The 144,179-nt window shown below is 43.4% G+C and overlaps 1 protein-coding gene across 3 annotated transcripts; it reads left to right on the top strand.

The window, feature by feature from the left end:
* The first annotated feature begins 32,741 nt into the window (after positions 1–32,741).
* Positions 32,742–140,954, top strand: CHD6 (chromodomain helicase DNA binding protein 6). Of its 3 annotated transcripts, none has more exons than XM_073683732.1 (38): positions 32,742–32,867; positions 55,330–55,380; positions 58,954–59,435; positions 64,633–64,780; positions 67,127–67,273; positions 81,078–81,143; positions 88,237–88,295; positions 89,331–89,448; positions 93,842–93,928; positions 94,775–94,909; positions 100,028–100,149; positions 100,239–100,482; positions 100,961–101,137; positions 102,007–102,150; positions 102,793–103,048; positions 104,676–104,886; positions 106,075–106,270; positions 106,481–106,645; positions 106,981–107,160; positions 107,265–107,375; positions 107,465–107,667; positions 108,404–108,603; positions 117,736–117,895; positions 118,677–118,766; positions 120,153–120,256; positions 120,366–120,492; positions 120,877–120,931; positions 121,092–121,149; positions 121,735–121,948; positions 122,285–122,493; positions 122,622–124,073; positions 127,186–127,236; positions 130,428–130,579; positions 132,099–132,302; positions 132,773–133,216; positions 133,726–133,902; positions 134,307–134,426; positions 139,219–140,954. In XM_073683732.1, the coding sequence occupies exons 2-38, from the start codon at positions 55,348–55,350 to the stop codon at positions 140,110–140,112; spliced, it is 7,995 nt and encodes a 2,664-aa protein (XP_073539833.1). In that variant the 5' UTR covers positions 32,742–32,867; positions 55,330–55,347; the 3' UTR covers positions 140,113–140,954. The 3 variants fall into 3 exon arrangements, with proteins under 3 accessions (XP_073539833.1, XP_073539832.1, XP_073539835.1); XM_073683731.1 differs by having other exon boundaries at positions 67,124–67,273; XM_073683734.1 differs by lacking the exon at positions 127,186–127,236 and having other exon boundaries at positions 67,124–67,273.
* Positions 140,955–144,179: the final 3,225 nt, after the last annotated feature.

Genomic DNA, 144,179 nt, shown 5'->3' with positions numbered 1-144,179 from the left:
CTGCATGAATACGGTCATCGGTGCGGTTACTCCTAGGGTCTTACCTCCATTTCTGGCGGACTTTGAGGATGTATTCTCGGAGAAAGGGTGTCAGGAACTACCTCCTCATCGCGAGTATGACTGTTCTGTAAAACTGCTCCCTGAGGCCAAGTTACCTAAAGCTAGGTTGTATAACCTTTCTGGTCCTGAGAGGCAGGCCATGAAGGATTATATTTCTGAAAGTCTGGCTAAGGGGCATATTAGACCTTCATCTTCACCGGGGGCCGCGGGGTTCTTCTTTGTGAAGAAGAAAGATGGAGGCCTACGCCCTTGCCTGGATTTCCGTGAACTTAATCGGATAACGGTCCGAGATCCGTATCCGCTCCCACTTATTCCCGATCTCTTTAATCAGATCGTGGGCGCCAAATGGTTCTCTAAGTTGGATCTCAGGGGGGCGTACAATCTGATTAGGATGAAGGAGGGGGATGAGTGGAAGACGGCGTTTAACACTCCGGAGGGGCATTATGAGAACCTTGTCATGCCATTCGGTCTGACTAATGCCCCGGCGGTGTTCCAACACTTTGTTAATGACATTTTTCGCCGCCTGGTGGGACAGTTTGTTGTCATATATCTGGATGATATCTTAATTTACTCGCTGGATCTGGTGTCTCATCAGGAGCATGTTAGGCAGGTGTTACAGATCTTGCGGGATAATAAACTGTATGCCAAATGGGAAAAGTGTGTGTTCGCCGTACAGGAACTCCAGTTTTTAGGCTTCCTGGTTTCAGCGTCCGGTTTTCGTATGGACCCTGGGAAAGTACGGGCAGTTCTTGAGTGGGATCTGCCAGAGAATCTTAAGGCACTACAACGTTTCCTGGGGTTTGCTAATTATTACCGGAAGTTCATTCGTAATTTCTCGTCCATGGTTAAACCTCTCACAGACATGACAAAAAAGGGGACGGATTTTTCTAGGTGGTCTGACAAGGCTTGTCAAGCTTTCTCCTCCTTGAAAAAATGTTTTGCCTCGGCACCCATACTCATTCAACCTGATGCGTCACAGCCATTCATTGTAGAGGTAGACGCTTCCGAGGTAGGGGTGGGAGCAGTATTGTCACAAGGTTCGTCCCCTGGTAAGTGGCATCCGTGCGCCTTTTTCTCTAAAAAATTGTCATCCGCTGAGAGGAATTACGATGTCGGCAATAGGGAACTCTTGGCCATTAAGTTAGCTTTTGAGGAGTGGCGCCATTTTTTAGAGGGGGCAGTCCATCCGGTCACCATCATCACCGATCACAAGAACCTGCTATATCTGGAGTCCGCTAAACGTCTGAATCCCAGACAAGCTAGGTGGTCATTGTTTTTTACCAGGTTTAATTTTGTCGTTACATATCGTCCTGGGTCAAAAAATGTAAAGGCGGATGCCTTATCTCGTAGTTTCCCTGGGGCCGGGAATACGGACGACCCGGTTCCTATCCTTCAGGAGGGGGTGGTGGTTTCGGCAGTATGCTCTGAGCTTGAGGAGGAGGCATTGGAGGCTCAGGGGGACGCCCCTGTTGGACCTCCAGGGAGACTGTTTGTTCCAGATCAGTTGCGACAAAAGGTGATCGAGGCACACCATAACTCAGTTTTTGCAGGACACCCGGGGAGTAAAGCAACGGTGGATCTCCTCTCGCGTCGGTTTTGGTGGCCTAACTTACATAGGGAGGTGGTAACTTTTGTCGCGTCCTGTGGGGTTTGTGCGCGCTCTAAGACCTCACATACCCGTCCGTCTGGGGCCCTCTTACCTTTGAAGATCCCGGAGCGTCCTTGGACTCATCTGTCTATGGACTTTATTACGGACCTCCCGCCGTCTTCGGGTAAAACGGTCATACTCGTTGTAGTGGACAGGTTCAGCAAGATGGCACATTTTATCGCTCTTCCTGCTCTTCCTAATGCTAAAACTCTTGCGCAGGTGTTCATTGGGGAGATTGTGAGGCTTCACGGGGTACCCTCCGATGTGGTGTCAGATCGGGGGTCTCAGTTTGTGTCCAAATTCTGGAAGGCATTTTGTACACGGCGGGGGATGCATTTATCGTTCTCATTGGCTTTTCATCCTCAGACCAATGGTCAGACGGAACGTATGAACCAGAGCTTGGAGACATATCTCCGGTGTTTTGTGTCAGAGAACCAGGAGGACTGGGCTTCTTTCTTACCTCTGGCAGAGTTTGCTCTTAATAATAGGCGGAGCGAATCCACTGGTAAGTCCCCGCTTTTTGGGGCATATGGTTTTCACCCCCAGTTTTGTACTTTCAGTAGAGGGGGCTCTTCGGGGGTTCCTGAGGAGGAACGATTTTCGTCATCACTCGCTTCAGTATGGAGTGGGGTGCTGAAGAATCTGAATACTATGGGGAACCGATACAAACGTATGGCTGATAGGAGGAGATTGTCTGGTCCGGACCTAAGTGTGAACGATCGGGTATGGTTGTCTACCAAGAATATAAAACTCAAGGTTCCCTCCTGGAAACTGGGTCCCAGGTTCATCGGGCCGTACAGGATCAGTTCTATAATTAATCCGGTGGCATTCCGTCTTGACCTCCCCCCTACGTTTAAAATTCACAACGTGTTCCACAGATCGTTGCTTAAGAGGTATGTGGCGCCGGTGATACCGTCACCTTTACCTCCCCCTCCAGTGGTGGTCAATGGTAACTTGGAGTTCCAGGTATCGAAGGTCATCGATTCACGCTTTAATCGCCGGTCCCTTCAGTACTTGGTTCATTGGAAGGGGTATGGTCCTGAGGAGAGGATGTGGGTTCCTGCGTCGGATATTAACGCAGACCGATTAGTTCGGGCCTTCCACACGACTCACCCGGATAAACCTGGCCCTGAGGGTCCGGAGGCCCCTCGTAGAAGGGGGGGTACTGTCACGGGTGTGTCGCCACGAAGATCGTCACGATTACACAGCCTGACTTCTCGCAGCTGAATTTTTGGTGTTTTGTGTTTTTCAGCAGTGAGGGAGTTAACTCTCTCTCTCTGTGCTAGACGAGGTCCAGCCTTGCCCAGCTGCAATCAATGCTGCAGTAGTGGGACTCCTTCAAATGCCTGCCGGTCTGTTAGGGAAGTGTCGGTGAAAGCATTTCATACAGACAAACAGAGCGGATCGTGGTATTTTGGAGTTCTGAGCTAAGTGTATTTGGTGTGGTTTTTCCCTTCCTCACTTTATCATTTATCTCCTTTCCCGTTGGTGTTCCCTCTGTAGTTGTGGTGTAGTTTTTGTATGCAAGGTGGTTTTTGGTTTGACCCTTGTACTGTCTCGTTCGTCTAAGTACTGTGTGTTGGCATATTATTTCCTGTCCCCTATTGTTGTGATCGGGGTCCTTCTCAGGACTAGATTACTGAGGTGCAGGGATCCTCAGGAGGTAGGGGTTACGCTGGCGGCCTGGACCTCTGTACCTTTAACAGTACCTCCAGGTAGAGGGATTAGTCAGGGCCCCAGCTTAGGGTCAGCTTAGGCCCCTGACCTCCTGTACGCAGTTTCAGTGTGACAGATGTGGTCTTAGATGGCTCATTTGTTACCTCGACGCGCGTTTCACCGCTGCTGCAGTTTCGTCAGGAGGTGCAGATGCATTGCAGAGTATCGGATCGCTAATCTGACTGTGTAAAGTTGATGTCCCATCCTGGGACAATTTGAAAAAGTAAAAAAAAGTTAATAAAAATTGTAAAAATATTTTTAAAAAAATCACAAAATAAAGAACAAAAAAAAGGAAGAATTATTAATCCAATAAATACATTTATCTGTGTAAAATAAAAAAAAAAGTACACATATTTGGTATTGCCGCATCTGTAACGACCCAACCTATAAAACTATCCCACTAGTTAACCTCTTAAGTGAACACCGTAAAAAAAATAAAAGAAAAACAAGGCAAAAAAACATGCTTTATCATGATACCACTGAACAAAAAGTGGAATAAAATGCGTCCAAAAAGACGCATGTAAATAAAAATGGCACCACCAAAAACGTCATATTGTCCCACAAAAAAACAAGCCACCGTACAGCTCCGTCAGTGGAAAAATAAAAAAGTTACAGCTCTCAGAATAAAGTGATGCAAAAATAATTTTTTCTATAAAATAGTTTTTATTGTGTAAAAGCGGCAAAACATAAAAAAAACTATATAAATGTACAACCCCTGGCAAAAATTATGGAATCACCGGGCTCGAAGGATGTTCATTCAGTTGTTTAATGTTGTTGAAAAAAAGCAGATCACAGACATGGCACAAAACTAAAGTCATTTCAAATGGCAACTTTAGGGATTTAAGAAATACTAAAAGAAATCAAGATTAAAAATGTGGTACTCACTAAGGGTAATTTTTTTCAGACCAAGCAGAGGGAAAAAATTATGGTATCACTCAATTCTGAGGAAAAAATTATGGAATCATGAAAAACAAACACACAAAAGAACACTCCAATACATCACTAGTATTTTGTTGCACCACCTCTGGCTTTAATAACAGTTTGCAGTCCCTAAAGTTGCCATTTGAAATGACTTTAGTTTTGTGCCATGTCTGTGATCTGCTTTTTTTCAACAACATTAAACAACTGAATGAACATCCTCTGAGCCCGGTGATTCTAATGGGGTAAGTAATTGGCTTGCATTTTTGGGATACCAATCAGGACAATGTACAAATGGTCCTGTGTCTGTATCTGGGCTCCGCCCCCAGCGACGCCGTCTTCTGAGCTCTTTTAACTGAGATGCTGCAATCAGTGTTGTGAATGTCTGACCACCGATGACGTCGCTGAAAGCAATGCCTCCGGAAATGTCGCCACTGGAAGTGACGTCCGGTGCGTTCCACAGGCTTAGCATGCGTTTCACACACGGCTGTGCTCTTTCCACCGGATTTGACATCACCGGAAGTGGCTTGCGTTCCACTAGGTGAGCATGTGTTCCACACACTGCCACATGCCACTGTCTGGCGGGTCATTTCCCCATATACACCCAGCTGATGGGTTTGACACTATTTGGCTATTATAGTGGACCTATATCCACCTGACAATTTATATTTGAATATCAGTATTATATATAAACTCCCCCATCTCGCCATAACACTGCTTCACCTGAGACTAGTGAAGACAGTTATGCCTTATTATGTTGAGACAGCTTAGCCTCCATGGTGCTACTCAGTAGGGTCCTCTGATGACTCCAGAAGGAAGAAACGCATCGGGACTACAGGGCAAGCACAGGACTATTAGAGCAGTCTAGATGTGGACTGTCCTTGTTAGGGTTGGAGCAAAGGGGTACAGGGATAGCACAGTCCATATAGGGTGTCAATAGGGGCAGAAATATACACTTCCCCTGGAATTTTGCCTGCTTACCTGCCTCCCCATCAGGGAATATCTCCTCTTTTTACCCCACTGTGACATGTACTACTCCACATATCGGGTGAGGACGTTCCATTACTGTTATTCAATATATTAATGTTTTATATATACAGGGTGGTCCAAAAGTAGGTGGACAGAAAGTGTAATAAGGTTATGAAGGGGGAGATTTATCAAACATGGTGTAAAGTGAAACTGGCTCAGTTGCCCTTAGCAACAAATCAGATTCCACTTTTCATTCCTGACAGACTCTTTGGAAAATGAAAGGTGGAATCTGATTGGTTGCTAAGGGCAACTGAGCCAGTTTCACAGATCTAGTTTTCACAGATAGATATCCCCCAAATCTGTTTTCTTTTCAGATAATTCAGATAACACATAATGGCAAATAATTTAAATACAGATGAAAGAAAATGGATTTTAACAGTGGAAATCTCAAAATGCTGAAAGCGTTAGAGCAAATTGGGTTGAAACATTTGGTACTGAAGCCCCAAAGAGACAAACCATTTACCGCATTCGTGACAAATTCAATGCCACTGGCTCAATCCTTAATGCTCCAAAAACTGGTCGACCCAAAACAGTCTGTACAGAAGATAATAAACAACTTGTTGCTGAAACATTTGTTCAGAGTCCAAAAAAGTCCACCAGAGGAGCCTCTTTGGAATTGGGAATTTCACGAGCTTCTTGCGAATCCTGAAATCTATTGGGTGGAAAGCTTATCGTCCACGTCTAATTCATGGTTTATTGGATGATGATCCAGACAGGCAGCTGCAATTTAGTGTTTGATAAATCTCCCCCTTCATAACCTTATTACACTTTCTGTCCACCTACTTTTGGACCACCCTGTATATATATATATATACACTGCTCAAAAAAATAAAGGGAACACTCAAATAACACATCCTAGATCTGAATGAATGAAATATTCTCATTGAATTTGTTCTGTACAAAGTTGAATGTGCTGACAACAAAATCACACAAAAATCATCAATGGAAATCAAATTTATTAACCAAAGGAGGCCTGGATTTGGAGTCACCCCCAAAATTAAAGTGAAAAAACACACTACAGGCTGATCCAACTTTGATGTAATGTCCTTAAAACAAGTCAAAATGAGGCTCAGTATTGTGTGTGGCCTCCATGTGCCTGTATGACTTCCCTACAATGCCTGGGCATGCTCCTGATGAGGTTGCGGATGGTCTCCTGTGGGATCTCCTCCCAGACCTGGACTAAAGCATCCGCCAACTCCTGGACAGTCTGTGGTGCAATGTGACGTTGGTGGATGGAGCGAAAGATGATGTCCCAGATGTGCTCAATCGGATTCAGGTCTGGGGAACAGGCGGGCCAGTCCATAGCTTCAATGCCTTCATCTTGACACACTCCAGCCACATGAGGTCTGGCATTGTCCTGCATTAGGAGGAACCCAGGACCAATCGCACCAGCATATGGTGTCACAAGGGGTCTGAGGATCTCATCTCGGTACCTAAAGGCAGTCAGGCTACCTCTGGCGAGCACATGGAGGGCTGTGCGGCCCTCCAAAGAAACGCCACCCCACACCATTACTGACCCACTGCCAAACCGGTCATGCTGAGGGATGTTGCAGGCAGCAGATCGCTCTCCACGGCGTCTCCAGACTCTGTCACGTCTGTCACATGTGCTCAGTGTGAACCTGCTTTCATCTGTGAAGAGCACAGGGTGCCAGTGGCGACTGTGCCAATCCTGGTGTTCTGTGGCAAATGCCAAGAGTACTGCGCGGTGTTGGGCTGTGAACACAACCCCCATCTGTGGACGTCGGGCCCTCATACCAGCCTCATGGAATCGGTTTCTAACTGTTTGTGCAGACACATGCACATTTGTGGCCGGCTGGAGGTCATTTTGCAGGGCTCTGGCAGTGCTCCTCCTGTTCCTCGTTGCACAAAGGCGGAGGTAGAGGTCCTGCTGCTGAGTTGTTGCCCTCCTAAGGCCCCCTCCACGTCTCCTGGTGTACTGGCCTGGCTCCTGGTAGCACCTCCAGCCTCTGGATACTTCGCTGACAGACACAGCAAACCTTCTTGCCACAGCTCACATTGATGTGCCATCCTGGATGAGTTGCACTATCTGAGCAACTTCTGTGGGTTGTAGAGTCCGTCTCATGCTACCACGAGTGTGAAAGCACAACCAACATTCAAAAGTGACCAAAACATCAGCCAGAAAGCATTGGTACTGAGATGTGGTCTGTGGTCCCCACCTGCAGAAACACTCCTTTATTGAGTGTGTCTTGATAATTGCCAATAATTTCCATCTATTGTCTATTCCATTTGCACAACAGCATGTGAAATTGATTGTCAATCAGTGTTGCTTCCTAAGTGGACAGTTTGATTTCACAGAAGTTTGATTTACTTGGAGTTATATTCTGTTGTTTAAGTGTTCCCTTTATTTTTTTGAGCAGTGTATATATATATATATATATATGTATGTATGGATGCTATACGTTTTCTCTTGATGATGTTATTACCATAACTTTACCTCATCTATCTTGAATGTATATGAGAAACGCTTTATTTCATTCATCATAAGACGTTTATCCTGTGATAATGATAGGATCATCATCTAACATTATTTGATTTCGCTCGAGAAACGTCTAATTTTGTCCACTTACTTTTTGGACGTTTTATAGGTTCCCTGTGTCATTTAGGGTATTCATTTGATCCTGTCTGACCAGGGCCCGGCACGCCATTCAGGTGACGTGTTCTGCTCTCTTATCATAGTTGTTACCACGACCTGGGGAGTATGTGTACGTTGTCTCCGTCATATTTGTCTTCCATAATATTTTAAACTTATCTATTAAAAGTCTGAAATGCCCTTGCTGTATTCTTTAAATCTGACTTAACCAAATAGTTTAACCAAGTCCAAACTTTACTTTTATTTTGCACTGCAACCACAGCTGTGCCTGTGACTGCAATGCACTCCAGCGGGTTCAATATGCCTCTATACGCATCCTGGGAGATACAGTACACACCGCCCCTCGCATATGATCCCCCTCACTGCCTCACATGTCATATAGACCCCTCAAAGTCACTTCAAATGTGATGTGGTCCCTAAAAAAATGGTTTTGTAAAATTTTGTTGTAAAAATGAGAAATTGCTGGTCAACTTTTAACCCTTATAACTTCGTAACAAAAAAAAATGTTTCCAAAATTGTGCTGATGTAAAGTAGACATGTGGGAAATGTTATTTTTGAACTATTTTGTGTGTCTTGACTCTCTGATTTAAGGGCCTAAAGATTAAAATTTTGAAAATTGCAAAATTTTCATAATTTTCACCAAATTTCTGATTTTTTTCACAAATAAACGTAAGTCATATCAAATAAATTTTTACCACTATCATGAAGTACAATATGTCACGAAAAAACAATCTCAGAATCACCAGGATGTGTTGAAGCACAACTGGTCAGAATTAAAATAATTGGCCTGGTCAGGAAGGGGAAAACAGGCTTCGGGTTGAAGGGGTTAAGGCTTATTAAGACACACCTGTGTCTTGGTATTGAGACTCCAGAGTCCTATGTTTTATATGCTCTATCATCTCTGCTTATTGCGCTTGAATTTGCATTCATCTCTGATGGGTTACACTTCATCTATCCTACGGCTCCTGAGATTGCTGTTTGTCCAACTCCTCATGGTTCCAAATGTCCTTGAGGAAGCTGCACAAAAGCCCAGCGTCTGTGTGCCTACTTGAGCCTGAGGCTTAGTGGGCCCACCTCACCTGGGGAGCCTAACAGAATCCCAAGAACATGGGTTCCAAAGATGCAGCAGCCACAACACTGTTGCCGTGGGATATGGACAATTTGCCTGGGCTGTTAGGGCAACTTGCTAATAGTCAACGGGAGCTTGTCCAGACTGTGCATGATCTCTCAGCCTATGTAGATGCACTGTCTTGTTCACCTATAGTTTCACCACTGGAGACTAATTATCACATGGGACATTTTGCTTGGGGAACTTCTCCACATTTGCCCACTCCGGCCCATTTTGATGTAGACATTTAGGCCTGCTCTGACTTTGCGAGTCAATGCACTGTTCACTTTGATCTTTGTCCCCAGCAATTTTTTTCTGACTGGTCTATAGTGGCCTACATTTTTTCTTTACTAACTGGGGACGTTGTAATGTATGTGGTAGTGGAACAACTGTGCCGTGGACCAAGGATAGCCTGGAGGGGCGTGACTAGTCAAACACCTGACTCTTTGCTAGAGCCCCTGATGGTGTGGTTAGACTTGGCTCCAGATGGACACCAGGTGCTACTCCAGGATGGAACTTGGACACATGGCACCTGACCCATAAAGGGGCAGGAAGCTGGAACGGCCAGGAATGGGAAGGCTCGGCTGGTACAGGCAAACACGGCAGATATATAGGAACGACAGGTGCTGGCAGGCACGGCTGGTCTACAAGAAACCACGGTAGGTACTGGCAGTTATAGCTGGTATACAGGAAGACATGGCAGGTGCCGGTGGGTTCAGCTGGTAAACAGGCAGGGCGGCAGGTGCTGGCACGTACGGCTGGCATACAGGCACGGCAGGTGCTGGCTGGTACTGCTGGTATACAGGCAGGCACAGCAGGTGCTGGCAGGTACGGCTAGTATACAGGCAGGCACGGGTGGTGCTGGCAGGTATGGCTGGAATACAGGCAGGCACAGCAGGTACAGCATAGCTAAAGACGACAGGCTTGAAGTGAAATATGTAGAATGAATTAGAGATCTGTAAAGAGGCTGAGAGCTTGAGCTTGTAGGACATGGCATTTATCTGTTTGGGAATCTCGAAAGGACTGATAAAGCAAGGACCCAACTAGTATGAAGGTAGCTTGAGAAGGACAAACTTCGAAGATGAAACAGAGGTGAATCTAAACGCTTCTTGTCTGCATGTCTCTTCATCCGTTCTGAAGACTTCACTAATGTAGTCTTGGGGTCCTCCCAAATTCTAGAAAAGCCCTTGGTGAGAGTCTGTTGTACGGCCTGTGTAGTGGTAGTGTCTCCGCCTCCTTCTTATTGAAATGCCCACGTTGATCCAATACACGGGAGGCAAGCCAAGTAACTTTAGTGGAGTAGCCGTAGGTCGAGCATGACGAATGGACACAAGACATTTCTTGTAACAGGACTGAACCCAACAAAGTATTTCTCCGAATCTCCAATCCAAGACAGGCTCATGTGCTCATAGCTATGACAAGCCCAGGAGAGGAGGATGGGACAGACCTGGTAGCACAAAAAAGGAGATCTTTTCCGAGTGCAACATTCCAACCAGAAGTTCTACAGGCTCGGAAATGAATAGAATGGCTTCGGATAGAGGTCTCCCATTCATGATGATGATGATTCCACCAAAGGACTCTGAAGATGTTGGATGGGGATCTGATAAGAATCCACCATGGCCTGATATATGAAATTTCCTGCAAAACCAGAGTCCAGATAAGCCGATTCAAGGAAACAGGTGTAGCCACAGGAAACAGACACTGACAGAGTAATTCTCATCCAGGGTAGCCTCTCCTACTGACCCTAGGCCTTGGAGTTTCCAGACTTCTCCGGACAGGAGCGAATTAGATGTTTGGGATTACCACAGTAGAAGCACTTCCCCTCAGCACGACGAACCTCCTGACGATGCTTAGCCAGCTTCACCCGGTTGACATGCATAGATTCGAGGGGCAGTGTCGAAGCTGAGATATGCGGCATGATTGGCCTTTGGAAGGTAAGAGCCAAAGCATACGTCTTTTCTCTCGGATCACCTCCTTGGAGCGCTCCTGAAACCTGAGGTCGATCCAGGCAGCCAGGGATACCAGGTCATCTAGAGAGGTGGGAACATCTCGACAGGCTCTCCCAAATGGCGGCTACCAGCGCCTCATTATTCCAGGCGAGCTCAGAGGACAGGGTAAGAAAACGGACGGCGTACTGGCCAACTGTGAGGTTTTCCTGGTGCAATCTGAGGAGACAGAATGCTGCAGAGGAAACACGGTCTAGCTCATCAAAGACCTTGTGCTGGCAGGTACGGCTGGTATACATTCAGGTATGGCTGGTATACATTCAGGCACGGCAGGTGCTGGCTGGTACAGCTGGTATACAGGCAGGTACGGCAGATGCACACTGGTACAGACAGGTATACTAGAACAGGGGACCTGAGAACTAGCAAACATGCAGACAAGCAGAGTGAACACATTATTCTGGCACCTCCCGACAGGTGGAGGTGTCTTAAATAATAAGTGTCTCCCAGTCATTGGCTGGCAACACTTTAGGACGGTGCAATGTCTCTCTTAGAGACCCGGATCACGCGCATCCTAAGTGCAGTGCCCGGGGATCTGCTAGACGTGCGCAGACCCCGGGAGGCCGCAGCAGGAGGATGCGCAGGCAAAAGGCCGGGGCGGTGAGTGAGTTGGCGTCCCTGCCGGGGAAGAGGAGAAAGGGAATCGTGCAGGAACGCCGACGCTAGAGATGTTTTGGCGTGGTCTGCACCATTGTGGGAGCAGGATGACCCTAGTATTATGAATTCCCTACCATCTTTCTTGTCTGCCTTCTGTAAAGCGTATGATGATTCGTGTCGTGTCCACTCTACCTGATTCCATGCTGTAGCTCAGCCAAGGGACTAACTCTGTGGGCATTATGCCATCCAGCTTCGTACCCTGTCTGCTGAATTGGGATGGAACAGTGACACCGTCCTGGCTGTTTTTTATGCCGGTTTATGCAGTTGGATCAAAGATGAGTTAGCTGGCAGAGATTTGCCTTCCACCCTCAATGACTTGATTACTTTTGCACCTGAGTGGACTTGTGTTTTAAAGAATGGGATAAGGAAAAACTGCTTGATTTCCATGTATTATATACCGGAATGTCTTTAACATCTCCTCCCAGAATGGCTGAACTGGAACGTCTGGAGATCGGTCGGAACAGACTATCTATATCTGAAAGATCCCGCCGCCTTACTGGCAGACACTGTTTGTATTGTGGTGAACGGAATGATTATCGCATGAATTGTTCTAAACTGAAAGCCAAACAGGGAGAACTTCAGACCCTGGGTGAGGAAGAAGGTATCGCCCTAGGATTAACTCCTTCCTCCACTAAAGATAAATTACTTTGCCTATGCCTGCTTCCTACTGATCCTCTGTGTTCATGGGACAAGCGCTTATTGATCTTGGAGCACCAGAGAATTTTATGGACTTCTCTCTGGCCAAAAGGTGGAAAGTTCCTTTAGTTTCTCTGTGTTATGATAGTGTAGCAACTCACTTGGGAAAATAGGTAACACACCAAAAGCTGCAACTGACCCTGCCAGTTCCTGTACAGAATAGAGATCCTGACTATCGCAATCCCTCGTTGTTCCTGCGTGAGCTGAGATAGCCCTAACTACAGACTAGACTATGGAAACTCTGACCTATGCTGCCTGAAAGGCTGTAGAGTGCTTCACATTCCTCCTAAAATCCGGAGGGCAAATTAGCTACAGAAGGTAAAATGTGCTGAAATAGAAAAAGAATCCAGAGTGAGTGAAACAAAATACAAAATAAAGAATCAAGTATGTACTGTTAGAAAATATGCCTCCTACTTCCTAAAAAGAAACAGAAGATAGGTGCAGGGTAAAGATCATAAACAGTAAAGAGATAAACCCTAGCTGGTCTTTCACTGACTGGCTTAAACTACAGCAGTATGGCAGGACATCCATATGAGACTATCACCTGCAGGGGGAAAGTATATAAAGCTGCACCTGAAACGTGACAGGACGGACAAATGAGTAAATGATAACATCTAAAAAGACTGCAGCAAAGATAACCAAAACTAAACACCCGGTAAAAAGGTGTATCTGCTTTGGCTCGGCGGACAGAGAAGCCAACCACAAAGCACAGGCTCAATGGTTCAAACCCAGACGCATGACACTTTGTAGACGTCCCTGAGGCTAAACTCCATGAATAACTTTGCAATTCCAGGTGGTTGTATCCAATTTCGGACACACAAGGTGACTCTTCAGATTGGTGCACTACATGTTGAGAACACTTGTTTTTTTAGTTTTGCCACTTTCTGATGCACCAGTGCTTTTGGGACTTCCGTGGCTATAGCTATACATTTCGGTAATTTATTGGTTGTACATACTGATTGCCTACTGGGGATCATCATGTTTTTAAAACTGTTTCAAAATTCCGCTTAAACCACCTTCCCAGAAGTAAGCCAAAATCAGGAGTTGGTGATAAATACAGAAGTGGTGACGTATTTCTATTATACTTTTCCTCTGATTGTTCCAATCCTGACTTTGACTTACAAATACTGATGTAAAATACTGACCAAATACTGAACGTGTGAATGTGACCTCAGGCTCTTTTCCCTAAAAATAAGTATAGCAACTACTTGGTGATCTGTTTCTCACTGGTAGTTTAGTTCTTTGTAAATTTTATTCATTTTATCCTTGCTTTAACTGAAAAACGTTAATCATGCTTTTGGTAAGCTTGTGCTTTTACACAGCAGGCTATCTGTAATGGAAGAGCTGTGACAAAATATGTATTTTAACCCCTTAAGCCCCGGAGCATTTTCCGTTTTTGCATTTTCGTTTTTGCTCCCCTTGTTCCCAGAGCCATAGCGTTTTTAATTTTTGGTCAATATGGCCATGTGAGGGCTTATTTTTTGCGGGACGAGTTGTACTTTTCAACGCCATTACTAGTTTTACCATATCCTGTACGGGAAAACGGGAAAAAAATTCCAAGTGCGGTAAAATTTCAAAAAAAGTGCAATACCACAGTTGTTTTTTATTTATTTTTTTTACCACGTTCACTGAATGCTAAAACTGACCTGCCCTTCTTATTCTACAGGTCATTACGAGTTCATAGACACCAAACATGTATAGGTTCTTTTATATTTAAGTGGTGAAAAAAAATTCCAAAATTTGGTAAAAAAAAAAATAAAAAATAGCGCCATTTTCTAAGACCCGTAGCGTCTCCATTTTTCGTGATCTGGGGCTGGTTGATGGCTTATTTTTTGTGCACCGGGCTGACGTTTTTATTGATAACATTTGGGGTAGATCCGATGTTTTGATCGCCCGTTATTGCATTTTATTGCAATTTTGCGGCGACCAAAAAACGTAATTCTGGCGTTTAGAATTTTTTTCTCGTTACGCCGTTTACCGATCGGATTAATTCTTTTTTTATATTGATAGATCGGGCGATTCTGAACGCGGCAATGCCAAATATGTGTATGTAGGGTTTTTTTTTTATATTTTATTTTGAATGGGGCGAAAGGGGGGTGATTTAAACTTTTATATTTTTTTATTTTTTTTTATATTTTTAAAAACTTTTTTTTTTTACTTTTTGCATGCTTCAATAGTCTCCATAGGAGACTAGAAGCAGCAACTGTCCGATCGCCTCTGCTACATACAGGGGACGAGCAGGTCCCCTGCATGCAGCAGAAATGGTCCTGTGCTATGAGCGCCGACCACTAGGTGGCGCTCATAGCGACAAGATCATGACAACCACAGGCGTCTGCTGCAGACCCTGGGTTGTCATGCCCACCCATCGGTGACCCGCGATCACGTGACGGGGTCGCCGGTGGGCGGGGCTTATGACGCGCTACCCGGAAGCGCGCGTTAAATGCCGCTGTCGGAGATTGACAGCGGCATACAACATGTTAACAGCCGCAGGTGGATCGCGATTCCACCCGGGGCTGTTGCGGGCACATGTCAGCTGTAATAATCAGCCGACATGTGCTCCGTTCAGTGAGGGCTCAGCGCAGCAGCCCTCACTGAACGGGCAGTACGCAAATATGCGTACTAATACGGCACCGGTAGTTAAGGGGTTAAGATTACACTGTGTGCACAATTATTAGGCAATTTGTATTTTTGATGATTAATTTTATTATTGAGCAATTACAGTACAGTGCGGTCGGTTAATTCAAAAGGTTAATAAACCTGAATATTTAAGAAAATAAAAGTGAGGTTTTGTTTTTCTTAGAAGAATATCTATGTGTGCATAATTATTGCATAACTATTAGTGTGTATAATTATTATGCAGTGTAAGGCGGCGGTGTTCACACCGTGCAGTAACTGAGGCAGTGACCCAGCAGCTTTTATTCAGCAAAACTCACAGGTAAACAGAAAGTCCTCCGGTTTGCAGCCAGATTAACACAAGTCCATAACAACGGTTGCCGTGGGGCAACGGCCGCGCCGGGCCACTCAGAGCCTGACGGGTGCAGGGTCTTCACAGGCGTGGGTTCAGCTACACTCAATCCTGCTGAGCTTTCCTGCTATCCTCCTAGCAGGTCCCAACACTGAACACAATAATCCTTAGTGCAGGGTTTTTAAAGGACCTGTGACAAGAGCCACTGGAAAACCCGGGTTGGAGGGAGGAGGCCGCCCCACTGCCTTCCTGTAGCCTCCTCCAAGAAATGAAGGCAATGCTGGGTTTTACTTAATCTGCCTTAGTCAGATAGCCTGACTACGTCAATGCTCACCTTCATTCCTGCATCGCAGCCGCAGGTGTGTCTGTGACTGCAATGCACTCCACAATGGGTTTAATAGGTCTCTGTACACATTCTGGGGGATATATACCGTTCCTCATATATGATCCCCGTCACTGCCTCACAGCAGCTAAACTGCTATTTTTCTCATCTCAATTGTTTTTTTTTCATCTGTTAAAGTGAGAATAATAACCAAACAACTAAAAATGTACAAAAATAATAGCCACCTTTCTTTTCAATAACAGCCATAATTCTTCCATCCATGGCATCTATCAGTTTCTTAATCTGTTAACGATCAACTTTTTTGACTGCACCAACCTCAGCCTCCCAGACACTGTCCAGAGAGGTGAACTGTTTTCCTTCATCATAAATTGCCTGTTTAAGAAGGGCCCTCAAGTTCTCAAAAGGGTTTAAGTCAGATAAGAATAGGGCCATGTCATAATTCATTCATCTTTAAGGACTTTACTGGCTAGCCAAGCAGTGGAGACTTTGATGCATGCGATGTAGGATTGTCCTGCATAAGAATCATGGTTTTCTTGAAAGATGCAGACTTTTTCATGTACCACTGCTTGAAGAAAGTGTCTTCTAAAAACTGTCACTAAGAATTGATTTTGCACCCACCTTCAACCCAAAAAGGTCCAACTAGCTCATTTTTAATAATAATATCACCCCATAGCATTACCTCACTTCCACCTTACTGGCATCTGAGTTGAAGTGGAGGTCTGTGCTGATTACTGATCCAGCCTTGAGCTCATCCATTCGGTCCATCAAGAGTCACTTTTATCTTATCAGTCCATAAAACCTTTGAAAAATCTATGTTCAGATATCTCTTGGCCCAGTCTTGACGTTTCCACTTCTGTATGTTGCACAATGATGGTCGGGTTTCGTCCCTCCTCACCTCGGCCATGTCTCTGAGCACTGAACACCTTGTACTTCTGGGCTTTCCACAGAGGTTGCAGTTCCGGAATATGACAGCACTGAAGGATAATGGGTTACTGGCCGCTCCACGTTTGATTCTTCTCAAATCTTTGGCAGTAAATGTGCATCTTTTTTTTGCTTAACAAATTTTGTGCGACCCTGTTGACTATTTGCAACAAAACTTTTTATAGATCTGTGTTCACACCAATATCTTAGCAATTTAAAGAGTGCTGTATCCCTCTGTATGACTTGCAACCATTTTTGATTTTTCAGCGTCAGCTAAATCTCTTTTTTGGTCCACTAAACCTGGGAAAAACAAGCTGCCTAAAAATTCTGCACACATTGATAAAGGGTGTTGTATACTTAGGTCACACCATCCCTCATTACACAAATACTCATCACCTGATCTGCTTCATCCAATAAGCATTCAAGTTTATTCAGCTTGGAGTTGGAATATCTGCATAAAAATGATAATATGGTCAAAATACTCACTTGCCTAATAACTGTGCACAGTGTGTACCTCTGATTTCCATTTTACAGTGCAGCTAACCCGGAGTCACTGAAAGTAGTTGTTTAAGAGGTTAGCCAAATTTTTCTTTCACATTATTGATTGATCTATCCTTAAGATAGGACATCAATGTTCAGCTTAGTTCACATTTTGTATTTCATGATTTAGATACTAACCGCAATCTTCAGATTGACAGGCATAAATGAGGCTGTAATATCCAGACAGGAGGCCAGTTTGTAAACGGATAGCGAAAAATGGACATGTACATGCAGCCTTAGGGTATGTGCACACGTTCAGGATTTGAAGCAGAAATTTCCTGAATATTTTTGCCTCTCCCTGGCAGAAAAAAACTCATGCGGATTTACATGCGTTTTTGACGCATTTTTGACACATTTTTACATGCATTTTTACATGTGTTTTTTTAAGCGGTTTTTGAAGCGTTTTTGTACATCAATGAATGCTTTTTGGAGGTAGATAAAGTTGGTGGGACATTGCTTAAGGCTGTGTGCCCACGTAGCGTTTTTCAAGCGTTTATGCTGCGGATTTTCCGCATCATAAACGCTTGTAAAACGCTAGGTAATCCGCACCCCATGGTCCCCAAGGGGATTAAGCATGTTCTATGCACATGCTGCGGATTTTTCCGCAGCGTTTATGCTGCGTACAAAAATCCGCAGCATGTCATTTAATTTTGCGGAAGTGCAGCGGAACTCCCGCCATTGACTTGCATTGAGACGCACAGAAACCGCGACTGTACATTTTTACAAGCGGCTTCTATGCGTCTCTATGTGCGGATGGTACCCAGTTCTGGAGGAGAGGAGACTCTCATCCAGACCTGGGTACCATTGTACCTGTAAAAAAAGAATAAAATAACAAATAAAGTTTATACTCACCTGTCCGGATGCTTCTCTCTGAATGCCAGCAGCGCTGAAGGACCTGCGGTGACGTCACAGTCATGTGACCGCAGGCCCTTCACCGCTGTGTCTCGCGATATGCCGGCAGCCGGGAACCAGCCAGGAAGCGCGCTGCAGCCACGCCGGGGCCTTGGGGGTGAGTATAGCTTTATTTGTTTTAATTTTTACGGTTCACACTGTATAAATCCATGCTGTTTGCATGGATTTATACAGTGTGACCTAGTTGTCAAGCACTTTCCAAGTGATGCTATCGCCTGGAAAGTGCTTGTCAATCTGCATGCGGAAACGCATGTGAACCCGCATGTGGATCCGCATGTATTCTGCAGGAAAAAAGCATGCACAATCTGCATGCGTTTTTTTCTGCCAGGGAGATGCAGAAATGCTGCAGAAATTTTCTGCTTCATTTCTGCATCGTGGGCACATAGCCTAAGCCCTTGGATTACCATAAGAACAGGGGTGAGTATATTGGTTCATTTAAATGATTAAAGAATGGGTCTGCTGTATTTCAAATAAAGTGTTTGTGTGTTTCTTTACTTTAATTAAAGTTTGGTCACGAAAAGGTCTGATTGATACCTTGACATCACCAAACAAAAGAGCTGGGTGTCAGCTAGTCCTATTCACCCAATCTTCACTAGCATTTCTATTCATGTAATTTATGCAACTGCTGTGAGCTGTTAATTTTAGCCTAGGAATGTGCCATTAGGCAAACATGGTCCCTGGCCATTAAAAAACATCTCACAGCTGGTTCGTTAGCCACTACATCCCCCGATCAGCACTCAGCAGCGCTTTGGACACAATGTATTTATGTTGTGTCCAAAACGCGGTGTTCTAATGCCGCACTTTTGTAATCGGTACATGGAATCCAACACATATAATGACACTTCAGTCGGTCAAAATCTGCAGCGGAGACTAGCGTGTCCACTACAGAAATTGATACGCTGCGGGTGAGTTGGGTACGTGGCCATGGTCAGGAACCACTGCAGATGTTACAGCATAGTGGATGGGATCTCTAGAAATACCACGTCCACTATGCATGCATCTGAGGCTGTGGATCACCCGTGGAACCTGACATGCGGCTCATCTTTCAGGACCGCAGCATGTCAAATTCTCTTGTGGAGTCGCTAGTCTCCAGAACAGAAATTTGACCACTAGAATGTATTGAATGCAGTTAATCCGCATGGTTCAGTGAACACATGTGGATTTACCTTCGTTCAATAGAATGCAACGTTTTGGACGCAGCAAAAATTTGCGTCCAAAGCGCTGCAACGTCTGAATTATGGGCACAGAGTCTAAAATAAAAATAAAAAAATGGCGTGGACTCCCGCGTCATTTTTATAACCAGCAGAGGGCTGGGGGCTGATATTAGCAGCCGTGGAAGGGACCGTTAGCCAACAATGTTCCCTGGCTATTAATATCAGCCCACAGCTGTTTGTTTAGCCATTACTGGCTAGATTACAGGGGAACCCCAGAAAAAAATTGACGTGGGGTCAATTAAAAAAGATCAGCTGATGAGCCTCGATGAGCGAATGTTCCCACGGTGAGCATTAGCTGATTGGTCACAAGACCGATCAGCTGATTACCGGCGTGAGCAATCAGCTGATGGTCACATGACCATCAGCTGATTGCTGGCACTGATCACCTGATGGTCACGTGACCATCAGGTGATCGCTGACGTCACCGATCACCTGATGATCGCGTGACCATCAGGTGATCGCTGCCGACACTTATCAGCTGATGGTCACGTGACCATCAGCTGATAAGTGACGTCACCGCAGGTCCTGGCATTACACTGCGGGGCGCGAGCCCGCGCCCTGCAGTGTACCGCAGGCCGCCGAGGAGTGAACATCACCACCGGGGACCAGGAGGACACCGGGGGCCGCCGGACTGGTGAGTGTACAGGTTTATTTTTTTGTTTTTACTTTTTTATTCTTTTTTTAACTACCGTGGGCACACGGGCTGGGAAGGGCAGACTGCTGCTCCTCCCATCCACGCTGCTCTCTCTGTTATCAGCCAGAGCAGCGGTCAGATGAGAGGAGTAGCAGTCTCCTCTCCCGACCCAGGTACCACCCGCAGCGTGATTCCGCGGCGGTTTCGCGCCTATTGATTTTCATTGAAACGCAGCAATTCCGCAGGTATAGATATTCTACCTGCGGGTTTGTTGCGATTTAATGCAAGTCAATGGGCGCAAATTAGCCGCAGAATAGCGCATGAATTGTTTATGCTGCGATTTTTGCTGCAATGATAATCCAGAACGGAAAATTCTGCATCATGTGCACAGCACATGCATATTATCATTGCTATACATAGCAGACCTATTACCAAGCGATTTTAATGCGTTTCCGCTGCCGTTTCGCATAAAAACCGCATCGTGTGCACTCAGCCTTACATTGGTTGGGGTTCGCCTCCCAGCCACTTTGCCAATCAGCTGTTTGAAGGGGCTGTGCAGCTTATGTGAACAGCTCATCTGTTTCTTTTTTTAATAGTTTTCATTTGGTTATTCAAATAGATAAACACATAAGATATAATATACCTGTCATATAAGGTAGTAGCATAAAGTATAAGTACTTCTATTACAAACAAGTGAAGACATAAATACATACAGTATATCTACAGTGGGGTAAATAAGTATTTGATCCCTTGCTGTTTTTGTAAGTTTGCCTACTGTCAAAGACATGAACAGTCTATAATTTTAAGGGTAGGTTATTTTTAACATTGCGAGATAGAATATCCCCAAAAAAATCAAGAAAATCAAATTGCATTAATTAGATAATTTTTTTGCATTTTGCAGTAAGTATTTGATGCCTCTGGCAAACAACACTTAATACTTGGTGGCAAAACCCTTGTTAGCAAGCACAGTAGTCAGATGTTGTTTGTAGTTGATGATGAGGTTTGCGCACATGTCAGGAGGAATTTTGGTCCACTCCTCTTTGCAGATCATCTCTAAATCATTAAGATTTTGAGGCTGTCGAGCTTCAACTCCCTCCATAAGTTTTCTATGGGATTAAGGTCTGGAGACCGGCTAGGCCACTCCATGACCTTACTGTGCTTCTTTTTGAGACACTCCTTTGTTGCTTTGGCTGTATGCTTTGGTTCATTGTCTTGCTGGAAGACTCAGCCATGACCCATCTTCAATGCTCTTACTGAGGGAAGGAGGTTGTTGGCCAAAATCTCACGATACATGACCCCATCCATCTTCCCTTCAGTACGGTGCAGTCGTCTTGTCCCCTTTACAGAAAAGCACCCCCAAAGTATGTTTCCCCCACCATGCTTCACGGTTAGGATGACGCTCTCCAAACACGGCGAGTTGAGTTAATGCCAAAGAGCTCAATTTTTGTCTCATCTGACCACAGTACCTTCTCCCAATAACTCACAGAATCATCCAGTTGTTCATTGGCAAACTTCAAACGGGCCTGCACATGTGCCTTCTTGAGCAGGGGGACCTTGTGAGCACAGCAGTATTTTAAACCTTTAAGGAGTAATGTGTTACCAATGGTTTTCTTGGTGACTGTGGTCCCAGCTGCATTGAGATCATTAACAAGTTCCCCCTGTGTAGTTTTAGGTTGATCTCTCACCTTCCTCATGATCAATGATACCCCATGAGGTGAGATTTTGCATGGTGCCCCAGATCGATGTCGATTGACAGTCATTTTGTATTTCTTCCATTTTCTTACTATTGCACCAATAGTTGTCTCCTTCTCACCCAGCATCTTACTTATGGTTTTACGATTTAACACATCCAAGAGTTCATTTATGAAGAGGCCAGAGTCATCTTTACAGTGTCTGCCTATAATAAGGCATGCAACAGCAATATGGCGGCTGGTGAGAATACGGCCTTTGTTTTGCAGTTTAGGAACATTTAAGAAGCATAGTACCATAGCTGAATTAGGAAGGATTCAGGTATGTAAGAACTGAGAAATACAGTCATGGCTGAAAGTGTTGGCACCCTTGAAATTGTTCCAGAAAATGAAGTATTTCTCCCAGAAAATTATTGCAATTACACATGTTTTGTTATACACATTTATTTCCTTTTTGTGTATTGGAACAATGCAAAAAAACAGAGAAAAAAAGGCAAATTGGGCATAATTTCACACAAAACCCAAAAATGGTCCTGACAAAATTGTTGACACCTTCAACTTAATATTTTGGTCGCACACCCTTTGGAATAAATAACTGAAATGAATTGCTTCTTATAACCATCAACAAGCTTCTTACACCTCTCAACTGGCGTTTTGGATCAATCTTCTTTCGCAAATTGCTCCAGGTCTCTGATATTTGAAAGGTGCCTTCTCCCAACAGCAATTTTAATATCTCTACATGGGTGTTCAATGGGATTTAGATGGGGACTCATGGCTGGCCACTTCAGAACTCTCCAATTTCAAGGGTGCCAACACTTTCGGCCATGACTATATTTTAGAAAATATCACTCTAAAATTGATGATTATTAAGCCATAAACAACAAATAAGAAACACAGCACCCCTTTCTCCAGCATGAATCTGGGTAGATGATTTATGAATAGATGTTGGAGTACTTTGCCAGCAAAGCAATATTTTTTTTATCAGATTCCCTGAGGCCACTCCTTTACAAAACGTTTTGGGCTATTGCACGGTTTGTATCAATTCGTTGGTCAGGAATGTAGTATTCCTTTCCATTCACATGTTAGATGATTTTGAAAATGGAAGAAAATGCAGCATTATAGAAAATGGAGATTTCTTTAAGCTATGGAAGGTTTGTTGTTATACATCGCATGATATCTTTGGAGACCTGAAGTGTTGGAGGTGTCTTATTAGTGAGAATATGTTAGATAAAAAGATATTTGTCATTATTTGGATGTTACAGTCCACATTTCTATCTTAGTTGATCTAATGATAGGCGGAGATAATTCTGATAGTGTCCCAACCTCATTCCCTTTAGGGACAAAGAAGAAATATCCAAATCAGGAAAGAGAGATGTTAGGTACATCATACTGTTCATTTTCACATAGAGGCTTTCACATAGGGGTGTAAGGAACTCTCTACAAATATTGTATGTATAAATGACACTAAGAGGAGCATAATACAGGGGCATCTTGACCTGTCTCTGCTTTCGATACAGTTGACCACTGCCTGCTACTACAGATCCTTTCTTCCTTTGGCGTCAAAGACCTTGCCCTATCTTGAATCTCCTCATACCTTTCTAACCGAACATTTAGCGTCTCCCACTCCCGCACTACCTCCTCACCTCGCCCCCTCTCTGTTGGAGTCCCTCAAGGCTCTGTCCTAGGACCCCTACTCTTCTCAATCTATACCCTTGGCCTGGGACAGCTCATAAAATCCCATGGCTTCCAGTACCATCTGTACGATGATGACACCCAGATCTACCTCTATGGCCCAGATGTCACCTCTCTGCTGTCCAGAATCCCAACATGTCTAGAAGCCATATCCTCCTTCTTCTCCTCCCGCTACCTCAATGTGTACAAAACTGAACTCATCATCTTTCCCCCATCTCGCATATCTTCCCCACCAGATCTTTCTATCACAATAAATGACATCACTCTTTCCCCTGTACCGACAATCCGCTGCCTCGGAGTAACCCTTGACTCTGCCCTGTCCTTCAAACCCCACATCCAAGCTCTCGCCACCTCCTGTCGCCTCCAGCTCAAAAATATTTCCAGAATCCGTCCTTTCCTCAACCCTCAATCTACTAAACTGCTTCTGCATGCCCTCATCATCTCCACCCTCGACTACTGCAACATCCTCCTCTGTGGCCTACCTGCTAGCACTCTCGCACCCCTCCAGTCCATCCTTAACTCTGCTGCACGACTGGTCTATCTCTCGCCTCGCTACTCCTCTGCTACCCCCCTTTGCAAATCCCTTCACTGGCTCCCATTTCCCTAGCGTATCCAGTTCAAACTACTAACACTGACCTACAAAGCCATCCATAACCTCTCTCCTCCGTCCATCTCTCAACTAATCTCCTGATATATTCCCTCACATAATCTCCGGTCCTCCCAAGACCTCCTTCTCTCCTCCACACTTATTCGTTCCTCATGCAATCGCCTCCAAGATTTCTCCCAAATATCCCCCATCCTATTGAATTCTGTGCCTCAACACGTCCAATTATCCGCCACACTTGGATCCTTCAGACGGAACCTGAAAACCCATCTCTTCAAACAAGCTTACAGCCTGCCATGACCTTGTTTGCTGCCACCTCAACAACACCAGAGCTACTGCAACCCCTCAACCTACTGTCTCCTCCCCATTCCTGTAGAATGTAAGCCCACAAGGGCAGGGTCCTCTTCCCTCTGTGCCAGTCTATCATTGTTAGTTTGTTTACTGTAAGTGATATCTGTATTTGGTATGTAACCCCTTTTTATGTACAGCGCCATGGAATCAATGGCGCTATATAAATAAATAAGAATAATATTTTTAATTCACAGTAAATTTAGATATGATTCACAGTGCATGAAGAAGAGAAGGTAGCGGACATGCAATCATTTTGTGTTAAATTTCAACCCATTTTTATCTTATCTAGATAACCACTAATTTCTCATTCTGAACTAGATCTGCTGCCTGATGATATTTTTAAAAGTTAGGTACCCTTAATCCAGCAATATTCCAGGGTCTGGGGATGGTAGGACAGTTTGTATTTTTTGTTCTGCCAAATAAAATTGTTGATCATTTTCCAAAGTTTTGTACACTGTGATTTGGGTATAGAGATCAGAACTGTTAGAAATTGATATAGGAAACATAAACCACTAGGTAGTGGTAACCAATATAGTGGAAAGAGTAATATTTGTTCAGTAGCTGGGAAACTTCAGAAATGAAAGGTTCATAGTTAGATGAAAAAAATTGTGGAGGTTGAGTTGTAAGGTTAATGTATTTAATATGAGGATTATTCCACTGGAATGCACTGTATTAGAGTAGGGTGAAATGGGACAAAAGTTTCTGGTCACTTATCAGCTCTAAAGAGGGCTATCACAAACAGGCTTGGCGCTAGCTACTCTGTTTTCCATAACCTAGGGGTTGCCCTGGCCTTCATGCTTTAGCCTCTATACAGGGATCTGGACTTGACAAGAACCCCTAGGCAGAGGCCGCAATGTTAGCTGCCGTTCGGTGGTGTGAGCTGGCAAGTAGAATAGTCCGGTAGATGGATCAAAATAAGGAAGTCAGTACAGGGACAAAATCACAAGGCAGAAGAGTAGTCAAAAAACAAGCTACAGTCAAAATCAGAAAAGTCTACAAGGAGTCATAGCAGGATGCTGAGAAGTTCTCTGGAGCAAGTCAAATTATAACTGTCAGTGGACACCAGCCTTTCAGGAGCTTAAATAGCCTGTTACCACCACTCAGGCCACACGGTAGGAAGCAAACACTGAAAGGTTAACTCCCAGTACTGACAGAACAAGTACCAGAAGACATGGAACTAGAGTTGCATCAGCTGCAACAAGAGTGTGGCGCTGCCTGGTGACAGAAGCAGAGAGAGGAGGGGCAGGCACCGACACAGGTGTCATATTGGGGGGCTCATATTTAGTGTACCAGATTCATTCACATTCATTTGTTTTATAATAGGGCAGTTCTCCAAATGTTGAAATAGTATTGACTATCTGAAAGAAAATTTGTGATTCTGTCAGGGAGATGATTATGTCATTGGCATATGCCGTAGTCCAATTTTGTGTTGTCTGTCACCAACAGTGATTCTAAAAATGTCATGTTTTCTGCTAGAGGTCCCATTACAAATCCAAAACTCAATGGTGAGAGAGGACAACCCGGTTTGATTCCATTACTACTTTTCGATTCATCTAAAACACAACCTGAAGAATGAACCTTAGCTAAAGATTTAGAATATAGTCCCATTATGGATGATTTAATGAATCCTAGAATTTCAAATAGTTCAAGACGCAAACCGATGTAACTCCACTGCACTGTACTAAACGCATTCTCTGCATCTAAAGTGAAAATTAGAGAAGAAGTTAGAAAAAGACTGATGAGCCAATTGAATCAGGTTTATGAAATGGCGTGTGCTATCAGAGGTCAGCCAGTCATTACAAATCCAACTTCATTTGGATCTTAGAGAAGAGATATAAAAGCCATGAGTCTATTTTCTATTACTTTTACATATAATTCATTGTCTGTATTCAATATAGGTCTGTAATTTTGAGGACACGTGGAAGATTAGCCTAGTTTTAAGAGAGTAAAGGCCTCCATACACATTAGACTAATGTCAGCCGAACCCACTGATCTTAACGGCTTCAGCCAATAGTCTAATGTGTACGTAGGCCTCTAACAAATGATCGTCGGGGAAGATAAGGATACGGCATGTGCAATTTTAGACTGGTGATACTTTTTTCTCTCTAATAAATACGTTTTGTGACCATACAGAACAAGAGCTCTCGGCAAAGCAAGCATTCTTGTGTATAAGAGTCCAGCAAGATAGCTGCTGGCCGACAGCTATCTTATGAGTGGCTTATTGATGGTGGCTTCCAACATTTCAGCAGGTACTGAGCTTGTGGTGGCCACTTTATTGAACACATCTGTAGGATATGATGTGCATATGTGTTATTATAAAAGGAGTTCAAAAAAACATCTGGTCCTTGTGATTTATGAAGTTTTAAAGACTTAATTGCTTGTAAGGTTTCATCCAGCTTCTTCACTGTTTTGGATTTTACATTGCTTTGTGCTTGCACACACCATACATTTTGTATTGACTATGCTTGAAATTGAAGCTTTGTTCGATTATCAAGTGCCACAGCTCCCTCAAACAGCTGATCTTCGCGGTGCCGAGTCATACCCCGACTGATCTAATATTGATGGCCTGTACTAAGGATAGTGTACCGTGTTGAGGAATATGTTGGCAAAATACAATATTCCGTATTTACTAAAACTAGTGCACCATCAAAAGGTACCCCAGTGTGTAATCTTAATGCAGTGTGGACCTTATCTCCCAACGTGGCATGCTATATTAAAAGAATACCTGTCCTATCACACAAAACATATCGTCTTAGAGCCCTCATCCTCCATAATCAGTGAAAACTGTTTAGGTGCACATAACAGTCTAATATGTCCAAGAACTATCATGATACTAATGCTATGTAACTTGCCATCCACTTTTTTCAATGCTTCATAAGCATTTTGCTAGCACTATAGGTGCTGGGACTTCCTTACCCTCACTTTATTACGCATTTAACCTCTTAAGGACCAGGACATTTTTAGTTTTTGTGCTTTAATTTTCTTCCTCCCCTTCTTCCTAAAGCAGTCCACATGCAGGACGAGTTGCAGTTTTGAATGACACTAATCATTTTACCATATAATATCCTGAAAAACAGGAAAAAAATTCCAAGTGGTAAGAAAAGCATAATTCTTCCATTGTTTCTTGCTTTTTTTTCCTGCATTCTTTTGCAGTAAAAATAACATGGTAACATGATTCTTCAGGTCAGTACAATGACGGCGACACCAAACTTATAATTTATTTTGCTGTATTTTAGCAGAGCAGATAAAAGTGATTTACAGATTTTTATTTAGCATATTATATTTAAGCCATCCATGCCACTGGTAAAACATTTTTTTTAGGAAGGACCTGGTTTTGGACTATAAACGTCTGGGTGGTCCACGTTCTATTCTGCAGTAGCCTTATAAAACAGTCACTGCATAGTAGATAAGAAGCAGGTAACCATGCAGCTGTGGGAGCAGGGAGTTGTCACGCACAGCCGCTCACTCCATAGAGAAGGCAGAGACAGTTATTACCGTCTCTGCCTTCCAGAATGCTGTATACTTAGTTCTTAACAAGCCATGTGTATATAGTAATAGGAAGCGCTAATTGGGCTTCCTCCTCTGGGCCTAGCAGTCATGTGATTTTAATCCTTTAAGGATTTTCCTGCAGCCCAAAAACTTCACTTCCACTGTGTTGTTGCCATAATAATGCTGGCCACACAAATACAAATAATATACTGCACAGTAGTACCTAAGTACAGCTGAAGTCATAGATTTACAAACACGGCAGCCACAAGCTTCTCTCAACTTGCTGGAATTTTGGTCAGGTTTGTAGGCCTCCTTACCTGCACATGCTTTTGCAGATCTGCACATACATTTTTTTAATGGGATTGAGGTCAAGGATTTGTGATGGCCATTCCATTACCTTCATTCTGTTGTCCATAAAGGGGTTATCTCAACTTGATCTTAACTATTTCCGGACTACTCATAGACTATAAACGTCTGGGTGGTCCACGTTCTATTCTGCAGTAGCCTTATAAAACAGTCACTGCATAGTAGATAAGAAGCAGGTAACCATGCAGCTGCGGGAGAAGGGAGTTGTCACGCACAGCCGCTCACTCCATAGAGAAGGCAGAGACAGTTATTACCGTCTCTGCCTTCCAGAATGCTGTATACTTAGTTCTTAACAAGCTATGTGTATATAGTAATAGGAAGCGCTAATTGGGCTTCCTCCTCTGGGCCTAGCAGTCATGTGATTGCTGGGTGTGGGGAAGGAGCAGGAGATGCTGGGTCTTAGAAGATCCAGTCAGGTCTGCTGTGCCGCCAGGAGGAGGCTGAAATTCACCTGTAACTGCTCTAATATACCAGCCCCAGTCACAGGAGAAATCAGGTAAAAAAAATATATTTAAAGGGAATCTGTCAGTAGGATCAACCCTCCTAAGCCATCTATATGGGTATGTTGGCTATAAGAAGCTGAATAAAGTGATACCTTGATATCTGTGATCCAATGTCTTATTCCATGAGAATCTTCATGAGAATCTGCCTCCAGAGGTTATTTTAAATAAAAGGAGATAAGTAACTTACACACAGAACAGGAGAACTGAGCTTCTGTCTCATAACAAAGACGTTAGCAACTGCAGCTCTCTAAGCTCTGCTGTACTACACTATTGCTACAATTGCTGCCTTGCTGCCTGCAAGATGGAAGCTGAAGCTGAGAGGAACCTGCAGATGAGTCAGGTATAATCACACACAGCTCAGCAGTGAGATCAGGAGAGCAGAGAGCGGCCATCACACTGGTTTACATAAATTTCTGGAGACAGATTCCCATGCAGATCAGTGTCCGGCCCATAGACGGGAACAGCTCATTTACATATAAGAAAAACGTGGATTTCCCCAGCTGTTTTTGTAAGTTAGCCCATGACAAAGACATGAACAGTCTATAGTTTTAAGGGTAGGTTAATTTTAACATTGAGAGATAGAATATCCCAAAAAATATCAATAAAATCATATTGTATAAAGTAGATAATTTTTTTGCATTTTGCAGTGAGAAATAAGTATTTGATCCCTCTGGCAAACAACACTTAATACTTGGTGGCAAAACCCTTGTTGGCAAGCACAGCAGTCAGACGTTTTTGTAGTTGATGATGAGGGTTGCGCACATGTCAGGAGGAATTTTGGTCCACTCCCCTTTGCAGATGTTCTTAGGGTTCTACTCATCCTTCTTCTTCCTCCAAACACGACGAGTTGAGTTAATGCCAAAGAGCTCAATTTTTGTCTCATCTGACCACAGCACCTTCTCCCAATAACTCAAGAATCATCCAGGTGTTTATTGGCAAACTTCAGGCGGGCCTGCACATGTGCCTTCTTGAGCAGGGGGAACTTGCGGGCACAGCAGGATTTTAAACCTTTAAGGCGTAATGTGTTACCAATAGTTTGCTTGGTGACTGTGGTCCCAGCTGCCTTGAGATCATTAACAAGTTCCCCTCGTGTAGTTTTAGGCTGATCTCTCCCTTCCTCATGATCAAGGATACCCCACGAAGTGAGATTTTGCATGGTGCCCCAGATCATTTTGTATTTCTTTCATTTTCTTACTATTGCACCAACAGTTGTCTCCTTCTCACCTAGCGTCTTACTTATGCTTTTGTAGGCCATTTCAGCTTTGTGCAGGTCTATGATCTTGTTCCTGACATCCTTAAAAAGCTCTTTGGTCTTGCCCATGTTGTAGAGGTTAGAGTCTGACTGATTAATTGAGTCTGTGGACAGGAGTCTTTTATACAGGTGATTATGTAAGACAGCTGTCTTTAATGCAGGTAACGTGTTGATTAGGAAGAGTCTAACTGGTCTGTAGGAGCAATAACTCATAATTGTTTGTAGGGGATCAAATACTTATTTCTCACTGCAAAATGAAAATAAATTTATCTAATTTATACAATATGATTTTCTTTATTCTTTTTTGGATATTCCATCTCTCAATGTTAAAATTAACCTACCCTTAAAATTATAGACTGTTCATGTCTTTGTCATGGGCAAACTTACAAAAACAACAAGTGATCAAATACTTATTTCCCCCACTGTAGCAAATCTAAAATTGTCTGAGACTTGATGTTTTGTGATCAAAGTCACAGTATAGTCATAGCCATTGGCCACAGCCCCACTATCTATATTTGGTCAGTATTTTTTCTCAGGAGTGGAAGCCAAAACCAGGTGAGGAGCAATCAGAGAAAAGGTATAATAGAAACAAGTCACCAAGTCTGCATTTATCACCCACTCCTGGTTTTGGCTCCCACTCCTGAGAAAATATACTGACCAAATACTGATAGTGGGGCTGTGGCCGAAGTCTCATTGTGTGTGGCTTGCAGGCCGCACTCCCTTTTTTCCAAGCCCTTCCCAAGCGTCACAACAATTAGTTGAAGGGGTTATCCACTACTCGGGACAATGCCTCAGTCCGTATGTTTTCCCCTTTTAAAATAACAACACTTATACTCCCCTCCGATGCTGATCCATCGGTGTCACCACAGTCTCTCCTGGCGATCACGTCACAGAGTGACGTCATGCGAACAGTGTGGCCAATCAACGGCTGCTTCACTCTCCCTGCCTTCGGAGAAATCGCTTCCTCAGAGTTCGCATGACGTCACACTGTGACACAATTGTCAGGAGAGCCAGTGCCGATACCGCTGGAACGGCGGCAGAGGAAAGTATAAATAGTATTTTAAAAGGGGGAAACTGATTGAAAAGGGGTTAATCTGAGTAGTGGACAACCCCTTTAAATGTAATTTGTCTCCAGGTTTTTGCCACCTAATCAGAGAGCAGACTAAAGTAGAGGCAGAGACTCTATTTCTTATGAAATGTCACTTACTGGGCTGCTTGGTGTAGATTTGATAAAATCATGGTTTTATCAGCAGGAGATTATCACTAGAGGACTAGTAAACCTGCTGCCAGATAGTCCTCCATAGCCACCACTGATTGGTTGCTTTCTATGAACACTGTGCATAGACAGAAAGCTGCCAATCAGTGGTGTGAGCGGGATTATACAGAGCTCTGCATTCAGAGAACTGGTAGATCTGCAGCAGAGAAAACAGGGATTTTATCAAAACGACAGCAAGCAGACCAGTAAGTGACACATTGCTGGAATCACAGTCTCTGCCCTTTCATCATGTTGCACTCAGATGGGAAAGCAAAAACCTACAGCACAGCCAAAGCAATACACAGAATCTATTAGAAAAATTCCAAAATTCAATTAGAAAATAGCAAAAAGGCAATGGTATTTACCAGCCAAGGTGTGAAGGAAGATGCACAAACAGGATGCAGCAGACCCCCTTCTTAGAAGGAGGTAACACAGGTGCAGAATGCTGATGAACAACCATTCTCAACCTCTTACTCCATGAAGGGGGTGATTGCCTAGCATTAGAACTGCACATAGATGAGGCTTGTAATAGGGCGCAAGTCACACACATGTAGCACCGTGCCTAGCCATCAGCCTATTACACGCCCCTACTATTCGATTAGGAGGGCAGCTCGGCACCCTATCAGTGCATTTTTCTTGACACCTTGGCTGGTAACTACCATTGCCTTTTTGCTATTTTCTGATAGCAAAAACCTGCTGACAGATTCCCTTTAAGAGATAAGGATGGCACGAGCTGCTGAACTCAATGATTGGCTGCAGCAGTGAAGCGGGCTGTAGTCATTAAGACACCGCTGCAGCCAGTAGGCAATCACAGTAGAAGTGGCGGAGATGCAGTGCTGGACCCACGGAGCACGAGCAACAGCTTTTTAATTGTTTTAGCCAAGCGCTGGCCCAACGGAGTGAAGAATGCTATTCTTGCAAACGGGATTGTCTGACTTAAACACAGGAGCCAATACCCATTGGTTCAGTCCCATGTGGCTCCAGCGCCGCCTGTGGTCTCTGCAGGGACTGCAAATAACATTCTGTTCTTCAGTCACCTAATGATTGGCTGCAGCGGTCAGGTGATTAGCGGAACTTCAATGTCTATTTAACGCACTCGACAGAAACATTGCATAAAGAAACCTGCCCCATTTCTCGCAGTGATGTGAGTTACAGAACTTTTCCAATATGAAGCCAATGACAGAACCTTTCCCTGGTTTGGGTGAGCTTCCTAAAAAATAGGGTCACGCCCCCAGAGTTTCACAAGGCCCTTCAGCAGTGTAGTCCTCACACTGTGACACTGTCTGATCCTCTATGTGCAGCTGAAGTGCATGATCCAGCATAGCAGGATAAAGCAGCTCCACTATACAGCAGGACCCCCCTGAGCTCCCCCTTGTCTCTCACACTGCACCCCCTCCTGTCCCCCCTTCCTGCTCTCAGCCAATCGCAGAGCACATCTCATCCATGCAAATAGCAGCACAATGGAGCAAAGCAATAACCGCGCCGCAACCAGCCTTGAAACGACCACCACTTGTTTGACAAGTGAACGACCAATCATTAGTGAGCTTTTCGCCTGCCTGCCACTAAGGTAGCCAATGAGCGCGCAGAGGAGGCGTTCCCCGACCAGGTTAGGGTGTCCTTGCAGGGTGTCTTGTGCTAAACTTCACCAAATAATAGCTGTTTGTATTTTGGCTGCAGCAGTGGCCATTTTAGGTAAGTTCTCCTCTTAACTTTTTAATTTGCAGCACCTTTGCTAGTTTCTGTGTCGCCCTGGGCGTGTGGTTGCCATCCATCCCCTTCCTGGGCATCTCTTATGAATGAAACTGTGATTTTTCCGTACTGTTCCTTTGCTTTTTGTGTGTGCTCCAGCGAGGTGGGAGGGGGTTGTCTGTAAACGTGTCCACCTCGGCAGAGTGCGGTATCTAGCAGGCAGCTAGCGCTCGGTTATTAACCCCTCCTCCGTCTCCCTTCCTTTAGGTCCCTCGCAGGTTCTTGTATTTTGGGTTTTTAACGTCCCCCCCCCATTCTGCCCCTGTGGTTCTGCCCACTGCACAAAGCGTGTGCTGTGGGCAGTACCAAGTGGGGGAGGAGTGGGGAAACTGGAAGCAATAAGGGCACGAAAATGCTGTCCTGTGAATTAGTATTAAGGCCACACATCCATCCATAGTGAGGGGCAGTAACAATGCTCGTGTCACCCGTGAATGTGGCCGCTGGTGGGATAAGCATGTGTGCACTGCAGATGAGGGACTGTTGTCATCTGTGGGTACCTGCTGTCAGGCCTACAGCCCTGGTATCACCTGCGTCCCTCATGTGACATGAAGCAGCTGCATTCTGCACTTCCTGCTGAGCAGACCCCCGATCATGGCCTCCTTCACATGGGGCAGATATGCTGCTGTGATACTTAGTGGCTCTGAGCAGATGTGCAGCGTTAGTGATGAGGTATTATGTGGGGTCCTGTTCACACTGTGCAGTTTTCTAACGTGCTGCTGTTAAGCATCGCATAGGGTTATGCAGGTTGTCTCCTTGTTGACATCAATAAGGGGTGGAAGAAATGTAGAAATGGCGTGTATGAGCCACTTGTGCCACCTTGACATCTGGTAGTTGTACTAGGAATGGGTTTACAACCGGGCATTAAGAAAATGACCCCCGTGAATGCCAACAGCTGTCCTGCCACAATGCCATCATGTCGCCCATTCATAATTTAGTGTTCCCTTTCACGCCCATCCGTCAACAGGAGATGTGACATGTAGGAGATGACGGTATGGCCTTAGGAGCCATGGCTGGATGTCTGAGATTATCATCCTATGGTTCCTGTATTGTGAACACTGGCACTTTTTGTTAAAGGGACGGTCGTAGCAATTCAGAAATATGAATATAGTTGCATTTGAAGGTTTTTGGTTCTCAAGGTTTTGGGGGGTATAGTAGTTATAGGCACATATGAGGCTGGGAGTCCAGATCCGGCCAAGGACGGTGAAATATGGCCCTTTGAACCCGACCTTAGGCTCTTAAAGTTGTTTCCAGATATAATTGGTGTCCATAAGGCCACGTTCAGTATTCGGTCAGTATTTTACATCAGTATTTGTAAGCCAAAACCAGGAGTGGGTGATAAATACAGAAGTGGTGACGTGTTTCTATTACACTTTTCCTCTGACTGTTGATTTTGGCTTACAGATACTGAGGTAAAATACTGAACATGTGCACGTGGCCTTGGGCTACGTCGCCACGATGAGCTTTGGTGAGTTTTTGACGGTGCAGAATTAATGCACCGATCATTTAAATTATGTTTTTCATTGACTTTTTTTAACATGCATTTTTATTGCGTTCTTGACGCTGCTTTTTGTCTCTTTGGTGTGTTATGCTTTAAATAAAGCTGCTTTGTTTTTGATAGTTCTTGGTATTTGGCTTTTACGAAACTTCAATAATATACTTAGATGCGGATTACATGTGTTTTTGATGCGTTTCTGCAGCAGAAGCGTACTAGAAGCTCATGTGCATTGTTTACCTTTGGATTTTCCGCATCTAATACAAGTTTATGAGGAAAATCCACACCGAAAACTCAGTGCACCCACGAGAGAAAGTGACATGCTGTGGATCTGAAACACGCACCGCAGCTCAGTTTACGCGGAGGAAAAAAATGCACAGTGGGCATGAGATCTGTATAAATCCCATCCATTTTGCTGGAACTGTAAGACGCTACGTATTTTTGCTGCATCAAAAACGTACCGTGAAAAAACCCACCAAAAACTCATTGTGGAAACGTAGTCTCTAATAGTCTGTGTCTGTTCGCACATCCGAGTTTATTTTGTGGACTGAGTGGTGCCATCATAGTCTGATTTTGATGATTGCTTGATAGGAGATACTTGAAAAACCTTCTCGTTCGTTAAAAAACAAAAACTGACCAATCAGTGCTGAAAATCTCTAATCCAAAACACTGATGATACTCCTTTTATTTCGTAGGAGAAAAATCACTGATGTCTGAAGGAGGCCTTTGGTCCTTGCGGCTCTTGTGCGCCAGCGAGTCATAGTGACTGGCCGGCGCCTGCGCACAAAATCCCTGCAGTACTATGACCATAGACGGCAGGAAGAAGTGCGCCTTCTGTAAAAAGTGAAGGGTGCGGGATTTGGCCGCCGCAACTGCACGTCACAGGGCACTGTGACATGCGGGGGAGGGGGGAAACAGTATAATTCACACAGGAGGCGGGGATTTCTTCCGGGCCCAGGACCCACAAGCCATCAGAAACTTGATTGAATAAAAAGAAATCTCACAGCAACAAGACCTCTAATATGAGGCATAAAAGTAGGTAGAAATGTAAATCTATATCACCTGTATGCCCATATTAGGGGTCAGATACAGTTGTGCTCAAAAGTTTACCTACCCTGGCAGAATTTTACCTTTCTTGGCCTTGTTTCCGAGAATATGAATGATAGCAAAAAAACTTTTTCTCCACTCATGGTTATTGGTTGGGTGAAGCCATTTAGGTTATGTGCCCACGTTGCAGAAATGAAGCAGAAAATTTCTGCTTCATTTCCACATGTCCTTTCCCGGAAAAACGCTTGCGGAATTTGGCAAGCGTTTTTCGCGCGTTTTAGAAGCGTTTGGGACATACGGAATTGCCTTGCGTTTTTTATTGCATTGACAAGGCAATTCCGCATGTGTAAACGCAAAATTAATGGACATGCTGCGGATTTTTGAGCGCATCAAAAACGCTGCGGAAAAATCCGCAGCATGGGCATTGAATTTACTTATTCTCATTGGGGACCATGGGGGACGGATTACCAAGCGTTTCACAAGCGTTTACTCTGCGAAAATTCCGCAGCATATACGCTTGTAAAACGCTATGTGGGCACATACCCTTATTGTGAAACTGCTGTGTTTTCTCTTTTTAAATCTTAATGGCAACCAAAAACATCCAAATGGCCCTGATCAAAAGTTCACATACCCTGGTGATTTTGGTCTGATAACATGCACAGAATTTGACACAAATGGCTTTGAATGGCTACTAAAGGTAACATCCTCACCTGTGACCTGTTTGCTTGTAATCAGTGTGTGCGCATAAGGCTATGTGCCCATGTTGTGGAAATGAAGCGGAAAATTTGCGCTTCATTTCCGCATGTCCTTTCCCGGAAAAACGCATGCGGAATTTCGCAAGCGTTTATCGCGCGTTTTTCGCGCTTTTTCGACATGCGGAATTGCCTTGCATTTTTTATTGCATTGAAAAGGCAATTCCGCATGCGGAAACACAAAATTAATTGACATTCTGTGGATTTTTGTGCGCCGAAAAATCCGCAGCATGGGCATAGAATTTGCGGATTCTCATTGGGGACCATGGGGTGCGGATTACCAAGCGTTTTACAAGCGTTTCCGCTGCGGAAATTCCGCATCAAATACTTTTGTAAAACGCTACGTGGGCACATACCCTCAGGCTGCGTGCCCACTATGCGTTTTTCAAGCGTTTTTGCCGCGGAATTTCCACAGCGAAAACGCTTGGTAATACGTGCCCCATGATCCCCAATGATAATCCGCATGTGCTGTGCACATGCTGTGGAAATTTCCGCTGCAGATTATCATTGCGTAAAAATATGCAGCATAAAAGCTGAGTGAGTTTCTGGGATCCTTGCATCTTTCATCCAGCCACTGATGTTTCTGGATTGTGAGTCATGGGGAAAGTAAAAGAATTGTGAACGGATCTATGGGAAAAGGTAGTTAAACTGTGTAACACAGGAAAGGGATACAAATAAATATCCAAGGAATTCATAATGCCAGTCAGCAGCGTTCAAACTGTGATTAACAAATGGAAATTCAGGGGCTCTGTAAAAACCAAACCACAGTCAGGTAGACCAACAAAAATTTCGGCCACAACTGCCAGGAAAATTGTTCGGGATGCAAAGAAAAACCCACAAATAACATCAGCTGAAATTCAGGACTCTCTGAAAACTAGCGGTGTGGCTGTTTCAAGATGCACAATAAGGAGGCACTTGAAGAAGAATGGGTTGCATGGTCGAGTCTCCAGAAGAAAGCCATTACTGTGCAAATGCCACAAAGTATCTCGCCTACAATACGAAAAACAGCACAGAGACAAGCCTCAAACTTCTGGAACAAGGTAATTTGGAGTGATGAGACCAAAATTGAACTTTTTGGCCACAACCTTTAAATGTTACATTTGGAGAGAGGTCAACAAGGCCTATGATGAAAGGAACACCATTCCTACAGTAAAGCACGGAAGTGGATTGCTAATGTTTTGGGGATGTGTGAGCTACAAAGGCACAGGAAACTTGGTAAAAGTTGAAGGAGAGATGAATACAGCACGTTATCAGCAAATACTGGAGGCAAATTTGCACTCATCAGCCTGAAAGCTGCGCATGGGACGTACTTGGACGTTCCAACATGACAATGATCCAAAAGACAAGGCCAAGTCGACCTGTCATTGGCTACACCAGAATAAAGTGAAGCTTCTGGAGTGGCCATCTCAGTCTCCTGACCTCAATATCATTGAGCTACTCTGGGGAGATCTCAAGAGCGCAGTTCATCCTAAACAGCCCAGGAATTTACAGGAACTGGAGGCTTTTTGCCAAGAAGAATGGGCAGCTTTACCACTGAGAAAATAAAGAACCTCATCCACAACTACCACAAAAGACTTCAAGCTGTCATTGATGTTAGAGAGGCAATACACGGTATTAACAACTGGGGTATGCAAACTTTTGATCAGGGTCATGTGGATGTTTTTGGTTGTCATTAAGATTTAAAAAGAGAAAACACTGTACCGTATTTTTCGGACCCTAAGACGCACCCCAAATTTTAGGGTGGAAAAAAGAAAAAAATATATTTTTTATAAGATGGGGGTCAGTCTTATAGTCTGAATAGGGATCTTACCTGGGTGGGCGGTGGAGCTGGGGTCACAGGAGGCAGGGTCCTTCAGGAAGCCGGCGGAAGTGGGGGCCTGGGGTGCTGGTTGCCTGGTGCTGTTGGACTGGTACCTGGGGTGCTGGTGCCTGGGGGCTGGGGTGCTTGTGGCCTGGTACCTGGGGTGCTGGTGACTTGGTAGCTGGGGCCCTGGTACCTGGGGTGCTGGGGGCCGGGGTGCTGGTGGCCTGGTACCTGGGGTCCTGGTGGTCTGGTGCCCTGGTCCTGGTGGCCTCGTACCTGGGCTGCTGGTACCTTGGGACCGGGGTGCTGGTGGCCAGGTGCCTGGGATGCTGGTGGCCTGGTACCTGGGGTGCTGGGGCCCGATGGCCTGGGGTGCTGGTGCCATGGTGCCCTGGTCCTGGTGGCCTCGTACATGGGGTGCTGGGGGCCTGGTACCGGGGCCGGTGTATTGCTGTGAGCGGAGTGGCAGAGCAGAATGAGCGGCTTCCGGTGGCCGCGGCCATCTTTCTGAAGCTGTGATCTACAGGAAAATGGCCACCGGCTCGGCAGAGCGCATGCGCCTGCTCCGGCGGCCATGTTCATGTAGAGCACAGCTTCAGGAACATGGCTGCGGCCACCAGAAGCCGCTCACTCTGCTCTGCCACTCCGCTCCCAGCAATACACCGGCCCTCAGCCAGATACTGGCCCTCCTCACCTCTTCTTCTGCCGCCGCCCTGCGATCCCGCTCCACCACCACTGGTAAGTTGCGTTCGGATCATAAGACGCACCCCCATTTTCCTCCCAAATTTGGGGGGAAAAAAGTGTTTCTTATGGTCTGAAAAATACAGTAGTTTGACAATAAATGGCTTCACCCAACCAATAACCATGAGTGGAGAAAAAGTTTTTTTGTTATCATTCATAATCTCTGCAACAAGGCCAAGAAAGGAAAAATTCTGCCGGTGTATGTAAACTTTTGAGCACAACTGTAAGTGCCAGAGGGTGACAGATTTCCTTTAAGCTGCAGACTCTTCTCTGCTTCTAAGCAGGGGAGTGGAGTCGATAAACCTCCGACTTCTCAATTTACATGACACCGACTCCCTCATACATGGCTCATGTTTAAGTGATCAATTTACAGTAGCACAGATTCATCTCAGCTAAAAGTCTAGACCCTTAGATCAGGAATAGGACAGACATTTATAGGACATTTCATAACTTTCCCAAATTCTTATGAAAAAAATACTCCCCACAGACTGCATTGAACTACTGTACCCAATTTATTATATATTTTAGGAGTTGGAGTCGGTCCATTTTATACCGACTCCCGATTCCGACTCCACCAAAATGGACACCGACTCCAACGCCACAGCCCTGCTTCTAAGTTTTAATAATTTGTCTTTTTCATATATATAGCGCCTCCATATTCCACAGCGCTGTCCAGAGATTATCCCTCATAATCGATCAGTAAACTATAGGAGCATGGGAACCTCACACCAACTCCTTGCAGATGTTGTCCTTGGCCATATTCAAGACCCAAGACCCCTGAGCCACAAGCCAGGGGACCATTTCATGATGGTTCGTTTTTACACTGGGGGTGTACAATACAGTTTTGGCAGCCCCTTAGGTGAGAGGGAGCGTAACTACTGTACTATTCCATACAGCTTAGACTAAATGTACGTTGTCAGGCCATGTGTGATCTTACGGCATGTTATATTCTTAATTGCTATGTTTATGTGTTTCTTTACAACAGTGTCACATTGTGGTACCCTAGATGGCACGTTAATACGTCTGCAGCTTTAATGCCACCCTTGATTAAGAGATGAGTATGCCCACATAACCAGCAAAAATTTTTCCCACTATCACGTCTTAAAAATGTAATGAAGTCTGTGAAATGGCAACTTGTGCCCTGAGCTATAAATGTGCATGAGAGGTTGTCACTTCCCATCCCCCACATAGATCTTATAGTCTCTGATTTCTAGCAGTATTTAGAAACGAGCAGAACACCTTTACTGACATTTTCCCATCTGATATTCAGGGTGCTATGTTCACCACACAGTTTGGAAATCACACAGACATTCAGATGTATCAAAATTGTGGCTAGTGTTTTTTTTTTTTTATTTGTTTTTTGTGATTAACGTTACATTGTACACTATGTGGATATGGTTTTTCAGGCTCAGTATTACAAATTAGTATTATTTGCTTTCATAGGTGGTTGTAACTATGAAACACGTCTATATCATGTGATGAATACAAAGTCACAAGTCTCCCGGCAGTCGCTTTGGGTTGTGCTGCCTACAACTTATTCAGTGGTATTCCTATCTTGGGTGTTTATGGCACATCCATAGGATTTGTGTGATTCTGAATAGGGTTCCAGCGAACCCAGCCACTGTAGTGCACAGTCCTGGTGAAAAGTTTCGAGACTAAGACAAATTTTGGTTTTCACAAAGTTTGCTGCTTCACTGTTTATAGATCTCTTCATCAGATGTTTCTATGGTTACAGGAGTACAATTCTAAGTCATAAGTTTATAAACTTCTATTGACAAATACATCAACTTAATGTAAAGACTCATTATTTACCTTATTTTTCAAGACTTCTGCCCTTCGTCCTGGCACGCTGGAGATCTGATAGTCCTGACTGATGACAACTCATTCTTACCTATTCAGTACATGGAGTTGACCACAATTTCTGTCATTTTTGTTTGTCCACCCACTTCCTAAGGTTTGACCAGAGGTTCTCAATGGGAATGAGATCTGGGGAGTTTCCCAGCCATGGAGCCAAAATGTCAATATTTTATTCACCGAGCCACCTAGTTATCACTTTTGCCTTGTGACATGGTGCTCCATCATCCTGGAAAAGGCATTGTTCAGCACCAAATTGCTCCTGGATTATTGGAAGAAGTTGCTCTCGGAGGAGGTTTAGATAAAAACAAACTAAGAAGTGCTCTGTAATGTAAAATTATATAAGGTAGGAAACGATGATGTGGGGATAGTATCTGCTCACCAATGGATGTTGTGCAAATGTCAGGCACCACGCTGAAGAACATGGGTATTCCCCAGTCATAGGGCTGCAGCTCAACCTGGACTATGTCCAGTTCCCTGGGTCAGAAATTTCTGTGTACACCAAAGGAAAACCGGATTTGAACGTACGGCTGCCCACACCAAGAAATGTATGTTTTTATCTTAAATATATATTTTTTATATCCTTGTCCTGGTGTGGGCAGCGCTACTTTTAAATTAGGTTTTCCTTTGGTGTGCACCGCAGTTTCAAGGATGTTTAGGTCCCATTCTTTATTCCTGGCAGTGTTCTTAGGCAAAATTTTGAGTGATCCCATTTTCTTGGATGAAAAGCAACTCCACACATGAATGGTCTCAGGATGCTTTACTGTTCGTTTGACACAGGACTCATGGTAGTGCTCACCTTTTCTTTGGACAATTATAATCAGATAATATAACTTTACCCCAGTCCTCTGCAGAACAATCCCCTTATTTTCTGCACAATGTCAGTCTGTCCTTGATGTTTTTCTTGGAGAGAAGTGGCTTCTTTGCTGCCTTTTTTGACACCAGGCCAAACCTCCAAAAAGCCTTTGTCTCATTATGCATGCTGATGCACTGACGCCTGCCTGCAGCCATTCCTGAGCAAGCTCTGCACTGGTGTTGAACCTATCCTGTAGTGAATCCTATTTAAAGCCTCATTCATACGTACGTGTTTAAACACCTACGTGAAAAAATGGTACCAGTGTCATCAGTGTTTGGTCCGTATGTCTGTTTTTACCATTAATGTGTCATCATCATTTTTCATTGATAAATTACAAAGCTTCTCGTATCCTTTGCAATGTTAATTATGGACAGAGCACAGATGGCACAAGGGTACCATCCATGTGCTGTACTTATTTTTCATGGACCCATAGACTTGTGTTCAGGGTTGTGGAGTCGTTAACCCAAACCTCCGTCTCCGACTCCTCAATTTCCATGACTCCGACTCCCACATACATGGCTCATGTTTAACCCTAGAACGCATACCTGGGGCCTCGCAGGCCTGCCCTGTTAATTGTTTTCTATTTTCTGCAAGATTAATTTAGTTAGAATTTTGAAACTCTAGATATTCCTCAGGTATATAGTTGTTTGTCATTTTTGTTTGAGTTATTCCATGTTATTTGCACACGGGCCTAAAAGGCCCCAGGTATGTGAAATTGTAGATTTTTATGGTCATGCGTTCTAGGGTTAAGTGATAAATTTACTGTAGCACAGATTCATCTCAGCTAAAAGTCTAGACCCTTAGATCAGGAATAGGACAGACCTTTCATAACTTTCCCAAATTCTTATGAAAAAATACTCCCCACAAACTGCATTGAACTACAGTACCCTATTTATTATATATTTTAGGAGTTGGAGTGTGTCCATTTTATACCGACTCCACCAAAATGGACTCCGACTACACAGCCCTGCTTGTATTGGCTCTGTTCATTTGTGATACTGGAGAAAAATGAATATGTTTGAGATTTGCACGGACATGTGAATAGCACTTAATAGATTATTATGGGAACATGTTCTACCCATGGTAAAAATGGATAGAAACATGGACGTCTGAAAGAGGGATAAGTTACGATCTTTGCACTTGCTGGACTTTCTTGGGCATCCTGAAGCCTTCTTCACAGCAATTGAATCTATCTTTGAATTTCTTCATGATCCAAAAAATTGATAGATTTAGGGACATTCTTAAAAGCATCAATGTCCTTGCCTGTAAAGCCCTTAAGATATAAAGCAATAATGACTACACTTGTTTACTTGGAGGTAACCATGGTTAACAGAAGAAGAGTATGATTTCAAGCACCAACCCTTTTTAAAGCAACCAGTCTGCTTTTCTAATTCAATCAGCATGACAGAGTGATATCAGCTTCCTTGTTCTCATTAACACTTTCTCCAGAGCTAATGAGGAGATCCCTGAAATGATTTAAGTGGGTCATTTTATGCAGGACTGAAATTCAGTGGAGGTTGGGTTTTTGTGATTAACTTAATTTTCACGGCTAGTAGTGACTGCAATTTTTTTGCAATTCATTTGATTGATCTTCATAACAAACTAGAGTTATTGCAATAAAAACTGAAGTAGAAAACTTTGTGAAAACTAAAATGTGAATCAGTCTCAAAACTTTTGGCCACGACTGTGTGTGTGTAGTGTTCAATGGAGAGAAGGGTATGTGCAATCACAATGTTCTTTCCAAAACAGTTTGTGGAGAATATGGCAGTGGGTAACCCACAGCTATCAAGGATTTAAAGCTAGACGAGAATACCACCTTTACAGAAACCTGTCATGTGGAGTTACCCCTACCATGTATTAGGGTATGTGGCCACGATCAGGAGCCGCTGCGGGTTTGAAGCTGGGTGTTTATGCAGCGTCAAACCCACAGCGTACAGATGTTACAGCATAGTGGATGAGATCTCTAGAAATCCCATGTCCACTATGCGTCTGTGTGCACCTGTGGATCATCCGTGGAAACTGACATGCGACGCGTCTCTCAGACCCCTAGCATGTCAATTTCTTTTGCAGGTCCGCATGTGGACTTTCACCATAGACTAACATTAATGAGAAAAGTCCACACATGAAAAAAAAAAAAAAAAAAAAGTGCCAGCTCATTTGCATAATGAGGGTGAAAGCCGCACGGCTGCTCTACAGCGATGGGGCCGCAGGCAGCTCTGACCCGTGGGCACACATCTTTAGCGCTTTATCAGACTCGTAATAACATTTCTGATGATGCCTGTTGCAACTAACTTTTAGTTCCGTGTGCATGAAGAATGTTTAAACCCGGTGCCATCACTCATCTCTGCAGTCTGCGGGTATCTCACCCACAGCGTCATGATTGACAAACCAGCGTGTTTAGTGAGGAGGAGAAGTTGTCCCTTACTTGCACATGCTTGCCAGGATTAAATAGTTTTACACACACTGAAGTAACAGTTTGTTGTAATAAAAGCATCATTAGAAATGTCATAAGGAGGTGGATAAAGTGCTCCTAATAATCAGTAGGGTAAATCCCTTCACAATGTTCCAGGTAAGCAAGATTACGAGCTGTGTATTGTATGCAGCCTTTCTACTCTCCCCTTTCGGCAGATGTTCGGGAATAGAAGGATCATGCAGTTAGATTCGAGCATGCCTGATCGCGCCCAGTGCAAATAACCAAAGTTGCCTTACAGCGGCTAACATCACTAACATGGTTAAGAACCTATACACGGCTGAGGCTACATGTTTTTTGGTGAATCGGGAGGCATTACTGTATCCTGGTCAGCATTTTTACAGTTTATCAGTTTAGAGTGCCAAAGTATCAACAAAACGGGAACTAGGAAAAACATTTGCCCCCGCACCATGAGGATCAGTGGGTTACAGGCAGTCAGACTCATATTGATCAGCTAACTATATGCTTTTAGGGTATGTGGGTATTTACATATAAAACATCGGATCGCAGATATCAAGGTATAATTTTATTCAACTTTCTATGACTTTGCATGCCCATACAGACTGCTTGGGAGGGTTGATCCTACTGACAAATTCCCTTTAACCCCTTTCTGATGCAGAGCGTAATAATACGTACCTGCACCCTGGGACTTAATGCCCAGGTACGTATTATTACGCCGTGGCGATCGCGCCCGCACAGAGGCTGTACGGGTAAGATCGCCGCCGGGTGTCAGCTGATTCTGGCAGCTGACACCCGGTACTATGTGCTAGGAGTGGTCCCGCACCGCTCCCGGCACAATAACCCCCAAATGCTGCGATCGAAGTCGATCGCAGCTTTTCCGGGGCAGGCAGAGGTAAGAGCGCCCCTCTTAGCTTGGATCGGAGACCCCATGCTGTGAGCATGGTGTCCCAATAGTTGCCATGGTGACCCGATGTTGTCATGACGACATCCGGGTCACCAGGCATCAGGAAGTTATCTAACTTGTGTCTGCAGGGCTTACAGCCTGCATAGCATAGGGATGCTGCTGCTACATCCCTATACTATGCAAGCGATCAGCCTGCAAAAAATGAAAGTCCCATAGTGGGACAAAGTGTAAAAGTGCAAAAAAATGTCAAAGTGGGGGAAAAAAAAAAAAATGAAAAAATAATCCCCCCCAAAAATAATATACTGTACCCATAAATAAATATTATTATGAAAAAAAAACAAGAAAAGTACACATATTTGGTATCACCACGTCCGGAACGACCTGACCTATAAAACTCTTCCACTAGTTAACCCCTTTAGTGAACACGGTAAAAAAAAAAAAAAAAAAAAGATGCTTTATCATCATACTGCCAAACAAAAAAATGGAATAAAGCGAGATCAAAAAGACAAATGTAAGTAAAAATGGTACTGCTGAAAACGTCATCTTGTCCCACAAAAAACAAGCTGCCACAACTCCAAAAAAAAATAAGTTATAGCTTTCGGAATAAAGCGATACAAAAAAAAATTTTTTTATTGAGTAAAAGTGCCAAAACATAAAAAAAAGAGATAAATGTAGTATCACTGTAAACGTACTGACCAGATAAAATAAAGCGGCCTTACCAATTTTACCACATGCAGAACAGCATAAAAAATAAACAATTCCTGATTTGTTGGTTTTTGTTTTTTCTGCTTCCCAAAAATTGGAATAGAAAGCGTTCAAAAAATGTCATGTGCCCGAAAATGGTACCAATAAAAAACGTCAACTTGTCACGCAAAAAACAAGCCCTTACGTGACTGACGGCCGAAATATGGAAAAATGATTACAAAAACTAGTATTTGCAAAAAAAGTGTCTTTTAGTGTGTGACAGCTGCCAAACATAAAAAGTCGATATGAACCTGGTATCACACCGACCCGAAGAATAAAGTCGTTTAATCATTTATACTGCACAAGGAACGTAAAAAATAAACTCTAGTTCTAGGGTTAGTGTTAGGGCTAGTGTTAGGGCTCTGATTGCTGCTGTTAGCCATTTATATGCCACTTTCTCTGTCAGCAGCATTTAAATGGAGCAGTTCCTGATGCTTGTGCACACCAGCTCCCATCGTCCCCCCTACGACGTGATCACAAGGCACGGATGAGTTAACATGACAGCCAGGGGCCTGCTGTCAGACCCCGATGCTGCCATCTTGGTAATCCTGTACAGTTCAGCCACAGGCTGAGCCTCATAGGAGACCCATGATTTTTCTTCTATACTGTAGTATTGCAATATATAGAACAAGCGATGAAATGATTGCAGGTTCAAGTCCCGTAAGGGAATAAAAAATATATCTTTTAAATATATAAAAATTTTAATCCCCATTAAAAATAAAGAAATGAGAAAAAAATAAGCATATTTGGTATCGCCGCGTCAGTAAAAGTCTGATCTATCTAAATATAAAATTAAATAACCCATACAGTAAAAAACAACGTAAAGTGGAAAAAAAAGCCAAAACCTCTCCTTAAAAAAATAAAAAAGTCATCAAAACGTTATATGTACCTCAGAATGGTATCAAAAAACCTTCAGCTCATCATGCAAAAAACAAGCCCTCAAACAGCTCAATCGCCGGGAAAATAAAAATGTTATGGGTCTCTGAAAATGGCGCCACAAACAAGATATGTACAGTATATGTAGTATTATTTTTTTTTTTATATATAATTTCGAATTACGGTAGTTTTTTCACCACCAAAAAAAAAAGGAAGTTATGGGATGAATGTAATCCTATTGACGATTTGAAATTTTTTTCCCCATTTTTTTTCAGTATATTGGTAAAATGAATAGAAGAACAAGTCAAGAACTGGGCTTAGTTGGCTATTTGAAATTGCAAGTTTTCTGTTTTTTTTTTTTTTTTATTTAATTTAACAAAAGTATGTACACACTATCCAGGAGATAGTAGTAGAAATGCCTATATACTGACTGATGTACAGTACAGACCAAAAGTTTGGACACACCTTCTCATTTAAAGATTTTTCAGTATTTTCATGACTATGAAAATTGTACATTCACACTGAAGGCATCAAAACTATGAATTAACACATGTGGAATTATATACTTAACAAAAACGTGTGAAATAACTGAAAATATGTCTTATATTCTAGGTTCTTCAAAGTAGCCACCTTTTGCTTTGATGACTGCTTTGCACACTCTTGGCATTCTCTTGATGAGCTTCAAGAGGTAGTCACCGGAAATGGTCTTCCAACAATCTTGAAGGAGTTCCCAGAGATGCTTAGCACTTGTTGGCCCTTTTGCCTTCACTCTGCGGTCCAGCTCACCCCAAACCATCTCGATTGGGTTCAGGTCTAGTGACTGTGGAGGCCAGGTCATTTGGCGTAGCACCCCATCACTCTCCTTCTTGGTCAAATAGCCCTTACACAGCCTGGAGGTGTGTTTGGGGTCATTGTCCTGTTGAAAAATAAATGATGGTCCAACTAAACGCAAACCGGATGGAATAGCATGCCGCTGCAAGATGTTGTGGTAGCCATGCTGGTTCAGTATGCCTTCAATTTTGAATAAATCCCCAACTGTGTCACCAGCAAAGCACCCCCACACCATCACACCTCCTCCTCCTTGCTTCACGGTGGGAACCAGGCATGTAGAGTCCATCCGTTCACCTTTTCTGCGTCGCACAAACACACGGTGGTTGGAACCAAAGATCTCAAATTTGGACTCATTAGACCAAAGCACAGATTTCCACTGGTCTAATGTCCATTCCTTGTGTTCTTTAGCCCAAACAAGTCTCTTCTGCTTGTTGCCTGTCCTTAGCAGTGGTTTCCTAGCAGCTATTTTACCATGAAGGCCTGCTGCACAAAGTCTCCTCTTAACAGTTGTTGTAGAGATGTGTCTGCTGCTAGAACTCTGTGTGGCATTGACCTGGTCTCTAATCTGAGGTGCTGTTAACCTGCGATTTCTGAGGCTGGTGACTCGGATAAACTTATCCTCAGAAGCAGAGGTGACTCTTGGTCTTCCTTTCCTGGGGTGGTCCTCATGTGAGCCAGTTTCTTTGTAGCAATTGATGGTTTTTTCAACTGCACTTGGGGACACTTTCAAAGTTTTCCCAATTTTTCGCACTGACTGACCTTCATTTCTTAAAGTAATGATGGCCACTTGTTTTTCTTTACTGAGCTGCTTTTTTCTTGCCATAATACAAATTCTTACAGTCTATTCAGTAGGACTATCAGCTGTGTATCCACCTGACTTCTGCACAACACAACTGATGGTCCCAACCCCATTTATAAGGCAAGAAATCCCACTTATTAAACCTGACAGGGAACACTTGTGAAGTGAAAACCATTTCCGGTGACCGGCTAGCGCCGGTCATCTCCCGGCTACTCGCAGCGGAAGTACCCGCACAGGCAGCGCCGCTCCCCGGTCCTCACTAACACGGTTCGCTGATTGGTCGCGGCCGCCGGCCGCGACCAATCAGCGAAATTGTCGCGAAATTAAAACACTGCTTCTCTGATTGGTCGTGGCAGAGACAAAGCGCGCGGTGGATGCTGGGTGTGACACGATGGGGGATAACCCCGCCAACAGCCCGTCATTCACCGTGGTACGCGGAACAGGAGACCCCTGGCTGCAGCCGCAAATAGTCATGATGTAAGCGGAAGCAAGAGCCGGCTACAGCCGGGGGAATTACGTGCTGGCTGTGCGTGGTCAGCGATGTTGTCACAAGCAGTATTGACAACATGACGGAATTACAAAATTCATTAGGGGCCCCGGGGGGATACATTGGGGGGTTAATTTTAAAGTAGTGCACAACCCATTTAAACACTGCTTCGCTGATTAGTCGCACCCGGTCGGCCGCATACATATTGTAGAATACCCGATGCGTTAGAATCGGGCCACCATCTAGTTCTTAAATAATTACAGTACATGTATACTCAATTATGTCACTTTTAATTAATATAGTAATTTTTATATGTACCTTATGTTTATGTGACAAGAGATCACATCAGCGCTTTGGATGGACGTATATGTACGTTTTATGGTCATGCATTTTGATTGCCTAATCACTTGCTAATTAATTCTGTATGGTGTTACCCATTTAAACCTTGCACAGAATTATTGTTTGAGTTAATGGCTCAGTATCAAGACCTGAATTGTCAATGGGCTAAATATTCACTTTTTGTTTCACTGGACGTGCCACGTTCCATGGTGAACGATATATTTGCCCTTTTGGTAAGAGGCCTGCACTCACCATCTATAAGGGCTTGTCCTCTTTTAGATTTTTCTGCTATATACAGTGGGGAAAATAAGTATTTTGATACACTGCCGATTTTGCAAGTTTTCCCACCTACAAAGAATGGAGAGATCTGTAATTGTTATCGTAGGTAGACTTCACCTGTGAGAGACAGAATATAAAAAGGAAAAACCAGAAAATCACATTATATTTTTAAATAATTAAATTGCATTTTATTATATGAACTAAGTATTTAATCACCTACCAACTAGCAAGAATTCTTTCTCACAGACCTGTTAGCTTTTCTTAAGCCCTCCTACTCTGTACTCATTACCTGTATTAATTCCACCTGTTTGAGCTCGTTACCTGTATAAAAGACACCTGTCCACACACTCAATCACACGCCAAGCATGGCCAAGACCAAAGAGCTAAGAACACCAGGGACAAAATTGTAGACCTGCACAAGGCTGGGATGGGCTACAGGACAATAGGAAAACAGATTGGTGAGAAGACAACAACTGTTGGCACAATTATTAGAAAACGAAAGAAACGCAAGATGACTGTCAATCTTCCTCGGTCTGGGGCTCCATGCAAGATCTCACCTCGTGGGGTAAGGATGATTCTGAGAGAGGTCAGGAATCAGCCCAGTACTCCAGAGGACCTGGTCAATGACCTGAAGAGAGCTGGGACCACAGTCTCAAACATTACCGTTGGAAACACACTACGCCGTCATGGATTAAAATCCTGCAGGGCACACAAGGTCCCCCTGCTCATGCCAACACATGTCCAGGCCCGTTTGAAGTTCACCAATGACCATCTGGATAATCCAGAGGAGGCATGGGAGAAGGTCATGTGGTCAGATTAGACCAAAATAGAACTTTTTGGTATCAACTCCACTCGCCGTGTTTGGAGGAAGAAGAGGATGAGTGCAACCCCAAGAACACTGTCACAACCGTGAAATATGGTGGGGAACACATCATACTTTTTGGGTGATTTTCTGCAAAGGGGACAGGACAACTGCACTGTATTGAAGAGAGGATAGATGGGGTCATGTATTGTGAGATTTTGGCCTTCCCTCATTAAGAGCATTGAAGATGGGTCGTGGCTAGGTCTTCCAGCATGACAATGACCCAAAACACACAACCATGGCAATTAAGGAGTGGCTCTGTAAGAAGCATTTCAAGGCCCTGGAGTGGCCTAGCTTTGTACTTTGGTACAAAGTTTCTGTACCAAATATTAAGTTCTGTCTTTCTATTGTATCAAATACTTATTTCATGCAATAAAATGCTAATTAATCATGTAAAAATCATACAATGTGATTTTCTGGATTTTTTTTTAGATTCTGTCTCACAGGTGAAGTCTACCTACGATAAAAATTACAGATCTCTCCATTCTTTGTAGGTGGGAATACGTGCAAAATTGGCAGTGTATCAAATACTTATTTTCCCCATTGTATACGGGCTTGTCCTCTTAAATTTTTCTGCTATATATGTTATTAAAATTATATCCAAAGATCTACTGATAAATGTGGCCATCAAATAAAACTCCTCTTTGTGAGGGGAACCCCGTAGTGCTCTATGTAGAGAAATAAGGCTCTAGCTGAGCCGCGATCAGACGTATGTGGCAGATGCTAGGATGCTAGGCCTTGAAGCTAAAGGCAGGTGTATTGTGCTGAGTGATTCATTGCAGAGAAGGTTCAATTTGCTGCACAAGCCCCCATCCTTTTTGCCTAGCATGTAACAACACGTTCCCTGCTATATATATTGCTTGGATTGTTTTGTTTTTTTTTTATACTCCCTGGTTCCTGCGAGATCCTCAAGCATAAAAAAGAAGCGGCGCTTCCACTCTACAAACCTGGCAGCCGTTCTAGAGCACATTGCAGCAGAAACCAAAGTCTGTCTGGCGAAGTGACTGTGCCAGGAGGAGATTAATGTTCAGACCTGTTCGCAAGGGATATGGTGTTTGAAGGACGGAGATGCTGTCTCACCCCCTCCGTCTACACATGACTTCTTTCCTCCTGAGACTCGGTTGCTTTAGCTGTGCTGAAGTTTGCTTATTGGATTCTGGGCCATAGAGATCATTAAAACACTGCAGGGAAGTATAGGGAACATACTGAGCTTAATGAAAGCGGTGGAAAGCCAGTGCCAACGTCTGTATGGCAGAAGCCGTGCCGCAGCTCTCTGTTATGTGATGTCACCGGTACCTCTGCACCCAAATGTCACATACAGATACGTTGTCGAGCATTACTCCTGTTAACTCATATCAGGATGCACCATGTAGCATAGAAAAATAAGGCTGTGTTCACACGATGCGTATTTCATGCGTTTCCGCGGCGTTTTTGCAGTTGCGTAAACGCCGCGGAAACGCATGAAAAACGCATGGTAGAAGGGCAGCAATGTTCCCCAATGGAAATCCGCATGTGCTGTGCCCATGATGCGGATTTTTCCGCAGCGTTAACGCTGCGGTCAAAAATCCGCAGCATGTCAATTAATTTTGCGGAAACGCGGCGATTTCGCCGCCATTGACTTGCATTAGAACGCGCCAATTCCGCAAGACAGCATTTGTACTTGCGTAATTGGTGCGTTCTAATGTGCGGATGGTACCCGGGTGTGGAGGAGAGGAGAGGAGAGTCTCATCCACACCCAGGTACCATTAAAAAAGCTGTAAAAAGAAGAATAAAATAAAAAATAAATGTATTCTTACCTTCTGTCGGCCCGCGCAGCGCTCACGCTTGGTTCCCGGCACTTGCAGTGAGTTGTAGGACCTGCGGTAACGTCAGAGTCATGTGACGGGTCACGTGACGCTGACGTCGGCAGGTCTTTCAATTCAAAGTTGCCGGCAGCCGGGAGAACGGAGTGAGCAGGACAGCGCGGGCCATCGGAGGTAAGTATATACACTCTCTCGGGTCACACTATATAAATCCATGCTGTTTGCATGGATTTATATAGTGTGACCTAGTTATCAAGCACTTTCCAGGTGATGCTAAGATCGCCTGGAAAGCGCTTGTCAATCTGCATGCGGAAACGCATGTGAATCTGCATGTGGATCCGCATGTATTCTGCAGGAAAAACGCATGCACAATCTGCATGCGTTTTTTCTGCCAGGGAGATGCAGAAATGATGCAGAAATTTTCTGCTTCATTTCTGCATCGTGTGCACATACCCTAAGAGTCAGCAAGCTGGTATTTCCTTGTATTTCACTAGCTTTGGTTCATTGATACTACTGTTTTCCTTTTTTTTTTTTTTTCTTTTCTTATGGTTCCCTGCACCTCGGCGTCCTACAGCAGTTGCATGTGCCCAGAACACAACCCACACGCTGTGACTGTAGCTGCCGCAGAGTCTGACAGGCACATAATTATGCTTTACACACCTCGAAGAACGTAGACAGGATAAATGGGGTTCCCCAACCTGCGTGTCGTGGATTGAGAGAGTGCACCAAAGCAGAAACAAATGACTGGTAATTGCCAATGTACATAGACACATCTCTGTAAATTCATGTTAAACTATGTGTATAAAAATATACTTATAGAGTATACTTATATGCTGAAATAAGTGAATACTAGGAACTCTGTTGTTCCCTGTAACAAGGCTCAGTAGGGTGCTGGGGTATAAAAAAAGCTGTAATAAAGCACTGTGTTCTCTAAACCTCAATAGGAAAACTGCTGAAAACCATCTTTAAATAATGGTGCAAGGAATATGTCCATAAAGGTTTCTGATCTGTTATATATAACAGTATAGGTTACATTTTTGGCATGGACAGATGGTACTATATACCAGTACACCATTGAAGTCCTACTACCATGGAAACTACTCTAATATCAATTGTGTGAACCCCTTAGATGCCAAGGTAAATAGTGACTGTGGCATTGAAGTAGTTTGGGACAGGTTTTTTTTTTCTCTTCCCAACGGTGCCGCTTCTTTGCGTGAAACAGCTATAATATAGCTTTGGTTCGATAGGTCTGGTAAACATGGTGGTTTTGGTATAACGTTAATCCTGAATATGGCACCTTCAGTGACTGTACTCACACTTTTATTATATGCCTATGACCAGTTGAAGGGGTTGTTCAGTACCTTTTTTTTTATTTGAAAACCGCACCATTCTGTGGCATATTTAGACAGTCTTAAAATGTGATAAATTTGGAATAAAGACTCGTGCTATTTGCCAAATTTAGTGCATCTTTTGTCTAAATTTGCACTGCTTAAATTTGGCTTCCTTTGCTCCAGTAATTTGCTCCATAATTGAAATAATTTTTCGGGCCACGTCCCTTTTCCAGCTTTACTACACCACCTTTTCTTACTTCCTGCCTTATTAAACAATGGGGCATGGAATAATGTCTAAAAGAGACATCTAAGGCATCACGTGACCACCGGTGGCAGACAGCTTTTTCTTCCGCTGATATCACGTGAAGTGAGGTGTGACATCAGTGATGCGGTCCCCACGATGGATGCAGGGTTATGGGCGGGCTTACCCCATGCATCACACCCAGCATCCACCGCGCCCCACCCCCAATGAATGAGGAGAGGGAAAGCGTGTGGTGGATGGTGGGTGTGACGCAGGGGGTAACCCCAACCACAGCCCATCACTCACCGTGGAGCGCAGCACTGAGTTTCGCCCGGCTGTATCCGGAACTTGACGTGACATCAGCGGATGTCAGAGCCGGCTGCAGCCGGGGTCACGTGATGCCTGTGAGCCGCCAAGGATAGCGCCGCTCGCAGGCAATACATACAACTAAAGGTAATTACAAAACACTTATGGGCACATGCTAATTACAAACACTTATGGGCACATGCAATTTGAAAAAAGTACTGGACAACTCCTTTAACTTACAGTATACTGTGGGAGCTTTTCCTGACTAATTAAAGGGATTGTCCAAGCTGCATTTAACTTCTGAGTCCAGACAATATGTGATGTACACACTGTCACGACTTTCCTCTTTTCCCTATGCAGTTTAAGCGGTCATGTGACCTCCCATCCTAATAGAAATACAGGGGAATTGTTATAATGTGCGCATTGCATGTACACTATTTGGTCGACTAGACTTTTGCATTTTAGCCTGGACATACCCTTTTCATGTTCTCCTAAAACCCAATTCACTGGATGTGGTCAAAAGTGTATTTTTTGGTCTCTAGCAGGTATACATCTGCATACTGATTGATTTACTATATAGGAAAGTGCTGCAGGCTGCATTTCCTATAAAGAGAGCCACCGCAAAAAGAAAACGTATTTATTTTATTTTACTCATTTACATAACGCCATTAATTCCACAGCGCTTTACAGACATTATCGGCATACGTCACAGTGTACTTTTTACGCATTGCCTCTTTATGAGGAATGGAAGCTAGGGCCGTGGTGACCAGCGCTAACTTTTTCTGAGGGGTGCTATGTAAGTACAGTGAGCACAGAAAAGGATGGTATTGGGTGTCCTCATATTTGAAAAACTTTCTAATGAAACTTTTATAAGAACTTTTATTAATGCATGGATCCTTGGTCCATAGTTCTTCTCTCCTTCTGTCTGTTAATTTCTTTCAGAATTTTTCCTCTATTGTTGATCTGTAGTGTTGTTACAGAGGTTGAAAAAAGAGCTAGGTCCATCAAGTTCAACCTTTCTCCACCAATTGTTGTTGTTTTTTTTTTTTACCTGTATTCCTAATATTTCACAACACTTGTACATGGGGGAGAGGGGATGATTTTTAAGCTTGCTGAGAAATCCTAGTTCTCGGCAGCACCTTTTCCTGCTTAATCAGGACATTTGCTGCCGAGAACAATGCCGCTCTGTGCGTACATGATAGTTGTGTTCAGGATCTGTCTGTGCACGTGGAAGTGCAGCCGGAGGTCTTTTAACAGCCATGATCGGACTGTCTAAATGCATCCTTACATGACTGGTCAGAGACACTGTAGTATAAATCCAACTAATGGGGGTTGAATTTTATAAAAGGAATCTCCCTATAGCATGTGGTGTTTGGTCTACATATGGCTGTAGGATACAACTGGGTGCCCAATTAGTGTAATGTCAAAGGTTTGGTTAAAATCTTCTGTTTATGCCCTGGTTAAGACACTGGATTATTTATACTAGTATATAGGAATGTATTCACGTGGAACATAATGGCAAGCTGTGATCATATATTTTTTTCATTTGATTTACGTATTTTTTTAAGTCAGGCAAATTACTGATGTTGGTTCAAATGTTAAAACCGCAATCTTGTTTGTATTCTAGATGTGAAACCTTTAATTTATGATCATGAAAATACAGAAACCAGAGCAACAGGTTGGTAATCATCTTTTTCTATGATTACACATTAATTGTTTATTATAAATACATATTCAGATGTTGTGGGTACAGAATTGTTGGATAGCCGGGAATCTTGATCAGTGAAAATCAAGAGACAGAACATAGTTAGCTTAGTTAATTATTTTAACAAATTGTTTACTACTATTTTTTTTTTCTTTAAGGCTCAAAATAGGTTAAAAAAATAAATAAAAGAAGCCGTACATCTGTCACACATTATTTGTGTTCCAACACTACCCGGTCCTGCATTTTTCTCTACTGCTTGTCAGGGCTGTGGAGTCGATAAGCCAAACCTTCGACTCCGACTCCTCAATTTCCATGACTCAGACTCCCTCATACATGGCTCATGTTTAAGTGATCAATTTACGGTAGGACACATTTTTCTCAGCTAAAAGTCTAGACCCTTAGATCAGGAATAGGACAGATATTTATAGGACATTTCATAACTTTCCCAAATTCTTATTAAAAAAATATTCCCCACAAACTGCATTGAACTACTGTACCCAATTTATTATATATTGTCGGAGTTGGTCCATTTTATACTGGCACCGACTCCAACTCCACAGCCCTGCGTGCTTGTTGCACTATTCTCCTGACATGGAACATAATTGCTTCACCCAATCACTGGTGGGAGTCAACACTGCGGCCATTGATTTGATGAGTAGTCTCATCCTGTGTGTCAAAAGCAGGGCTGTGGAGTCGGTAAGCCAAACCTCCGACTCCTCAATTTCCATGACACCGACTCCCTCATACATGGCTCATGTTTAAGAGATAAATTTACTGTAGCACAGATTCATCTCCGCTAAAAGTCTAGACCCTTAGATCAGGAATAGGACTGACATTTATAGGACATTTCATAACTTAACTTTCCCAAATTCTTATGAAAAAAATATTCCCCACAAACTGCATTGAGCTACTGTACCCAATTTATTATATACTTTAGGAGTCAGAGTCGGTCCATTTTATTCCGACCACAACTCTGACTCCACAGCCCTGGTCAAAAGGGCCAGTGAATAAAGATAGGAAGGTCATCAGTGAGGTGAAGAGGATAGCCTAATATCCTGAAAGTGGGCGGTTAGCAAATATAGCTGAAACAGTCATTTCCATTATTTACATCTAGGCCACGTTCACACTTGATTATTTGGTCAGTATTTTACATCAGTATTTGTAAGCCAAAACCAGGAGTGGAACAATCAGAGGAAAAGTATAATAGAAACACGTCACCACTTCTGTGTTTATCACCCACTCCTGGTTTTGGCTTACAAATACTGATGTAAAAAACTGACCAAATGCTGAACGTGTGAATGTGGCCTTATGGGATGTTCCCACGATTTGCCATAAAGAGATGCAGGTCGCACTTTTGGACTTCATTTATCAGGGTCCTCTGGTTGACATTTCCTGATTCACAGTGGCACCCCTCCTCATTGACTACGATGCAGAAAATGTTCTGTTTAGACACGGCCGTCTTTATTGAAGTCAATCATGGTTATAACAAGAACTGAATGCTGTGATTACAACGTGCTGTATTACAAGGGATATATTACATGGATGGCCATTCATTCAAAAGGCTCATTTAATATGTGGTTGGCCCAAGTCTCAGAGTGCTGCTAATCCACTCTCTGCTCTTGTTCATCAAGGTATGGAGACCCCATTTTCTGTGTGCCTTCGACTGTTAGTGTAAATGGGTACATGGAAATACCCAAACTTACCCACTCTCTGTGTGTTGTCCTGCATAATTATGCGTGGTAAATTGCCTTCAGCAGTCACATGGTGAAGCATTAGGTTTGATGATCCAAATTTCTGTTTTTTCAAACAGAGTTTTCGAAGGGAATGGGAAACCTACACCGGTGTATAGTTGTTTTTTTTATCGTTTTTCTCTTGGTACAGTGAGTTGATTTATGTTGATTGTGTAAGTTGTTTGATATTGCTGGAAAATCCGAACCGCAATGCTTTTGTTATTAAAGCTAGCCAGTAATTTAACAAGGTTTGGTTTCTATATAAAGTCCCTTATGCAAAATTCTCCTTCCATCATATTACCTAAATTATTTTTTAACCATTAAAAACAGCTTGTGATGAATATTCCTATTTTTAATAATCTTTTTATTTAATTGTAGATTTTTAAAATTATTTTCTGTACATGATTATGGGGGCAGACAACGTGCCATAGTTTAAGTTAATAGGATTTACAAAGATGTTTTACTGCACTTAAATGCACTGTAGAGAGCAACAGTCAGGGTCCGACTCGTTGACATACTAAAGAAAAAGATGTATGCGAACCAGGAATGCATCTACAGAATAAGATAAATTGTAGTAAGCTTTATTAAATACCACAAAAAACACATTATCAGAACATGTCAGCATTAAAAGCATACATAAAATAATGTATTACTACTCCGTCTCCATCCTAAATGGTAGACTAGTGGGATGGCTGTACTAGACCTCAGATATTAGGGTTTATTGTGCCAGGATCCAAAATAACTGGACCCTGCAAATGTCACATATTTGAGCTCCTAAGAGAATAAACTTGAAATAAGCAGATAAGATTAAATGTACAATTTAAATAAAATAATTTGGCATCAAACCTAAAAGGTGTCCATTTGTTCACCGGTATGAGTCAGGATGGAGAGGGAAGGAGGACTGAAGGATGAGAACCTACAAGTACAAAGCTGGTGGATAAAGTGATATGCAAAAGGTGTAATCACTGCTTCTTTCTTTTTCTGTTCAGAAACCCGTAAACATTTTGGGTTTGAAGCTATATTATTTCTTTGGAGATTGTACATTTGATCTTATCCTCTCTGATGTAAAATGTAATTTATTCTTCTATTGGCTCAAATATGTAACATTTGCATGGTCCATTTGGGCTAGACCATGGTTGGGGTTCACACTTTTGAGTTATGGTGCAGGCATTCCCCTGATCTTCTATTTTGGACGAGGAAGGAGTAGCAATACACTGCTTTCTGTATTTATGTAATTGTTTTAATGGTACCATGTTTTTTGTGTTATTTAATAAAGATTACCATAATTTATCTCATTCTTAAGATGCATTTCTGGTTGGAATTTATCGTTTCCTTTGGTATTTCATAGGCTGCTTTGTATACATGCTGGCTTAGCACTCCTGGTTTAGTGTTTTTGGTGTGCCTGCCTCTTTCTCCAATACAGGATCTGACTCATTAACTTCTTCAGAAGATTATTCTAGGCATGCTTTGTGATCTGTGCATAGGTCATTGTGCAGGGATGGGGAGGAGGTGAGCTGTGACCATCAGCTAATGTGTTTGGCGGATTCTGTGTCATGTATTGTATATAGTGTTTGCATTTCATTGCTATCCTGTCTGAGATGACTGCTGAAAGTGATTTCTACAGAAAATAATGTATCCTCCTAATTTTAGGCTCAGTGGCTAGAGTGAGAATTTTTTAATAAAGATCGTGAATATGGAAAATATCACTGAAGTTATTTTTTTTACATTAGAAACTTAGAAACTTGATTCAAACATTAGGCTATTATCTGATGACCCATTCCCTTTAAATGTGTTCTGTTTCTATCCTTTTCATCAGCTACCGAACCTGAAAGCACTTAGCTATTCACCAATGTCCAGTGCCTCAATATCCTGTGAGCGCCAGGTACTTGCCCCATTTTCTGAATCTAGCCTTGAAGATTTCCACCCTGTGACTCTTTTGGACACCCCACCTCAACTCCTTTCAGAGAATGAACTATACCCTGGAGAGGAGACCTGTGAACTTAGTTCAGTGACTAATCTTAATGGGATGGAGGACAGTGGAGGGGGTGGGACAGGTGTGAAGAAAAAACGGAAAAAAAAGGAGCAAGGAGAAGAAAAGGAGACTAAACCAAAGAAAAAGAAGGAACCCAAGAAAGAGAAAGTCAAAGAAACTAAGAAAGTAAAAGAGGCCAAGGAACCCAGACAACCTAAGAACCCCAAGGAACCGAAAAAATCTAGAAAGCCAAAGGAGCCAAAACCTCCGAAAGAGAAGAAAGCTAATTCAGACACAGTTCCTAAACCCAAATCTAAGAAAACAAGGTGGGCTTATTACTTACTAATGTTTTCTAAGCTTCGAGTGTGTGACATTTTTTGATTTACTACTGTAATTATACTGAATATGTAATGGCAGGATGATTTACAAATTGCATGCGGTTACTAGTGCTTGGTCTACACACTTCTGTTTGCCTAAAGAGAAAATGTAGCCATGGTTTCTAAAATTTTTGGAGATTATGTTCCTTAACATTTGTGGTTTGGTTGCAATTAGGAAAACTTTTTTATTTTTTTTTTCTGGAAAGAAAAGAGAAAAGGACATTTTCCAATGCAGATGATTATGGAGATATTCTGTCCCTTACAAATACACTAAGTCCCCAACTTGTTCTGTTGGGAAAATCTTTACATAGTACCCTCTTAATCAGCAGGCATCTCTATACTAAATGTGGAGTAATCTATTAAAATTTTACAAAGCCCACAAGAAGCCATCCACTCATTATTATAATAAGTTTGCCTGGTTTGTGATTCATGCCTACATACAGTGGCTTGCGAAAGTATTCCCCTTCCTTGGATTTTTGCCTATTTTGTTACATTACAACCTGTGTTTAAATATTTTTGTAATCCGATTTGTTTGTGATGCATCAGCACTAAATAGTTTTAAGTTCGTGAAGTGAGAAAAATATAGGCATAAATTAAATGTATGGGATCAAATAACTAAAAATTGGCATGTGCATATGTATTCACCCCTTGTAAAAATTGGCATGTGCATATGTATTCACCCCTTGTGCTATGAAGCCCCTAAAAATTTCTGGTGCAAGCAATTACCTTCATAAGTCACTTGCTCCGGGAAAGGAAGTCCACCTGTTTGCATTCTTAAGTGTCACATGGTCTGTCAGTATACACACACCTTTTCTGAAAGGCCACAGAGGCTGCAACACCATTAAGGGAATGCCTTCCCGGCGCCTGTGCACAAGGCTATGCAGACTGCAGCAAGAAGAGCGCCTTCTGTACAGGGTAAATTGCGCAGGTGCAGGATCCGGCCAGGAACTGCATGTCACAGGGCCCTGTGATTTGCAGGGGAGGGTGTTGGGGGGGTATGGAAATGAAGCTAACAGGCGGGGATTTCTTCGAGTTCCCTGGACGCGAAGCTTGCCAAAGCTGATTTAATAAAAAAGCTATTACAAAGCAAGTACACCTCTAATATATAAGTCAGACAGGTAAGTATAGATTCACATTTCTATCACCTGTATGCTCATATTAGAGGTCTGATAGGTCCCAGGGGGGTGACATATTCCCTTTAAGAAAGAGGCACCACTAACCAAACAACACCATGAAGACCAAGGAAATCTCAAAACAAGTCAGGGACAAAAAAAATTGTTGAGAATTACAAGTCAGGGTTGGGTTATAAAAATAAATAAATAAAAAAAATATCCCAATCTCTGATGATCCCATGGAGCACAATCAATTTGATTATCATGAAATGGAAAAAACATGGTTCCACAACAAACCTGCCGAGAGAGAGCTGCTCAGCAAAACTCTCAGCCCGGGCAAGGAGGGCATTAATCAGAAAGGCAGCACAGAGACCAAAGGTAACCGTGAAGGAGCTGCAGAGTTCCCGAGCAGAGATTGGAGTATCTGTCCATACGACATCAAGAAGTTGTACACTACATAGAGGTGGCCTTTATGGAAGAGTGGACAGAAAAAAAAGTCTTTACTTGCACAAATTGTAAGGCTTGTTTTGAGTTTGCCAAAAAGACATGAGGGAGACACCCCAAATGTATGGAGGAAGGTGCTGTGGTCAGATGAGACCAAAATTTAACTTTTTGGCCACCGGGCTAAATGCTATGTTTGGCTCCAAACAAGCACAGCTCCTCACCCCAAGAACACCATACCAACAGTGAAACATGGTGGTGGCAGCATCATGCTGTGAGGATATTCTTGAGCAAAACCTGTTTCAGTCTGTCAGTGATTTGACACTGGGATGGAGGTTCACCTTCCAACAAGGCAATGACCCAAAGCATACTGCTAAAGCAACACTGGAGTGGTTTAAGGGGAAGCGTGTAAATGTTTGAATGGCCTAGTCAAAGCCCAGACCTTAATCCAATTGAGAATCTTTGGTCAGACTTGAAGATTGCTGTTCACCAGAGGAAACCATCTAACTTGAAGGAGCTGGAGCAGTTTTGCCTTGAGGAATGGGCAAAAATCCCAATGGCAAGATGTGGAAAGCTCCTAGAGACTTATCCAAAGCTACTTGCAGCTGTAATACCCACAAAGGGAAGCTCTACAGAGTGCTGACGTAAGGGAGGGTGAATAGTTATGCACACTGAAGTTTTCAGTTATTTTGTCCTATTTGTCTATTTGTTGTTTGCTTCACAATAAAAAGAAAACAAAATGTTCACAGTTGTAGGCATGTTCTGCACATGAACTGATGAAAACCCTCAAAAGAAAAACAGTGAAATTCCAGGTTGGGATGTAGCAAAACACAAAAAAATGCCAGGGGGGAGAATACTTTTGCAAGACACTGTATAATAAATTGGGATACTTTTTTAATAGAAATGGGAAGGAATATGCGTTAACAAAGATGATAGAGCGATGATTTTAGAACATGGATGAGCATCTTCACGGTCTTTTATAACAGGTCCTATACAATTCTGTATAGTCAAGTTTTTGATTTTGAAGTATTGTCGTCCTTTGGTGGATGCTTTGACATCTCTGGACTTCATTGCTATTTACTTCCATCTGACATTTTTAAAGGTTTATTCCAGTGTGAGTTAATGAGTACACCGTCTTTGAAAAGTAAGATTTTAATCAATATCTCACTAAATACAAGAACAATTTCCAACATTTTGATGACCAAGTTTCATATAACATTTTTGTTAACCCATAACATAACAGTAAGGTTAATAATATAACTTTCATCACAAAATCTTCAGTTTTACTCAAATTAGTTGATGCAAAAATAAATATAACCCACATCAAAAACTATTACATCCTGTATTTTGTATGACCCCCTGTGATTTTTATGGCGAGCACCAAGTCTTCTAGGCATGGAATGAATAAGTTGATGACATTACAACATCTCTCTTTTTTTCATTATTCAAGAACTACATCTTTTAGAGTCTGTATGGAGAGTGATGTTCAACTTGTCTCTTCAGAAATCCCCATAGGTGTTTCGGTTGGGTTCAGATCAGGAGACCTACTTGGCCACCTGAATAAATTTCACCCTGTTTTTCTTGAGAAATGCAATAGATATGTGTTTTTGATCATTGACGTGTTGGAAAAGTGCATGTCTACCAAGGGCACGGACTGATGGTAGCAGCTTTCTATCTTGAATTTGTGATACCATCAATGAAATGTAGCTCCCCGACACCAGCAGCACTCTTGTGGCCCCACTTAAGGGCGCTGCCACCACCATGTTTCACTGTAGGCCTCTAGAAAAATGCATGATGCGTACAGTAAAACATGGTGGTGGCAGTGTCCTTATTTGGGGCTACATTTCGTTGATGGTATCATGAATGGTATCAAGATTGAGACCATGCTCCCATCACTCCTTTACCTTGGTAGACAGGCACTTTTCCAACATGACCATGATCAACAATACACATCAATAAACAGTATCTTCAAAACAGAAAGCATATTTAATAGAATAAGTATATAGAAGACTCACTGCCTTCGTTACAAGGCCTACTCAGTATATCTACATGGACACTCCTTTAACTGAATGAATACTAAAGACATTGAGTCAGAGTCCATAAAAAATACCAAAAGCTTTATTAAATATACAAAAAAATCATACACAAATATATCTCAGTAATCAGTATCAATACAAAATCAATTAGAACAGAGACTCTGGTACCAATGCATGATTGATACATGATTGGTGAGCAATATTTGTGTATGCCTTTTTGTATATTTAATAAAGCTTTTGGTATTTTTTATGGTTGATACACATCCGTTGCAATTCTGAAGAACAAGGTGAAAGTGATTCAGTTGCAAAACATGTCCGGGGGTACCTAGCACCAGATTCTTTCAGTCCTGTAAGTTGTGGGGTAGTGCCTCCATGGGGGTAGCATTTTTGCCATAAACAAAGAGGTGGCACATGTGCTGAATTTGAAGGGCAGGCATAATGACACCTGTCCTACCCCTGCCCATCCTCGATCCGCCCATTATGGTGGAGCTGCTTGATACTGGCGACCCCAAAAGTTCTAACCTTTTTGCACAGCTTCACGTTATGTAAAAAAATTATATTTTTTCAAAGATTTCTGGCGTAAAAGCTTTGATGAATCAACACTTTTTTTTTTTTTCTATCATTTGGTGCAGGAGCTGTTGTGTTGGATCAGACCGGACTGGTTAGCCTTAGCTCACCATAACTCTGTCGTTGGTTCACCGGTAGTCTTTTCTCAGACCACTTTTGTTAGTTCACAACTGAGAACACATCACAAGTCCTGCTATTTTAGAGATGCTCTGACCCAGTTGTCTAGCTATAATTTGGTGTTTGTCAAGGTCGCTCAGACTCTTACGCTTGGTCACTTTTTCCACATCAATTCAAGAACCAACTGTTCACTGGCTGCCTACTATACAGATATTTGAAAATGTCATGTTTTCATTGCACCTGTTTTCATCAGTTTTAATATTATAGGTGTATAACTTCATGCTTGGATAATAATGTATATTTAGAGCTCACCCAGACCCCTGAGTAGAGGCTATTGGCCATATGTGATATGTATGTGAATTTATGGAAACTTTTTCCTCCATTGTCATCATTGGAATACATATACACCAGGAGGAAATCTGATGTGAGATTGCATGGGGAGTATCTGTGTCTAGACACTGACCATATGTCTTGACGCTTTGTGTGATAGATTGTCATAAATCTTAACCGTAAGGCAGGAAATTACATGACTTGCCTGTACAAAACCATGTCTGAGTACGGAGAACTACAAGGAACCTAGAGGCCTATTGCAAAACTGTGCAACTGAAAAGGGATAAGATTTTTTTTTCACAATATCTATTGTAAAAGCAAATTTGCAAGACCATTATTTTACTTGTGCTCTTTAATGTGAGTTAAACTTTCACCTCTTTATGGTGGTATATGTGTATTCTTTTGTAGCGTTTAATTACGGTGTTAATAAGCTGAGCAGGCAGACAGACGTCCTCTAAGAGTCATATGATGTCAGACCTGGGACTGTATCGTATACATTTCCTATACGACAGTAATGAATAAGTCTTGTTTATCTCTGTACAGCAAAGAACAGGGACCAACCCCAGTGGAGAAAAAGAAGAAAGGGAAGAGGAAAGCAGAATTATGTGAAGATAGCTTGGAGGGAGAGTTCTCTATGTTAAACTCTGGATCTCAGAGCACCGAGGAGTCAACAGAGTCTCTTGACAGTCAGGTATGTGGATATTGCTGTTCTCTCCAAGTACACCCGCTGCTCGTCTGCAAATGTACTCGTTATATGACAGTCCCTGCTTCATGAGGGTACATTTAGTGTATGTTCACACATGTAGGATTTCATGCTTATTTTGCACATATGAGGAGGTATTGATAAATCATTGACCTTGAATATTTCTAGCAGACAAAAGTGCACATTCCAAGTTTTTGCAGAAAAGGGTATGTCATTTTAAAATTGTGATTAAGAAAAGTTAAAGGGAATCTTAGCAGCTGAACAGCTCATTTATCCGGTAGCATGTACGAGACCAAGCAGGGACCAAGCCGCATAGAAAACTAGTTGGACAGGCAGGTGCCCAGTGGCTTCTCCCTGCCCACTTACCTGGAGTGCCAGGTCTCTCCCTGTGTGCGTGTATAGGGAGAAACCAGTGAGTCAGTGGCAGCGGGCAGAGAGAAGGTCCCCAGCTGACTTTAGATTATGAAAAGAGAATCTATCGTGCTACTTTCTAGGGGTAAATAGGGAAAATATACAAGTAAAAAAAACAAACCTAGTGATACTCTCCAAAACAAATGTATTAAAAGTACACAATGATTATTAACAGCATAAGATCATAATTTCACAACACGTCCTGTGCAGCCTGCAGCACGGTTGCATATGCGCACATGAAAGGAGGAAGTAGGTATCGCATTTGTTTTGGAGAGTATCACTAGGTTTTTTTTTTACTTGTATATTTTCCCTATTTACCCCTAGAAAGTAGCACGATAGATTCTCTTTTTATTCTAATCTTTTGGCCTTCACACGCAGATTTGCACACAAGATCTGCATATCTATTCACAGCTTCTTTTCTGGCAACCACTTTATCTCTATCTTGGGGGCGCTTGTGAAGGTAACATTTTTAGGTCTGACTTTAGCGTATGTTTTTCTTTGAAACGCCGCAGAGTTTGAGTCAAACCTACATGGCTGAGATCATAAAGCCAGTGTCAGATACCTGCTACCTGTGGTTCGCGCAGTATGTATCCGCTGTCAGCTTCCTTCTAAAGGGATGGCCTATCGTAAGGATAGGCCATCAGTGTAAAAGTAGTGGACAACCTCTTTAACACATTACTTGCCAAATTAGCAATTTTCTTCTTTTTTTTTTTGGACCTAATTGGAAAATCTTAGTTGCTAGAAGCAAAAAATTAGGCGTCCCAAAAAAAGGACATTGGTAGATAATGGTCAGGTAAAGGTTGGACCTTTAGCAAAAACTTTCCAAAGGTGTCTAATTTTTGCAGGATAATGCACCAACCCACAAGTCTCATAATGCTCTGAAAAAAAGTTGATTAAATCGACTTTGACTGGTTTATCATCTGCCACATTAGGACAGCTATATATCAATGCATCAGTTTCTTTGTGGCTTTCAAGCTGAATGGTGGGAAAAAAAATTCCATCCTGCTAATTAAAGGAATGTCCCTTGTTTCGGACTGAAATGCTTTATTTTTTTTTTAAATAACTAAAACTGTTCTATGAATTGCTGCTCTTTAAAAAGTACATTTTGTAACTGTGTGTGAAAACCATATACTTGGTTCATACTTGGCGTTTTCAGTGTTTGAAGTTATGTCACTGTAACTGAAAAGATGCAACAGACATTCAGCAAATCTGGATTTGTACACAGAGGAATGTCATAAATATATTGATTATTGACAGTAATGACAGGTCGCATTTCCAATTTCACAATAGTTTGTCATCAGTCAACATTCTCGTGTATTGTTTCTTTTATATGTTGGTGATTTGAGTTTCCGTCTACGTATTTGTATGTGTTTGAGAATGTTGAAATTGAATTTTAAACCTACATATCAATGTTCCTGAAAACTCCAGTCTTCACGCCCCCCCACTGCCCCAACAGATCATGTTTTCAGGATTTCCTTAGACGTGCATAGGTGATGGAGTTATAAAGGCATCAGAAATTTCCACAGGTTCTCTCATCTGTACAATACTAAGGAATCCTGAAAATATGATGTGTTGGGGGCCGTGAGGGCTGGAGTTTGGGAAACTCTTTTGTACCGTATATGCGTGAACTTGTGTATACTGTATTGATATGTACTCCCGTAATATAGTCCTATAATGCTTGAAATTTTGCATACTTTAAAGTCACTAAGAAAATGCAAAGTTTTCCATACTCTTGAGGTACAAGACATTGTTTATCATATTGGTTGTTATCTAATAATTCCTTTATGACAGAGTAAAGGATTAATTTCAAAATATATCACTTATTTTTCTATTGTTTATTGTTTTTATACTTTTTCTCACTGTGAAATTAAGTGTTTTTCTTATGGTTTCATATAAAATAACAATCTCCCTTCTACTTAGAAGAGGAGGTCGGGTCGTCAGGTGAAACGAAGGAAGTACAATGAAGATCTTGATTTCAAAGTGGTTGATGATGATGGAGAAACTATCGCTGTGTTGGGAGCCGGGAGAGCGTCTGCACTATCTGCATCAACGCTGGCATGGCAAGCCGAGGTCAGAAGGCTATCTTGTGTATATCCTAGAATCTGTATGGTGTTCTGTATTTGCGTGATAATAATAATAGACTTTATACTGGAACTAATGCTGTGATTTCAGATACCCATTTAGACAAGAAATGAAAGGACAGAGATGATTTTTCTTGCTTAAAGCGCACCTGTCAGCAGGATTGTGCTTGGTAAACTACATACACTGTCACGTGGTCGACATTACACTGATTAAAATGATACCTTGGTCGATGAAATCTTTACTTTCAGTTTGGAGATAATGATCTGCTCATGCTGTGGAGGGTGCTCTATCTGGTGCTCTGCTTACTTATAAATCTGTATGCTCTTATGACAGCTCACTGTATCTTCACTGACCTGCCTCCTATTTTACATAATGCATCTAGTAGTGTGGGGCTAGGTAAAGTAGAAGGCAAGTCAGTGAAGGCACAGTGAGCTGTCATAAGAGCATACAGATGAATATGTAAGCAGAGCACCAGATAGAGCCCTACCCACAGGCCGCCCCAAAGCACGGGCATATAATTATCTCCAAACTAGAAGTAAAGATTTCATCAACCAAGGTATCATTTTAATCTGTGTAATGTCACCCACCTGACAGTGTATGTAGTTTACTGACAATCCTGCTGACAGGTGTGCTTTAAATCTCAGGAATATACTAGGCATTTACAGTGGCGGCCAAAAGTTTTGCATTTTTTTTAAAAAGTTTGATTACTTGTGTCTGGTTGTTGTGATGCCATTTTCCTGGTGATTTTAGTAAACCGGAAGCAAATGATTGTCAGCTATAAGGACGAAAATTGTGTTTGCCATTTGTTTTATCCCGTTATATGTTAGTTTTCAACATTTGCTGGGCCAAATGTTTTGCATATTTTGTCAACGGTAGTCGAATTTTGCCTAAAATTCTTTTTTTTATGTGTGTGTTTTTTTAGGTTGAAACATGGCAAAAACAAAGCCAAACTTATCCCCAGATGTCAGGAAGCTTATTATTCTGAGAGTGAAATCAGGCAAAAGCCAAAAAGAGGTAGATATGGAATTCAACTGTTCTCAGAGTCAAGTGTCACGTATATTAAAGAAAGAAAAAGAAAATTATGGAACAGCTGACAAACCTAGAAGTGGACTACTATGAAAAACTTACTCCTGAGTTGATCACATTCTTAAGAAAAAGTCGGTATCTGATGTCAATAAAAGTGATGCACAGATTTCGCACGAAATTAGCAAAGAATATGGGGTCAAAGTCCAAATGACGCCAAACTGTGGGGCAACGGCTAAGAGCAGTAGGGTTGAATGCACGAGTTCCAGTCAAGAAGCCTTTCATCTCTGCAAAGAACCAGAAGTTCCGACTTCAGCTTGCCAAAGAACATAGCCAAAGGTGTTATGGTTGAAAGAATCCAAGTTCAATCTGTTTAGTAGTGATGGCAAGCACTATATATACCACCCAATTGGAAAACTTAATGATGTAAGGTGCCGCACACCTACAGTGAAACATGGTGGTGGCAATGTCATGGTTTGGGGCTGCTTTTCTGCATCTGCCATTGGCCCTCTGCATAGAATTGATGGAAATATGAATGCTACCATGTACAAGGATATACTGGAGAATGTAATGCTGCTACATGGTAAATCCAAAGTAGGCAGCGGATGGAAATTCCAGCAAGACAATGATCCTAAGCACACATCCCATTTAGTAAAAAATTGGTTAGCAAAGAAAAATGTTCGCCTCTTTCAATGGTCAAGACAATCACCTGATTTCAGCTGCAGAAGGGAAGGAAGGGAGACACAGATCCATTACTAGTGGGTAGGCGGAGCCCCACAGGATAGTTCACCTCAGATTAGGAAAAGTGACGACCGGCCCCTCCAGCTTAGGCTCCTCCTACTCCCATGTCATTCAGTCTAAAATTTGAGGTCGCAGAGGATAGTCGCTGCCTTTGCAGCTCCTCAGGAGAAATTTTTGTTTTATCATTTCCGGAGACCTGGACCCCCCGTGGTCTAGAGGTCTCAGGTGGTCTCGGCGCTGCTGGAACCCCTGACCCTCCCCTGGCAGATCTGCTTACCCCCTAAGGAGGTCCCCACAGAAGCCTGCCGGCTCCTGGGGATACAGGGCGCTCCCTGGCGGAGACGCACACCGCTTCTGTGGGGTCCCTGCGCGCTCCGCCGTGGGGGGAGCAAAGGGCCATGGCGCCACACATCCCTGGGGGTCCCTGTGGCGCTCAGCTGGGTAAGTGCTCTCATGGTTTGAGAGCTTCAGCGGCTGCGGCAGCAGCCGCTGTTACTGTTTCAAGTGGTGACTGCTGATTTGTTCTTGCAGGATATCACCGCTGCAGGCGTTTGTGTAATTCTCTGCTGGCAGGGGAGCAGGGACGGAGGAGCGCGGGCTCTGTTAGTATGCGGCGGCGGGGGGCGTGGCTTCGCGCCTCTCTGCTGCCTGTCATCATAGCCTCAGACAGGAAGCGCCAGGAAAGCGCGCTGGAGCTGACCCAGCCCCCTCTTCTTCTTCCGGCCATTACTTCGTGCAACCTCCTGCTCCCTGCTCCCCGCTCTCTACACCAGACACCGAGCACTGTGGCTTAAGGAAGAGCAGTCACCGCGGCCAGCTGGTGAGTCACTTCTGCCTTTTAAGGCAGAAGATTCCTTTTTCACACTATTGCAGCGCAGAGCACCTTACTGCTGGCCTGTTAAGGCAGACAGGGTGTGCTATATCCGGCGCTGCTACCTCCCCGCTGAGGAGGCTCTGGGACTCGCACACCGCTGTCCTTTTAAGGCAAAGGTGTTTTGCGTGGTCAGCAGCATTAACCCCTTCTGAGGGTCTGGCCTCATCAGGGCAGTTAACCCTTTCTGGACCCTAGTCTGTTAGGTTAACTTTGGCTCTGCAGGCAGCTGGGGTAGCTCTTCTCCCTCTAAGGAGGAGCTTTAACCCTTCAGTGCTTGGTTTTTTTTTTGTGTAGGAACAGGCTGTGGTAACGGAATCACACATCCTCGGTTCTGTACCCATTGTAAGGGGTTATTGCCGCCTTATCCGCGACGCTCGCAACTGTGTGGGGGCATGTCGGATCAGGGACCAGGGGGCACGGATCTCTCTCCCGGTCCGCTTCAAGATCGGTCACGCGTATCTGATACGCCGGGGTCTTCGACGGCATCAAGTCCGACACTGGTCGGGGGTCTCAGTGATGTTAAAGTGGAGGCGCTCACTCGCTCCATTGACAGACTGTCTGACCTCCTGGGTCATTGGGTATCAGCTAAGTCCCAACCGACATCACGAGGCAAGAAGCGCCACAGGCCTGTGGTGGCGTTGTCTCCTCCGCGCAGTGCGTCGGAGGCTTCGGAATCACCGTCAGACTCTGCTGGTGAGATCTCCGATTCTGATGAAGAGGATCGGCAGGGTCGCTCTGCTTCGCTTTCGGGCCGCGTTGACGCTTTTATTGGGGCTATGCGGGAAGCGTTACAGCTGTCTGAAGAGGTGACGAGGCGCCCTGGCAAGTCGGCCCGGCTGTATCAGGAGTCGCGTCAGGCTCGTTCGACGCTGCCGGCGCACGATGAACTTAACGAGGCGGTGGAGAAGGAACGCCTGTGTCCGGATAAACGCTTCCAGAGGATGCGGTTTTTTGATGCCCTGTATCCCTGCTCAACGGAGACTATCGCTAATTGGGTCCCCTCTCCTGAAGTGGACGTGCCATTGTCTCAGCTGAGCAAATCCTCTTTGCTTCCTGTTAAAGGGAAGGCGAGTCTACAGGAACCGCTGGACAGAAGGACGGAGTTAGCGGCGAAGTCCATCTACGAGGCCGCGGGTCATGGATTCCGAGCGGCCTTGGGGGCCATGTGGGCTAGGGAGGCTTCTCTGCGGTGGTTGGATCAGCTGCGGACGGCGTGGCAAGATGGGACTCCGCTGTCTCAGGTGGAAAGGCTCTTCCAGCTGTTGGAAGAGGCGGCCCGATATGGCAGGGACGCAGTGCTGGATACTACTTCTGTTCTGTCCAGGGCTCAATCCTCGGCAGTCACAGTCAGGAGAGCACTGTGGCTTAAACAGTGGACTGGAGACGCAGTATCCAAACAAGGTTTGCTGAGTCTGGCGTACAAGGGCGGTCAGCTTTTTGGTTCGGACCTCACGGAGCTGATTGCTAAGGCCAAGGATTCGGCTTTGCCGCAGCGGAAAGCAGCGGCTTCTACGTCTGGCAAGTCAAGTGCCGGTAGTTGTCGTCGGTCCTTTCGGCCCAGGGGACGGTTCGGTCAGCCCTCTTGGAGATCGGGTCGTCCCTCATCTTCCGGAAAAAAGACCACCCAGAAATCCCGTACTCCCTGGAAACAACATTTCCGTCAGGACAAACGGGAGGTTGACAAAAAGCCCGCTAAGGCGGACTGACGCCAGGAACCCTCTCGAGGGCTCTCGGGTGGGAGGTCGTCTGCGACAATTCGGGTCGATTTGGGCGACGCGGGTTATGTCGGCAGGCTTTCATAGAGTTTCATTCTCGACCCCCGGACAGGTTTCGTCAGTCAAGCATCCCGTCCGAGCCCAAGCTGGCTGCCGCACTGCTGCAGGAGGTAGACTCTCTTCTGCAGCAGGGTGTGGTGGTTCCGGTTCCGCCGGAGGACCGGGGAAGGGGGTTTTAATCCAACCTTTTTGTGGTCCCCAAAAAGGAGGACAAGTTTCGCCCCATTCTGGACCTCAAAGAATTGAATGTTCATGTCCGGACCCGGAAATTCCGTATGGAGTCTCTTCGCTCTGTCGTGGCGGCCCTGTCACAGTACGGTTTCTTGGTATCGATCGACATCCGAGACGCCTATTTGCATGTCCCTATCGGCAGGGCTCACCAGCGCTTCCTGCGTTTCGCCATAGGTCAGGCCCATTACCAGTTTGTGGCCCTACCATTCGGGTTGGCCTCGGCGCCCAGGGTTTTTACAAAGATTCTGGCGCCGCTCATGGCGCTCCTTCGAAGGCAAGGAGTTACGATTCTCCCCTACCTGGACGACCTGTTAATTGTGTCGCCCACAGCGGAGGAGGCGGTGACAGCTCGCGATCTCTCCCTTCAGCACCTGGAGGACTTCGGGTGGCTGGTCAATTGAAAGAAGTCGTCATTGGAGCCGTCGCAGTCAATCCTGTTCTTGGGGATGCATTTCGACACGGTACGAGCAGTGGTGTCCCTGCCTCCGGACAAACAAGCGAACCTTCGTCACCATGTCCAGACTATGAGGTCAGTGATGGCGATGTCCCTTCGGAAGTGTATGCGCCTCCTGGGTCTGATGGTGGCGGCAATGGAAGCGGTACCGTTTGCACAATTTCATTCCCGGGGTCTCCAAGATCTTATTCTGACCTGTTGGGATCGATCGCCGGCTTCGCTAGATCGCTGTGTCGGTATCTCCCGCAGGGTGCGAGAGTCTCTTGGATGGTGGTTACGTCCGGAGACTTTATCCCTGGGGAAATCCTTCCTCCCCCGGTGGTCGGTCATTACCACCGATGCCAGCCTGACTGGCTGGGGGGGGGGTTTGGAACGATCTCTGGGTTCAGGGGGTCTGGTCGTCAGAGGAGTCGTCTCTGCCGATCAACATCCTGGAGTTGAGAGCGATATTTCTCTTCCTCCGACTTTGGACGGTCCCTTTGAGCGGTCTGCCGGTCCGGATTCAGACGGACAATGCGACAGCTGTCGCGTATATCAACCATCAGGGCGGGACGAGGAGTTCCAGACTCATGATGGAGGTCTCTCGGATCCTGGTATGGGCAGAGTCCAGGGTTCCAGCCATCTCCGCGATTCACATCCCAGGAGTGCTGAATATCACGGCGAACTTCCTCAGTCGCGAGCAGGTGGATCCCGGAGAATGGAGTCTTCATCCGGAAGTTTTTGCACTGCTGTGCTCCCGTTGGGGGACTCCCCAGGTGGACTTGATGGCATCCAGGCTGAACACCAAGGTTCCGACGTTCATGTCCAGGTACAGGGACCCGGAGGCTGTGGCGGTAGATGCTCTAGTGGCCCCGTGGGACCAGTTCGAGCTGATCTACGTGTTTCCGCCGGTATCCTTACTTCCTCTGGTGATCCGGCGGATCAAACTCGAACGAATTCCGGCGATTTTGGTGGCGCCGGATTGGCCGCGGAGGGCGTGGTATTCAACGCTGGTGTCTCTTCTGGCGGCGCCTCCGTTTCCACTGCCTCTTCGCCCGGACCTGTTAATCCAAGGGCCCATTCGTCATCCGGACCTGAAGTCGCTTCGTTTGACGGCGTGGCACTTGAAACCGAGATCTTGACCCGTCGTGGGTTTTCGGCCGAGGTCATTGCCACCTTGTGGGCGGCCAGAGGTCCAGCTACGACTAGGATTTATCACAGAACTTGGGAGGCCTTCTATTCATGGTGTTCTGGATCGTCAAGGAACCCGGGGGTTTTTTCCATTCCCAACTTCTTGGCTTTTCTGCAATGTGGTTTGGCCAAGGGTCTGGCGGTTGGTACCTTGCGGGGTCAGGTATCTGCACTATCCGTGCTTTTTCGGAAGGCTATTGCCTCGCGCAGGGATGTGCTTTTTTTTTTTTGCGGGGTTGCACGTCAGTTTCTGCCTCGGAGGGCGTTTGTGGCTCCTTGGCGGCTCAATCTAGTCTTGGAGGCTCTTCAGCATGGGCCGTTTGAGCCTATGGATTCAGCTACGCTTTACTTGCTTTCTTGGAAGGTGGCCTTCCTGGTGGCGGTCACCTCTTTGAGAAGGGTTTCTGAGTTGGCGGCACTGTCTTGCTCGCCCCCTTTTCTGGAGTTCCACTCGGATCGTGTGGTGCGTCGTACCCGTGGCGATTTTCTGCCTAAAGTGGTGTCGCGTTTCCACGTCAATCAGGACATCGTGTTGCCCTCCCTCTGTCTGAATCCGAAGAGTCCAAAGGAGCGAGCCTTGCACTCGTTGGATTTGGTGCGGGCTTTGAAGTTCTATCTTACAATCACACAAGGGTTTCGGAAGTCGGACTCTCTTTTTGTGATTCCTGCTGGTCGTCGGCGTGGTCAGCGGGCTTCCAAGGACACTATAGCTCGGTGGATACGTTCGGCTATCCTGGAGGCGTACCGGCTCAAGGGCGAGCCTTGTCCGGTTAAGGTTCGAGCTCATTCCACGAGAGCTGTTGGTTCGTCGTGGGCTTTTCGTCAGGGGGCCTCGGCAGCGCAGCTCTGCCGGGTGGCTACCTGGCGCTCCGTTCACACTTTTACTAAATTTTATAAAGTGGACGTGAGTGCTTCCGCCGATGCGGCCTTGGGACGCAGGGTCCTGCAGGCGGCGGTGGTTTAGGTTATCTCTTTATCTAGTTTTGGCGCTTGTTGCGCGCTTGCCTAAGTTTTTGGGGTGTTGGCGATTCTGCCACTGTTTCCCACACTTGAGTTCTGGACTGCTTTGGGACGTCCCACTAGTAATGGATCTGTGTCTCCCTTCCTTCCCTTCTGCTGCTGAAAGACGGATTTTGGTAAGACCTTACCTGTAAAATCCTTTTCAGCGAAGGAAGGAAGGGAGACACAGCACCCTCCCTTGGCAGAAGTGTATTATTGTTTTCCAGATGCGGCACGACTCCTCTCTGATGGCGGTCATCTGGGCGGGGGTCGGCGCACTAGGGCTCTGTTCCAGCATTGCCAGCTCATCGCAGTTGTCAGGTCCAGTGAGTAGTGCCTGGGACTGTGTGTTTTTTCTGTTATATGCATAACCTGTTCTCTCGCATTTCTGAATTTTCGGAAGGGGTTGTGTTGTTCCGCTGGTGTTGTCTGCTCTTCCTTAGCTTGTGTACGGACTGAAGGACATGGGAGTAGGAGGAGCCTAAGCTGGAGGGGCCGGTCGTCACTTTTCCTAATCTGAGGTGAACTATCCTGTGGGGCTCCGCCTACCCACTAGTAATGGATCTGTGTCTCCCTTCCTTCCTTCGCTGAAAAGGATTTTACAGGTAAGGTCTTACCAAAATCCGTCTTTACACCCTATAGAGCACCTTTGAGATGAGTTGGGGCCCGTACCCGTAGCAATAAAGATGAATTTTTGCATATTTGCAAATGGAATGGAGTAAAATCCCTCAAGATGTCTTGAATACCCTAGTGGCTTCAATGCCCCGTCAGTGTAGTGCAGTAATAAAAGCAAGAGGTTCTGCTACAGAATACTAAGTTATGGCATTGTCAACAATGAATTACTCTCTATGTTGTAATCAATAAATAGTATATGCAAAACTTTTGGCAGTCAGTTTTCTTTAATTAAATGATCATACCAATCTTGAAAAACATCTTGGTTAAAATGAAGGTCTTGCATGATGACAACTTCATGCACTTTCAATTCATCACCTGGGAAATGGCATCCAGACAGAAGTAATCACACTTTAAAAAAAAAAAAATCAAAACTTTTAGTTGCCACTGTATATCAGGTTGGTACGCATATGTTGTGTATGTGCAAAACTAACTGAAGTAACTCTACCTGGAGGTTCCGCACTTTCCCTGTTCTCCTTTGTGCCTCAATGTAACCACAAATATATTAGGCAGTTTAAGCACTGGTGTTGGCTATTGTATTGCATGGATTTTCAGGTAGGACTCTTATTCCCCCAAAATAAAAGGGTTGTGGTAAAGCTATGTGCCAACTAGTCATGATCTTCTGTATCCAACATTGTACACTATATTTTTGGACTTTGTAAAATATTTTCATTATGACATTGTTCCTATGCACAAATCAAAGTGTTGCCACGATTCTCTACAATGTCTTGGTATGCTTTAGAATTGAGTTCTCACCAATAACGGTGCGAGCTTGAGAACAATCTCCCACCAAATTTACATTTACCACTGTGGGCACTCTTGAGCCCATTAGGTGATGTACTTTACATTTCCACAGCTAATGCTTGCCATTTTGCTTAGCAATACTGATGGTGTCTTTTGAAGGAAAAAAAAAAAGGGGGCAGCGGGCACAACAAAAGAGCTTTGATGACTGCTTTGCACACTCTTGGCATTCTCTTGATGAGCTTCAAGATGTAGTCACCGGAAATGGTTTTCACTTCACAGGTGTGCCCTGTCAGGTTTAATAAGTGGGATTTCTTGCCTTATAAATGGGGTTGGGACCATCAGTTGTGTTGTGCAGAAGTCAGGTGAATACACAGCTGATAGTCCTACTGAATAGACTGTTAGCTGCTTTTTTCTTGCTATAATACAAATTCTAAGTAAAGAAAAACGAGTGGCCATCATTACTTTAAGAAATGAAGGTCAGTCAGTCTGAAAAATTGGGCAAACTTTGAAAGTGTCCCCAAGTGCAGTTGCAAAAACCATCAAGAGCAACAAAGAAACTGGCTCACATGAGGACCACCCCAGGAAAGGAAGACCAAGAGTCACCTCTGCTTCTGAGGATAAGTTTATCCGAGTCACCAGCCTCAGAAATCGCAGGTTAACAGCAGCTCAGATTAGAGACCAGGTCAATGCCACACAGAATTCTAGCAGCAGACACATCTTTACAACAACTGTTAAGAGGAGACTTTGTGCAGCAGGCCTTCATGGTAAAATAGCTGCTAGGAAACCACTGCTAAGGACAGGCAACAAGCAGAAGAGACTTGTTTGGGCTAAAGAACACAAGGAATGGACATTAGACCAGTGGAAATCTGTGCTTTGGTCTAATGAGTCCAAATTTGAGATCTTTGGTTCTAACCACCGTGTCTTTGTGCGACGCAGAAAAGGTGAACGGATGGACTCTACATGCCCACTGTGAAGAATGGAGGAGGAGGTGTGATGGTGTGGAGGTGCTTTGCTGGTGACACTGTTGGGGATTTATTGAAAATTGAAGCATACTGAACCAGCATGGCTACCACAGCATCTTGCAGCGGCATGCTATTCCATCCGGTTTGCGTTTAGTTGGACCATCATTTATTTTTCAACAGGACAATGACCCCAAACACACCTCCAGGCTGTGTAAGGGCAATTTGACCAAGAGGGAGAGTGATGGGGTGCTACGCCAGATAACCTGGCCTCCACAGTCACCAGACCTGAACCCAATCGAGATGGTTTGGGGTGAGGTGGACCGCAGAGTGAAGGCAAAAGGACCAACAAGTGCTAAGCATCTCTGGGAACTCCTTCAAGATTGTTGGAAAACCATTTCCGGTGACTACCTCTTGAAGCTCATCAAGAGAATGCCAAGAGTGTGCAAAGCAGTCATCAAAGCAAAAGGTGGCTACTTTGAAGAACCTAGAATATAAGACATATTTTCAGTTATTTCACACGTTTTTGTTAAGTATGTAATTCCACACGTGTTAATTCATAGTTTTGATGCCTTCAGTGTGAATGTACAATATTCATAGTCATGAAAATACAGAAAAATCTTTAAATGAGGTGTGTCCAAACTTTTGGTCTGTATTGTGTGTGTGTGTGTGTGTATGTATGTATGTATGTGTATATATATATATATATATATATATATATATATATATATATATATATATATATATATATATATATATATATATATATATATATATATATATATATATGAATGAGGGAGCTACTAATACTGTGCAAAAAAACAATTGTGCAATCAAGAAGCAAAAAGTTGCACAGAAGGATTGAATAAGTTTAAATATAAAATTTTATGGAACAGAAAAGACACTGTCAAGCATTAAAAACAATTAAAAAGTACAGGAATGTACACTCAGACAAGGTATGAATAAAATGATCCAAAAAGAGTAAACCCAAAAAACAGGCAATTATGCAAATAAGCAATAATAAACAAGTGTGAAGCTAAATGCAATAATCACATGAAGAGATGTCAATAAAGTGAAATATATTGCAAGGACACAGTCTGAAGTGTATGAAAATAATTCAAATACGCTAATGAAAGACAAGAAAACGTGTGACACAAAATAAGACACATTATAGAAACCTGTCAACAAGTGAAAGTATTCCTAAAACAAATAAGCTGGATACAAATAGAAAGAAGTGTGACGCCAAATAAAACACCCCAAAGACCTGTAAGCATAGGAAACTTGCAAAATAGACACAATAAATAAATATGCCTGGAAAGAGATCCCCACGCGTATCGCTACAGAGCTGTAGCTTCGTCAGGGGTTTGACTTTCTGTCTTTTGTTGCAGTGTTGATTTTGATCATTTGTGTTGGTCTTAGAACGATCAGATTTTTTTTTTTTTATTTGGAGTTTTTGTTTTGCTGAGAATGTGAGATACTCCTTCGGGTGCCAAATTATTTGAGCCCGGTGTTCACACCAGTCTTCATGAAGGCGTGTGCTTTGTGCAAAAACCTAGGGAGGGAAGAAAAGGAAATATTCAGCTCACCAAGTGCAGATGGTGTGAAGCCTCCATATGAAGAATGCGGTACACAGGCTCCAGACCGGCAGCTGGGCAGTAGTAGAGAGCAAAACAAAACCCCCCAGAGGGTTCCAGCATCCACCAATGATTAGAAGTTAAAACGTGACTTTTAATGAAAAACTATTAAAAACTTTGATAATTTTTTTTTTTTTTTTTTTGCAAAAACATAATTGGGAGAAGGGGTGACGTGGGGGAGGGAGATAAAAATGACACGAGTCAACGCGTTTCAAGCTGTGGAGCTCTTAGTCCTGACTTACTCAATACGCAAATGTTGAACATACGCTAAGTTAACAGAGCATAAGTTGATATGGTTGTATTTCATTATGCAGCACATAGGACCCGGTCACTGTATTGCCGTGATTTGGGGCAGTTGCTATTGACTTTATTGCTCAGCAAAAGCTTTTTTTGAGGCTAAAACTGAGATGGTTACAGGTGCCAGAGTTGCAGACCATAGGTATACATTAACTTATCTATACATGCCACTTTAACAGGTAGTTAGGGTTAATAAATAACAAAATCCAGTGTCCATCTCAAATCAAGACATCGGGAGTGTAAAGAGTTTGCCAGCACATATGTAGGATTACATCCTCAGATTGAGCGAATAAAGATATAAAGAAAAGGATGAAGTAGGAAAGAAAGAGAGGAAATAGGACAAGAAAGGGATGTGATCAAAATGCCTATGTAAACGATTTACAAAGGAGTCCCTTGTCAACCAGAATGAGAAGGCATGTGAAGACCTAAACTCCGACCAAGGATTCTCAAGCCCCAGTTCACTAAAACTGTTGTTTCGTTTTCCAGGCTTATTGAAGGTCATGCAGGAATAAGATATGCGGAAGTCATTAAGAGACTCGTGCAGCTTAAAGGGAATCTGTCACCAAGTTTTTGCTGCCTCATCTGAAAGCAGCATGGTATAGGAGCTGAAACCCTGATTCCAGTAATGTATCACTTAGTTTACTGGGTACAGTAGTTTTCATAAAATTACTGTTTTCTCTGCTACAGATATAGCAGTGCTCTGAATGTTGAGCTCTGTATAACCCACAGCTTTTTGTGTGCACTGTATATTGACAGAAAGCTGCTAATCATTGATGGGGTTACTCAGAGCAGTTGGCTACAAGACACCTAGTCTTGTAGTGATAATCTCCTGCTGATAAAACACTGATTTTATTGAAACTACAGCACACAGCCTAGTAAGTGACAGACCACTGGATTCAATCTCTTAGTCCATACATCATCCTGCTATCAGATTATATAGAACAAAACCTGCTGTCAGGTTCATTTTAATTAATTTGCCACATGTTACCAGTGGTGTACACCTACTCCCCTATGGCTGCAGTAGCATTTATGGCGCAAGAAACACTGCCAATTTCCATGAATTTGCTCGGCACTTGTAGCTATGTACCAACCCTCCCTAGCTATGCCCGAAACTAGCGTATTAACGCAAAAAGCTGCAACATTTTTGCGCAACTCTGCAATGTTTGTTGGCGAAAGCACTTTGATGTATCGGCCCCTAAGTGTCAAAAAAATATTTTACTTGTATTTTAATGTAATAAATATCGAGTGATAGCATGTTGGGTCTCATGTCATGAGCAACCAAAATAGTTGTGCGTCCAAGACTAAAGCTTGTCATATCCATCAATTAGTCATTAGCAAAATGCTCTAAATGTTTCTTGACGCACGTATCAAAGTAGCCAAAAAATGGGAGAAAAAAGACTAATGGCCTAATTTATCTTTTGCAGCTTTTGTTTTTTTAATTCACTTCGTTCTTTGTCTTGTTGCATTTTGTTGACATTTTTTGCACCAAATTCTTCAAAATGGCAAATGTAGTTCTTAACTTTTGCGCAAAATCAAAAATACTCTTTAATTTTATCTTTAACCTGTTTTACGACTTTTTAGTGCAAAATGTTACTAAGTTTGTGCCAAAATACTTGTACATAAAATCACTCCAGGGAGAAAATGGGGGTACATTTGTGCCCAAATTTTGCAACTTTTTAGTAAGTCGCAATTAGTGAACCAGTTGAAAACCTCTGGAAACCCCAAACCCTGACCACAATGGTGAGCATAATGGAAAAAAAACTGAAATCAGAGAATAAATTTAAAGACACAAAGAAAAGAATTGGGTGTAATTGAAAAACTTGTCAAAAAAACACCATAAACTAGATAAGAAAAATGCAATAATGAATCTGGCTCTATATTCTCTTTTCTTTCCTAACTAAAGATGTGAAAAATTGGTACGAGGCATCGCATGTTTTTTCTAAAAATATTCAACCTAACACAACTGTAAAATTTGGCTCGCATGCCCATTCTGATTAAACTAGGTACCATCTATTGACGTGATTTCTCCACCCTAACTTCCAAACAAGCAGTAGTATTTACCGTATATGCATATTCTTATCAACTAAACATAAGTGGATCTGTTATCATTTAACTATATATAGTAGTGTGAATGTATACAAAAAATTTTATTTTTGACAAAAAGTTAATGGGAACGATAATATCACGCCTTTTTTATGTTATTATTTTTTGTATTGTAGGAGCCGCCTGAAGATGATGCCAACATAATTGAAAGAATTCTGTCCTCAAGAATAGTTCAGAAAGGGGTAAGCCGCTATAGCAGCAATGCATTTACCCCTTAAAGGGGTTGAGCAGTGAAAACCAATTAACAACTGTACAAGGAAAAGGTGATTACTTGTTGACCAGTGGGGGTCTGACTGCTGGGACCCGCACCAATCAGCAGAACGGGGATTTTTTATCCCCATGAAAATTGAGCAAAAGCTCAACCTCTGCTCCATTTATTCACTATGAAACTACCGAGCATTGCACTCTGCTTTTTCAAGCAACTCCATAGAAAATGAATGGCACATGTTAGACAACCCCCTTTAACACATGCCTGAATGCTCCAGGCCTGCAAACTGCCAAACAGTTGCTGATGAACAACTAATTAAATGGGTTGATCACTTTTATCTTTGTTATAACAGATGTGTTGGGGTCACGATTTGGGTGCAACTTACTATTATATAGGTATGATGGGTTCTCCTCCTGCCACTTGCTAGTGCAACTCACAGGCTGAACAGCTTTCCTGTCCATAAAATGGCATCTGCTGGAGGCTCATATGACCAGACCAGTCCATCAGACTCCTCCAATTGAAATGAAACTCTCCCATGTGAAGTTTTTTTTTTTTAATTAAATGACGCTGATAGACAGGTCTGGTCACATGTTCCTCTACTAGCAGCCATTGTATTAATAGGAGAGCTTTGCAGTCTGTTGGAAAAGCTGGACTAACAAGTGCAGGCGGAGAACCGATCATACTTTTATATAGTAAACATACGCAAAATCATGTCCCCAACAAATCTGTTAAAATAAAGGTAAAGTGACCACCCCTTTTAAGGGCATTTGATTAGCAGCACGTCTCCTACTTACCCTCTAATTCTTATGGCATTGGTAAAGGTGTACTTAATTTTCCACACTGCTTCTGCATTTTAGGATAGTGTTTGTTAGATAAAGACATGTATAATTAGTCTTATTTCCTTAATTTTATGACCTTCTATGGACTTTTTTTTAAATTACACAATCTGTCATCAGGATTTTACTATTTATATAAGCATGTAGCCCTTTCAAAGACAAGTCCAGCAATACCTTTTACAGGGCCAGTCTTTTCCTCCATTACTGAGTAGTCAGCATTTGAGTTGATATGCAAATTGATATGGTAGATCTGAAGCATCTGTCACTCCAACTCTATTCCCCCCCCCAAGCACCGCCTTCTACTGCTTGACTGCCTGTCTCTATGCTGTGTGACTTTGGGCAAAGGAGCCGTCTGACAAGCAGGAGGAGGCAGGAATTAGAGCTGGAGTGACAGATGCTTTAGATCTAACATTAATTTGCATATCAATTCAAATGCTGACTTCTCCGTAACGGAGGAATGGATTGGCCATGTAAAGGTATTGCCGGGCTTGTCTTTGAAAGATACATGCACATATTTGTAATTTTGCGAGTTGAAATCCTGCTGACAAATTCCCTTTCAATTATTTCCTGCTCCGTAAAACAATAGAATTCAAATAGGGTTTCGTTGTTTTTTCATGACTGAATATATTTATCTCCAGGAAACATTTTTTTTACCCTGTCGCCTCATTGGGGGACACAGGACCATGGGTGTTATGCTGCTGTCCACTAGGAGGCGACACTATGCATAATCTGAAAAAGATTAACGTGGCTCCTCCTCTGCAGTATACACCCCTGGACGGCGTCAGCCTTCTCCAGTTTTTGCTTAGTGTCGCATAGGAAGCACACCTAAAACTTTTACTCCGTTTTCTCTGACGGGATTACAGATGAAGAAAAGTGGGTCTCCTGCGAGACTCCCGGCATGGCTCCTTCCTCTGCCCCCTATTATGGGGTCCACAGTTGAAGTCGAGATGGCTATTCCCCATGTCGCTCCTTCCCCAGCCCCTCGGGTGCTGGTTCGAAGTCGAGACCCCCCTCCTTCCCTAATTTCTTTTGGTTTCTGGATTGAGGTCGAGGCGAGGGTTAAAGCCCCCTGATGGTGACAGCAGCACCCTCCCTAATCCCCCTCTGGGGGCATTAGGTTGAAACGCCTCAAGTAGGGCCTGTACAGGCAACACTCTGCAGCTCCCAGTAGCCAGCACACTGCAGCTGAATCCAGGGACCCCAGCCCTGCTGCGGGCTCCTGTCGGGGCCGGGGGGAGTGCAGGCAGGCATGGCACAACACAGGCACAGGTCCCTGCGCCCTGTCTCTGCGGCAGCACCAGCACTATGGTGCCTCAGGAGGACTCTTCACAGGGCCCCCCTTCTGCTTATACCCCAACCGCTATCCTGCCTTTAAATCGGGGGGGGGGGGGGGGGGGTCCGGTTCAGATCCGGTCCCCTCCCGGACTTCCGCGCCGGCCTGGAGCCCCTTTGGGCATCAGGCATCTAATTTAGACCGCGGCTCCGGCCTAGCCGAAGCCGCCACCCCTCTCCGCCCCCCGGCCCGCCCCGGATGACAAATATGACACTCTACAGTGTCATAGAAGGGGCGGATCCAGACTGGCGCGATTTCACAGCAAACTGCCGCCCTTTCAAGCTCTCCGTCCCCCTTCTTCCTTAAACTTTACTCCGGCGGCCATTATCTGCTGCAGGAAAAAGAATTAACCCTGCAGTTACCGGTCGGCAGATACAGACCAGGCCTGCCAGTCTCCGGGGAGGCACAGGACTGTAGATGTTCGGCGCTGGACCTAGAGGCACACTGGTGGGGTAAGATCACAGCTGGAGTTTTTTTCCCTCTGCTGTGAATTATATAAGCTCCTCTGCATAGCCACCCCTGTGCACTATGCCGGGCTCAAGGTCCAAGAGAACGAGACAGTACTGCTATTATGCACTCTGTACAGCCTGCAGTAATACTCTCCCCAGTGGCAGCACATACCCGCACTGCCAGGACTGCATCCAGACTGCTGTGCCGGAGCCCCAAGAAGCCCCAGCCAATGCTTCGGTGTCTAATGCCACGCCGGAATGGGTCACTCAGATGTCGCAATCTATGATGCAGTCTATAGATAACCTCACCTCCACATTACTTCAGGCTCTGCAGAGTCATGCCTCGGCTATGAACGCTACCCAGCAAAGGGAGAGCTCCACTCAGGGACATGACGACACGGGCACATCCATGTCTAGGTCAGGAATCAAGTGGCCCACAGGTCACGTTCATCTGCGTCATTCCATACCACACGGTCATCACCTTCTAGGGAGAGACACCGTAGTCCCAGGTCATCTAGACCGTCCCCTGCCAGAGACAGACAATGCAGATCTCCACAGCCATCCCCGACCAGAGAAGGCCTCTGCCCCGGTTCACCCAGCAGGAGACGCCTTAGTGATACACAGGATTCGGAAGACATCTGTGATTCCGACTCAGACAAGGAAACTGAAGGGTCCCTAATCCCAATCCCCCCTAGCAATACAGCGCTAGTTGAGGATGTAATCTCATCCATCCATCGGGTGCTGGACATTTCTGATCCGCCCCCGGAGGCACCCGGACACAAGATTTCCTGTGAAGGAGTTCTGAAGCCGCCTAAGGTCTTCTTTGACCACCCAGAGTTTAAGGCGATCCTTAAAAAGCAGTTCTCACAGCCTGAGAAGAAGTTTACCAATCGCAATTATCTGGAGGCGTGGTGTCCCTTCCCACAGGAGGTCACCAAACAATGGACAGATCCACCTGAAGTGAATCCCCCAGTCTCTAGACTAGCAGCAAAGTCACTCCTCTCACTGCCAGATGGCTCGATCCTTAGGGATGCAGCAGACCGGCAGGTGGAACGCATGGCTCGTTCAAATTTTCGAGGCTGCAGGGGCCTCCCTGGCTCCAGCGTTTGCTTCAGTTTGGGCTGCCAAGGCCATCCTGGCTTGGGCCCAAAATTTACAAGCTGGCCTCCAAGTATCTGCTCCTGAGCTGTCGGACCAAGCTGTTCAAATAGCAGTTGTAGCAGATTATATGCTTCATGCAGCTCTGGATTCTGCAAGGGGTGCAGCGGGGATAGCATCAAACGCTATCACGATTCAGCGTATCCTCTGGCTGCGGAAATGGAAAGCAGACGCAGCCTCAAAGAAGTCCCTCACGCACCTCCCGTACCTCAGTGGTCGACTTTTTGGTGAACAGTTGGACCCTATGATATCCAACGCCACCGGAGGTAAGAGTACCTCTCTCCCCCAACTGAAGCCCAAACGCACTTACAAGAAGCGTAACCAAACTCGATTCCGATCCTTTCGGAACTCTTCTGGCTGGTCTCTCTCACGACCAGCACAAAATAGCAACCCTTATAGGAACCCTTTTTCTCTCGACAGGGAGTTCCAGCTGACGTCGTCAACCAGGAGGTCCCTGCACTGGTGGCTCAAGCCAACCTCACTAACAAAAGGGAAATCCTTTCTCACGGGTCAATGGAAGGTTCTGACCACAGACACGAGCCTGGCGGGTTGGGGTGCGGTACACCTACACCACAGAGCAGGGGGGACCCGCAGTACACCTACACCACAGAGCAGGGGGGACCCGCAGTACACCTACACCACAGAGCAGGGGGGACCCGCAGTACCCAGGCAATGTGAGAAGTAACACACATTCTCCACTGGGCGGAAGACACAGGTTCGGTTCTCTCTGCTGTCCACATTCCGGGTGTGTACAACTGGGAAGCAGACTTCCTCAGCCGGCAAGGAATGGACTCGGGAGAGTGGTCTCTCCATCCCAAAGTTTTTCGCCAGATCTGCCACCGCTGGGGGACTCCGGACGTGGACCTAATGGCATCCCACTTCAATGCCAAGGTCTCCAACTTCATGGCCAGAACACACGACCCGCGGGCGCTAGGAGCGGACGCACTGGTTCAGGACTGGATCCAGTTCCAGCTCCTGTACATTTTTCCACCTCTCCCCCTGATATCCAGAGTGGTGAGGAAGATCAAGCAAGAGGGAGTTCCAACCATCCTAATCGCACCGGACTGGCCCAGACGTACATGGTAAGCCGACATCGTACAGCTCACAGCAGACGTCCCCTGGCGTCTCCCCGACTGCCCAGATCTCCTGTCACAAGGCCCGTACTACCACCAGTACTCAGGGGCCCTCAATTTGACGGCGTGGCCATTGAGACTTGGGTTTTAACCCAGTCAGGCTTCTCGCCGGACGTCATTGAAACCATGATCAGGGCACGGAAGCCAACCTCTGCTAAGATTTATTACCGTACCTGGAAAGCTTTCTTTGCCTGGTGCGAATCTCGTGGCCAGACCCCACTCCCTTATTCCCTCCCCAGGGTACTTGGGTTTCTCCAATCGGGTCTGGAGGCCAGACTTTCCCTGGCCTCCTTAAGAGCCAGGTGTCAGCTCTCTCAGTGCTTTTTCAGAGGTGCATCGCTAACCAGCCGCAAGTAAGGACATTTCTTCAGGGGGTTTCCCGATTGGTTCCCCCCTACAGACGACCACTAGAAACGTGGGACCTCAACCTCGTGCTGACAGCATTGCAGGAAACACCTTTTAAACCCCTTAGGGAAGTCCCACTCTGCCTTCTATCCCAGAAAGTGGTTTTCTTTGTGGCAATCACCTCGCTACGCAGGTGTCTGAACTGACAGCACTCTCCTGCAGACTACCCTTCCTGGCTTTTTACCAGGACGAGGTAGTTCTCCGTATGGTCACATCCTTCCTTCCGAAGGTTGTGTCCAACTTCCACCTCAATGAGGAAATTTCACTGTCATCCCTCTGTCCGGTCCCGGTTCATAGAGTGGAGAAGGCTCTGCATACACTTGACCTTGTCAGGGCATTGCGTATCTATGTGTCTAGGACTGTGACCTTCCGGAAGTCTGATTCTCTTTTCCTTGTTCTGGAAGGCGGCCGCAAGGGTCTACCAGCTTCCAAAGCTACCCTTGCCAGGTGGATCAAATCCACCATACAAGAGGCCTACCGCCTCAAAAATTCTCCTCTTCCAGCAGGTATTACGGCACACTCTACACGTGTGGTAGGGGCCTCCTGGGCCATTCGGCACCAGGCCTCGGCACAACAAGTGTGTAAGGCAGCCATCCGGACTAGCCTACACAGGTTTACCAAACACTACAGGGTTCATACCCAGTCCTCAGCAGACGCGAGCCTGGGTAGAAGTATTCTGCAGGCGGCGGTGCCCCAATTGTAGGGGCCTGTCTGCACAATATTCGTCCATTGCTTCCCACCCAGGGACTGCTTTGGGACGTCCCATGGTCCTGTGTCCCCCAATGAGGCGACAGAGTAAAGGAGATTTTTGTGTACTCACCGTAAAATCTTTCTCTTAGCCTCTAATTGGGGGACACAGCTCCCACCCTGTTGCCCGTTCCGGGCCGTTGTTATGTTCAGTTCTCATTTTGTTTTTTTCTTGAGCTCGTACATAGTTGCCTTCTTATAAGCATGGTTATGTTATCCATGTTACGTTCCTCCTATTGCTTTTACACAAAACTGGAGAAGGCTGACGCCGTCCAGGGGTGTATACTGCAGAGGAGGAGCCACGGTTAATGTTTTTCAGATTATGCATAGTGTCGCCTCCTAGTGGACAGCAGCATAACACCCATGGTCCTGTGTCCCCCAATTAGAGGCTAAGAGAAAGAGATTTTACGGTGAGTACACAAAAATCTCCTTTTTCCATTGTAACTGAGGCATCCATAGGAGTCAAAGTTACAGGGTAAAATAGTCCCGATCTTTGCCACTTATAGAGGTTATCTGAGTCTGCTAGGACCCAGCAAGTCGCCTATGCTGAACAAACACCCGGCGATCATGTGATTATTAGGTCCTGTAGAGGCCTTGGCAGCGCTGTTGATTCTATTCACTGCATAATTCCCATTAAGCACTATATAGAGGGTGAAAGAACAAAGAAGTGGTAATAAACCACTTCTGTCTTCTCCCAGGGTCTACAGCTACCTCTGACAGCCACGGACCAGGATTACACTTACAGCGCTTGGTAATTTTCAGGATAAATTGGCTTAATGTACTATTTCTCAACAATTCAATACATTATAATGATTAATGTAGGTTTTCAGGATTTGGGGCTCATTATATTGTATGCTAAATGTGAAGTGATTTACAAGTCTGAAAATCTTTATTCGCGTCTGTTGCTTTTCTTGTGCTCACTCATATACTGGACTGGTGTATTTTATAACTAGTATATTTCACAGCTTGATACATTTGTTAGTAAATATGTGTTTCTATTTTTCAGTTCACTCCTGAAGGAATACCATTAGAACTGGAGGAATTCTATGTCAAGTATAGAAATTTGTATGTCATTTCAAGCCTTTTGTTATTGTGACTGATAAATACTAGATCGGATAAATAAAGGTTACAGCTTGGGAGAATATGTAGTAATCTTCTGGCTGGTCACACCATTTCTAGTCATTGTTTGCTGATTGAAGGATTTTCTTGTTCCTCCACTGATCGGCAAAATGAAGGGTCGGCGCTCACCAGTCGGGTCTGTGTCTTCTTACACTTATCACAGGCATAGCAGATTGTCCGTCTCAACTGAATGAGCGGGATCTGCAATACATGGCATACACAGATCTTTCCTCATATGTTGTGCCTGTGTTTCAAAAAATATGCCAACTACTAATTAGCAACTTTTGATCCCCAAAAATGAATGACCTAATTAATAGCATCCTTTAGTCACAGCGTTTTGGGAGAGGTGCTTAGCAGTTTTTTTTTGTTTTTTTTTTTCCTTTTTGTTTTTTTTTTTAACATTAGTTTTATGATTATATTTTTATGTATTTCCTGTTTTAAAAGCGGTTCATGGGTAAGAAAAAAGCCTACAAAAACACCATAGCTAAAGCAGGAGGCTGCATTTAGAAAAATTCAAGGAGGACCCAAAAAAGACTCGGTGTAATTGTAAAAAGCAAAAACAAACAAAAAAGAACACCACTGTTTGTAGTGCACTTAATACTTAGCAATTGTTTATATGCAGACACCCTAAAAGGAGGATTCTGTTCTCTAGCATTTATGGCATACCCAGAGGATATCCTATGAATTCCCGATGGGTGAAGGGCCAACCTTTTACCTCCCATTTATTGAAAGAACGCAGGTGGACTCTGGTGCAGATTTCTTCATTGAAGTCTATGGGAGTTAAACAAAAATGCCAGCGGTCTGCTTTTGTGTTATTTTTTTTTTCTTTTTATAACTCTAATAGACTTTAGTAGGAAAAATATTTAGCCTGATATTAGCAGCTAGAATGAAGCTAAACATATGAGAGTTTTTCATTTGTCTTTGTTCGCCAAGCCATTTTTTTTTTGCTCTTAAGGTCTGCATTTGTCTTATCTTTTCCAGTTCCTATCTCCACTGTAAGTGGGCAACTCTAGAAGATCTTGAAAAAGATCCGAGGATCCAGCAGAAAATAAAGAGGTTCCGAAACAAGCAAGCACAGATGAAACTCATTTTCACTGAGGTTAGTATAGTGTCTGGTACAAATAATGCTGCACTTGTATTTTTCTTAGTCTGTCTTGTATGAGTTGTACATGTTGTCCAATTCTTCCAAGGATTGTTTTTCTTTCCCTTGACCAGTTTCACATCCATAATCATACTATCCGCCTAACAGCGTGCCTTATAAATTACTAGTCATTCCTGTTTACACTTTCCTTATGTTGATACCAGTAACTTGATCTGACAGGTTGCCTTCTAAGCTTAGTGCCCTTTTATATGGGTTGATGATTGGAAGATCTTGTCTTGTCTCTTAAAATAAGAGTGGGCAGTTCCATACTGGTGAATGCTCTACTTACCACCTATTAAGAAAAGTGGTCCTTAGTGTCCCTCAAAGACCTCTAGCAAAAGTTGGGTCTTAACTTCTGCAGTGTGGTGTCCTAACATGCAGAGTGTAATACCAGAACCCTACCAGGACCCATATGACACTGAAAGGGTGAGAACTCGTTTTTTTCACTAATCCAGCACAGTCTTTTCTAAACATTTACTGAACAGTAACTGCTCTAATGATATTACCTTATGAAAGTGCGCAACAGCGCCTTTAGTACAAAGCGTGAGCTATTATGATAACAAGAAAGAGATTACTCTTTCATTGCGAGAGCTGCAGAGGGTTATGGGATTCTGCAAGTTCCTACAAACTGGAAGTCAGCTCCTTTGAGGGGGATGTTAGGGCCACTAGATGCCTTTTTTATTAATTGGTGTTATTTAGAAAATTCACCAGTCTGAGGCTTCTCACTCTTTTCTTATATAAAAAGGGCAGCCACAGACTGGTGATCGGCACTCTTTAAACAAGCCCAGTGATCACCCATCAAACAAACAGACTAGATTTTGTTGGCTGATCGTATCTTTTATACACTGCTCAAAAAAATAAAGGGAACACTTAAACAACAGAATATAACTCCAAGTAAATCAAACTTCTGTGAAATCAAACTGTCCATTTAGGAAGCAACACAGATTGCCAATCAATTTCACATGCTGTTGTGCAAATGGAATAGACAATAGATGGAAATTATTGGCAATTATCAAGACACCCTCAATAAAGGAGTGGTTCTGCAGGTGGGGACCACAGACCACATCTCAGTACCTATGCTTTCTGGCTGATGTTTTGGTCACTTTTGAATGTTGGTTGTGCTTTCACACTCGTGGTAGCATGAGACGCACTGTACAACCCACAGAAGTTGCTCAGGTAGTGCAGCTCATCCAGGATGGCACATCAATGCGAGCTGTGGCAAGAAGGTTTCCTGTGTCTGTTAGCATAGTGTCCAGAGGCTGGTGGCGCTACCAGGAGACAGGCCAGTACACCAGGAGGCAAGGAGGGTCCCGTAGGAGGGCAACAACCCAACAGCAGGACCGCTACCTCCGCCTTTGTGCAAGGAGGAACAGGAGGAGCAGTGTCAGAGCCCTGCAAAATGACCTCCAGCAGGCACAAATGTGCATATGTCTGCACAAACAGTTAGAAACCGACTCCATGAGGGTGGTATGAGGGCCCGACGTCCACAGATGGGGGTTGTGCTCACAGCCCAACACCGTGCAGGACGCTTGGCATTTGCCACAGAACACCAGAATTGGAAAAGTCGCCATTGGCGCCCTGTGCTCTTCACAGAAGAAAGCAGGTTCACACTGAGCACATGTGACAGACGTGACAGAGTCTGGAGACGCCGTGGAGAGCGATCTGCTGCCTGCAACATCCTTCAGCATGACCGGTTTGGCAGTGGGTCAGTAATGGTGTGGGGTGGCATTTCTTTAGAGGGCCGCACAGCCCTCCATGTGCTCGCCAGAGGTAGCCTGACTGCCATTAGGTACAGAGATGAGATCCTCAGACCCCTTGTGAGACCATATGCTGGTGCAGTTGGCCCTGGGTTCCTCCTAATGCAAAACAATGCCAGACCTCATGTGGCTGGAGTGTGTCAGCAGTTCCTGCAAGATGAAGGCATTGAAGCTATGGACTGGCCTTCCCGTTCCCCAGACCTGAATCCGATTGAGCACATATGGGACATCATGTCTCGCTCCATCCACCAACGTCACGTTGCACCACAGACTGTCCAGGAGTTGGCGGGTGCTTTAGTCCAGGTCTGGGAGGAGATCCCACAGGAGACCATCCGCAACCTCATCAGGAGCATGCCCAGGCTTTGTAGGGAGGTCATACAGGCACGTGGAGGCCACACACAATACTGAGCCTCATTTTGACTTGTTTTAAGGACATTACATCAAAGTTGGATCAGCCTGTAGTGTGTTTTTCCACTTTAATTTAGGGGGTGACTCCAAATCCTGGCCTCCATTGGTTAATAAATTTGATTTCCATTGATGATTTTTGTGTGATTTTGTTGTCAGCACATTCAGCTTTGTACAGAACAAAGTATTCAATGAGAATATTTCATTCATTCAGATCTAGGATGTGTTATTTGAGCGTTCCCTTTATTTTTTTGAGCAGTGTACATAAATGCAATTCAATTCCTTAAAATTTTTCCTTTCAAATTATATTTACCTTCTGATGGCCCGCGGTGTGATTGTCTTCGCTTGCCGGCAGATCGCGGTGGACTGAAGGACCTGCGCTGACGTCATAGTCATGTGACGGCAGGTCCTTCAGTGTAGTGTACCGTGAGCTGCCGGCAAGCTAGGACGGAGCGAAGCAAGACTCCGGGGGCCATCAGAAGGTAAGTATAGATTTATTTTTTACCATTCTTTAAGGTCACACTATATAAATCCATGCCGTTTGCATGGATTTATATAGTGTGACCAAGTTGACAAGCAGTTTCCAAGTGATGCTAAAATCACTTGGAAAGCGCTTGTCAAACTGCATGCGGAAATGCATGTGAAGAACGCTTCACATCCGCATGTCCCTGGCAGGAAAAACGCATGTACAATCCGCATGCATTTTTTCTGCCTGGGAGATGCAGAAACGCTCAGGAAAAAATCCTGAGCATTTCTGCATCATGGGCACAAAGTCCAAAACAAGTCAAAATGAGGCTCAGTATTGTGTGTGGCCTCCATGTGCCTATATGACATCCCTACAATGCCTGGGCATGCTCCTGATGAGGTTGCGGATGGTCTCCTGTGGGATCTCCTCCCAGACCTGGACTAAAGCATCCGCCAACTCCTGGACAGTCTGTGGTGCAACGTGACGTTGGTGGATGGAGAGAGACATGATGTCCCAGATGTGCTCAATCGGATTCAGGTCTGGGGAACGGGCGGGCCAGTCCATAGCTTCAATGCCTTCATCTTGCAGGAACTGCTGACACACTCCAGCCACATGAGGTCTGGCATTGTCCTGCTTTAGGAGGAACCCAGGGCCAACTGCACCAGCATATGGTCTCACAAGGGGTCTGAGGATCTCATCTTGGTACCTAATGGCAGTCAGGCTACCTCTAGCGAGCACATGGAGGGCTGTGTGGTCCTCCAGAGAAATGCCACACCACACCATTACTGACCCACTGCCAAACCGGTCTTGCTGAAGGATGTTGCAGGCAGCAGATCGCTCTCCACAGCGTCTCCAGACTCTGTCACATCTGTCACATGTGCTCAGTGTGAACCTGCTTTCTTCTGTGAAGAGCACAGGGCGCCAGTGGCGACTTTGCCAATCCTGGTGTTCTGTGGCAAATGCCAAACGTCCTGCACAGTGTTGGGCTGTGAGCACAACCCCCATCTGTGGACGTCAGGTCCTCATACCACCCTCATGGAGTCAGTTTCTAACCGTTTGTGCAGACACATGCACATTTGTTGCCTGCTGGATGTCATTTTCCAGGGCTCTGGCAGTACTCCTCCTGTTCCTCCTTGCACAAAGGCGGAGGTAGCGGTCCTGCTGTTGGGTTGTTGCCCTCCTATGGCCCCCTCCACGTCTCCTGGTGTACTGGCCTGTCTCCTGGTAGTTCTTCCAGCCTCTGGACACTACGCTGACAGACATGGCAAACCTTCTTGCTACAGCTCACATTTAAGTGCCATCCTGGATGAGCTGCACCACTTGAGCAACTTCTGTGGGTTGTAGAGTCCGTCTCGTGCTACCATGAGTGTGAAAGCACAACCAACATTCAAAAGTGACCAAAACATCAGCCAGAAAGCATTGGTTCTGAGATGTGGTCTGTGTTCCCCATCTGCAGAAATACTCCTTTATTGAGGGTGTCTTGATAATTGCCAATAATTTCCATCTATTGTCTATTCCATTTGCACAACAGCATGTGAAATTGATTGTCAATCAGTGTTGCTTCCTAAGTGGACAGTTTGATTTCACAGAAGTTTGATGTACTTGGAGTTATATTCTGTTGTTTAAGTGTTCCCTTTATTTTTTTGAGCAGTGTATAAATGAATAGTCTGAGGACCATTCACTACAGTGGTGTCTGACAAATGTCTTCACATTTCTCTCTTAGCCAGATGAAGATATGTTTAATCCGGACTATGTGGAAGTAGACAGAATTTTAGAAGTCGCTCATACAAAAGACTCTGACACAGGAGAGGTACGTTGACCATTTTTCTCATTCAATGTACATGCCTACTGTTCACAGTAAATGCAATAGTAGAAAAGATGGTCAAGCAGATATCCAATGGAGATGATGGTGTTGAACAAAGAGCCGTTTTCTTAATCTACATGTTTCAGAGTGGAACAAACTCCTTGATTAGGGGAAAAAAACACAATGAGGGCACAGATAGAGATGCTGGAGTTTAAATAATCAAGGATGCCTGGTATCGCGGACCGAAAATACTCAGGGGACCTGCTTGGGCCGCTGGAAAGAGTTTGACATATATGATCTAGAGGAAGACACAAACTCTATGAGGAAGATGCTAATTGACCCATATTAGGGGAAAAATGTCTTCCCAACTCCAGACTAGTTTCCTGAATCAGCGTACCATCTCCAGAATCTATTACTCATAATCTGTAATATTATTATATTTTTAAGAGATGGCATACAGGCCCTTCTTGAACCTGTGTAGTGATATGAAATGCCTTCATGAAATCCTACCTCCATATGATACAATGTATGGTTAGATCAGGCTTCCACTTGCAATAACAGCTGATTGACGGAGGTTATCCACTAAAATCTAGCTGCAGGCCTCGGTTGTTTTGAAAAAAGGATGGTCTTTGTGGGCTAACCTTTTCAAAGGGGATCTGTCACCATGTTCTTGCCACCTAATCTGAGGGCAACATGATGTAGAGACAGAGACCCTGATTTCAGCGATGTTCTACTTACTGGGCTGCTTAGTGTAGTTTTGAAAATAAAATCCCTGTTTTATCAAAACTTCAGTAAGTAGCCCAGAATGGGACAGCAGCGTAATTAAAGAACATAAATTGTTTTCTCCCACAGGAGGTGACGCATTATCTAGTGAAATGGTGCTCACTGTCATATGAAGAAAGCACATGGGAGCTTGAGGAAGATGTTGACCAAGGCAAAGTCAGGGAGTTTGAAGCCCTGCAAGTTCTCCCTGACGTCAACATAACGGTATGGAAACACAGATTTTATTCATTAGTGGAATTAAGACCAATGTATCACAGAACAGCAAAATCTATTTGTTTTCTACACAAAGAGTCTTCTGTTCTGGTAGTATGTGATTTAATGAGGAGAACCTATGGTGCCCATACGCATTAGACTAAAGTTGATGAAAATGGCAGATGTCAACCAAAGATGAACGTTTTTCAGGTAAAGTGTAAAAAAGTGTATTTTGATATTCTGGACAAAAGATCTTTTGTTAAATTAAATATCTTTGATCCACAAATGATCTTTCACTGGCAGATTATTCTCACAATTATTGTTTGTTCATCGGCTGGTGTCAGTGACCATGTATGGCTCGTTAGAAAGACTTCAAAGCGCACCTATCACTAAAATTTGTATTATTTAAATTAAATGCAGATGTAATAACCTTTAGAATATGACCAAAAAATGATAAACAAGGCATATACCAAGTGGGAGAAAAACTCCCTTTCTTGGCAGGAGCCTCTCACTCAGCTGAGCCGACTTCAGCTGAAGTTGCCTCGAGGCTGAGGAATTCCCCAGCTTCTCTGCTGTGCTGACCTCACTCTTCTATGGAGCCGTCCATCAAGGCAACGTGAACAGCAGTCTGCTGGTCTGAGCCCAAGCACAGTGCCTCAACTGGATGTGTTCAGCCCAGCATGCAGCTCTGGGTATGTGCTCCATAACTCACCAGGCAGTGAGCTGGAGGCTGCTCTTGTGTTTCCTCCTTCACCTCCCGGTTCCCTTGCTTACACTATCCAGCACTGAAGCCTGCTGGAGTAGTGATTGTGCCCCTCCTCCACTGTCACCACATGCTGAGAGGAGAAAGATGTTACCAGCAACAGAAACGAAACGCTGAAAGAAGATATGTGCCAGAAAAGAGGGGTTTTATCTATTTCATATGGTCAGTGTATGTATAATTGTGTGTGTACATGTGTGATATGTCTGCATAAATAAAATAAAAAAATATATGTGAATCGTGCATGCAGGAGTGTATGGTGTATTTGAGAACTGTATGTAAACATATATGCAGTTAGTATGTGATTATATATATTTATTACAGACCAAAAGTTTGGACACACCTCATTTAAAGATTTTTCTGTATTTTCTTGACTATGAAAATTGTACATTCACACTGAAGGCATCAAAACTATGAATTAATACATGTGGAATTATAAACTTAACAAAAAAGTTTGAAACAACTGAAAATATGTCTTATATTCTAGGTTCTTCAAAGTAGCCACCTTTTGCTTTGATGACTGCTTTGCACACTCTTGGCATTCTCTTGATGAGCTTCAAGAGGTAGTCACCAGAAATGGTCTTCCAGCAATCTTGAAGGAGTTCCCAGAGATGCTTAGCACTTGTTGGCCCTTTTGCCTTCACTCTGTGGTCCAGCTCACCCCAAACCAACTCGATTGGGTTCAGGTCTGGTGACTGTGGAGGCCAGGTCATCTGGCATAGCACCACATCACTCTCCTTGTTGGTCAAATAGCCCTTACACAGCCTGGAGGTGTGTTTGGGGTCATTGTCCTGTTGAAAAATAAATGGTGGTCCAACTAAACGCGAACCGGATGGAATAGCATGCCGCTGGAAGATGCTGTGGTAGCCATGCTGGTTCAGTATGCCTTCAATTTTGAATAAATCCCCAACAGTGTCACCAGCAAAGCACCCCACACCATCACACCTCCTCCTCCATGCTTCAGGGTGGGAACCAGGCATGTAGAGTCCATCCGTTCACCTTTTCTGCGTCGCACAAAGACATGGTGGTTGGAACCAAAGATCTCAAATTTGGACTCATCAGACCAAAGCACAGATTTCCACTGGTCTAATGTCTATTCCTTGTGTTCTTTAGCCCAAAAAAGTCTCTTCTCCTTGTTGCCTGTCCTTAGCAGTGGTTTCCTAGCAGCTATTTTACCATGAAGGCCTGCTGCACAAAGTCTCCTCTTAACAGTTGTTGTAGAGATGTGTCTGTTGCTAGAATTCTGTGTGGCATTGACCTGGTCTCTAATCTGAGCTGGTGTTAACCTGCGATTTCTGAGGCTGGTGACTCGGATAAACTTATCCTCAGAAGCAGAGGTGACTCTTGGTCTTCCTTTCCTGGGCCGGTCCTCATGTGAGCTAGTTTCTTTGTAGCGCTTGATGGTTTTTGCAACTGCACTTGGGGACACTTTCAAAGTTTTCCCAATTGTTCAGACTGACTGACCTTCATTTCTTAAAGTAATGATGGCTACTCGTTTTTCTTTACTTAGCTGCTTTTTTCTTGCCATAATACAAATTCTAACAGTCTATTCAGTAGGACTATCAGCTGTGTATCCACCAGACTTCTGCACAACACAACTGATGGTCCCAACCCCATTTATAAGGCAAGAAATCCCACTTATTAAACCTGACAGGGCACACCTGTGAAGTGAAAAACATTTCCGGTGACTACCACTTGAAGCTCATCAAGAGAATGCCAAGAGTGTGCAAAGCAGTCATCAAAGCAAAAGGTGGCTGCTTTGAAGAACCAAGAATATAAGACATATTTTCAGTTGTTTCACACTTTTTTGTTAAGTATATAATTCCACATGTGTTAATTCATAGTTTTGATGCCTTCAGTGTGAATGTACAATTTTCATAGTCATGAAAATACAGAAAAATCTTTAAATGAGAAGGTGTGTCCAAACTTTTGGTCTGTACTGTATATGCAGTTTGTGTATGTGTGTGTGTAATAAATATACGGGTATGAGAGTAAATCTCATACCCGTATAATGAAATTACAAAAACTTTATTTAAGGTATAAAAAGCAGAATACAAAATCCAAAAATAGAGTCAAATCAATATGCAGGATAAACAGGCAAGCAAAATGCAGCCGTGAGGTGGTCACGTGGGCCCTGTATACATAAAACAAGAAGAGGAGAAAATATCTATATAAGTTCTTTCAAGTGAAGGCACATGTTCAAAAGCATAAGAATGTAAGCATATAGTTAACCCCAACAAGTAAAAACATGGGAAGAGAGAAATCCACCCTCAGTACTGACAGCGGAGGACAGGTGCATACCTCAGGGTAGTAGTAATGCCTTTTGGTAGGAATACATAAAGTTTACGGAGGGAGACAAGATACTAATCAAAGCAGAAACTGCTTACCCATCAATCAGACATGGACCACTTGTCACGCCAAAGCCCCTTTGAGCAAAGATAGTACTACATATATAAGCATACTTGTGTATAGACAGTGGGGCCCAACCATAATGTGCAGTTAAATAAAATTGTGCTGTATTTAAATCTATATATATAGAGCGATATATGGGAAAATATCAGCAACCAGGCAAAAACCTTCAAATATAGAAAAAAACTAGAATGGGATCAGCACTTCAATGAAAATGTGATACAGATGGACTTTATTCCCCCATCTGATCTGGATGGATAAAGTCGGCCTTTTTCACTTATTCTCACTGGAGCGCTGCTTCAACTCTGTTATTTTACTTGCTTCATATGTAGCCAGGAGATGTAAATGTGGATTTGTATAAGCAGATATGGGTGACGCATGCTGTGGTTACTCTGTAGCCTTCTCTCTGGCTCTACACATAGTATATATAGGCAGGAGACACCTTTATATAGATTGTCCCCCTTTCTATTACAACCATTTGATTAAATGAGCTCTTAGGGTCACTACACTGCTGCTGAGCAGAGGCGCTGCCTAGCAACCAGCCTCTGGGGGCGTGTCTCAGAGCACAGTATGCTGAGCTGCCAATCTCAAGATGGCCGCTTCCATAACTGTGATTCTCTTATTTCATAACGTAAGTAATTCTTCCAATGGTAATATACCATAATATGTGTGGAGGTGATAAGTCTTTTTTAACATCCGATATAGAATAAATTGTGTATGAGTGCATTTGTGTAATGATGGCTTACCAGACGATCATTCATTCAGTGCTTGTTCAATCATTTACTTAATTGTATGTAATGGATATTGCCCCCTAAAGAGTTATTCCCTCTAACGCATACGTGTCAAACTCTGGCTCACAAGGTGGTTATATTTGGCCCGCAACACCAGAACCACCACCCCTATGTGGGGCCATTATACTGTATGGAGGACTATGTGGGGCCATTATTCTGTATGGAGGACTATGTGGGACCCATTATACTGTATGGAGGACTATGTGGGGCCATTATTCTGTATGGAGGGCTATATGGGGCCCATTATTCTGTATGGAGGACTATGTGGGGCCCATTATTCTATATGGAGGACTATGTGGGGCCCATTATTCTATATGGAGGACTATGTGGGGCCTATTATACTGTATGGAGGACTATGTGTGGCCCACTATTCCGTGTGGAGGACTATGTGGGGAACATTATTCTGTATGGAGGACTATGTGGGGCCCATTATTCTGTATGGAGGACTATGTGGAGATCATTATTCTGTATGGAGGACTATGTGGGGCCCATTATTCTATATGGAGGACTATGTGGGGCCCATTATTCTATATGGAGGACTATGTGGGGCCTATTATACTGTATGGAGGACTATGTGGAGGTCTGCACAGAGCCTTGTTTCCAGGTTCCAGAGCCCTTTTCTCGGGATCCCCAGCAATCTGTAAATTATCAACTGCCTTGTGAATTTTGAGAATAAGCCACTTAGGCTTTGCTGCAGTATTACTTTCCATACTTTCCACTTACACTCAAAGTGTAACTGTTGTTTTAGGAGAGTTTGCTGCAGGATGCCGGTCTTTGCCTAGTACTAGCTCCTCTCTCCTCATCTATAGATCTTTATGGGTACTGCCGTCTCCTATCTGGGTAATGGGGAAATCTGTAGTCGCTGAATACCAATCTTACACCTTTTATCAATGTATTGATATGGAAAGATCAATCAAGGAGGACAAAGAAGAAGAATTCTCTGATAAGATATATCACAAAGTTGCTTATTTTCATGTGTACTTTTGATTTTTTAAATAAAGCTTTGTCTTTAGCACTCACCAATCATTTGATGAGATTATTTGAATTGTGAGTAGTTTGGCTAGTCATAGTAACCCACTGCACATACAGTGATTTGATTTGCTGTGGGAGATGGAGACTTTAGAGGCATTTGATAGTATTTATATTCTACTTTTTTATATTTTAATGTAGGAGCGGCCGTCCTCTGAAAGCTGGCAGAAGCTGGAGTGTTCTCGTACGTACAAAAATAATAACCAGCTAAGAGAGTACCAGCTGGAGGGCATGAATTGGCTACTCTTCAACTGGTACAACAGGTGAGATTCCATCCATCCATCCATCCATCCATGCATCCATTACTGAATTATCCAATTTTCTCATTTGTGGCTTTATCCCAAATTTGTAGGAAGAACTGCATTCTCGCTGATGAGATGGGCCTCGGCAAAACGATCCAGTCCATCACCTTTCTATCTGAGATTTTCTTTATGGGCATCCGCGGACCTTTTCTCATTATTGCTCCACTTTCTACAATCACAAACTGGGAGCGAGAGTTTCGTACATGGACAGAGATGAATACTGTTGTATACCATGGGAGCCAGATTAGTCGGCAGATGATCCACCAGTATGAAATGTCCTACAGGGATGTTCAGGTGAGCCAGCCACAATGGGTAAATGTGACACTAAAGGGGTTTTCTGGTCTTAGAAAAAATGGTTTGCAGTCATTCTATGCGACTGTAGACTTAATTGTGACAGTGTCAAGATTCCCCTGTATTCCCTGTGCAAATGGACATCACATGCATGCAATTGCACACTTTCGGTCATGTGCCAACCAGTTTCTTCTGGCTCCTTTAAATTCTCTTCTATGGAAAAAAGCCAGATGAGACTGGTCGGTACGGGACCTCCTCTCTAGTATGTAAATCACATACATGCAGTCACATAACCATCCACTTGAACAGGAAATATAGGGGAATCGTGACTGTCAGTGTACGTATCGCACAATGTCACAATTCGGAAGTCCCTTCTTTGAATTGTGCTATCATTACATTGTATCACCCTCATTTATTCATTGTGTGTCATCTGCAGTGGGATGCCCTATATAATAACCATTTAATGATTTGTCACATAAAGGGAGTGCCTGTCCCAGGGGTGTTCAAATTCCACGTGGTTATCACAACGTTTGAGATGATTCTAGCAGACTGTCCAGAACTGAAGAAGATCAGGTGGAGCGGTGTCATTATTGATGAGGCTCATCGGCTTAAGAACAAAAACTGCAAGCTTCTTGAAGGACTGAAGCTCATGGGATTAGTGAGTATCATAGGATCTCTATAGTTCCTGAAGACCTGCTGGAGTATGTCTTATATTTAACCTGTTCATGCATATGGCTGTATATAGTATCAGTCCATACCAACTGGATGCTGGTTGCTCCCATTTGCTGCTATTTAGCTAATTAGATGCTGCTTACAATCACTGACAGAAGTATTTAAATGGTTGGTTGCCTGTTTGTACCGAGTGGCGTCCTTTTGCCTTTCTGCGAAACGATCATGGCATGCCAATGAATTGCCTTTTGTCACTACCATCTTGGTCCTCCTGTGAAACCCAGCTTAAGACTGAACTTTATATGAAGCCATGATTGTCAATATATGCTGCATTACTGCGATCACAAGTTAAAGTGAGACCAAAAATACAGAGAAAATTAATTCAGATTTTTTTTAAATATTGCAAAAATAAAAAGACATGAGGAAAAGCCCAAAATTGGCTGTTGGGAATGGGCTATTATCATTTGCCTTTCTTAGGAAATGTAGTAATGTATGATTATTATTGTCAGTGGATTCATGCTGTCCAATCCACCAGTATCATGAATCTGAGCATGAGTGTTGCCATGAATGGTTTTCTCTGAAATGGTCCAGCATTTAAGATCCTTTCCTATGTACATAGGAAAGATCTATGTACACACGTGAGAGACCTGTCAATCGCCTGGGGTGGTGTGAGCCGAGATCTTTAAACTATGCTTTCACTGAAATCACTGAGCTTTTAAGAGAAAAGAAAAAGAGTTGTGCAGCCAGTCCCTGATTCATGCTGCCTGTGATTTGAGCAGCATGAATAGAGTGACAGGTGCCCTTTAAGCGACGATTTCTGTGCCCCTCTGAAGCACAATCTGCCTGTTTGTCTTCTAGGAACACAAGGTTCTCCTTACTGGCACCCCTCTACAGAACTCTGTGGAGGAGTTGTACAGCTTGCTCAACTTTCTAGAACCAAACCAGTTTCCTTGTGAAAACACCTTCCTTGAGGAGTTTGGAGACCTAAAGACTGAAGAACAAGTAAGTTGTGTTTCTTATAAATGTTTTCTTAAATGAGTCAAGAGAGTTCTACCTTAAAATTAAAAAAAAGAGTTAATTATGTCACTATAATAATGAAAACTGCTGCTTGTTCCCTAAGGAGCGCTGACATTACAGAATTCTCTGTTATGTGACTAGCTTCCAGCAATCTATTGACTCAAAAAAAGTAGGCTTTTTAAGTCTCTGAAAAGCATACTGCTGCGGTTATAGGCAGGTGTAAGCTTTACAACACTTCCAGCGCCTTCCATGTTTGGAGCGGGCTCAGTTCCTGAACCCTATCCATACCCTACTCCCTTACAAATAAAATTTGTAAAAACAAATGTTCTTGGAGGAAGAGGTTAAAAGGGTTTTCCAGGGCTGTGATATTAATGATCTGCTAATAGGAGCTGAGCTGCCTTATATGTGAACAGCCACTTCATAGTGTACAGAGCTGTGCTGTTTAAGCTCTGTAGTCTGCGTACATCTGACCTCCTGGAATAAGTGCAAGTCACCAGTCCTTGATTACCCCTTTAAAGCAGATTTTTATAAAGAGGGCTTGCATAATATAAAAAATAGGGGGAGCTAGATTGCAGACTTTTATTGTACTGCTAAAAGGCATATTAAAATTGTGTGCTTTATCTTCAGGTAAAAAAATTGCAATCAATCCTAAAGCCAATGATGCTAAGGCGATTAAAGGATGATGTCGAAAAGAACCTGGCTCCAAAACAGGAGACCATCATAGAAGTGGAACTGACCAATATTCAGAAAAAATATTACCGGGCAATCCTTGAGAAGAATTTTACATTCCTGGCCAAGGGAGCCAACCAGCATAACATGCCTAACCTTATCAACACTATGATGGAGCTACGCAAGTGCTGCAATCATCCTTATCTTATTAATGGTGAGAATCCTTTATAAAGATAACCATATGGTGCAAGCATCAGAAATACTTAAAGGGGTTGTCTACTACTAGAGCAACCCCTTCTTAAACTGAATGTTTAGTCCTGATAAAATAAAAACACCTAAACTCACCTCCCATGCCGGCTCCGTTCCAGCGTTGTCGACACTTGCGGTCCCTGGGCTGTGATGCGGTGGAATTACAGGTGATGCCCGGCGTTCAATCAGCGCTGGCGTCACTGTTCCTGCCTTTGGACAAACTGAACATGAAGCAGAAGCTAGGACTGCAGCTGTTCCCGGACTTCCTCTTCATGTTCACCATGTCCGAAGGCGGGAACAGTGACGCCAGTGCTGATTGGGTGCTGGGCATTCCCTGTCATTCCACTGCATCACAGCCACGGGACCACGAGTGCTGACCCCTCTGAAACGGAGCTGGAACGGGAGGTGAATATAGGTTTTTTATTTTATCGGGGCCGAACATTTAGTTTAAGAAGTGGTTGTGCTAGTAGTGGACAACCCCTTTAAAGGGAGGATGTCTTCAGAAAATAACCTATTGTATGAATAAAGATTTTATTTATTTATTTTTAATTTTTGGCATATTTTTTTATTTTCCATATCAACGTCAATATTAACAAAAGCCTGAAATCCTGCATATTTTGCACTGGTCACTAAGTCTGATATTCGGCTGGTACCTCATGTTCAGTACAGATACCATTTTACCAGTCATGTCATTATCGTCATAGGCAGGACAAGGACAGCTAACATCTCAATATTGTTATCACAGGATCCCACATGTTATTGATGATGGTCACAGCTTGCATCCTCCTCCCCCCTCTACCCTTTAAAGAAACACTCCCATGAAAGCTTTTATCCTCTTAATATATTGCAATCAACATCTTACACTTGCTCATTTTGCCTTTCTACCCAGCTAATTCTCCTCTTTTCTCTGCTCTATGTAGAAACAGGAAGTCTCTTGTCCCTGCATTTATCATTCCCCTCTTCAACTCCTGACCCAGCTTCTCTGCTCCATCTTCACTGCCATAGACTATTGCAGTGACTCATGACTTGTGCATAGCAAATTGACCTCCTGTTTCTACATAGAGCTTAGAAGGAGTCAGCTAGTCAGTTTTTAATCACGTGATGTCATAGACCTAATGGAAAACAGAAGAATTATCGTAACTGGGTAGAAAGGTAAAATGAGCAATTGTAAGTACACAGTGCTATATAATATGATCACTGCAATATATGAAGAGGATAAAAACTTTGATGAGAGGAGTGCTTCTTTAACAATGACCTCTCCACAGATCACAGAGCATGCCTAGAACACTTTGTAGAAAAGTCAATGGACATTTCCAAACTATTCATTTTTTAGGCCCGTGTAGCTGTTATAAATCATGCCCCTAAAGTCAGTGTTGACATCCAGTCAAGGCAAGCCAAGGATACCCCCAAATCATTTGCAGAAAGTAAAAAAAAAAATTGAACCATCAGAAAATGACCAGAATATATTCCCTATCTGGTTAAATTAGTAAAGACAATTAAGGTAATACATTCCCTTTAATACAAAAATACTTTAAACAATTAAAAAAGGCATTGTTGGTCACATATGCAGTAACATGTTATTTATGCCTTAGGTGCGGAAGAGAAGATTCTGGAAGATTTTCGCAAGACTCACAGTCCTGATGCATCTGATTTTCAACTACAAGCTATGATTCAAGCAGCAGGGAAGCTTGTACTTATTGATAAGCTCTTGCCAAAGTTGATTATTGGTGGACACAAAGTTCTCATTTTCTCCCAGATGGTGAGGTGTCTGGACATCCTGGAGGACTATCTTATTCAGAGGAGGTGAGAAAACTGAACAAGGCTGGTTGGAGACATTGTCGTCAAACATTTTTATGGTGAAATCAATTGTATGGGATAAAAATTCATAGTTTAATCAAATGGTTAGGTAAAGGTGTCGGCCCGCAACCAAAATGTATCACCTGTCCAATTTAATTATATTTAGGACTGACAGAGATAGCGGATGACAGTGCTTGACTGTCGCCATTGGTATTATAGACATTTGTATAGAGCGATAGTGGTCATGTGTGCACGGGAGATCTAGGACCTCTGTTCTAGTGATTGCTGGAAGTCCCTGTAATCGTACGTTTCTCACCTATCCCCTGGAAGTGAAAAGCGGTTTTAAGAGGACCTTTCTTGACTTTTTACCTTTTTAAACTTGCTATATCATCAGATAGGGACTGAAGGGGTGAATCAGAGAAGATTAGACCAGTAAATCTCAGCGTGAGCAATCCTCACTGTTGATACTTCATGGTTCGAACAGCTTGGAGATAGGAGAACAGCAGCACAAGCTTTAGATTGTTGAGGGAACTAGTGATGGACAGACTTGAGTCTCTTTGGTGAGCTGGGTCATTTGACCCCACTCACCAAAAAGAGATAGATCCCCCAAAAATGTGTTCACTGCACAGCAGCTATAATCATGCCCACCCATGACAGAAACCATGCTCACCCACAGCCAGGCAATCACTGGGTGAGCGGGTTTTCTGCTGCCGAACACCACCATTTCATGTCCAGTGGGAGCCATTCAGAGACTGCAATGGGCACTCACTGGGGAGCCAACTCTTTTTGGTGAGCGCAGCCAAATGATCCAGCTCACCAAAAAGAGCTGTACTGCCCATCAATTAAAGCTCAGGACCAATCGGCATACATTTATGGAACTTTGTTATTATGAGGTTTCTTATAAGCTAGCTTCTGATTGGTTGTTACATTTTCTAAAATGCCCTGTGAAAATGTGGATGCAGGTTAAGTTCATATAAGAGCATTAAATGTGTTCAAAATTAAAATAAATCTGTGTCATATTAATCACATTTAAGGGGTATTCAAATCTTAGCATTTCCTGACCTGTTATTAAGATTTGATCTGAAGTTTGGAATACCTGAGATTATAGTGAAAGTGGAAAACATTAGTGTAATAAGGTTGTCGTCCTCATAATAAGATCCACCTACAACCAGTGTTCTCATCTGAATCTGACAGGTACACGTACGAACGAATAGATGGAAGAGTAAGGGGAAACCTCCGTCAAGCAGCCATTGACAGATTCTGTAAGCCAGACTCTGATCGCTTTGTATTCCTGCTCTGTACTCGGGCAGGAGGCCTGGGGATCAACCTGACAGCTGCTGATACTTGCATTATCTTTGATTCTGATTGGAACCCGCAGAATGATCTACAAGTAGGTTAACCACCTTCCTTTATAAATATTTTTTATTTTAATACTTTTTTGTTTTAGTTTTTCACTTGCATTATGTTTGCATTAACTAACATAAAGGTTGAAACATAAGGATCCTTACCATCATAAATCACACTTTATCCTCAAGAATAAACAAAAAAATGAAGAAAACTGGGATGTAAATCGTCCTTTTTTTTCTTCTACATTTTTTAGGCACAAGCTCGCTGTCATCGTATTGGACAGAGCAAAGCTGTGAAGGTTTACCGTCTCATAACCAGGAATTCCTATGAGCGGGAAATGTTTGATAAGGCGAGTCTTAAGCTGGGACTAGACAAGGCTGTGCTACAAGACATTAATAGAAAAGGCAACACCAATGGAGTAAGTGTGATTAACAGAAATGTTTGAGTTTGGATATGTCCCTCAGAACTTGTAGATTATTTAACAGAAAAATATTCTGGATCGCTTTATTATGCTATGTTGATACATAGAGAGGGTTGTCCAGGATTAGAACTGATGTCTGCTTTTTCCAGAAGTCTCACCACTCCTGTCCATCGGTTGTATCTTAATGAGGTTGAGCTGCGATACTAAAGACAACCCAAGGACAGGCTTGGTGCTGTTTCTGGAATAAAAAGAGACTTTTTTTTTCTAACCCTGTACAACCAGTTTAATAGACATCATTATTTTGTGAGGATCTAAATGGGTTTTGTGTTTAGGTACAGCCATTGTCTAAAATAGAAGTTGAAGATCTCCTTAGAAAAGGAGCATATGGTGCACTCATGGATGAGGAAGATGAAGGTTCTAAATTCTGTGAAGAAGACATTGATCAAATTTTACAGCGCAGAACACAAACCATCACCATCCAGTCTGAAGGAAAGGGGTCTACATTTGCTAAGGTAGGAAATACAATCTGAAAGAGGGTGAGGAAGAGAAACAGACATATAAATATATTCTTTGAATTTTGTGAACCCTAAAAATTCAATGGCTTATCCCTCGATAGGCCAGTTTTGTGTCTTCCGGTAATAGAACTGACATCTCTCTAGACGACCCTAACTTCTGGCAGAAATGGGCAAAGATTGCAGAGCTGGACACAGATGCTAAAAATGAGAAGGTAACTGTTACTTTATATAGTTTTGTAACTTGCATTCCAATATAGTAACTCACTACAGCAGTAATTTCTGCACTCCTTCTATTATTTAGGACAGTTTAGTCATTGACCGCCCCCGTGTAAGAAAGCAAACAAAACACTACAATTCATTTGAGGATGATGAGCTGATGGAGTTCTCTGAGCTAGAGAGTGATACCGAGGAGCGTCCTACAAGGTCCCGACGATTGAATGACAAAACCCGGAGATATCTGCGGGCAGAATGCTTTAGGGTAGAGAAGAATTTGCTCATATTCGGGTAGGTGATTGTTGTAATAAAGGATGCATGGTTAACATTTATGGAGTCTTAGTTGTACTCTGGGCCAGGGTAGAGTACTTGCAAAGCTCTTCAGATTTGGGGTCCAGGGACTGCATGTACTAAATAGAGTTTGATACCTCGATTAGCGAAGAGCAGTCAGTAAAGGAGCTAATTGTAGCATTCGCTCAGTTCAGTACATTATTAACCTGCAAATATTGGGTTAATTTGCAGGTTAACAGTGTTATGAAGGTGCCTGGACGCAGTACTGAAAGTGCGTCACCTGGGAGAAAAATAACTTTATTTCTTTAGGGAGCTGCTGGCTTTCAGTCATGCCGGAGTGCCCGAAGTCATTACAGTCAGAGCTCACAGCACTGACAATCTGCGTGCTTAGAGCCACCGCTCTCAGCATTTCCCCCGGGTGCCACACTTTTAGTACTGCGGCCGATCAACTTCATAATGCTATTAACCTGCAGATTAACCCTATGTCTGCAGGTTAATAGCATTATCGAACATGACAGGTTCCCTTTTAAAGTAGTGCTGTGACTGCCTCCTCGTTATGTCAGATTACCCCATTGCTGTCCACTTTGACTCCTCTATGCAGTATGCACAGTATGCCAGCACACTATTAAAACATTTGGTTGCTCCTCCATTCCTGATCTGCAGTGCTGTTTTGCTTTTCTGTAGAAGTATTCCAATTTGCTGAATCCTCTCCATTTTAATCATGCTAATTCTCTAGCTGGGGACGTTGGAAGGACATCCTTACGCTTGGCCGATTCAAATGGCATTTAAATGAAAAGGATATGGAGATGATCTGCAGGGCACTGCTGGTTTACTGTGTCAAACATTACAAAGGAGATGAAAAGATCAAAAGTTTCATCTGGGACCTGATCACTCCCACAAAGGACGGATACAACCAGGCTCTGCAAAACCACTCAGGTACACACACATTTTTAAAAATAGTTTATTTTCTGTTTTTATCCGCTTGTGATGTACGGATGATACTTCTCATAGTTAGAGCTTGTGAAATGGTTTTGTACAAACATACATATGCATTAAACGGTGTGAACTCACTGTTAGGCTTCATTTGTGGTGCCTGAAAATGTTATTTCTATTTTATGCATTTATGGGTTATGCCAGACACGCCTAATTGATGTGAGAGACGCAGGACCGAATGGTGGGATCCACAAGGACAGGGTCCTGATGCACACTGTTGTCTGTGGGAATGTGGTTGGAATTCCCATTCATTTACATAGACTTTCCACTGAATGCTGTGTATGGTGGGTCCTGTTCTCGAGATGACTGCACATCCTATTGGTTAGATTCCCAGCTACTATATACTGTGGATATGCTATAACTGTATGAGGTGTCGATACAGTTTTAAAGTAGTGCTATCCAGTTAGTGGGATACAGAGATGCCCGGTATTGGTTTTAAATTATTCCTAATTATTATCTCTATGTAAATGTCTATTACCATAAAAAGATCAGCCTGACAAAAAGAACTTGTCTTGTAAGGAGTTCACCCCTATGTCTTGTCCCTCTGCATTTTATTAGACATATAGGCAAGTTTATCAAGGGAACATATATGCGAATTGAGGTATCTGCAAAGTTTTCCTGACCTAGTCATTTGGACATATGGCCCAGCTTCTAGTTCAGCTGATGCGCCCTGGAAGCTGCTGTTAAGCAGGAAATCTCTCCCAAAGCCTCCAATTAGCCTCCTAACTTACAGATGCAATCCTCCCTGTGACACTAATTGGGAGTCAGCTATGGAGAGCTTCATCTGTCTGATTTTGACTGCATCATTATTTTTAATCTCTGCTCCTAGGGCTCGCTATAGGTTTTATTGTATAGAATGCCTTATGCGGTGGAAGCAGTCTACTAAGCGTGGCAATGCAGCCTATGGCTATGTTCAGATGTTGCGATTTTGCAGCAATTTTTGCTGCTGTTTACAGTACCAGCAAAAGCTATGAGATTTCAGAAATCTAATGCACACACTTGTTTGGTTACTTTTTTTCTACTGAATTGAAAAACTGTTGCGTTTTTGGAAATCTTCAGCATATCAGTTCTTTCAGCATTTTGGCAGCATTATTTCATCCATAGAAAGCAATGAGAAAGTGAAAAAAGTGAAGGAGACTTTAAAGGAGGCAAAGAATAGGGATATTCTGTTAACGTGGTGCCAGCAGATTGCAGATCCTCCATAGCACTGCAAAGCAGACCTCCGTTCTCACCATGCTCCCATGGAACTGGCTGGTGGTAAATCTGGAGTAACGTGACTCCTCTCTGCTAACGTGAGTGAGAATCAATCCGAAAAGAGGAAAAAGAAAGTAGCAGAATTGCTTCCCGAATCTGTATGGAAATAAAGTTTTCAAGCTATATATTGCAAAAAATTGGAGTCACTCTCACTTCTGTAGGGGTGCTCTGAGTGGAAAATCAACTCTAGTCAGTGGCAAAGTGATGGCAATTCAGTAGCCAAGGACATATAAGGCATGAATGGGCATATCTCAGCCTGAGATTCTCAGCTTTAGGCCACGTTCACACGTTCAGTATTTGGTCAGTATTTCACATCAGTATCTGTAAGTCAAAACCAGGAGTGGGTGATAAATGCAGAAGTGGTGATATGTTTCTATTATACTTTTCCTCTGATTGCTCTACTCCTGATTTTGGCTTAAGGCCCCGTCACACTAAGCGATGCAGCAGCGATCCCGACAACGATACGACCTGTCAGGGATCGTTGCTGCGTCGCTATGTGGTCGCTGGTGAGCTGTCAAACAGGCAGGCTCACCAGCGATCAGGGGAGCAGCGACATCGTGGAAAGGATCTTTCCACGATGTCCTGCTCCCGGTTACCAGCCTGCTGCTGAAGCAGGAGCAGGCTTGTAACCATGATAAACAGCGGGTTACTAAGTGCGCGTGTGCCCCTAGTAACCCGCTGTTTACCATGGATACCACTCTGCTACGGTGCGCGGGAGGTTACCGTTCACCTTAGCAGAGTCGTATCCATGATAAACATCGGGTTACTAGGGGCACACGCGCACTTAGTAACCCGCTGTTTATCATGGATACGACTCTGCTAAGGTGAACGGTAACCTCCCGCGCACCGTAGCAGAGTGGTATCCATGGTAAACAACGGGTTACTAAGTGCGCGCGTGCCCCTAGTAACCCGACGTTTACCATGGATACCAGCCTGATCGTTGGTCCCGCTGGTTACACACAGCGATGTGTGCTGGCCAGCGGGAGGCCAACGACCAAAAAATGGTCCAGGACACTTTGCAGCGATCAGCGACCTCACAGCAGGGGCCTGATCGCTGCAAAGTGTCACACATCTGATCGCTGCAAAGTGTCACACATAGCGACATCGCTGGTGAGGTCGCTGTTGCGTCACCAAAACCGTGACACAGCAGCGATCTCGCTAGCGATCTCGCTATGTGAGACGGGGGCTTTACAGATACTGAGGTAAAAAAAACTGACCAAATACTGAACATGTGAAAGAGGCCTTAAAATAAGCCTTGAATCTATGTGCGCACAATCAGAAATTGCTTGCAGAAATTTTTGCAGCGTTTGTGCAAGGTTCTGCACCTCTTGGCAACAAAAACGGTGCTGAAAATCCACAGCGTATTTGATTCGTTTTTTCCAATGCATTTTATTGTAAATACGCAGGCCAAAACGCACAAAGAATTGACATGATGCTTCTTTTTCCGCACATAAAATTCAGTGAGGAAAAATTCTGATCATGTGCACAGATCTTGCAAAATGTCATAGGAAATCATGGGATAAGGTTTGCAATGCGTTTTTGACCCATTTCTGTATGGAAAAAAAATGCACCAAAAACACACCGTGCGCACATAGCCTGAATCTTTTCTTGACTTGTGACCACATCCTAGATATCACTGAATGAAATATTCCAGTTGTAAATTTTTATTCAGTGTATAGTGAAATGCTTTGAGAACAAAAAAACATAAAAAATTTCAATGGAAATCAAAATTAATATACGATGGAGGTCTGGATTTGGAATGATAGTCAAAATCAAAGTAGAAAATGAAATTACAGGCTGATCCAACTTCAGTGGAAATGCCTCAAGACAAGGAAATGATGCTCAGTATTGTGTGTGGCCTCCACGTGCCTGTATGACTTCCCTACAACGCCTGGGCATGATCCTGATGAGGTTGCGGATGTTCTCCTGAGAGATCTCCTTCCAGATCTGGATTAAAGCATCAGTGAACTCCTGGACAGTCTGTGGTGCAACGTGGCGTTGGTGGATGAAACGAAACATGATGTCCCAGATGTTCTCGATTGGATTCAGGTCTGGGGAACGGACAGGCCAGTCCAAAGCATCGATGCCTTCATCATGCAGGAACTGCTGACACACTTCAGCCACATGAGACCTAGCATTGTCCTGCATTAGAAGGTACCCAGGGCCCACTGCACCTGCATATGGTCTCAAAATGGGTCTGAGGATCTCATCCCGGTACCTCTGGCGAGCACATGGAGGGCTGTGCGGCCCTCCAAAGAAATGCCTCCCCACACCATTACTGACCCAAATCTGCCAATCTTGGTGTTCTCTGGTAAATGCTAATCGCCCTGCACGGTGTTGGGCTATAAGCACAACACCAATTTGTGGTTGTCGGGCCCTCATGGAGTCTGTTTCTGACAGTTTGAGCAGAGACATGGATGTTAGAGGCCTGCTGGAGGTCATTTTGCAGGACTCTGGCACTGCCCCTCCTTGCACCAAGGGTTGTTGCCCTACTACGGCCCCCTCCACGTTTCCTGGTGCACTGGCCTGTCTCCTGGTATGTGCTTCATGCTCTGGACATTGTACTGACAGACACAATTACCCTTCTTGCCACAGCTCTCATTGATGTGCCATCCTGGATGAGTTGCTCTACCTGAGCAACTTCTGTGGGTTGTACTGTAGACACCGCCTCATGCTACTGTACCTATAGGTATGAGAGCAATGACAAAATGCAAAAGTGACCAAAACAACAGCCAAAAAGGCTGAGAACAGAGAAATGGTCTGTGGTCACCACCTGCAGAACCAATCTTTTTATAGGGGGTATCTTGCTGATTTCTTATCATTTCTACAAGTTGTGTATTCCATTTGCCTAACAGCAGGAAAAAATGGTTCACAATCATTGTTGCTTCATAACTGGACAGGTTGATTTCACACAACCACACACAGTAGACAATGGCCTAAGTATATGTATTGATTAGTAATGAGTGAGCATGCTCGCCACTGCTCGGTACTCGCCCGAGCATCTCAGTACTCGAGATGCTCGGAGCTCGCCGAGTACTTTCGAGATGCTCGGGTGGGAGCTCGGGTCCCCGTCCTGCATGTTTGGCGCTATTTAGAGCACCAATCATGCAGGGATTGTCTGCCACTCACTGTAATGTCACAGCCATGGTGGTTGTGGCATTACAGTGATTGCCCAAATCGATTGGAACAGTGTTCACAGTGAAACATGACACTGAATTTCATGAAATAATTTAAAAAAAATTGACTTGGGGCTTCGTCCTATTTTTGTGTCCAGCCAGGTACAGCAGGCAGGAACGGGCTGCCCCCAACCACCAGCTGCCTATTTGTACCTGGCCGGACACAACAATATAGGGAAGCCCTTTTTTTTTTTTTTTTTTATTATTTCATGAATTTCATGAAATAATTTAAAAAAAAAAATACGTGGGGCTTCGCCCTATTTTTGTGTCCAGCCAGGTACAACTAGGCAGCTGAGGGCTGGAATCTGCAGCGCAGGGAGGCCCAAGCTTTCTGGGTCCCCCCCCGCTGCAAATTGCAGTCCGCAGCCACCCCAGAAAATGGCGCGTTCATAGAAGCGCCATCTTCTGGCGCTGTACCCAACTCATCCAGGGCCCTGGTGCGGTGGCTCACTAGGTAATAAAGGGGTTAGGGCCAGCTTGGTATTATCAGCTGGCCCTAAGCCCGAAATTCATGGGGTTGCGCCAATATTAGACATGACCGCCATGAATTTCTAGTAAAGTATTTAAAAAAAACACAACACCCAGAATAAAGTCCTTTAATTGAAATAAACACACAATTCTTTAATGTTCTAAATTAAACCATACTTCCCATCACGCCCATTCCAGCTGAAGCCAACGATCTCCTGCAATTAAAATAAAATAATAAACCAACCTCATCCTTACCTTTCCATGGTTCCCAGGACGGCTCCAGCTCTGCTACATTCACATGACAGGCTGGATTGCAGCCGAAAGCTGCCATCCAGCTTGCCATGCCGCAGACACTGAGAAGTGCAGGCATGCTTGCGCTCCTCAGTGTCTGGCTGTGACTGCATCCAGATGAGCCGAGTTCATGTCCAATGAACTCTGCTCACCTCATGCACGTCACTGACAGCGTGGGAGAATTCTCCTGCGCATGCGGTGAACGTGAGAGAATTCTCCTGCGCATGCGGTGAACGTGAGAGAATTCTCCTGCGCATGTGGTGAACATAAGAGAATTCTCCTGCGCTCACTGCAAGCGCAGGAGAATTTTCCCACGCTGTCAGTGACGTGCATGAGGTGAGCTGAGTTCATTGGACATGAACTCGGCTCATCTGGATGCCGTCACAGCCAGACACTGAGGAGCACAAGCATGCCTGCGCTTCTCAGTGTCTGCGGCATGGCAAGCTGGATGGCAGCTTTCGGCTGCGATCCAGCCTGTCATGTGAATGTAGCAGAGCTGGAGCCGTCCTGGGAACCATGGAAAGGTAAGGATGAGGTTGGTTTATTTTATTTTTATTGCAGGAGATCTTTGGCTTCAGCTGGAATGGGCGTGGTGGTAAGTATGGTTTAATTTAGAACATTAAAGAAGTGTGTGTTGATTTCAATTAAAGGACTTCATTCTGGGTGTTTGTGTTTTTTTTTAACTTTGACTATGGGGTTAGTAATGGGGGTGTCTTATAGACTCCTCTCCATTACTAACCTGGGCTTGATGTCAGCTGGCATTATAAGCTGACATCAACCCCAACCCTATTACCCCACTGACACAGCTACAGGGCAGTGGGAAGAGCGAGGCTAAGTGCCAGAATTGGCGCATCCTATGGCTGCGCCATATCTGGGACGGCTGACGGCTGGTGTTTCTAGACTGGGAGGGGGCCAATATTCATGGCACCCTTCCTAGGCTATTAATATCAGCCCCCAGCTGTCTGCCTAGCCTTTGCTAGCTATTAAAATAGGGGGACCCCACGCCAATTTTTTTTTTTATAAATCCTTTATTTTAACACTAAATGACAAGTACAGTAATCAACACTATCACTGTACTTATTATATATGTGACTGACAAGTTTCTTTCTATGTAATCTATGTGTGATGCTCTATTCTTTCTGTTCTAAATTGTCGGGTACCGGTGTATGCCGCTGATGAATTGCCGGCCGGCTTTTTTAAAGAGACGGGTGCATGAAAATCGGAGGGCACTAGTGTGTTCCAAGTGCCCTGCTATGTTTTTCATGCACCCTCCTATATACCCTGCCTGCTGTCTATATAATCTGCCTGCCTGACGTTTAATTGAGCACCGTTCCCATCGATTTGGGCAATTTTTGACCTTCTGCAGACCGCCGGGGGGACCACCAGAAAAATGCTCGAGTTTCCCATAGACTTACATTGGGCTCGTTGCTCGGGTCGAGCACCCGAGTATTCCAATGTGCTCAACCCGAGCTTCGAGCACCCAAGCATTTTAGTGCTCGCTCATCACTAGTATTGATTCAATTTTCATTTTCATCTGAACCGATCACCTCTAGAAATAAGATTTACTGTTGGAAATAGTAGTAATCTGCAGGATAATAGTTTTAAATCACACTTGGCTACCTTACTTGAGCCTTGGCTACAGGGAAAAAATTAAGTTATAGGGACTGATTCCTTAACGCTATGTGCCCACGATGCAGAAAAGCTGCATATTTTTTACGCTTCTCCCTGGCAGGAAAAACGCATGCAGATTTTACATGCGGTTTTCCCGCCAGGTAGAAGCATTTGTGAAGCGTTCTTCACATGCATTTCTGCATGCGGGTTATCAAGCACTTTTCCAAGCGATTTTAGCATCACTTGGAAAAGTGCTTGACAACTTGTTCACACTATATAAATCCATGCAACCGGCATGGATTCTAGTAGTGTGACCAAGTTAGTTAAAAAAAAAAAAGAATAAGAATGGTAAAAATTAAAAAAAAAAAAGATTGTACTTGCCTTCCGGCGTCCTCCCGGTGTTATCTCCGCTGCGTCCGGTCTCTTGCATTGCTCGCGCTGTTGTGAAGGACCTGTGGTGACGTCATTCAGTCATGTGTCAGGTCACATGACTCAATGACGTCATGGCAGATCCTTCACAACAGCGCGAGCAATGCAAGAGACCGGACGGAGCAGACAAAACACCGGGAGGACATCGAAAGGCAAGTATAATCTTTATTTCTTATTTAAAATTTTTTTTTTTTTTTTTTTTTTTACGATTTCTATGGTACCCAGGTCTGGATGAGAGTCTCCTCTCCTCCTGACCTGGGTACCATCCGCACATTGAACCGTGTGATATCCGCTTATCCACATGTAGTGATGTGGATGTCACGCGGTCCAATGCAAGTCAATGGCGGCGATTACGCTGCATGTCCGCAAAATTAATGGACATGCTGCGGATTTTTAAGCGCATAATAAATGCTGCGGAAAAATCCGCATCATGGGCATTGACATTGTGGCTTGTCATGGGGGACGGATTTCCAAGCGTTTACGCTGCGTAAATTCCGCAGCATAAACGCTTGAAAAATGCTTCGTGGGCACACAGCCTAAGAGTGGCGTTACGCATGCCAGTCTTATTGAAGGGCTCACTGGAGTATGATGGGCCAAAATCATTGAGGTGCAAACCACTTAATTATATAAGCGCATCTTTGTGACGTGGGAACGCAGGACATTTGCTGAATTTGACTTTGGTTTCTATATTTTTATGTGGTTACCATGCATTTTTATATGGTTTCTTCATCTCATAAAAGGTGAAATAAATGCTTTGAAAAGAACATGCTGTTTTTTTTTTTTTGTTTTCTTTATTTAAAGGCATAAAATCACAACGGAAATACATATTAAAGGGGACCTGGCCACAGGCAGCATGAATCAGCTCTATCATTTCACAAAATATGTTTTACTAGAAAACATACATTTAAAAGACAGACGAGGACCTTGCAGCTCAGGTGACTAGTCTGAGGCTTCTCACCGCCGGCTCCTCCAATGGTGTGTGTATAGGGAGAGACCGGAAAGTGGGATATGGAGAAGAAGTTGGGAACCTGCCTATTGAACTAGTCCCCAGGATGACTTCTTAAATATAAAACGTACCTGACTGAAATTACAGAGCCAGACTCTGATAAAGGAGACCTGTCATGTAAAATAACGCTATTAACCTGCAGTTATAGGCAAATTTGAAGGGTAGTAGCATTCTTACACTGTGCGGCGCTGGCACTGAAAGCCCCACTGCCAGAAGGAAATTAACTTTATTCCCCCCAGCAGTGTTCAGCTTCCAGTCCACTTTGTGTATAGAGAGCGGTGGCTGTAACTGCGCCCCCGGAACTGACTGACAGCAGGTCTTCATTAGGGCCGGCCGGCAGTCAGTGTGGGGGGGCTCTGTCACAGCCGCCACTCTGTATAGATAGAGCGGTGACTGAAACTATACTGACGCCACTCCTATCTATGACTGGATGCCGAACGCTGTTTGGGGGGAATATAGCTAATTTCCTCTCGGCAGCGGGGCTCTCAGTGCTGACGCCACACCGTGTCAGTACACTATTAACCTGCAGATTAACCCCATATCTGCAGGTTAATAGCATTATTTTACATGACAGAGTCCCTTAATTGCTGTTTGTGGTTTGAGCAGCATGAATTGGCTGTCTGATTCCCTTTAAAACCACAATGCTTGTACACACTATTCATGGATACATTTGTAGCAGTCTGGGCTATTTTTTCTGAGCTAAACAGCCTGGATGAACTCCAACATGAAAGGTAGAATTATAGCAAAGAAGTTTGTGCAGTTGCTGATGCATTTTGCTCATAGACCATCTTATTAGATAGAAGGCTCATTTTGATGATGGATGCATGTCATTTGCTGCAGGTTTATCTGCACCAGTCCCTCGTGGAAGAAAAGGGAAGAAAATGAAGAACCAGATGTTACTCCCAGAGATCAAGAACGCAGATTGGCTCGCTAGCTGCAACCCTGAGATTGTCCTGCATGATGACAGCTATAAAAAGCATCTGAAGCAGCACTGCAATAAGTAAGTATATGGGCTTGTTCACACATTACGTTTTTGAAAAGTAAAAAATCCTACTTTTCACTGTATCAGCAAAGTGGGATTTCTTAAATCTCATGCACACGCTGCTTATTGTTTCCTTGCAGATTTGAAGCAGTTTTAAATATGTAACATGTCAATTCCTTCAGCGTTTTTGCTGCGTTTTTCATGGGTAAAAAGATGCATGAAAAACATGCACATTTCACAGTGTTTTTCCTGCCAACGCGCCAGTATTTGCTGAATGTGTGCACATGAGCACATACCCAAAGGAGAATTCACGGCAGATGTGCTTGCTGATGAAAGAATGGAACTAATTTAAAGTTATGGAAATTTCTGCAACAAATCTGCAGCGTGTGAATAGATTTTAAACGGTCTTGATCTACATGTGTAGAATTTGATTGAAAGTATGGTAGTTTTTAGAAATATTCTGAAGTTCTTACTTACACTGAACCGAGGAAGGTGAGTACTATTTCTTATTTTTTTTTACTACTGTATGATCATTTGGGGTCCATTTTTGTAAAAGAGGAAAACACCTTGAATATTTTATACTAACAGTATTTGAATATGACTTCCATTTTGCTCTGCAGTCCAAGGAATAAGTAAGGTAAATTTCACATGTTCTAAATTCTTAAAAACTACTAGAAGATTATGCCCTAAAAGCAAATTTTATTGAAGTTGAAATTACTGAGATTTTTGTGTCATTGGATTTAGATCTATTCTGCGTAGAATGTCCTTTAGACTGATCAGGGTCTTTGCCTTTTCATAGGGTCCTTCTTCGAGTGCGCATGCTTTACTACCTCAAGGCAGAAGTTTTGGGGGGTGCTGCTGGCAAGGCGTTGGAAGGTGTAAACGCAAGGTGAGGATAAAAGCAACTAGTTTTGATAGATCTGAATTCCATCTTAGATGGTTTACATTACATGTACAGGAGTAAGTGATCTTAGCTACCTAAGAATAGGTTAAAGTGCGCCTGCAGATATGAGGTTAACCTGCAGGTTAATAGCGTTACTAACCTGGCTGGCCCCCGCACATAGCCGAACGCTGTCGGGTGAAAATGAACTTTATTCTCCCCGGCAGCATCCCAGTTTCAGTCACCGGGGCGGCGCTGGTTCAGTCACTGCTCTGAGTATACAGAACAATGGCTGTAACCGCGATCCCGGCCCTGACTGACACCCGGCCTCAATGCAGACCCAGTCAGGGCCGGGGCTGCGGTTTCAGTCGCTGCTCTGTATACTCAGAGCAGTGACTGAACCAGCGCCGCCCCTGTGACTGAAACTGGGATGCTGCCGGGGAAATAAAGTTAATTTTCTTCCCGCAGTGTTCGGGTAAGTGCGGGTTTCGGGCAGGTTAGTAATGCTATTAATCTGCAGATTAACCTCAGATCTGCAGGTTAATAGCGTTTTTTCTGGTGACAGGTTCCCTTTAAAATAATAAACTCAGGTGTTGCTTCCCTTCTACCCTGGTCCAGAACCCCTTCCAGATGCTGCTTCTTTCTTTGTTGATTGGTTGCATCAGTCATGTCCGCTGTAGTCTTGACATCACCGCTGCAGCCTATCACTGAGCTCTGGCAATGTAAACAGCAGGGGGTCACTGTGGTCGTGACATAATCACTGCAGCCTGTTAACAAAACTGGGGCAGTGATGGAGAAGCAACTCTGAACCAGGACAAGGTTAGTAAAACCTGAGTTTATTATTTCAACCTGGCTGATGGGGAGGGAAAAGCTATTCACGGAAAACCCCTTTAATACCCATACCATATACTGTGTAATTGTTTGTTAAATCCTTTGAATTTCAGGGAGCTGTAAGGAGCTTTGACCTTAAAGGGTCTCTGTCAGCACCGAATGACTGTTCAAACTAAGTCTCGCTTCTCGGTGCTTCACGGCGGCCAATCATTTATATACACCTTCACGCCTGCTTGTTTTCCGTCTATCTCCACCCACCTCTTTTGTGACAGTTCAGGCTTTATAGAGCAAGAGAATGGTGGAGATGGATGGAAACCAAGCAGATGGGAAGGTGTGCATAAATGATTAGCCCCGCCATGATGCACCAAGCACCTGTACTTGGTTGAACAGTCATTCTGTGCTGACAGTCCCTTTAAATGACCTATTAGTTAGTTCGCTGAAAGAGAAATCCAGACCATTCTAAAGCAGCTTTTTAATAGAGTATTTTTACTAATGGGAACGAGGCATCGTCTATGAACAGGTATTACAATAACCGATTTCTGATTATTTACTTTTCTGTTATAGGGACTTGGTCGTCCTGTTACCTGAGATAGATTATGTAGAAATACCTGTGGACTGGTGGGATGCAGAAGCCGATAAATCACTACTGGTTGGCGTTTATAAGCATGGTACGTATCTTTTGACAACAGTAATGTACGTACGTGGTCTGTAATTATGCACTGCATGTTGTTTTTGTACTGTATGGCCTTTGTACTTTGTTGTTTTTTGCCTCTTTAGGTTATGAACGATATTGTGCCATGAGAGCAGATCCAGCCCTTTGCTTTCTAGAGAAGGTGGGGATGCCAGATAAGAATTCATTATCAGCTGATGGAGTTAATGATGTGGCCCCTGATGTAGCAGAACGGTAAGGAATCACATAGAAGTAATTAAAGTGGCTTTACACTTTGTTCAATCTAATCTAAAGGTTATGTGAGAGGGTTTTTCTGAGATTTTCTGCTTTTGGCCTATCCTTTGGATGGACATGAAACATGATCAGGGGAGATCTGACTCCTGGGATCCCGACTGTATAGTAAAAGGGACCTTTGGCCGTGTCTGGTAGTGCAACTCAGTCCTTTCAAGTGAATGAAGCTGGATTGCTGTCCAGGCACAGCCTCACAAGAAGGCTGCAGAGACCTGGGGTGCTGATTACCCCTAAAGAATACAGAATTGGTTGAACTTTGGCAATTTTCCTGACATCATCAAAATCTACATTAAACAGAATGGTAAATTCATATTTCATTTTGTTAAGGAGTGGTGAAGAAAAAGAAGAAAATAGTGAAAGTAAACAAGAGTATCAGCAAGAGGTAAGAAACAAGCACGTCATTTTTTTCATTTTGCTAAGGAGAAACTATGTGGAAGAAACTCACAAACTCCAATTTTGTTTCTCCAGTCAGACTGAAATGCAGCAACTTGACAACCTGTTAAATATATTAAATATGTCCTTAATTGGTTTTTGGTGACTAGGTGGAAAAGAATCCCAGTACAAACAATGTGGAGCAGATGGATGAGGAGAGTAATCCAGGTGAGCATATAACACGTGACAATAGCATTTACATAATTTCATATAGTCATCATTGAATGGCAGCAAGATTATACCTGAAGCTGGCCATACGTGTTCATCAGCTATCAGCCGAACACTCGATTCGCCAATCGCCACTCCACCAGTCTCAGTCACATTTCCCACTGTTTAACCAATACAACTAGAAACAATGAACACATGCAACAACGGAACTATATTCTTTCTTGGCTTTCATTTTTCTTCTCCTTTTGCACATAAGTATCACTTTTCTTATGTTTGTAAGCTCACCCATGCCCTTGGATTAAGGAAGTCCGCGGTGTGACATCTTTGACTTCGCTGAAAACAATAGGATCTAGTGTTGAAATACAACATCCATGATCCTTCTTATTTCCCGCAACATCATTTTCAGGGTAGAGTTAACCCACCTCCATACACATTAGAGAGCTGTTTCCACCGAAATTAAATTGTCAAATGCAGGCAGCTTTTTTCTGTTGGGGCACATTTAATTTGCAAATCACTTTCCTGCATTACATAACAATATGAAATGTACAGCCATGCTGCTGCTAATATTTTCCATGTTCTTTGAAGCCCAGGATAGCCCTGAATCAGACAGATTGTTATGGCCTGTTGCATCCGCACTGACGGCAAGACTTCGTAGACTCATTACTGTATATCAGCGGTGCAATCGCAAGGAGTTGGCACGGCCAGAGATTTTAGCTCCCACAAGTCACAGCTATTGGCTTCAAGAAGAAATGGTCAGAAGAGCAGAGATGGATCCAATTATGAAAGAAATGCAGAAGAGGTATTTTTTGTTTTGTCTTTTTTAGCTTTCATTCCGTATGAAATAACAGTACTTTAACACATTGTGTTAGAACTCTGGAGTGCCTTTCCTCTGCTAATCCTGCTAGAAATAGAAGAATACATTGAGAACTAGGTGTTATCCTTCACTATTTGTCATTGGGCATTGTCCTTACATACTCTGACACTGTATAATCACTGCAGGCCATATCAGACTGTAATGGCAAACACACTATTAAAGGGGAATTGTCATTTTTTTATGCATTTCCAGGAAGAATACCCAGAATTACATTTAATTAAATCTGGGATTAGCCATACATGCTCTGTGTTTATTTTTTAGGTGGACCAGAAGAGAACAAGCTGACTTCTACAGAACGGTGTCCTCTTTTGGAGTAATATATGATGCAGACAAGAAGTGCTTTGATTGGATGCAGTTTAGATCATTGTCTCGCCTTGATAAGAAGACCGATGAGAGCCTAGAAAAATATTTCCATAGCTTTGTAGCCATGTGTAGAAATGTCTGCCGTCTCCCGCTCAGAAAGGATGACGGTAATGTCTACCCTCGCTTCTTGTTAGAGCAGAATTTTTCTATCATCTCTGTAAGATAGTCTCTAGAAGAGATTTATGAAAATGAAAGACAACCACTTGCATGTTTTTTCTGTTTTTTTGCTATTCAGGTTCAGCTGATCCCTCTCTCTTTCTGGACCCAATAACAGAAGAGCGTGCTGCAAGAACCTTGTATCGCATAGAACTTCTAAGAAAAGTCAGAGAGCAAGTGTTGAGGCATCCACAGCTTCCTGAGCGTCTGAAGCTGTGTAGGCCTAGTCTGTATCTTCCTGTGTGGTGGGAATGTGGCAAACATGATCGAGATCTTTTAATCGGTACTGCCAAACATGGACTTAGCCGTACAGATTACTATATCATGAATGATCCTCAACTTTCCTTCTTGGATGCATACAGAAATTATTCTCAACACAAGAAAAGTGGTGGTGAGAACATGTGTTGTCATTACCAAATGGCTTCTAAAGTATTTGAAGCTTCTCCTTGTCACCTGGAAGGAACAAATGAGGCTGAAAGGACAGAGGCTGAAATTAAGTCTGAAGCTGTGGATGAGCCAATTGAAAGTCGAATGTGCAGCCCTCAGGATCTTTCCTGCGAAAATTTAATTTCTCAAGTTGGTGATATGATGTCCAACAGCCAAGATGAGTGTTCTCTTCCCGACTCTCTCATGTGCATGATGTACGATGAGAAGACATGTAACAGCTCTCTTCTGCAAGCTAGCACCCGTGAACAGACTTCACTCGCTGCAAGCTTCATGGGCATGGAAAAGAGTGCACCAACTGATTACACTCGAAGTAAGACTAAAGGAGGCAATTTAACACCAGAAGAGGAGCCAGTATCCAGAGACTGCTTCTTGGGGAGCAATGGACAGGAATGTGATCCTTTAGAAGGACAAGATACATTAGGCAAACCATTTAACAGCAATCATAGTCATCTCAGTTTATCTGCAGGAGATGAAGAGCAACCACAGACCCCAAACATTGGAGAAAAAGACTCTGAGACTCTAAATGATGATCATTTTTGTACAAACCTTGATCAATCTGCAGAGCAATCCTTAGGTTTAGAATTTGAATTTCTGGACAAAACTTATGAGGAGCCTTCAGGTCTGAGCACTAGTCTTAATGAAGAAAAAAGCTGTGGTATCATTGGGGAAAGTCCTCAAAACTCAAATTGTAATCTTCCAGTGGAGGAAAAAGAGGAATGGGGGGCTGAACTCCAGGAAATTAAGGATGACCCAATTGTAAAATGGCAAAAAGAGTTAGATGACATGAAGGAACTTCCCATAGAAGAATGTGGTGACGAGCACAAAGTGAAAGATTTAGGTGTGCAAACTGATGTCTCAAAGTCAGAGGAAAATTGTACAGCCCAACTCCTAGATGATAAAGACTCCGCAGAGTCTAAACACAAAACTGGAGAAATGCTTTCTGGCCTCTTAAAGCAAAATGCTGAGGATTTGAAAGACAAAGACTCTGAGGAAAAACCAGACTGCTCTCTTTCTGATGGAAATGTGAAATTGGAGGTCTGTGAAATTAAGAAAGAGAACATTGAGGAGGACTGTGGTTGTAAGAGTAAGTGATTTACAGCACTTTTTTCCATCTTATACTCTTTGTATAGTCTGTTATGTGTGCACTTTATTGTCGCATGTAGAGTCTCCTTTACATATCCATGTTCAGTTCATTGCAGTGAGCCCATTTTCTTCCTTCTATAATTTTAATTTTTTTAGTTTTAAATGGAATGTTTAGCACATTTGCACTATAAACCATTAACAACATTGTAATAAACTTTAACCACTTCCCAACCTATGTCTTACTATTACGGCATACGTTCCTGAGCTTGCACCTTTCCCTGCAGATAATGGTTATGTAGCACAGTCATCATCTGCCTCTAGCAGCAGCGAGTGGAGCTGAGCTCTGCCCTCCGACATAAAGGCAGCTGTCAATCTATGATGGTTTTAAATGGCAGCAAGTAGTTTGCTGATGGCCCCTTACCTGCCAGGAAAACCAGTCTGTGGCTGGTGTTCATAGGAGACTGATTTTTACTATATACTACAATCCTGTTGTATTGCATTATATAGTACAAGAGATTGGACAATCGCAGGTTAGTCCCCTAAGGGGACTACAAAATAAAATACAGTACAAAGTTTAAAAAAAAAAAGTTTTCAAAAATTTGAATCCCCCCTCATTCCTTATTAAAAATAAATAAAATATACATATTTGGTATTGCTGTGCCGTAATGAGTAGAAAAATTGAACAACTCTGAAAAATTGCAATAAGAAGTGATCAAAATATCTTACCTACCTCAAAATTGTTCGAAAAAAATCCATCTCCTTGCCACACAAATTGCTAGCCCTCATACAGCTCCATCGACTGAAAACATTACGGGTCTTGGAAAATGGTGACTAAAGCAAAAAAACTATAAAAGTTTGTATTGCTGTAATTATACTGACCTGGAGAATCATGCTGACAAGTCATTTTTTACCATATAATGAATACTGTGTTTAAAAAGAAAAAAGTGGAATTATGTTTTTTTTTTTCTCAAAAGCTTCATTGGGGGACTAAGGAACCATGGGTTATATGCTAACACTAAGAATACATCTTATAAAATAAAAAAACTGACCCTGCTCCCCCTCCCTCTACAGTAATCAATGCACAGGCCCATTACAAAAGATAGGGTGGGGTCCGACCATTGTGGCTATGTACATTTCCTGAAGCAACAGGAAGTTGGAGTCTAAAAAAAGCCCCAATAATTCATTCTCTAAAGAATTGGTCCCTTTAAGAATATATTTTTATCTCCGAAACTTTTATTTATCAGTAGTTTTTCTATAGAATAAAATTTACCAACATGGTCGAATGTAAATGCATAATAACAGGAAATGTATAGTATCCAAATACAGAGTATTTGTACATAAATCAGATTTTTGCATATATTAAATAGGGGGACACCATCTTTGTTGCCATTTTTAATTTATATTGAAATATATATTGTCGCGCCACTAGGCATTACTAGCTACTTATCGGACAGTTTGGATTTGTTTCCTGCTACTATGAGTATTTTGTGTGACATAAGTCTCTGATTTGAGGGCATAAGAATTCAAAATTTGAAAATTAGTACATTTTCACAATTTTTGCCAAATTTCCATTTTTTTCACAAATAAACACAAGTCATATCGAAGAAATTTGACCACTATCACGAAGTACAATATGTCACGAAAAAACAGTTTCCAAATCAGCGGGATCCGTTGAAGCGTTCAAGAGTTATCAGAATTTGGCTTGGTCATTGAGGACATAATTGGCTCAGTCACAAAGGGGTTGTTCACATTCAATTAAATTTTTCTCATAGCTGCAGTTTGCTTTTAAAATAAAAAAATAAAACATGCTGTCCACCGGCGAGTTTCCTCCTCCGCTCACGATGTCTGCCATTAGCTGTGGCGCTGATGTCATGTCAGGAGCTAGGCATCCAATCAGTGAGCTCAGCAGCTTTAGCGGGGCATTCCCGTGTAGACAGAATGCCCTTTTCAGGGTCACTGAGCTGACTGATTGGTTGCCTAGCTGTCGACGTGACATCAATCAGTCAGCTCAGTGACCCTGAATAGGGCGTTCCGTCTACACGGCAATGCCCCGCTAAAGCCGCTGAGCTCACTGATTGGCTGCTGTGCGACGTCACAGCCACTACCAGACATCGGGAGCAGCGGCGGAGGCTTGCTAGTGGACCCAGGGAATGTGAGTACAGCGCTGTTAAGATTATTCCACAAGAACAGGGCGATATTCAATCCTACCAGCACTGAGAAAAAGATTCTGACATAATTAATAAGTGTCACCATTGTGCAGGCACTGAGAGTTTTGCGAAAAAAACCTGTGCATTATTGAATCCCCAAGTTAAAGGAATTACTCACTTTTTTAAATTTTTTTCTTTTTTAAATAAATCAACCTTTTTTTAATCATTAACACTTTTTACACCTTAAACATAAAAAATCTTACCTCCCCTTCTGTTTCTTCTCTGACACTTCCCTTTCCCCCCTCGGTATCTACTTGCTAATGTGGTAATGACACTTGGACTCAGGGATGTGTTATAAGCTGCTGCCAATCACTGATTGATGCAGGTCACAAAAGCAGCAAGTAATTGGGTATATCCTATGTATTGAGAGGGAAGTATGAAGTCCAGACCAACCTGGGACCTGGGAAGTATTAGAAAGGGAGCTGTGTGGTGAATGTCACTTTATTTTTTTTTTAGCCATGTGATTTAAAAAAAAATAAAATACATCGACAACACCTTTATAAGCTCTTATGAAACTGGTCATCAGCCAGGGGAGATTTACCGTGCCCGTAGACAGCCATCTCTCTTGACTCCCACATACTCAGTGTTTGCTCTGTACGGGGAGAGTGCTGTAGGCCGCAGATAAAACTTCATGTCTCTTAGGAGATTGTAATAAAATTAAACACAATCCACTGTGACTGTCTTGGCTTGACAAATGTCATTGCATGCAGACCTATTTTTTTAAGCTTTTTTTTTTTTGCAGTGGTCTCTTGCTGAGGCTCTTCACTTACGTTGTATTGTCAGTGTGTGCGATCATTCTGCATGCAGTGTGTGTTTTTGCCTGTGCAGATGTAATACTGAGCACTTGGCCTGGGATTTTTCTCTTTTTTTTTTTTTTTTTTTTCCTCTCTCATGTTCACCTGTCAGAAGATACCACACATTATGGCAGAACATGGATTTGGAAGTCTGAACCCACAGGTTAGAGAGTCTACTCTGCTAGGCCGAAGAAAAGTCTTGCTTATAAATTGGACATCATGTTACTTTGCGTACCTGTGAATCGCTATTTTACTAAGCCGTTTTTGGTCTTTTGTTTTTTTATTTATCTATATTTTTAAATGTTTTGTAATTTTGATTTTTACATATTTATAATCGTATTCTTATTTGTTATACATTCTGGATAAAACATTAAAGTCCTCTCTAACCATACATCCATTCTTCTCCATTGTTCCCTCTTGAAATAGTGTAAGGCTAAGTTCACATGTCCAGTAAATATCTGTTAGAACAGATCCAGCAGCAATCCGTTGGCAAAAAAGTTGTGCAGACACAACTTTTTTGTCCGGTGTGAAAAAAAAGGCATGATTTCAACTGGATCCATTTTTTTTTTTTTAACATTGAAGAAGATCCGTTGTTTGCTTACTGCAGGTGTAAAAATAAATATTATTATTATTGTAGCGCCATTTATTCCTTGGCGCTTTACATGTGAAAAAGGGGGTATACATAGCAAAAACACACTAATCTTAACGAAACGAGTCAGCAACTGGTGCAGGAGAGGAGAGGACCGTGCCCGCAAGGGCTCACAATCTACAATGGATGGGTGAGGATACAATAGGTGAGGGTAGAGCTGGTCGTGCAGCGATATGGTGGAGCGGTGGTTACTGCAGGTTGTAGGCTTGTCGGAAAAGGTGGGTCTTCAGGTTCCCTTTGAAGGTTTCCACAGTAGGCGAGAGTCTGATGTGTTGGGGTAGAGCATTCCAGAGTAGAGGGGATGCACGGGAGAAATCTTGTATGTGATTGTGGGAAGAGGAGAGTAGAGAAGGTGATCTTGTGAGGATCGGAGGTTATGTGCAGGTAAGTACCGAGAGACTAGGTCACAGATGTATGGAGGAGACAGGTTGTGGATGGCTTTGTATGCCAGGGTTAGGGTTTTGAACTGGAGTCTCTGGGAAATGGGGAGCCAGTGAAGGGATTGACAGAGGGGAGAGGACGGGGAATAGCGGGGGGAACAGGTGGCTTAGTCAGGCAGCTTAGTTTAGGATAGATTGGAGGGGCGCGAGAGTGTTAGAAGGGAGGCCACAGAGCAGGAGGTTGCAGTAGTCGAGGTGGGAGATGATGAGGGCGTGCACTGGTGTTTTTGCAGAGTCTATGCTGAGGAATGCGCGGATGCGGGAGATATTTTTGAGTTGGAGTTGGCAGGAAGTGGAAAGGGCTTGGATATGTGGTTTGAAGGAGAGATCAGAGTCGAGGGTTACCCCAAGGCAGCGAGCTTGCAGGACTGGGGAGAGTAAACAGCCATTGACGTTGATGTATAGGTCAGATGGGGGGGGATGAATGAGAAGGTGGAAAGATGATGAATTCTGTTTTGCCCATGTTAAGTTTTAGAAATCTGGCAGGGAAGAAGGATGAGATAACGGACAGACATTGTGGGATTTTGCTTAGTAGGGAGGAGATATCAGATCCAAAGAGGTAGATATGTGTGTCATCAGCATAGAGGTGATACTGAAAGCCGTGAGACTGTATGAGCTGTCACAGGCCGAAGGTGTAGATGGAGAAGAGCAGGGGTCCTAGGACTGAACCTTGGGGGACACCGACAGATAGGGGGCAAGGATGAGGAGGTGGTGTGTGAGTGGGAGTCGCTGAATGTCCGGTCTGCTAGGTATGAGGAGATCCAAGATAGGGCCAAGTCTGTGATGCCAAGAGATGAGAGAGTCTTTAGTAAGAGGGAATGGTTCACTGTATCAAAGGCATATGACAGGTCCAGGAGGAGGACGGAGTAGTGTCACTTGGATTTGGCAGTTAGTAGGTTGTTGGTGACTTAAGTCAGCAGTTTCAGTTAAGTGATGCTGTCAGAAGCCAGATTGTAAGTGGTCTAAGAGGGAATATGAGGAGGGGTGGGAGGACAGTTCAAGGTTTTTTATTTAACAAATACTCCTGGACATGTGAACTTTCCAGTAATTATCTATTTAAGGCTATGTGCCCACGATGCAGAAATGCTCCGGATTTTTCCTGAGCGTTTCTGCATCTCCCTGGCAGAAAAAACGCATGCGGATTGTACATGCATTTTCCCGCCAGGGACAAGCGGATGTGACGCGTTCTTCACATGCTTTTCCGCATGCGGGTTGACAAGCGCTTTCCAAGTGATTTTAGCATCACTTGGAAAGTGCTTGACAACTTGGTCACACTATATAAAGCCATGCAAACGGCATGGATTTATATAGTGTGACCGAAAGAATGGTAAAAAATAAATATATACTTACCTTCTGATGGCCCCCGGAGTCCTTGTCTCTGCTTGCCGGCAGCTCGCGGTAGATTTAAGGACCTGCCGACGTCAGCGGTCGCGTGACCCGTCACATGACTAAATGACGTCAGCGCAGGTCCTTTAGTCTACCGCGATCTGCCGGCAAGCAGAGACAAGGACACCGGGGGCCATCAGAAGGTAAGTATAATATATATATTTTTTTTATTTTATTCTTTTTTTTACAGGTTCTATGGTGCCCGGGTCCGGAGGAGAGTCTCCTCTTCTCCAAACCCGGGTACCTTATGTATATTGAAACGCATGGATTCCGCATGTACAGATCCAGTGATGCGGATTCCATGCGTTCCAATGCAAGTCATTGGCGGCGAAAACGCAGCACTTCCGCAAAATAATTGGTAGTGCTGCGTATTTTTCCGCAATGATAATCCGCAGCGGAAATTTCCACAGCATGTGCACAGCACATGCGGATTATCATTGGGGAACATGGCAGACCTTCTACCAAGCGTTTTTAAGCATTTCTGCAGCGGAATTGCCGCTGCGGAAACACTTAAAAAACGCATAGTGGGCACACAGCCTGAAAGTGATCCACATAACAAAAAACTGATCCTTTTCAAATGGGAGAAAAACAGATGGCTAACTATCGGATCAATCCGTTTCCCATAGACTTCAATGTTAAAAAAATGGATCCAGTTGAAATCCGGTTTCTCAACGGATTGCTGCTGGGATCAGTTCTAACTGATTACTGGACATGAGAACAGAGCCTAACTTGTGACATTCTGTCTAATAAAAGAAAATGGAAGCTCTTTGTGGCTCCTGTAACATCGGAACCCATGATGCTAGTGTGAATAGAGACTTTAAAGTTTTAATATTTGGTTTGTACTTTCCTCTTATTGGCTTGTGCTTGTGTCTTATCTAGAGCTTCTTGGAAAGTATCCAGAAGAGGAAGCTAAAAGTTGCACAATATCCACTTCTAAGGAAGTAGCGCAGGAATTTCCAGATGGCAGAGCTCCGACTATCGCTCAACTGCTGCAGGAGAAAACCTTGTACTCTTTCTCTGAGTGGCCCAAGGTGTTAAAATCAAATCTCCATTCTTATTGTCTGTCACTTTCAGGTGTACTGGTCGCATTTACAGGGGTTCTGTCACTTTTGATGGCAAGAGTAGCACAGCATTTAGCATTAATCTTACCCCCAAAACTGTGGATCTGTAACAGACCCCATTATATGTCAATAAGATTTGAGGAGTTCCATTTCGATCATGCATTCTGTCACAATTTCAAATCTTTAACCCTTCCCTTTAATAGAACATCCTACATCGGGTTCCCATGTATGCAAGTGGGCTCAGGAACTGCGCTTGCACTATACCCAACAGATGCCAGCTGTTTAGTACATCCAGCATTTGCAGTAACAGCAGCGACCAGTGCTTGCTCTGACTGCTGCTGTTTACGGAGTTAAATACCGCTGGCAATCTCTTGACCGTGGCATTTAAATGGACTAGTTGCCGAGGAGCATGTGTAACTGCTCCCATCAGCCTCCTTGTGACTTGAGTACATGCTGCCTATGGTTTGTCATGGCAGCCAAGGCCTGCTAAAGATGCCCATTGTTTACATCCTGGGCCTACTATGAAGCCCAGCATGTGACAAGGCTTCTTATGATAATGTCATATTCTCTATATACTATAATACTGTGTTATTGCAGTATATGAAACAGGTTTGGAAATAAAAAAAACATCCATGATTTTGCTGGGGTCCATAAAAGTCTGATGTATCAAATATAAAATTAATTAAACCTGTACTGTAAATGTTGTAAGAAAAGAAAAGAAATCAAAACATCAGATTTGGCATTTTTCTATTGCCTTAATTTTTATTGCATTTTTAAAGAGGTTATCAAAATGTTGTATTTACCTCAGAATGGTATCAATGAAAACATGAGCTCCCCATGCCAGACAGGCCCTCTGAGGAGGAATAAAAGTATGTAAGTGTATGTATGTTAGGTATGTAATCACATACTTAAAAATTATGTTACCAGGTAAATTTTACCCCATAAGGAACCCTATAAAAACAAAACCAAAAAATCAATTGCATGCTAAATGAATGGTATCATTCAAAACTACAACTCATCCCGCAAAAAAACAGTCGACAGAAAAATAAAAAAGTTATGACTCTTGGAAGAAGGGGCAGTTTGATGATAGCCTTAGTTATGGGGTGGAAAGGAGGAAAAGGGAAATAGGAGAGTCAGTTCACCGGTAGATGCAGATACTCAGTCCATGTGGATATCGCATGGAAACGCCCTGGTTAGGGTCGGATAAATGCAGTCTAACAAAAAAGTAGAATATCCAGCGATAAAAATATCTTCCTTTATTGAAATTCATGTAAAAAGTCCTGTATTGCGGACAAACACCAACCACCAGACAGACCAGCCCGATCAACGCGTTTCGACTTTATTTAGTCTTAATCATGATCAGATTATTTATCGCTGGATATTCTATCTTTTTGTTTGACTCCTTAGTTATGGGGTGATCCGGATAACATTATATAAGGGAATTGATATTGATGAGGAGAATCTCTTGAATGTCCTCCTTTTTCTGTAGGATCGAGTGGTCATTAACCGGATCGACAATATTTGCCATTCGGTGCTGAAGGGGAAATGGCCATCCTCTAGCCAACAGTTTGAAGCACAGTGCATGGTACCATCAGTGTTAAACAGTAACCTGTGTCCAAGGAGCAGCTACAGCACTGCAGAAGCACAAAATGCAACATATAGCAATGGCTCTCCTGCGTCACATGGGCAGAAGGTAAGCCTGGTTACTCATACATATATATATAGTAAGGCATGAAGTAGGTGTCAATGATCTTGTGGGTTTAAGGGGTATTCCCAATTTGGACATTTAGGTCATAATCACACCTCTGGGAGCCACACCTGTGTGCCTCTGTGGAGCACAGGGTTCCCTCTATCCCATCTGTTGAGGCAGCCACAACATCCAGGGGGAAATGAATAGATAAGTACCCGTGCAGGCGGTCATTCATTGCCATGGAGTTCTGGAAACACTGACGTACCGGTGATGATACAAGACCCCAACTAGAGAGCACAGCGCACCAGACAGCTATTCTGTACTGTGACTTTACAGGTTCAGTTCGTGCGCACATAAAGATGTAATGCTCATAGCACACAGTGTGGGTGGGGTAACATTGCTACTTTTTATATTTCTGCTATAATGGATGTGTATTAAAAAATCAAAAATACCTATTTGTGTTTGCGTTAAAGGAAACCTTCACCACCCCGACATTTTCAAATGATGAACGAAAGCATAGAAGGCCATTTGAGTTTGACAGTGAAAGGGCAGATGCCAAGCCCCGAGGTATGCAGCATCTCGGAACACCACTTGGCAGAACCAGTGCAGCATTGAATGGATGGAGAGAGACCGCCATGGAGCTTTGTAGAGAGCAGGCTGCAGGGGGCAGCTCTACCTACTCCATCAATAGCAGCACACCCAAGATGGCTGCCATGACTGGCTTGCAGGGTTCTTTAGGAATGGACTTGTCAGGAATCTTGCAGGCTGGGCTCATCCATCCCGTGACAGGACAAATTGTTAATGGCAGTTTGAGGAGGGATGAGACTTCCCTCAGAAGGAGACGAGGAAGAAGAAAAAATGTGGAGGGGATGGATCTGGTTTTTCTGAAAGACCGAGGGATGCATGCAGGAATTGTGGTAAGAGAATACTTCGGCAATAGCAATACAATGTGAAATTGGCTTTATAAATCAAGGAAGACAATTTGTTACCCACTGATTGGCTGCTTTCTGCCTATGCACAGTGTGCACATAAAGTTGCCAATCAGTGGTGGGGGCGAAGTTATACAGAGCTCAGCATTCAGAGAGCTGGTAGATCTGCAGCGGAAAGAACAGTGATTTTATCAAAATTGCAGCAAACATCCCATTAAGTGATACATCGTTGGAATTGGGGTCTCTGCCCCTTCATCATGCTGCTCTCAGATCAGGGAGCAAACACCTATGACCGATTCCTTTTAATACCTAGCTTCTCAGTAGATGACTGTAGATTTCATAAATATGGCTAAAACGTCCTTAGTATCTTCCCAAAACAGGGAGTTGCTGACTGTCTGTTTTGTAAGGAGAACTTACCTGCTATTAGTTATTAATGTGCACCCTATTAGGAGTCACACTTGTTTTATCCATTACCTGCTCTGTTTTTTTGCACACAGGGTTTAAGGGAAGAGCCTGCTCAACTGAGCTCAACTCATACAGAAGGCTCTGTCACTTCTTCACATTCTGCTACAGCCTCTAAACCGCAAGCAGAGAAGGTGATTCCTAACAAAAGCCTCCTGGAGTGGCTGCGCCAGCAGTCGGACTGCACAATAGACATCCCAACATACGCAGGTGTAAGTAGCTAACCTCTGTCATCATCGTCATCATCATCATGGGCGTTTGTGATTTCATCAAGGTGTTACGTCTGCTTGTCTAAAATTGAAAGTCAGCCTATTAAAAGGACAACCTCTTCCAGGACCTAAAAGGCATCCATAAATAGGTTACCATTCCTTCATGTCTGCTATCAGTACCCACAATTGTGTTTTAAAGGGAGCAGTGAGGTGACAGAGGGAGCCTCCTTTCTCTGTAAAACTACTTGGATGCTGCCGTCATCATTGACAACAGAAGCTAATTGGTTAAATGTTGGGGATTAGAGTTGTGTCAAATCCTGGCTGTTAAAGCAATATAATAGTACATTGCAGGACGGGAATGTATTTAATGTATGAGAACACCCAAAGTAACTCATAATGTCTTGCAGAGTTTTTCAGATAAACCCAAACCTAGGCGCCAACGGTGCAAGGATCCTAGTAAAGTGGACATCAGCATCCTCACTGGTGAAGATAGGATCTCTGTTGCGAACAAAGACACAGGACGAAGGGTATGATAACTTCTCCATGATACTGCAGTGTAATTATGTGAGATTAGAAGCTGATTAATATTACATTTATTTTAAAGGTTCTTGCACAATGCCATATTATGGCTTAGTTTTGTATAAAGCTGTAATATGTTATATGGAGTCTCTACTATACCTCTATGTGCCGCCATCAGAATAAAACCATTTTTAGTTTGTGTGACGTCACATACAGTACAGACCAAAAGTCTGGACACACCTTCTCATTTAAAGATTTTTCTGTATTTTCATGACTGAAAATTGTACATTCACACTGAAGGCATCAAAACTATGAATTAACACATGTGGAATTATATACTTAACAAAAAAGTGTGAAACAACTGAAAATATGTCTTATATTCTAGGTTCTTCAAAGTAGCCACCTTTTGCTTTGGTGACTGCTTTGCACACTCTTGGCATTCTCTTGATGAGCTTCAAGAGGTAGTCACCAGAAATGGTCTTCCAACAATCTTGAAGGAGTTCCCAGAGATGCTTGGCACTTGTTGGCCCTGTTGCCTTCACTCTGCGGTCCAGCTCACCCCAAACCATCTCGATTGGGTTCAGGTCTGGTGACTGTGGAGGCCAGGTCATCTAGCGTAGCACCCCATCACTCTCTTTCTTGGTCAAATAGCCCTTACACAGCCTGGAGGTGTGTTTGGGGTCATTGTCCTGTTGAAAAATAAATGATGGTCCAACTAAACGCAAATCGGATGGAATATCATGCCGCTGCAAGATGCTGTGGTAGCCATGCTGGTTCAGTATGCCTTAAGTTTTAAATAAATCCCCAACAGTGTCACCAGCAAAGCACCCCCACACCATCACACCTCCTCCTCCATGCTTCACAGTGGGAACCAAGCATGTAGAGTCCATCCGTTCGCCTTTTCTGCGTCGCACAAAGACACGGTGGTTGGAACCAAAGGTCTCAAATTTGGACTCATCAGACCAAAGCACAGATTTCCACTGGTCTAATGTCCATTCCTTGTGTTCTTTAGCCCAAACAAGTCTCTTCTGCTTGTTGCCTGTCCTTAGCAGTGGTTTCCTAGCAGCTATTTTACCATGAAGGCCTGCTGCACAAAGTCTCCTCTTAACAGTTGTTGTAGAGATGTGTCTGCTGCTAGAACTCTGTGTGGCATTGACCTGGTCTCTAATCTGAGCTGCTGTTAACCTGCGATTTCTGAGGCTGGTGACTCGGATAAACTTATCCTCAGAAGCAGAGGTGACTCTTGGTCTTCCTTTCCTGGGGCGGTCCTCATGTGAGCCAGTTTCTTTGTAGCGCTTGATGGTTTTTGCAACTGCACTTGGGGACACTTTCAAATTTTTCCCAATTTTTCGCACTGACTGACCTTCATTTCTTAAAGTAATGAAGGCCACTTGTTTTTCTTTACTTAGCTGCTTTTTTCTTGCCATAATACAAATTCTAACAGTCTATTCAGTAGGACTATCAGCTGTGTATCTACCAGACTTCTGCACAGCACAACACAACTGATGGTCCCAACCCCATTTATAAGGCAAGAAATCCCACTTATTAAACGTGACAGGGCACACCTGTGAAGTGAAAACCATTTCCGGTGACTACCTCTTGAAGCTCATGAAGAGAATGCCAAGAGTGTGCAAAGCAGTCATCAAGGCAAAAGGTGGCTACTTTGAAGAACCTAGAATATAAGACATATTTTCAGTTGTTTCACACTTTTTTGTTAAGTATATAACTCCACATGTGTTAATTCATAGTTTTGATGCCTTCAGTGTGAATGTACAATTATCATAGTCATGAAAATACAGAAAAATCTTTAAATGAGAAGTTGTGTCCAGACTTTTGGTGTGTACTGTACACTACTCACAAAAAATTAGGGATATTTGGCTTTCTGGCGAAATTTATGGAAAACGTAAAAAGCTCACGCTACAGTGATAATTTATGTTGAAAGTAGGGCATTTAAGTAGAAGCATGCAGTGGTGATTTCCTCATTTCAAACAATTTATTGAAACAAGAGCCAACAACAGTGGTGGGTATACCAAAAAAAATGTCAATGTCTCAATAACTTGTCATGTGGCCTTGAGCATCAATTACAGTTTGACAATGATGTCTCATGCTGTTCACAAATTGAGTTATTGCCTGCTGAGGCATGGCATCCCAATCTTCTTGAAGGGCGGTTCTCAGGTCATTGAGGTTCTGGGGTACAGAGTTACGAGCCTCTACACAGCGACTCAGCTGATCCCATAGGTTTTCTATGAGATTCCGGTTTGGAGAAAGTGCAGGCCACTCCATTTGAGGTACCCCAGTCTCCAGCTGCCGTTCCCTAAAGTTGCGACCTCAATGAGCTGGAGCATTGTTGTCCATGAAGATGAAATTAGGCCTGTGTTGTTCGTGCAGAGGCACAATGACTGGATTAATGTTGTTATTCAAGTAGTAAGGGCTTGTCATTGTACCATTCACAAAGTGTAGGGCAGTAGTGGATTGACTAGACACACCTGTCCACACAAACACCACCACCAAAGGCTCGTCTGGTGACAACAGTGGCTGATGAACAGCGCTCTCCTTGACGTCTCCAACATCGGTGGCATCCATCATTTCTGCTCAGCGTGAATCGACTTTCATCACTGAACAGCACTGAAGCCCACTGGTCCCTTGTCCTACTTAGATGCTCCCTGGCCCATGCAAGACGATGACGCCTGTGCCTTGTGGTGGGGTCAGGTACCCTTGCAGGTCGTCTAGCAGGCAGACCACACTTATGTAGACGGTTTTGAATGGTCTGATGTGACACTTGGGTGCCTCTCACCTCCCTTAAATGTGCCTGGAGTTGTGTGGCATTCATCATCCAGTTCCAAAGGGCATTGTTCACAATGAAGCAGTCAGCGTGGGATGTGGCCAAAGTACGCCTACTTCTCTGCTTTTCTGTGACTCTTCTAGTCTCTGTATCTCTCTGGCAACCTGCTGATTACGATCTGACACTCTAAACTCAGTGTCCACTTCTGTGTGAGAATATCCTGCTTGAAGCCTCACAATGGTGAGGTACTGTTGATCAATTGTTAGGTGTCATCTTGGTCTCATGATATCAAAATGTGAACAGCATGATGAGGAGGACTGTTAAAATAAAATTCTAATTGAACACCGAAATGTATTGACCGATTCATGGATCAATCACCTGTTGTGAATTTTGCCATTAAGCTCCTTGTTAGAGAACAGCAAGTTGTGCAAAAAGTACTGAAACATTTATCAGTTGGACATGTGTATTCAAAAGCTTAGAGATGGTCACATTATGTGACCTATCCTATGCTAATATGTAGTAGGTGTAGTAATAATAATAATATTTGCATATACCTCCAATTAGAAATGTAGTATAGTTTTTCTGATTTGCCATGTCCCTTTCCTCACGTGCAGGCATTGTAGGACATTAGGTATCCATGGTTACGACCACTAGCAACTAGCTAACTGTCACTTGATCAGTAGTCGTAACCATGGATACCTAAGGTCCTGCACATGAGGAAAGAGACTTAGTATAGTTCTTCTGATTCACTATATTTCTAATTGGAGGTATATGCTAATATTATTATTATTATTGCCCTACTACATATTGGGATAGGATCTTGGAGATGGGAATACCCCTTTAAGTTCAGCTGAAAAGGTTAGATTGCATTTTAGGTTCATCTTGAAATTTTGCCTGAAAGCCAAGTATCCCTAACTTTTTGTGAGTAGTGTATATGATTACTTTGTACATTCCTCCCTAGAAATATTGCTTATAGGGGAAAATCTTCATAAAATTATGCTTTAGCCATGTCATGCAAAGAATTTCAGAAGAACCCCATTAAAGGGAACATGTCATGTAAATAAAAAAGGAAGGCATTAGCATGCAAATAATGAGTTAATCAGCAGGTTAATAGCATTCTAAAGCTGGCCAGCCTCTGCCTTGTAAGCCTGGCTACCAGGAGGACATGAAGTTCATTCCTTTCAGCATTTAGTCATAGAGGCACAGCTTCAGTCACTGCTCAGTATACAGTGAACATCGGCTGTAACCACTCCCCGGCACTGACTGACAGCCGGCTCAGCAGCCTGGCTATCAGTCAGTGCCGGGCGTGGTTACAGCCGCTGCTCACTGTATACTGAACAGTGACTGAGATGCTCCTCTGTGGCTGAAAGCCTTAGGCTGTCGGAAGGAATTAACTTAATTTCCTCCTGGTAGCTGTCATTGTGGTGGATGCACAGCTTTAAATGGCTATTAACCTGCAGATTGACCCATTATCTGCAGGTTAATAGTGTTTTCTTTTACGTGTTCCCTTTTAATGCCGGTGATCTGGCTGTAAGAGCTTTATTATAGCTGGAAGCTGTAGAGCTTGTGTGTGCAGAGCCTTAAAGGGATTATTTGGGGCTTTTTTTTCCTATGGGGCTAATAACTTTCTAGCAGGTAGTTGCTAATTACTTGCCTGTTCTGTCCTGCGATGATCTCTCAGAGAGGTCACAGACCGCTAACTGCGGGGACTTAGCTGTCAATCAGCATAACGTTGGGTGTGACGTCCATCGACAGAGCAGACCAGAAGAGGAAGAACTGCTTGTTGATGTGAAGTCCAAAGAGGCAGGAGAATTGCCACTTGAGCTGAGAGAGATCATCGCAGGGCAGGTAGCTATCAGCTGTCTGCTGCTAGATTCTTAGACCCACAGGGAAAAAAAAGGTCCCGGATAACCTCTTTAATAGCTTCAGTCTCTGATGAATCCCTATATTGTCCACAGATCCAAGGCTACATAGTTGTATCTGTAGTAAGTAAATGTGTATTTATTTTTTGTCCACAGGGATTTCTTCCTGAAACAAAGTTCGGCAGGGTATTGTCAGATACTATTGTATGTGACACAGGGCCCAGGAGGAGAGGAAGAAGACCACGTAGTGATCTGATAAAGACCCCAGGCGTGGTTGGATCTGATACCTCATTGTCTGGCATGAACCCACTTTTTATGAACGGCTTAATCGCTGGAATGGATATAGTGGGATTGCAAAACATGAGAAATATGCAGGGTATTCCACTGACAGGGCTGGTGGGGTTTCCTACTGGATTCACAACAGTATCTGCCAATGAGGACGTAAAAAGCACGTTAAGTATGTTACCCATGATGCTCCCGGGTATGGCTGCCATGCCACAGATGTTTGGCGTCGGAGGGATCATCAACCCTCCCCTCTCATCGTCTTTGTCATCATCTTTAGGAAGCACAATAAAAGGTGGTGCCACTCATGGAGAGAAAGCCACCGAGGACAAAGACACCAGCCAAGTTAGTACTCAAGATTCCACAACTTCAGAGAAAACTGCAGGCACCCCTTTCAAAGAGCAGACGGACCCTGCAGTGACTGCAAGCTGCCCAGTGGCTTTTAACCCATTCCTTATCCCAGGCATGTCCCCAAGTCTACTGTACCCTTCCATGTTTCTGTCGCCAGGCATTGGCATGGCAATACCAGGGGTGCAGTCTAGCCATTCTTCAGAGGCAGGTGGTCATGAGCCACAAAAGAGGAAGAGAAAGAAAGTAAAGGGGGACCCTCAGACTTCAGAACCAGAGTCTGCGCCCTTTACTCAATCCCCAGACCAGGAGTTGCCGTCTCCCAGTGGCCAGAACTATGTAGATACAAATGAAACACAGGCATCTGAGAAGGACGAGGACGATACTGGTTTGAGAGAATCTCCAGACAATGCTAATTAGAACTTGACTCCTTGAAATTGTGACTCGTGAGTTCTTTCTCTCATAGATATTTCTTACACTATGGAGTGTTCATCAGTAAAATTCTACCTAAACCGCTCCCCTTTATCTCTGTGATATGTCTGTCTGTAACAACTTGACTCTTATGGTAGACAGAACCACAAATCGTGGATGTTGTAGGAAAGCAGAAAATTTCATTGAAATTTTTTAGAGGTTTTATTTTTTATTTTTAATTTCCATTCCATAGATTATTTTTATGAATCCAATTTATCTCTGTTTCTTGCCTTTTCCCTTAACACAGATCAGGCTCTTGACTTGATTTAAAGGCACAGTGTAGCACAAAGCCTTAAAGCAGCAATCCCTTCATCCAAAGACAGGCTTTTTTGGCTAAAGCAATATAACTGGTGCTGTCTGCAATCAACCATGATGGAAAGCTAAATCTAGAGTGTGACGTTTTGTTTGTGTGTACGTGTTTACCAGCTGCGCAGTGGATTCTGTGATCATAAAAAAGGTGATCCACAAAGCTTGGATGAATTCAAGGCATCACAAACCTCATTTGCCGTCAGTTAATGGTAATTGGGGTATGACCTCACCCCTTTCCCCCGCAAACCTGAGGTTGAAGGCTGTTCTGCAGACCCTTCACTCTTTTTTTTTTTTCCTGCACATTGGTGCTCCCGGTCACCTGGCTGTGCCAGGTACTGCAGTCAAACCCATTTTGAGATGGAAATACAGCTTCAAGGGTTAGTTTTGTCATTTGGACAGTCATGAAGTTTATTCAAAATTTATGTCGAAGAAATCAATGGGGATTCCTTTGTTCTGTGCACTCATTTTTTTTTTTTTTTTTTTTTTTTACAAAAATAGCCTTTGGTGGCTCATTGGCAGTGGGGTTAAGCTTAATAAATTCCCATTCAAACTGGTGGTTTTGGTGATTGGTTGCTTACCAAGTGATTGTTTATTGCTGATCTCGGTTGACCCCTGTACAATTCATCATTATTGGTGGCACAGTCTGTAAATGACACATTTCAGTTTCCATTTACAATTAGTCAATCTGTCACTGGGCAAAAATGTCACCTGGCTCTGCTGGCTGTAAGGATGGAATTATCCATCAGATGCTCAAAAAATATTGCACAGACCATGTAAATGGACCTTCGTTATCATGAATGGCCATTTTATGCATTTGAGCAATAAGGATACAGTGTTTTTTTCTCCCCACTTTATACAATTTCATTTTTGCTCTCAGAACTAGTTTTTATCATGCAGTGCAAGGCAACCTATTTTACCCCAACTCTTTTATACAAAGTGTACTCGAGTTTCTTTAAAAAAAAATCAGTAAAACTTATTTTCCTTTTCCTCACACTTTTCTTTGGGGGACTTAGGCTGCTAAAAGTAAACCCGATAGATTTCATGCTTAAAATTTGCCTTCACCTGTGATTTAAAATGACATTTTCACTGATATACCAAGATATCGATCTATACATCAATCCGCGGATGCTTTGTGAATTGTATCTGGCTGGCGATCGCCCTTACTATTATCATTTTTAATATACTTTTGGTTTGTGTTAGATGGGCGGGAGAGGCAATCCCACGATTTGGAGGTGGCTGAGGATGTATACATCCACTGGAGAGACTAATGTGTAATCCTTGTTACACATAGTAATTTTGAAAGTTTTGCCTTAATGGACGTTTCAGGGATTAGAAGAAAGGGCCTGTTTTTGTTTTTTTCCCCAGAAATGGTGACTGTTTTACCCATTGGCTATTTCTTATTGCAACTTATCCCGATGGGGCTGAGCTACAATACTAACATGGCGTATGGACAAAGAAAAATAGCAGATCCTTTTCTTTAATCCTGGACATTTCATTTAAATGTAAAGCACCCTTACACGCTAGGCACTTTCTACTTAGCCCATTTAATCCCCCCAATTCCTGTTGGACTTTAGCTTAGTTAAAGGGTCCAAAAGTCACCTTATTTGAAATGTAAAGGTATGGCCTCCTGTGTACCAAGTTTAAGCAAATGGAAAAATTATATATAGAGTGAGAGAAATATATATGATTATAGGGTAGAAAATCACTGTAGAGTAGATGACAGCATTATAAATGGCATCAAAACAATGTTATAAGCAGGGCTGCTTCTTAAAGGGAACCTGACCGCAGATTCATGCTGGCTGAACCATGAACAGCATGAATCAGAGACCATCTATGCTATTACAGTTGTGTATATTTTGGTGTGAAACACATCGGCGTTACAGAGAAAACATTCTTTAACAACCGGTTTGGGACCATGCGTCAAGGATGACTAGTCCAAAAGGCAGTGGCTTCTTGCTGCCCCACTCACTTTGATTGACATGTCTCTTTATACACACATAGGATAGACCAGTCTATGGCAGTGTGCCGGGAGAGGCCGCCTTGACCCATAATCCCTGGCTGGCCCGTAAAAGTATACTTTTTCTGATGCACCACAGCGTTTCAGAGTACCTGGTTGCAACAATGTAGATGGTCTTAGGTTCATGCTGCCCATGGTTTGGGCAGCATAAATTTTCTGCCAGGTTCCTTTAAAGAAAACATACCCATCAGGAGCTGAACTAATCTGGCACAGATCTGCTGTCCACTAAAGCAGAACAAACTAAATTGATGGTAGAAATAAACAGAAGCCAAACTTTTATTGCCACTTTTTCTATGTGATCCTATGGAGAAGATGTATCAAGAGGTTTTTAATTAAATACTATTTTGTTTCTAATGTATTTAAGCCAAAATCTTTACTTAAATGAAGCAAGAAAAAAAATCATGGGCTAATTTTTTTTTCTTAATATTTCAAAGTTTTCCCCTATTTTATTATATTTACTAGTGTATTAGTGTAGATGAAAATGTATAGATATAAATAAATTAATCATTTAGGGAAAAAATAAAAATCGTATTCATTCTTTTTTCTAAAAAGAAGAAAATAGATTGATTTGTCCTTGAGTAGTTGACAGATATATTAATCACTGTCGTATATTTTTTTAATTCTGCGGTTGATGAGTGGATTAAGCTGCTTGTTACATTCATGTTGTTGTTTTGTAAAAAAAAAAAAAAAAAATTAACAGTTATTCATTTCCCTACTCCTGCCGGGATGGGGTTATACCCCTATACACATTTGATTAAAATTGATGAAAGTGAACAAGTTCAACCAAAACATTCATTCATCACATAGCCGTCGTCTTTTTTTTCATAAATCAATAGTGCCCTTGAAAATAAACAACTTTGTAATATATTTTATCAGATAAATCTCCTTCTTTCTCCTCCAGGACTGATCATTTTTAAAATTCTTAATTTCAGGGTAAAATTTGTAATAATAAGTAGCGACTATCATCTTTTATCTCAGTAATGGGAAAATCTGTCTTCAGTGAATTCAGATTTTACCTGGGAATTGAGAATTTTGAAAATGAAAGATCAGGACAGAGGAGAAAGAAGCAGATTTTTTTGATAAAATATATTACAAAGTTGCTTTTTTTTGTGTCTACTATTGATTTATGAAGTAAAAATTAAAACGGCGGTCACTCCTTAAGAACAAAAATCGTTTTAGCCGATTGATCAGAGACTATAATCATTTGAAATGAAGTCGGATGATTTTTATTTATTTTTTTAAAGTTGGACGAAAGATCTTTAGTTCAAAGAAAGATTGTTCATCCATTCACGTATGGAAAGATATTTCTAGAAAGATGGTTTGTTACCTAATGTCACGGAATGTCTCTCAACATCTTTGGCCAGGTTGCATGACTATTTCGGCATTACCATTGTTCAACCAACAACATACTTTGTCTAATGTGTTTGGGGGCTTTTTTGCAAATATAATTACATAGCAAGCACTGAATTTGGAAAAAATGTGATTAAGGCATCATTTAGAAGTTAGTGATTTTCTCGTATGACAAAAAAAAAAAGGTCGGAGTTTTGATCAGTGTTTGGTCCGTGTGTCAGTCTTTACCATCAGTGTTTCATCAGTGATTTTCTCGTATAAAAAAAAAAATATATATATGTATATATATATATATATATGTGTGTGTGTGTATATATGTATATATATATATATGTATGTA

This window comes from Phyllobates terribilis, unplaced genomic scaffold (assembly GCF_046119375.1).
Source record: "Phyllobates terribilis strain yellow unplaced genomic scaffold, ASM4611937v1 Scaffold_5__5_contigs__length_657084704, whole genome shotgun sequence".
Lineage (NCBI taxonomy): Eukaryota > Metazoa > Chordata > Amphibia > Anura > Dendrobatidae > Phyllobates > Phyllobates terribilis.
This window is presented reverse-complemented; position numbering and strand designations above follow the sequence as displayed.

Bases quoted from the DNA above. Each gene is read 5' to 3' on its own strand.
- CHD6 (XM_073683731.1), top strand. From the start codon at position 55,348: ATGATCATGAAAATACAGAAACCAGAGCAACAG. The intron at 67,274-81,077 runs GTCAGAAGGCTA...TTTGTATTGTAG, and splicing joins CGCTGGCATGGCAAGCCGAG to GAGCCGCCTGAAGATGATGC. The intron at 88,296-89,330 runs GTATGTCATTTC...TATCTTTTCCAG, and splicing joins TATGTCAAGTATAGAAATTT to TTCCTATCTCCACTGTAAGT.